This window comes from Lissotriton vulgaris, chromosome 2_1 (genome assembly GCF_964263255.1).
Source record: "Lissotriton vulgaris chromosome 2_1, aLisVul1.2, whole genome shotgun sequence".
Lineage (NCBI taxonomy): Eukaryota > Metazoa > Chordata > Amphibia > Caudata > Salamandridae > Lissotriton > Lissotriton vulgaris.
The window spans coordinates 884,864,705-885,008,883 of record NC_141687.1 but is presented as its reverse complement, the minus strand read 5'-3'; the positions used below and the strand labels follow the sequence as shown (position 1 = coordinate 885,008,883).

Below are 144,179 nucleotides of genomic sequence, written 5' to 3'. Positions count from 1 at the left end.
CGTAGGTAAGGGAAGACCATTTAATAATTCTATGCGCCCAGTGCGCCCGGAAAGTAAAAGAATATATCAGGAAGCCATGTGTAATCCTAGAACACCCGAACACTTATTCCAAGCTACTGACAGAGTACTTCAAGAGCGCATGGGGTACCATGTACTCGATTCCATGGATGAACAAGAATTAGCCAGGTCAGCCGTGCAATGGGCTGACAGCTCTGAGAAATATGGTGATGATGCGCTAGCACATACGTTCTTGAACTTGACACCGAGTGAACAGCGTTTAGCTGGTATGTACATGATACAACATCTGCTCTTGTTGTATAAAAGCCAGCATTCTGACCCAGGCCCTTTGCCTGATATACTAATTGAACTGGTCACGAACAGATGGAAAGGTCTAAGTACTGACCTGATTAAAGTAATTCTAGAACACCGTCACAAGTATAGTGCGTTCTTATGTCCACAGATCAACTCAGCACCCGTTATGGAACGAAGGACCATGTATTACATGGATAGACAGAATCCGTTGCGAGAAGTGCATCCCGTACAGAACGCAGACAACACGCTTAGACGCGTGTTTGTGTATACACCTATAACTAAAATTGAACTATTAGAGATGAAGAAACTAGTACCCAGTCATGATAAAGACCCTGCAGGTTTTCACCGTGAAATAAAAGACATGTTATTAATGGGCGATTATACTTATCCTGACCTTATGAAAATATTGAAAGTCCTACTACCTCCAGGCATATACGAGAAACTCAAAGAAAAAGAGTGGGAGGTGGGAAATGCAAAGATTGATTGGGCTGCATTACAAAATGAAGAAGATACCCGAGTTCCAGGCCTAGGGCTTGGAGATAAAGTTAAAGCGTTACCAGGTTTATTAGTACAAGTGTTGCCACGCTTATTGAGTACGAAGAAGGAGGATTGGGGTGCAATTTCAGCATGTAAACAGAAACCCGATGAAGATACTAGTGATTTTTATACACGATTTGAGAAATGTTTTGGTATTAATAGCGGTTTGAAAGCAAGTAGCGAGTCATATCCACATCTTTTTGTAACAAAACTAGTCGAGAATTCCTTACCCCAAGTTAAGAATAGAGTATTAAAAGTAGAAAGCACTTGGCAAGCTAACACTCCTGCACAAATGTTACAAATGTTACAGTACCACCAGAATAGACTTAGAGAAGAACAAGAACATGAACAAAGACGTATGAAAGATACAAAAATGAAAATGTTAGTTGCTCAGTCGGTTCCTGCGGACGGGCAGAAAAAGGGTACGACCCATCCCGGGAATCCAACAGTTCCTGTAAAGGGTGTATGTAATTATTGTAAACAGCCAGGTCATTATATAAACGATTGTGCAGTTTTGAAACACAATATCGCCACGGGTAAGACTAAAGAGAGGCCACGTCCTCCTAGACAAGACCAGACTACACAACAAGTACCGCAGAATATACAACATATTGCACCCATGCCAGCCTCCACACAGACTATAGCGATACCCCAGCAGCAGCCCATTACCGCAACACAAAACACGACACAGCAAATGTATCAGTATGCACAGAACGATTACCCCGATTACCAGCGATACACATGAAACAGCCTAGAGAGGGAATTCCGCTTGCCTCTTATTGAAGTTCCTGTAGATCAGAATGGTCCCTATGTACATAGTCAAGTATTAGGGAAAGACAGAAAGTTCCTCATTGATACAGGGGCAAGCAGAACCACAATAAGCCACAACGAAGTACCAGGGGCACCCCTCTCAGGCTCCCAGAACGTGTCCCTCGGATTTTCAGGAAAACCCATTATTAACGAAGTATCGCAACCCCTCCCTCTTGCAGTAGGTCCTTTGACACGGACTACAGATTTATTGCTTACGAAATCATGTCCAGAAAACCTGTTAGGCATTAAAACACTGAAAGCTCTAGGAGCGATTATTTGTTGTTCTCCTGAGGGGGTACGATTATTCTTGCGAGATTTCAAAGGCCATTATGTATTGAGAGATATGGATCCCCGGCTACAGAACGTCCCTGCGCACTTGTGGGCGCAGGGCCCCACTGATGTAGGTTGCATGCACATTACCCCGTATCGAGTCACACTCAAGGCAGGAGTGGTATTACCACGAATCCGACAATACAAGTTACCCCCAGATGCTGTAGTGGCTTTACTGAGAATCATTGATGAGCTGATTGCACAAGGAGTGGTTGTGGAAACCGACTCCAATGTGTGTAATTCTCCTATCATTCCTGTTCTTAAACGTACTGACCCAAATGCTCCACCTGTGTATCGATTAGTTATTGATTTACGGGAATTGAATAAATGCATTGTACCACAATACCCTGTGGTCCCAGATATCTCTTCATTACTAACTGCTATTGACTCAGAAGCGACGTTCTTCACAGTAATTGACCTCAAGAACGCCTTCTTCAGTGTTCCTATTGACCCGGAAAGCCAATATTTGTTCGGATTCAGTTTAAATGGACGATCTTTCAAATTTGCACGTGCACCTCAAGGGTTCACAGAAAGCCCCAGCATCTATAGTCAAGCACTGAAAAAACAACTCGATAGCATCCACATGCCGGTACACACTGCTCTGCTTCAGTATGTCGATGATCTGCTGATCACCGCTCGAAGCGAACCCGAATGTGAAACTGCTTCTCTGACTGTTTTGAACTTCCTGGCCGACAAAGGACACAAGGTGTCTCCTTCGAAGCTACAATTCTGTGTTCAGCAAGTTGTGTACCTGGGTCACTTGCTGTCCAAAGTGGGGAGACAGCTCACACCCGATCGCATTCAGTTAATCGTAAACATGGCACCACCCAGAACACAAAAGGAAGTGCGGGCTTTCATAGGCCTCACTTCATACTGCAGACAATGGATTCCCCAATATGCATTTCTAGCAAAGCCACTCATTCAGTTAACGACACAGGAGGCAGCGACTTCGCCTGTCCTCCCTTGGACTCAGGAACATATACAAGCTTTTGAAGACTTGAAGAAAGCCTTATGTCAAGCACCTGTTTTAGCAACACCATGTTACAGTAAGCCTTTTACACTTTTTGTCACAGAACGTGAGGGTACTGCCTTGTCAGTCCTCACTCAAGAACAAGCAGGTTCACACAAGCCGTGTGCTTATTTTTCTAGCACATTAGATCCAGTAGCCCAAGCCCTTCCAGCATGTTTGAAATCAGTTGCAGCAACAGCTTTAGCAATCAGACAGAGTGATTCTATTGTGTTAGGACACCCATTGACAGTACAGGTTCCACATTCTGTAGAGGTTCTTTTAAATCGCACTCAGACCCAACACCTGACTATAGCAAGATTGACAGGTTACGAACTGACATTGTTTCAACCTCATATTGAAATCAGACGCTGCAGCACATTGAATCCTGCCACGTTATTGCCAGTAAGTGGAGTAGATCCATTGGCACATGATTGCATTGAAGTTATCACTATCACAACAAAGCCCAGACAAGACTTGACAGATGTTCCGTTACCGGATCCAGACCTGACACTGTATGTGGATGGATCATGTATGAGAACAAGGACAGGTGAATTAGTGGCAGCCTACGCTGTCACGACAGACACGGAAGTCATTGAAACCAGTTGTATTGACATTTTGTCAGCTCAAGCAGCAGAGCTCATTGCTCTGACACAAGCATGTATTCAAGCCAATAATAAGAGAGTCAACATATATACTGATTCACGTTATGCATTCGGAGTCGTTCACGACTTTGGAGTCCTTTGGCGGGAGAGAGGTTACTTGACTTCTCACGGTGCCAACATTCAACACGGTCCCCTCATTCAAGCTTTATTAGACGCGATACATCTACCCACTGCAATTTCTATCATGAAATGTAAGGCACATACCAAGGTTACTGACACCATTTCCCAGGGTAACGACCTGGCAGATCGAACTGCAAAGCAAACCGCTCAGAACCGAACTCATGTAACTGACCAGACACAGATAGTGGTACCATCACATTCTATGACAGTTAGGGATCCCGCACATGATGTGATCGACATACAGTCACATGCAACACCAGAGGAAATTAAGGAATGGATTAAACTAGGAGGGGTCCAAACAGATCAGGGATGGATGACGGAGGGAAAATCTACATGGTTTCTCCCCGATTCTATGGTACAAGTCATTATTAACACAATACATAGTCCAGCACACCTAGGAGAGAAGGCAATGCTAGACAGTATTCAACACATATGGTCCAATAAAAACTTACGGGCAGCAGCCAAACAAAAAGTGCGTACTTGCATGATTTGTGGTCAGTTCAATCCAGGTAAAAGCATCCCCGTAGAGCAAGGTGGATTCCAGCCTCCCGACCACCCTTTTGAAGTCCTCCAGATGGATTATATCCAGATGGAACGATGTCGAGGATTTAAGTATGTCCTCGTAGTCGTGTGCGCTCTTTCCCGATGGATAGAGGCATACCCTGTTCCCGATTATACTGCTCCGACCACTGCCAAGCAACTGGTTCGTGAATACTTCCCACGGTATGGTTTGCCCCGTATCGTGTACTCAGATAATGGCCAGCCGTTCTCATCCGCACTTGTGGAAAACATTACACTTCTGTTAGGTTACCAGTGGAAGTTCCATTGTGTTCGGCATCCCGAGGCAGCAGGTCTCGTGGAGCGTCATAATCAGACATTGAAAATCCGACTTTCCAAGATTTGTAGAGACAAAGGTATAGATTGGATAGTTGCCTTGCCGGTCGCCCTCTTCTATATGAGGATGGTGGTCCATTCCCGTTCTGGGCTATCCCCGTACGAAGTGGTCTTTGGTAGGCCACCGAATATGTGGGGGACGCCTATTCCACGTAAAATAACTGATGTTGATTGTCTTATGCTGACAGATTACCTTGCCTCCTTGATGTCTGCACTACAATCTTGTCGTTCACAGGTAGCTGCAGCCTTTCCCGACAACACCGAGACGAAGCCCCATGAGGTGGTTCCTGGGGACTACGTTTTCGTCAGGAATTTTGATCGGAAGAGTCCACTGGAGCCCCGCTGGCAATCCCCGAAGTTGGTTCTGCTCACGACGAGGACAGCTGTGAAAATAGAGGGCAGGAAAGGATGGCTGCATTCCAGCCATATTAAGAAATACTTCGGACTTCCTTCGGACTTGGACTCTAAGCCCTGCCCTCCTCCACAAACTGACACGAAACTCCCTTTGGTTGAGAAAACTGCTTCAGAAAATTACAGACTAAAATTGCGATCTAGCAAGTCAGACAGTTTAATTGTTTAAGTCCTCCCCTAGGTGAATCGGTTAAATTAGTTTCTGACATGTATCCCCTAGATCGAGATAGAGAGAGAGATAGACAAAGACAACATAAGAAAAATGCATATTGCAAATCACTTCGTAGTCGCTGTATAGTGACACTACTTGTTATGTTTTTTTTAAGTTTGCTTGTTATTACTGCTAGTGTTCTGCTACACATATACTATCCTATATTCAAGCGTGCACAATCTGCCTATAATGTTACTGCTGAACATTCTTTTAGTGAATTACCGCCTCACGAATTGTCTTACAGACTTGCGCTGCGCAATAACACTTTTATTAGTATGTTACATCACTCCCATCAGACTACCAATGCTACTAATTGTTGGGTATGTGGTCGTCTCCCTCCTTACCAAGAAAACAAGGGTGTTTTGCCCCTTTTCCCATACCCGTTCACTCACAATGGCACGTGTGGTGCATGGTTTAAAATGCTCAATTCCCTAGTTTCTACTGCTGCTATTTACGAAGGTAACTGGGTTTGGGGAAACCTGAACTTAGTCCTGCTTAAGGTGTGCTACCCTGACAAGGAGGGACTCCCCGTAGATACTGGAACTGATCTAGAAAATGAAGTATATGGATTAGGTAATTACACAGTTACATTTATGATTTTGTCTGTTGAATCCGAAGCTGCTCCTGTTCTACCTGCTATGGAAGTAATGCCCGTTACTGGTGAACTCTGTGTTCGCAAGAATGGTTCCGTACACTTAGGTCATAGCAAATGTACCACTGTAGTCGATTTCACTGATCATGGTAGATCCACGTTTAGGGCCATACGTCATTCCTATTTTGTTTGTGGTCATACTGCATATGTCCGTTTGCCTCTAGATTGGGATGGTACCTGTTACATTGCATTCCTTCTGCCACCTGTTTTCCTAGCCCCTCCTGACTACCATAGAAACACCAATCTGGTTAAACACAGATACCAGAGAGATCTCCCGCTTGTCGATTATACTGAAACTACATGGGAACAATATACAGATTTCAATAAAGGTTTCTTCCCCTACTTAGGTACTGTTTCAAATAGTAAACTAATTCGTAGATTAACCAGAACCCTCGAAGCAGTGGTACTTGAGACCACTTCAGCTCTAGGTAACTTAACGGAGGAACAGTCCGCTATGCGGGTTGTTGTTCTTCAAAATCGTCTTGTTATTGACGTCATCTTGGCAGATAGGGGTGGAGCTTGTAAGGTCATCGGGTCAAGCTGCTGTATTTTCATTCCTAATAACGCGCCAACCGTGTATAAAGCTATTACACGTCTCCATAAAATTGCAAGTTTAATTCATCAGACTCCAGGCACCTGGACTTGGTCCGGTTGGTTCTGGACAACGTTGTCAGCCTGGGGGTGGAAGATCCTATCCCTCCTAGGTATTGGCTTTCTCGTAGTATTCAGTTGTTGCCTGTGTCTCCAATGTGGTCCGGCGATTTGCGGCCTGTGTGCTACTTCATGTGTCCCGCATCCAAGTTCCCATTCGAAGCGCGTAAAAGAAGAGCAAATGATGTTAAGTGAACAAGTTGATCAATTAATGAGAATCGATGTATCATGAAGGGTCCGTGGGGAACAAGGAGGGAATGAGGAAATATAATTTTTGATCGAGTAGTGTTCCCCAGCGAGTACCCCACCGTCTCCATGTACTAGCTTACAGTGCATGTAATTTCCCTCCTGTGCCAGCTACGAAGACGCAAATACATTTGCGTCCATCTTTAACATGTCCTCTATCAGATCCGCCATGAACGGATTGAATATTCGGTTCCTATATATACCGTGCCACCGTCTTTTTGTGGTACACTTTACACGTTTTTCAGCTCTGGCGAAGTAGGCCCAGATTATGCCATTGAGCCTTTTCCGAGTTCTTTCCTGTTTCCTGACTCCGAGGGCCTCAGCCCAGGCTACCTCTGTACCAGTGACCCCCACCTTACTCCTTGCGCGGCTCCGGCGCATAGCCTAGCCTCTGCCTGCCAAGACTGCATTCAACCTTCGAATTATCTGCTCCACTCCTCGAAAACACATTCCTGTCTCGTAGCTCAAGTAAACATCCTCCCAGCTGCAGGAGCAGAGGGCCCGGTCCTTCTGTCTCCGTGCAAGTAATTCATAGACTCCGTTGCCATGGTAGGCTCATGCCCCCTCACCTAGCAGACCGACACGTAGACACATGTACACGCACTTACAACCAGTATAGTGTAGTCTCCGCCCGAGAGACCTTTTCCCTTCCAGATATTACAGTTCCTTAAACATATGATATCAGATATGATTTGGGATTAGGTTGATCTGACATCCTAGACTTATGTCTACACTTACACGACTTATGTCTACCCCTGTATTGCTAAATGTCAAGTCCCCTTCGCCCTCCAGTTATACGTCAGACTCACGTCAAGCTGCTGCGCGCGCATCTCTGCCATATATTTCTGCTGACATTGCAGGATTCTCTTATGGATCCACCTACTTATGACCTCATGATAGGTGACGTTTCTAGTACACGCCTATTGTAATGCCTTTTTCCATGACGTTTCCATGTTTTATCTCTTCTTTTCCAGTTGTTACGCCTACTACATGCTTATACATTGTAATGCATTGACTATATATATGTACTTCTGTAAACAATATGTTGTCTGTCTGTCCCTTCCTGAACCTGCGTGGTGATGGAATGGTTATGCCACCTTGGCTCGAGCCAATAACCCAATTCCTTTTACAGGAATAAAACCCTTTTGAGTTAACCTCAATATCCCGGATTTTGCCTCTTATTTCTCTGAGTTATTCTTATTGATTATTGATTATAAATTATGTATTGGTAATCGATTTTACCACAACAGGTGGAATAATTCAGGTACCTTGAGACTAGCTTGTCATCAAGCTTGGGAAAGAAGCCTCACATTTTTAGAATGAGGAACCTTCCTGCACAAAGGGCAGGTGCATCAACCAGTTTCGCTGAAGAATGTGGGCGGCATTTGATGTCACCTGCCCTCGAGCAATATAAGGCACATTGCCAGAAAGACACTTAGTATAGAGCACATCTCTGAGGTTACGCAAACGTAGTGAAACTGTGTTTTAGGGAAAGGGGTTCCCCAAAACACCACAGACACTTCCGCCCACCAAATGACTTATTTCCTTGTATCTGGACTAGACATGGGCAGAAGTTCAATTACGCTGGAGTAATCTCGGTACTTCCATGTTGATTCTTTGACGTGGAATTACCAATAATAGTGTGATTATGCCTGCATTTATAATTAGGAGATATTTTTTTGGGAAAAAAACTTACTGTCCTAGCACATTGAGCGAGCATGAGTGGGTGCTTGTGCTGCTGTTAATGTTCTGGCGCATTTAGTGCTATTTTCTTAGTCACAATGCATTTTCGTATCCATTTTGACCGCAAGGGTACATTTTACGCTAAGAAATTAGCACTAAGTGCTGGGAGTAAGTTAAGGTGAAATGCTACACCAAGTGCACATTTATCAGGTGGCTGCCCACGTGATCTATTCATGTTCTGTCGCATTTCGCACTATTTGTTTGCAAATGCAACCTCGCGTCCATTTTGGACGTGAGGGGGCATTTTTGTGCAAAGAAAGTAGCTCTAAATGAAAAATTACTCTTCTCACTTAATTCTGCGTGATCACACTGTATGGAATTACACAAGTTACGCCCACCACTAATCTTGATCTCGGGACTACAGATATTGCTTCCCTTGCTAAACTCAGACCATTGCATCAGATTAGGGTAAGGTGCACACCGAGTTTAGTCACTTCGAGGATGCGCTTTGTGATGTATTGGTCTACACTGATAGTGGATCACTGGATTAGATTTGGTATTATGTAAAGGATATGCTGGAGCAAATTGGTGTTTTTCACCTCTTGGAATTTCCTGCACGATTATGCCTGATACAGGAGAAGCAGTCCCTTAAAGCGCACGTGGTAGTAAAGCATTCCTAATCTCTAAATGGACACCTAAATTTGAGCCTTTTTTAGATAACGTTACTCCAGATTAGCCAAAATGCTACATCTTAAACTCTGGTTTAACCCCCAACTATTGAATTCTTTTATGTATATTTGGGGCACCACATATTTTCAAATTAGTTGCTATCACAAGTGTGCAAATTGTGTTGAAGATGAGATACACTTTTTGTCCACGGTTCATTTTATGCTGCACCAAGCCGTAAGTGTCTGCTTCTATTAGTGCGCAAATTAGGTATTTGAAATTTGAAACTAGCCCTGGAGCAAGTGAAGACTTTCGACATCAAGTGGTATGGTGGTAGCAGTATCTTGTTACTTGCTTTCAGCTTGGTAGATAAGACGCTGGGATAACAACTTGTGATGACGGTTGTCATTTTTATTATGGGGCCATTTCCGATCTTGGTCGGAAGGGCACCGAATCGGGTTTGGCATTAGCGGATCCGATTCGGAGGCTGGATTTCCGTCTGAGTCGTACACGGGTCCGGATGTCAAAGTATGATGCGAACAAGTGTGAAATCTCTGTCCAAATCATTTCCGGGTCCGAACCGCTCCGTACGACTCGGTCACAAGCAAACCGCGGCGCGCTATGGAGACGTTTCACGACCGAGATAGTATGATGCTTGAATCAGACAGCCAGATCGAGTCGGAGCGTCCGGCACAATAGCTCCTGGAGTCAGGCTTCGGGGGTCCGCGTCGGACCCCTGTTACCCGCAGCCTTACGACTCGGACACAGGGGGAGACCCATGAGCCTCCCCAACACAGTGGAAGAGGTGTTGCGCCGCGGCCAGGGCGACTGACTCCGGAATCTGGGGATCACGGTTCGATCCCCGGTGCCGTCGGCAGATTAGCCCAGCACCATGTGACTCTGGGCAATAGCTTGCTTAATCTTCCCGACGGCCCCCAGCGCCTAGAGACCCTTACAGGTGATTGTTCGCACTTTACAAATGTGGATTATATTATTATTATTAACACAGGCAAGTACGGTGTGGATGGCATTGACGCGTACCCACTGTAGGTTGTCCGCGACATACCCATTCAGTCAGTGGGAGCCCATGTACGCGTCGTACAACCGGCTCCCATTGACTTCTATGGGAGGCCGAACCGAACCGAGTCAGACGGCATACGGCTGCATCGTACTAGCTCGGTCGGACTGCAGGAGTCCGGATCAGTCGGAAAACACCCCGGATCCGGCTCGTTCGGAGTGCTTTCTGACCCAGATCGGAATTAGCCCCTAGATGTATATTCTCACATTTGCTTTTATCAATTTTTTGTTTTATGGCTTGTACCCGAAATTAACTTAAACCGAATTTATTTCTGTGTTGCGGTTCAGATGGGGGGACACTGACACCAGTATGAGGTAAAGGTCTTTTTCTTGCGTTGGGACCTCCTTTCCCTGGCTAGTGTGGCCGGATCCAATGTGGCCGCTAGGTCACGGGCTCTGTGGGAACTTGACCTCTCGTCTTCCTCCTCCGAGTCTCTGTCCCGGGTCGGCCTCCAGCGCCACATGCAGGAAGAGAAAAGAGATATGCTCTCAGGATTCTGTTCTCAGTGTAGGCTTTCCCATGGGGTAACCTGTGGTAGTGAGGGCACCGGTGCTTGTGCAGAGACTATATACAGGGCAGGACTAGTGTGGGGAACTGAGTCTCATCCAGCCCCTTTTAGCATGTCATTGCGGCGGTGGGCGGGTGTTTTTTTTTTTTTTTTTTAACCGTGTTGTTTTCGTCTTTTTCGAAGTGCCTTTAGCCGGAGTGGTGGTGTTTTTATTTGCGATCAGGTAAGCAGCATTTTGTTTATATTTTATATTTTAAACTGTTTGTTTTACGTCTTTGTGTGTCTCGTTGCTGCCTCGTGTTGTGATTGTTCCCCTTTGCACAGTATGCTTGTAACTTGTGCCCGTTCCCGCCCCCCCTCCCGCTGTCCGTGTGCCCGTTAACCCGCCCCCCCCTCCCGCTGTCCGTGTGCCTTGTTTCTCCCCCTTTCTCCCAGTGCTGGGATGAACACTGGAGGAATGCTGCCCTGACAATGTCTTTTATTGAGTGTGAGCCCAGACCGGCCGAGCATGCTTATCCCCCCAGCCCCAGAGGCCCAACTACTTCGAACAATTAGGCCTCGTTGCATTTCATTTGGTGAGATGCCATCTCGGCGGACGCCAGGGTTTGGGGTGGGAGGGTGAGGGGGGTGCTGCTGCTCTGTTTGTTTCCGCGCACCTCACGTCCAGATAGAAAATTTATTTTTCTATGCTTATAAATAATAGCTGTTCTTTTTAAACACAACCCCTACTTTGGGGTCAGGTCCTGGGTGGCACCTTCAAGAGGGATCGAACCCTTCTCTCCCCGGCACGCCAGTCGTCTGGCTGAACATACATACCTAATGTAAACATGTTCGCCGAGCTCTGCTGTGTCTCCAGTGGCCCAGAAATCTATCTGCCAGCTGTTTTTTTTTTTTTTTAAAGAAAGGTTGTGTAATGTTGCTCAATGATGACTCTTAGCCAGTGGTTGAAGTGCTATTCTTATTTATTACATATAAGAATACAATTATCCGAGGAGCGCCGGCCGGCGCTCTGCTCTGTTCAATGCTCGGCGCGCTAATCCTGCGCGCGCACACGGCGCCAACGTGGCCGCCCTACGTCACGTCGACGTGACGTAAATAAACTGGAACGCTACATATCTCCCCCTTTTACCAATACCAAGTTCAGTCACTTACAGTTCGCTGTCGAGTTCAAAGTCTCGAAATCTGGAAGGCCTTACGACTTGCCTTCCACTCCTGGTCACCTTACCAGTGTTCTCTCGAGTCCCTTGACCCTGCGTCTCCGTATCTTCCGTTCCTTCGCTCACCGCTCCCTCACTGTTCATATTTCCTCCCGGCATGTCCATCTCCGCTCCCGGAGTCTCGCTCCCTTCTTCACCTTCTTGCACCTCCACTGCACTTGCTCCATCCCCTTGCTCACTTCCGCTGAACCTACTCTCCACATTCACGTCGTCCATGTCTTCGCCTTCCAAGGACCATCGTCCCCATCTCAATATCTTGTTGCACCGGGCCATGCGGTCCTGCGACCACACGTTTCCATCGCTGAGCAGAGCCGCTCGATCGTATACTTCCTTGACTTGCATCGGCTTGCTATACTTGCTGTCTCCTTTCCTTTGTAGGGTGGCTAGCTTTACTCTCACCCACTCTCCCCTTTCTAAGTGAGTGTCCTTCACATTCCTCCGTTTGTTGTAGTTATTGGTGTAGATGGCTTGTGCCCTTTCCAGGTTGGCCCTTACTACAGCAGGAGACCACTCACTGGTTACCACCTTCTCCTTCCAGATCCTGTTGTCATGCGTGAAGGGTTCACGTCCTCTCAATATTTGAAACGGGCTGTAACCCGTGCCTGTGGGGGTTATTCTGTAGGCCCACACCATGTTCTCCAGCGCTTTCTTCCAGTCTTTATTGCTGGAGATGGCCGCTTGTATGGCTCCCATCACTACTCTGTTAAATCGTTCAACTAGGCCGTTTCCCGCTGGGTGGTAAATGGCCGTGTGTCTGATGGAGATGCCATTTCTCTCCATGAATTGTTTCCATCTTTCCGACGTGAACTGTGGTCCATTGTCGCTTAAGATGGACTTGGGAATTCCTTCTCTGGTGAACGTTTCGGAAAGAAACTCTAAGATGTTCTCAGTGTCCATGGATTCACTCACTTTTATCTCTGGCCATTTGGAGTAACGGTCTATGAGGACACACACATATCTCTGTGTGCTCTGGTCATCAAGCACAGGTCCTAAAATGTCTATGGATAACTCTTCCCATGGATTGGAGGGATTGTCGAACTTTCCAAGAGCTGGACGTAGTGGTCTCAATGTTTTGTCGGCCCCTTGGCATTGGGGACACTCTCTGACATGCCTCTCTGCTCTCACGTCCATACCTGGCCACCAATAATTTTGTTTCGATCTGGCCTTGAGCTTTCCTATGCCAAGATGGCCCTCATGTAGTAAGTCCAGCAACTTGTTGATGAGATTCCTTGGGGGAATCACCTTGTCTCCTCTGTAGGAATATACCCTTGTCTCCTACTGACAGTTCCTCCTTTACTTCGTAAAATGGCTTAAGGTTCGTCTTCACCTTTCTCTTTTCTGGCCAACCTTGTATGATGTGCGCCTTTACATCCTTGATGTCGGTATCTTCTTCATATGCTTCAGTCCATTCTTGTAGGCTGATTATCTTCTCTTGGTCTGTTATGAGAGCTACCATCTCTCCTCTGTCTGCTGGGTCTTCCTCTCCGGGCTCCATGGCCGCTGCTCTACTCAAGTAGTCTGCAACTCGGTTCTTGTTTCCGGGGATGTACTCTACATCATATCTGAATTCTAACAACTTTAAGGACATTTTTGTTATCCTGGGCGTAGCGTTGGCATGTCCGCACGATGTTAGTACCTTCACCAACGGCTTGTGGTCTGTCTTGAGCAGGAATCGGGTACCCCATAGGAATTGCCGGAACCTCGTCATGGCCCACACTACCGCTAGTATCTCCTTCTCGATGACGCTGTACTTGCTTTCAGTCTCCGTCAATGCCCGGGATGCGAAGCTGATTGTCTCCATGTCCCCTCTTCCTCGGTCTTGCATAAGTACAGCACCTAGCCCTTTGTCACTGGCGTCGGTGAGGAGCACCGTAGTGCCTTGTGGATCGTACCCCTTGAGCGGTATTGCTCCCGAGATCTCCTTTTTGATGACTTCAAACTCTGCTTGGGCTTCCGGTGTCCACTGAAACGCCGTGCTCTCTCTGGTCAGCAACCTCATGTTGTAGGTCTTTGAAGCAAAGTGTACCACGAACTTACTATAGTACTCCGCCATTCCCAGGAACGACCTGACTTCTTCCTTGTTCTTGGGGGGCGGTGCCTCAGCGATGGCCTTCACGTTCTCTGCCTTTGGTGTGATCCCTTGTTGTCCAATTTCATGGCCTAAGTATGTCACTGATTGCAGTCCCAACCGACATTTTGACCATTCTGCCGTGAGGCCCTTGACTTCCAGTGTTTGTAGCACTTTTTCTAGTTTCCGGTCATGATCCCTCCTATCACTCCCCATCACTAGAATGTCGTCCTGGAAATACTGGACGCCCTCGCAGTCTCTGAATAGTTGGTGCATCATCTTTTGAAAGACTGCTGCCGCCGAGGCCAGACCGAACGGCATGCGACAGAATCGGTAGCACCCAAACGGGGTGATGAACGACGTTAGGCTCTTGCTGTCCGGGTGCAGTGCTATCTGGTTGTAGGCCGATGTAAGGTCAATGGTGGAGTACCACTTCACTCCTCTAGTTTTGGCCAACATCTCCTCTATCCTGGGAAGGGGAAATTTCTCAACCACTATGTTTTTATTAAGTTCTCTCAGGTCCACACAGAGCCTGACCTTCCTGTTGGGTTTCATTACGACTACCAAGGGCACCAGCCATTCGGCGCATGTGATTGGTTCTATGATGCCCTTCCTCTCCAGTTCTTGGAGTTCCATCTGGACCGCTTCCCTCACTGCGATGGGCACATTTCTCACCTTGTGTGCTACTGGAATGGCTCCATCCTTAAGCACAATCTTATGTTGAAATTTCTCCATTTTTCCTACTGTACCCCCAAACACCTTCGGGTAGTTCTTCTTCCATTTGTTCATGTCCGGCCATTCCTCCTGTTCTGTAAGGAGAATTTGTTCCTTCCCTCCTGGGTCGAGTTTTATTCCTAGATCGCCCTGGTCTAACCATCCTAGGACGGAGGGTCCTTTCTCTGCAACATATAGTTTGCACCACGCTGATCGGCCTCTGAACTCAAACAATAGGTGTCGGAAGCCTAACATGGGAATGCGATCCCCGTTGTAGGTGACTGGCCGTATATCTAGTTTCTCCAGTTCTGGGCCCAACTTGGGTTGGAACTCTTCTTCCCACACTGCTCTCTGCACGATGGTAAATGGAGATCCGGTGTCTGCCACTACTGTGATGGTGATGCCGCCCATAGACATGTCTAGGACAGGTTTGGTTGATCTCTTGCCGTCCACACTCAACACTTGGTCGTATATGCATAAGACCGTGACCACTTCTTCCTCCGTGACTTCCTCTAGGTCTTCTTCGCTTTGTTCAACGTATTTCACCATTCCCTTTTGCTGTTTCTTTCGACATACCTTCTCGTAGTGGCCTACGATGCCGCAGTGCAGGCATTTGGCCCGGAATGCCGGACATCTTCTGTCGTGTGCTTCGTGGGACCAACTTCGGCACCTGTAGCACGTTTTCTTGTTCTCACTGCTCGCCTGTTTCCCTTGCCATCTGCTGGTTCCTTTGGTCCCTGGTTGCTTGTTTCTTTGGTCTTTGCGGTGATCCTCTTCCTGTATCCTGTTCACCATGGTTGGGGTGGCCACCTCTTTCTTGGTTGCATTTGCGCACCTCTTTGCGAGTTCTGCCCTCTTCACTATGACCAGCACTTCTTTGAGTGTGGCGTCGCCGCTCGCCCACAGCTTGTCTTGTACATTTGCGCTCGTGGTGTGCATGACCACCTGGTCTTTTATGAATTCATCTTCCCACAGCGTGTATTTGCACGTGGCTGCCAGTTTTCTTAATGCTGCTACATACTCTTCGATGGTTTCTCCCGCCTTTTGTTTCCTTTGCTGGAAGTTATATCTATCCACTGAAACGCAGATGGTGGGGCGATAACGTTCATCTAGGTCCTCCACTGCATGTGCATACACGTCGTCATCTGTGTCTTCTCTTTTTTTCGGTACTAGACTCTTGTATATTCTGAGTCCCTCTGGTCCTAGGTTTAGTAGCAGGATACGTTTCTTTCTCTGAGGAGTGAATTTTTCTTCATTTTCATCCTCTAGGACCCCTATGAAGTTGTCTATGTATTCCTTCCAGTCCTCCCACTTCATCAGTGGATCTCCGGGTTTCGGCAGGAATTGTACAGGTGCAATCGCATACCCCGCCGGGGTACTCATCTTCACTTCCTTGGCGCCTGTCCCGTCGGTGGTTTTACCTGGGGGGCTGCCTGGGGCGCTGTTCTTGTTCCCTGTGTGCTTGTTTCTCTGGGGGCTCTTGTTGCTAGTCCCCACCTCCTCCTCTTTGGTAGCCAGCGCAGCGCTCCCTGTGCGGGATATGCAGGAAGGTGGCGCGTGTGCCCTTGACTATGCCGTGGTCGCGCTGCCTCTCTGGCCTATATGCCGCTTCTGTGATGTGCTGTGGCACTGCCACGCTCCTCGGTTTCACTATACCTCAGTTCGTCCAATAGGGACTGGCTGTGACGTTTCCTCGCCCGTGCTGATCCAGGGAAACCTTTCTGGTGTCTGGGTGGGCCAGGTGACCTTGTGCGTGAGTCTTCCTGTGCCTCGTGGTAGTCACATGGAGTGCTAACTCCCTTCTGTGCTCCTAGCGTCGGTCTGGTCGCTCTCCCGACCTCGTCGCCACTGTAATGTTGCTCAATGATGACTCTTAGCCAGTGGTTGAAGTGCTATTCTTATTTATTACATATAAGAATACAATTATCCGAGGAGCGCCGGCCGGCGCTCTGCTCTGTTCAATGCTCGGCGCGCTAATCCTGCACGCGCACACGGCGCCAACGTGGCCGCCCTACGTCACGTTGACGTGACGTAAATAAACTGGAACGCTACAGGTTGCAATTGGGACTTATCCAGTTTCCTCTCTGAGTTATTCCCTGTTGCGGCTGTTGGTTTTAGGTTTCAATGTGGTGGGGGTGGACTTCGCACGGGTCTCCGGGCTCTGCTCGCAGTAGAGTTTGCAGGTCACTGGGGTACACGCGCAGCACAGTAGATGAGCCTCCCACCCCCAACTGAAGTGAAGCAATGTCTGTCAGAGCACGTGTCCCGCCTCTTAGGCCTGCCAGTGCAGTCCTCATAACTTTTCCAAACTTGGCAGTTTATGAGGATTAATCCACGTCAGAAATCACTCGTTTCAGTAGAAAATGAGTTGTTTCTTTATGAAATAGAGCTATGTCCGATGAGGTTATGTATTTTCAATCTCTTTCCCAACTATTGTTGTGTTTGGCCGGAATCCTTCCCACCCCCAGCTCACACGTGCCCCCCGTGGTTGTTCCTAAAGCAGGTTACATCTGATCTGCTGTCCAATGCCCTGGTGTTGTGATCTCTCACTCTGAAGTACTGGAGTTGTAATGTACCGGAGTTTTGATCTTCCATTCTGATGTCCTGGAGTTGTGATTTCACGCTGTGATGTACAGGAGTTGTGATCTCCCACTTTAATAGGCAGAGGTTGTGATTTCTCCCTTCGATGTTCTGCTGTTGTGATCTGCTCTGACCTGGTTGTGTTCAGTTACTCTGATGCTGGTGTTGTGATATCTGGCTGTAACACAATGATAATGTGATATTTGACTCTGATGTACTAGTGTCGTGATCTTCTACTCTAACCTAATGCTGATGTGATCTCCCACTCTAATAGTGTTGTGATCACTATACTCCGATGCACTGATGTTGTGATCTCCCACCCTAAAATATTGGTGACGTGAACACCCACTCTGAATTTAATGGCCTTGTAATCTCCCACTTTGATGAACTGGTGTTGTGCCTTCTCACCATAAACTAATGGCCTTGTGATCTCTCACACTTATGCACTAGTGTTGCGATCGCTCACTTTAACCTAATGGTGAGGCGAATGCTCACTCTGACGGTCTTGTGATGTCTCACTCTGATACTGGTTTGTGATCTCCCGCTTGAATCTAATGACTTTGTGTTCACTAACCCCCAAACACTGGCATTGTGATCTCCCACCCCAGTGCTCTTGTGACCTCTCGCTGTGATGTACTGGTGATGTGATCTCCCACTCTAATCTAACTGCATTCTTTTCTCCAACTCTGATGCACTGATGTGACCTCCCACTCTAATCTAACGATGTTGTGATCTCACACTGTATTTTAATCATCCAGTGGTTTCCCGTGCTGATGAAATAATGTTGCAATCTCCCACTGTCATGCAACAGCACTGCGGGGTCTCGCACAGTGCTAGGGCAATGTGTTTTCCTGCTTCAATGCCACTGTGCAGCTCTAATTTACTGGTGTTGAGACGTCCCTCCTCGACGGAATACAATACAGTCATCTCCTGTTCTGCAATGTTATGTAATGTTATGTCAAATAGTTTATAAAGCGCTCGATTACCCAGAGGTGTCTTGGCACTAGCAATGGGATGTCTACTTTCTTCCCTATGCCCCTGCATTCTGTGCACCACGCACGCAACCTGGGCTTCATCCTGGACTCCTCCCTCTCGATGACCAGACAAGTCAACGCCGTCTCCTCGTCATGCTTTCACACCCTCCGCATGCTTCGCAAGATCTTCCGATGGATCCCGACCGAAACCAGAAAGACAGTCACCCAGGCCCTCGCCACCAGCCGACTGGACTACGGAAACACCCTCTACGCCGGAACCACAGCCAAGCTACAGAAAAGACTCCAACGCATCCAGAACGCCTCTGCCCAACTCATCCTGGACATCCCCCGACGCAGCCACATCTCCGGCCACCTGAGGGACCTGCACTGGCTCCCCGTCAACAAGAGGATCACGTTCAAGATCCTCACCCACGCACACAAGTCTCTCCACGACCTGGGCCCTAAGTACCTCAACGACCGCCTGACCTTCCACACGCCCACCCGCCAGCTGCGGTCTGCTAGCCTCGCCCTCGCCGCCGTACAACGCATCCGAAGAGCCACCGCCGGAGGCAGATCCTTCTCCTACCTGGCAGGCAAGACATGGAACTCCCTCCCCATCCACCTTCGGCTGACCCAGGACCACCTCGCCTTCAGGAGACAACTAAAGACCTGGCTGTTCGAGCAGTATTGGACCCCTTCCCCCAAGCGCCTTGAGACTCTTCCGGGTGAGTAGCGCGCTATACAAGTGTTATGATTGATTGATTGATTGAGTGCAAGGAGGATTTAGCTCCCCCAGCCCCCAAGTCATGGGATGTCTGTGCATCCTCTTCCCTAATGCGCCTGTATTCTGTGCAGGAATGTTGCTGTTCCTATGGGGGTTGGGTTCTTGGCAGTGGTGACCTCCATATTGAGAGAGGGGCAGATGATTCTGGTTAGAGCCTGTTTTTTGGGGGCGACTAAAGCAGGCCCTCATTTCAAATGCTGTCATTAAAGTAAGCAGCAGGAGTTTAATTGAAATGCAGCTGCCCCTCTATCAGAGAGATTAGGGGAGGCAGTGGAGAGGCCATGGCGCACAATGGGGAGGCGACGAGCCGGGCTTTGTGTTTGATTGTGTGTGGCTCTGGGGGTGTGTGTGTGTGGTAGTAATTGCTGTCTGCCGAGCTCGTCCGTAGGGTACAATAGGTCTCACATTTGCGAAAGATTAAGCTAATGACAATGTAAATGCAAATGACATTTATTTATCTGTATTTAAAACCAAATCATAAATACAAATTTTAACATTTACAATGCCAATAGCTCTAACTTTTCCAAAGGCGAAACCATTGCATTGTAAATGCTTGTTATGGTCGAGCCTGCGTGTGCAGCATGCTCTCTCGCTTGCGAGACTCTTGTGCACAATAAGGGGCTTGCAGCCCGCCCATTGCTTACCATTCAATGGCTTAATTGGCACTTTTGCTGTCTCCTAATTAGCCAGGGTGTGCTTTGGCATCACTTCCTGTTATTCTGTGGTGCATAGACCATACACAGTTTGATTTTCCTACATTAGTGTCAAGCTGCTGATTGCGCTGTAGTCTAGGTACACTTTCCATTTTCCGTGTTTCTTTTCCCCCTCCAGCCCCACCGTCTTTGCGCTTTTCCCATAACTTTTTGCCCTGCTACGCTGTGCTGCATTATAGTAGCGTTATGTAAAAAGTGCTTGACAATACATCTCCCATCTGAGTGTTAAAGACATACATATCCAACTTAATTTTATCTTATGAGAGTGCTTACTGTCAAAACGCATAGATACAACTTCATTTTACGGTATATTTTCATGAGTAACATATTGTCCCTAAAGTGCACGACAATGACCTGCACAGCTGCCAAAGTTTCAGATTGTTTGTGTGACATTTTCATAATTTCAGTATAATGATGAGTGACATTTAACGACTGAGTGACACTATCTTTTGAGCAAAATCAAGAAATGAAGACGAGGGATACAAATATATGTTACACCTATTTGAGCATTGAGAAACTCCTTTTGCACATGTAAAACAAAGCAATTTAGTACACATACAACATCCTAAATTACGCCCTTTTAAGCGATCAGGAGCTCTAAAAAAGATCTTGAAACTGCTGCAGAAATACTTGAAATGGAAGGTCACTAAGGTGCAGCTGCTTTCTAAGATGACTATTTCATATTCACACAGTGCCTTAATTGCTGGATAGGGCCTCGTAGCACTAGGAATGCAGAGGTCAGTAATCCCCACAGCACCAAATAGGGCTCACATCTATCTCTCTCTAGTTACACGCACATCCTATAGTGATTGTATTAATCAGTTGATTTATCAGTTTAGAATGTAAACATAAAAGAACAAATAAAGCATGTTCTCGTCACTTTAACCTGCATGATCTATGAACATCTTTCATTTAAAGTATATCACGGTTAGTTTTATATATGGCTACCTGAAGAAGAAAGACCAAAATGGTTGTAGAACATTTTGTTCTCTAAGCCATGTGATGTCTTTGACCTCTTCAAACACTCTGAAATGCATGATTATTCCCTCCCCTCCCCTCCCTGAATATACAGCACTCCCATTCTGTGCTCTGCTGGACTCACCTCTTGTGCCGCCAGAAGCCCAGTGAGCGCATTTGGCCACGTTGTTGATGAGGGTGGGCAAGTTAGCTGCACACAGTACTGTAAGATAAGTGGCAGGCTGTAGGTGGCTGCACGCCTCTCCTCTAGAACCGGTGGCCTGGGCCCATGAATGATGTAATAACTAGGCAGGCACCTGAGGAGGTGGGGGCTAGCAGGACTCGATACGCAGGCAGACTACATGGACAACGACATCCTACAAGCACAACTCTCCTTCACAGTAATATAACAAGCTTGCTAAGCTCCTGAACTGGCCTCTTTAATTTAGCAACTAGGGAAATGTAACAGCTGCCAGCAGTGGTCTTACACTGCAACACATCTGCTCTGCCTAATGCGTTTCACAGAAGCACAGTTTATTAGAAATGTCTGCACAGCGCTCAATCCAGAACTATGAAGTTTGAATGTGCTCTCGTGTGATGATGAGAAAAAGGCCCCGTGAAATAAAGTATTTGCGCAGGATCACACCATTTGGTAAAACATGAAAGAGCTGGTGACAGGCAAATCCACGTCGGAAAGAGGCCTTCTTTACTGTGCAGATATGATTCTCTTTCTTCCTGCTGCCAGATGTCCCGCTTTAGACTCTCCAAAAATCACGTTTGCATTCAGGTGATAATTACTGCAGCTGAACGAGACGTACATTAATGGCGCACAATATCCAAATCACCAGCCTAAGAGTAGCATGCATTGGGAAATGTGAGGTGTAGCTAATTTCTTTAGGCCCCGGTGAAATGTTCACCTGTGTGTGTGGTGGGGGGGTGGGGGGAGGGGGGGGGGGCGTTGAGGCTGCTGACGCGGGGGGATGAAAAACATCCTCCTGATGACACTCACTCTGTGTGCACGACCTCCTCAGTAGCACAGAGCAAGCAGCAGCGCTGAGTGTCAGAAGGGTCGACTCGCCTACACAAGGAGGCTGGCAACATTTGTCTGAATAGTAAAGCTTAGTTGCCCCACAGTGACGTCATGTGGCCAGCCAATTATCAGACAGTAGTTATGGTCAGGCAGGCGCCTTGCCATGAAAGAACAGAAGGCACGGCACTGCCCCTGGTGATGCAGAGCACCACACTAACAAGCATTTACAATGCAATGGTTTCGCCTTTGGAAAAGTTAGAGCTATTGGCATTGTAAATGACAAAATTTGTATTTATGTGTTGGTTTTGAAAACAGATAAATAAATGGCATTGTCATTTACATTGCCATTAGCTTAATCTCTCGCAAATGTGAGACTGGCAGTGCAACACACAATGCTTAGACTGATTTAAAACGTTTCCCACATTGGAATATGTGCTGTGCAGTGCAGCAGACATGCAAAGTTTGAAAAGTTTGGAGGAATAAAAACATTTCGACTATATTGCGCCTTCCTCAAAGCAGCATATTTTTGGTTGTAAGCCCTGTTTATCAATGTTATTAGACATGGCTTTGGAGACATCCCTCACACCCCCGCCCCTCACTCCCTCTCCTCCCCCAAAGCTTGGGTCCTGTTGCATGCCTGATGAGGAGCACTTAGTCACACGAACCCTTTCCTCAACTGTGTGGTATTTAACTGGTACACTTTCAGAACAGATCCGACTTCCATGCAACATTTAAAAAAACATGTCGGCCAATTTACCTCGGTCTCTTGGCTCTCTTCCTAAGGGATTTCCGTGTTTTGTTGGCAAACCTTAATATGTACTCCATCTTTTGCAGGATGGCAAAGAGTTCACCAGGAACTTAAACGCATGGCATAACCCCAGCACCCTTGGCCACACTCCTCTCGAAAACCTTCTCTAATTTACCCAAGTGTGAGAGATTCGGTCACCCCATACCCAGTGTCTCTCAGACTTGAAGAGTCTTATATGAAAGGGGAACGACCCGTCAAGATATCGAAAAAAAGCCCTTTGGGTCTGGGCGAGGTACAGGCATGCTCGACCCCCATTGTGAAATGGTGCAAAAATGCCACGATGGTGGTAGATTCTGGTGCCTTGGGAAATGGTACCGGGTGAAGCTCTGATGGAAAAACCCTCTGGCACAAGTGAGCTCGGGCACGACACCATTATGTTGATACTGTGAGGACATTTTAAGCCTTGAAAAAAGAGGAAGAGCTAAGATTAGCAAAGCCACTTAATCTGAACAAATGATATTTTAAGAGGAACAAATAATAGAAAGTAAAGGCAGCTCAACATCTCTAGATAAAAGAAATTTGTGAATAAAAGCTATAACAACTCACCCAGTTCCAACTACAGAATATGAAATCTCAAGGTGAAAGTTAAGAGGTTAGCAATGTTCCTGAAGATCTCATAATTCCGATGTAGCTGGTAACTAGATACCAATCTCATTGGAATTATGAAGCTCTTGCAATGAGGGCATCCGTGTCCAGCCAACCACCTGCGTAATTAAAGGCCCCCAATCATCTGCATCAAAAGGCAAAGAATGAAGGTTAGTTAAATACCATCATTCCACAGGTACACCATTTTATTAACATGGTGCTGTCTACGTCCCAGAGTAAAACAGTTTGTAAAACATGAAGCTTTCAGCGTACCAGAAACCAAGATATACAGGCTTATTTCATTAACATTTGCGCCTGTATTTTACTCTGAGTATGCCTACTAAAACTGTCTCCCTGCAAGCTTAGTAAATGGTTTATTCTTTGCTCACACCAGGGGGAATCCGAAAGGACACCTTCACAATGTCTAATACATATTTTCTTGCACTAGATGGCTTTTGAGGATTCAAGACAAAGGGCCCCAAAACATATGCAAAATGTTTAGGGCCCTTCTAATTTTTGATTGCCCTTTTGAAATAACTCATAGTTGAGAATACTATTATCTAAACATAAACTAATTTTTAAGGGAAAATAAAAACGGATAGAAAGAAACAAAACAGTCAAATATTTTGAGCATTTACTTGGGTAGAAATGTACCTACAAATTCCCCACTGATTTTCTTCTCTGCTAAAATATTGATTCAAAGTCATTTCGTGGAAAAAAATTGATCATTCTTTGCACCTTACTTTGAAATCAGTAGTATTACCAGCTGAATACAAAAAAAGTACTTTCGGCAATCTATCAGGAGCTAAACTAAAACTGTATATTCATGCTAATTGGTACAGACGTGCATCTCTTTACTGACTAAATAAAGAAACAAAGAGTTTTTTCTATGCCAGAAGCTCCACTGCCTCTTATAACACTTTTTTTCTATTTGAGCTAGAGGTTTTCAAATATTGAATTCTGACCATGATAGATTATTTAACAAACATGAACTATCCATAACTTTATTGAAATTACAGGAGTGGCCCTACGTATAGTGAACAACTTTCGTTACCCTAAAGAAAGCACTATTAACACTGACCTCCTGTTCTATAAGCTGACACCTCCTCCTCCAAGATCCTCAAACAGTTTAGCACCTGCTCCTGGAACTAGGGCTGACAATCAACCAAATCTCATTAATAACTGAGACCATAGGCGGAACCAACTTGGCCATCACTCACTGAACCCCACATCCCTTCTTTATTAAAATCAAAAAGGAAAACAATATGAACAGCCTTTACAATTTGGTTACATTTGATCAAATTTTTCGTACATGCAAGAAACCAACAAGCTTAAAAAAAAACATGTCAACCAACCCGAAAAGGGTCCTGCCCATAAGCCTACGTCTGCACTGTCTCTGGTGTGTGCTTTATTATTGCGTCCCTCCAACCCCCTCATTGCAGAGCAGAAAGTGCTATGATAGCTAGCATGGTCCGCGCCACAGCACTTTCTTTTATTTTTATTTAAGCCAGGTTTACAAACATTATCAAAACCAAATAGCTCATGCTGAGCTATCTGGCTTTTATTAAAAAATTAAGTTGTTACACAACAGCACAGTCTGTACAACATGGCCTAAAGTAAATACAAACATAGCGCTATGGCGCGGTCAATCTTGGCCGCGCTTTGTTTTTATTTACTTTGAACCATGTTGCACCGTAGCTTGCACTACTGTGCATCATTGTTACAACTGTGACAATTCCAATAGGCTTTTCATAGGCGAAATTTATCAGCGTTACCAATGGTTGTTCCACTGAGCTTCCAGAGGGGAGCAGACATGTACCTCTCCCAACCCATCACTTTGTGTTAAAATTATTTGCCTTATACTCCAAACTAGTTTATGCAAAGTCTTCTATGCTCAGGGTTCTGTACTTTCCCTAGTCATTTGTGTTCTACTTACAGATAAAAGAATCAAGGCTTACCAAAATACTGATGATATACATCTCTACTTGAAAGTCTCCTCTACATCAGACATCCAATGCCTCAAACACTGCCTGCACATCATCTAGACCTGGATGTCCAGCAAGAACAAACAAACATGAAACAGTACAAACCTGGCTCAATGACTCTTGAGTCCCAATTTTCATTGAATGCCATGTCTCTTGCATTCTACCTGTACACATACCTCACCCTCAAGGAGCACATTGCCAAAAAACACAAAGACAGCCTGCTACTACTCTGTTTGAAAGTAGGTGGAAGTAATTTCTTCCAGGCAGTGAATTTAGAACTGCTGTCCAAGCACTCGCACTCTCACAGCCTTACAGTAGTAACGCCCTGCTCCATCGCCTCCCAGGTTCATCACTGTCGCCCCATAAGGGCATTTTTTACACCACAGCACTTCTCATCCAGGGCTGGATGAAATAAGATGATCACATCACCCTATATTGGGATGTAACTCCATTGGCCCCTCTTTGCCCCCCGTACCATTTTCAAAAACTACTGTATCACTTATAAAGTGTTAGCAGTGTAACTCAAAATGCTGTGCCCATAGATATAACTGTTTTCCTGTGCTGGAGACTACTCAACGACATGACTTCTAAAAATCAGTGGTTTCCTTTCTCTTCATTCGCGTGTGCTTTGAAGCACCTATTGGATGAAACGTGCTTGCCTGTCATGTTCTACACAACATACAAGCAGTTTAACAGACACTCTCTTACATCAACAAAACATGTTCATGTATTCCATATCAATATATATAACAAACTTAACTGAAATCTCTCGCATTAATCTTCTGCAGGGTTGTCACCTCCCTCCATGCCAAAGGGACATTATCTTTCCAACGGTGGGCTTTTGGCACCCTAAGTCTTTCTGGGAGTTTTAATCTGGGCTTGTGTTCACTGAACCAATTTAAATAAGACACCTGATGACAAAGATTTTTGAGAGGTCAGTAAAGGACCTGAAACAATTTGTCCTATTGAAATTGAGCAAGGTTGAAACCTTAAAGTTTACATCATCACCCTATGATATAATAATGCATTTTACCAGATGATTTCAAGCCATCAAGTGGACAGAGCTGTGCGTGTGTTTAGAAATCGTTGTTTTCGAGCGCATTGGTTCGAGTACAACTGAAGTAGAGGGACTACAGCTCCCAGAATTACTTAGATTTAATACTAAACCCCGGGAACGGAGCACTGTGCCCTTCGTGATATTGAGCGAGCTGGTAAACTTAGTTTTAAGCTAGTAATACACTGCAAATAGATATGCTACTCCAACTTTTATTTATGCGTTTACATGTGGATTTAAAAGCTGGTAGATGCAAGGTACAGGCATTTTGGTAAACTCGTGGAAAAGGCTAGACTACCGCAGAAGGTGAACAGACCGTCTTGCTTAAGTACCCGAAACTGGCAGGTTGGCTGCTTTAACACGATGAAAAGAAATGCGCAAATGCTTTCTCACTATACAGTATGTTGTAATCTGCTTAGCTTTTCTTCAGTGTTAGCCTTCTAGATTGTTTATGTATTCTATCTGTGATGCCTATGTGTATTCCATGCTGTGGCAGTTAGAGCTTTGGCCAGATAGGCTACAGACCTGTTTTCTTCTGTGCTGCATTAAACCTGCTTATTACCTGCTATCAGCGTGTAAGATCTTTATTCTTACTTGCATCATTTGGCGACTTGGCTTGTGGATGCTTCTGGCCATTCTTCAAAATCCTTGTGTTGCAGTGGAGTTGGATTTTCGGAAGAACAGTGCTCTGTTTCCTAATGAATACTGCGTGACAAGCGGTGAAAGAAAAAGACGTCCTTTTACTTTCGACATCGAGCGGTGCCAAGAAAAACGAAGCGGAACTACATTTTTACTGTTTTTCCGTGTTGGTGTTGCCGTTACCTCGATCTACTGACGTCACCTCTGTGTCGTCGTAGCAACAGCTTTGCGGTGAGTTAATTATTTCCTTGTTACCAAGGCAACTCAGAAGCTCTTGCAGCCGACGCACAGCATTCTTCTTGTCACCTGGCAACCAGTTGATGCCTCACGTTACTAGCGCAAGGTCAAACGCGTGTGACGTTTGACGCTGACGTGGCATTTGACACTGTCGGCCATCTTTCGGAAAGCATATCGGCTTTCGATGGTCTCGTAAAGTACTGCGTCAGTGTGTTTAAATTAATGTGCATTTTCTTTTGCATTATCGGCCATTCATCGGATCATTTTCCTGTTCTCTCATTTGGATCAGCAGTAAGCGCGCATTTCTTTTTGCGCTAGTTTTTATTAAAAAAAAAAAAGTTCACTCTTCTACACAAGTTGCTGACCACTGTTTGGATCATTACTGGTATTAACTATTTTAACGATCTATTTAAAACAACTTGTATGACATTAGCGTTTATTTTAAAGGTCTCTTCTACACATTGCTCAAACTACTTTATATTTTTATTGTGGATCATTGTTGGCATATTATTCCTGTTGAGTGTTCTGATAATGGCACAGCCAGTCAATGTTGCCCTTCTTCCTCAATTCCTTAGCGAGCCTGGAAACCCATCTACTGCATGGGAAGATTGGATTGCAATATTTAATAACTATATAGAGGCATTAGATGGAGATGACTTTTCGCCTAAAAGAAAAAAGGCTCTTCTCATGACAACTTTGGGGAAGGAGGGACAGCGTATATTTAAATTGTTGCCACAAGTTTTACCTTCTGATTCATCCTCACCCCTAGATGAGTTTAAAGAAGCAGTTACAAGGTTGGAGATGAGATTTGGAAAAGAAGAGAATTTAGTTTTACAGAGATACAAATTTTATAAGAACAAACAACTCGAAGATGAGAGCATTGATGATTTTGTTGCGCGTTTGCGCGAATTGTCTGTTAAATGTAACTTTGGACATATGGCAGATGAGCTCATTAGAGATCAACTTATAGTGCAAGCTAATAATCTCAAAATACAAGAGCGCTTATGGGCAGCTAAAAACCCTACTTTGAAAGTGGCGATTGAATTAGCCAAAATAGTTGAAGAGAGTGAAAAGTGCATGAAGGAACTACAGAAGAGTGGTTTAGAAACTAAAGTTGCTGAAGTTTCGCACAAATTGGTTAATAGTGATAACAGTGACAGTGAAGCGGCTGCTATTGCTATTGTGAGAAAAAAAGGTTGTTCTCCAAAAGAAAAATGTTTCTCATCAACCCTCTAATAGGTCACACCCCAAAATGTGTTCAAGATGTGGTAGTTATTCACATTCATCTGAGGCAAAGTTTTCTTTTGCCAATAACAAGGAGTGCTTGCGGTGTGATAAGCTAGGTCATTTTGCCAAGATATGCAAAAACAAATCTAATTCAAGGGTAACTGTTGTGGATGAGTTTGGTGAGCTAAAGCGAGATGTGAACAAAATTCTTATTTTGTGTGATTCAGTATGTTCCTGTCTGGAGAAAAGAGAGCGAATTCCAAAAGCTGATTTTATGATTGATGATAAGTTAATCAATCTAATGGTGGACACTGGTTCAAAGTGGACCATCTTTCCTGCGTCTTTGTTAAAGAGTGTGTGGGGTGACAAGTGTCTCCAAGATTGCGACATTTTTCCCTCTGGTTATCAGGGAGAGAAAATTAATCTTATTGGTTACTTTGAAGGGAAGATCGTTTTCAAAGACAGGTTCACTTGGGGTAAAGTGTATATATCTGTAGATGGCTCTGCCATTCTGGGACGTTCTCATCAATATGACTTACCCATTGTAGTAAATCCAAGGGCTGAAGAACCTGTTATGGTTTTAGACAATCTCACTGTTGATGATATTCTTACCAGTTACAATAATGTTTTCAGAGAGCAATTGGGGGAATTGCAGGGGTACTCGCATAGAATTGTGTTGAAAGAGGGCAGTATTCCTGTTCAACACAAAGCTAGGCGGGTGCCTTTTGCTTTGCGTAAGGAGGTAAAATCCGTTCTGGAGGAAATGTTACACGGGGGCATTATAGAGCCTGTGGAAGCGTCTCCTTGGATTTCCCCTGTTGTAATTTCTCAGAAGCCTGACAACAAAATTAGGTTCTGTGTGGATTTGCACTCATTGAACAAGTGTGTAGTGGCTGACGTGTTTCCGTTGCCTAATATTGGGGAATTGATTTCCACTCTCAGGAGCTAAATTTTTCAGTAAGTTAGATCTGAAGCATGCTTATCACCAGATTCGTCTGTAGGATGCTTCTAAACATCTGACAACCTTTGTTACTGGGGAGGGGACTTTTCAATTCACTCGTTTACCATTTGGGCTAATTTCAGCTGCGAGCGTTTTCCAGCGTGTGGTTACCGAGGTGTTTAAGGGTTTAGACAAAGTAATATACTTTCAGGATGATATCCTGATTTTTGGTGATTCTCTAGAGGAGCACAACAGTGTTTTACAAAGTGTTTTGCGCAGAGTGGCTGAGGCTGGACTCACTTTGCGGAGAGAGAAATGTGCGTTCTTGGTCAAAGAAGTTGAATACTTAGGTTTTTGCTTGTCTGCTGAAGGTGTTAAACCGAAGAAAAACTTGTTAGAAGCCATTGAGTTAGCTCCTCCCCGAGCTGACAAGGAGCAGCTGAGATCTTTCATGGGACTTATCGAGTTTTATGCTAAGTTTGTTAAGGATTTCTCAACCAAAACTGCTCCTATGAGATGTTTGTTAAAAAAGGGGGTCACGTTTTTGTGGTCTAGTGAGCAAGATTCATGTTTTAATGAGATCAAAGCCGAACTTAAGTCTGCCAATGTACTTACTCCGTTTGACACCAGTCGCTCTTCTATTCTGATGGTGGATGCGAGTGGGATTGGCCTAGGTGCTGTTCTTCTTCAAAAACATGGTGGGGTGGAGAAAACTATTGCTTTTGCATCCAGACCGTTGACTGCGTCTGAACTAAATTATTCAGTAATCGAACGAGAAGCACTTGCGGCGGCTTGGGGGGCAAGTTATTTTAGAACTTACTTGTGGGGTTCTCGATTTGTTCTTCGTGCAGATCACAAGCCCCTGCTTAATGTTTTAGCTCCTGGGGGTACTGGGAAGGGCTCACCCAGGTTGGCCAGATTAGCCTCTCGTCTACAGGATTATCAATTTGAAGTGGAGTTTGTACATGGCTGGAAGAACATCCAGGCAGACTGCTTATCTCGTCTTCCTGCGCAGTCTATTAAGTTGCAAAGCTCTTTGGATGATGTGCCGGATGATGCTGCAGTTGCCTTCTTACAAGATGTCTTGTTCTTGGGGGAAGGTTCCTTTTCTGCTGAGGAGTGGTCAAAAGGCATGGAGGAGGATTCTGTTTTGAAAGCTGTGGTAGATCTTGTTGTCAAAGGGTCGAGAAGAGAGAGTACCGTTGAGCCTCCAGTTAGGCCCTTTCTTAGAGTTTTGAATGAATTATCTCTGTCTGGTAAGAATGTTTTGATGAGGGGTGATCGTTTTATTCCTCCTAGTTCTTTGAGGTGTAAGATTCTTAACATGGCTCACGAGGATCATTTGGGGCAGACCCTCACCCAAAGACGTGTGAAGGAGAATTTCTGGTGGCCTTTGATTGACTCCGATGCTGTGGATTGTGTAATTAAGTGTAGTTTTTGTAAGGAGGGAGAAAAACGCCTTAAGGTTGTAGGCTCTCGTTCTATTGGGAGTATTCCCTTTAAGGATCTACCTTGGCACAGTATCTGCCTTGATTTCATTGGTCCAATGAACGAGTTACCTTCTAATCAGTGTTTTGCTGTGGTTGTAATTGATTGCTTTTCTAAGTGGCTGGCTGTTCATTTTATGAGAGAGATTACTACTGACTCCACTATTGCTTTTCTAAAGAGTGTCTTTATTGATGAGGGTTTTCCCTCAGTGCTGATTACTGACAACGGCACTCAATTGACATCTGTCAAAATGACTTCTTTTGTTCGTGAGTGTGGTATTGAGCATCATCGTACGTGCCTATACAATCCAGAGAGCAATGGTTTGTGTGAGAGAATAAATCGTTTGGTGAAGGGTGTGATTCAGATGTTTGTTGCGAGTGGGTGCTTCTCGAATGAGCGTGTTCAGGAACTTGTGTGGGCCTATCGCTCAACCCCTCATAAACATGGAGAAAAATCTCCTTTTGAATTGATGCGTGGTCGTCCTCCGGTGTCGAGGTTGACTCCTTCTTGGTTGAGAAGTCTTGATAATCCTTCTTCTTCACCTAACTTGACTTCTTCACCAATCTCAGTTGGTGATCTTGTCAAAGTTAAGCCTGGCCGTTGTTCTAAAGGCCTTACTAAGTTTAGAGGTCCTTTTTCAGTTAAGAAGGCTTTTTCCCATTTTGTCCTTCTTGATAATGGTGAAAAATGGAATTACAGGAGGGTAGCTCTTTACCAAGGACGTGGAGCTGTTTCTAAGGGGGTTTCTCCAAATATTTGTGATAAGAACTGCAATGGCTACATGTTATCTTCTCATGGTAACTCTAATGTTTCTTCTCCGTCTACTGTACGGGGGGAGGTGGGTAGTGGTGATGCTTCTATTTCATTGTGTGAAGATGGTGATTCTGCCCTCGTTGCCAGTTCTTCTTCTGATTCTGTTCCTGTTCGCTTAGCTCCCTTAAGTATCAGTCTGAGGAGTCCACGTTCCCGTCATCCTCCAGTTTACTTGGATGATTACATTCACTGATGGTTCTTTTACTCTTTTATTTCTTTTGTTTTCTATTAATTTCTTTTATTATCTAAGTGTATGTGTAAATGTATAGGCATTTATATAGCGCACTACTTACCCGTAGGGTCCCAAGGCGCTTCGACCGCTGCGAAACCCTTCCTGGCTTCCCTGAGAGATGGCCCCTTAATGGGTATCTCCAGGGTGAGACCAGGCATCCCCGGCGGTCTGGTGGGGCCGTTAGTGAAGATGAGGCAAGCTAATGCCCAGAGTTGCCGAGTGTGATCGCTGATCAGAGTGGGCACCGAGGCGAGAGAATTATCGAGTCCGCTGACCCTGGTCCAGAAACCTGCCGCGCCGGGAATCGAACCCTGGTCCCGGGCCGTCCTCTGCTCTCGGGTCTGCCGCCTCTAACTAGTGAGCCACACTACTTCACTGAGGGGGGGAGATATGTTGTAATCTGCTTAGCTTTTCTTCAGTGTTAGCCTTCTAGGGAAGTAGTGTGGCTCACTGGTTAGAGGCGGCAGACCCGAGAGCAGAGGACGGCCCGGGACCAGGGTTCGATTCCCGGCGCGGCAGGTTTCTGGACCAGGGTCAGCGGACTCGATAATTCTCTCGCCTCGGTGCCCACTCTGATCAGCGATCACACTCGGCAACTCTGGGCATTAGCTTGCCTCATCTTCACTAACGGCCCCACCAGACCGCCGGGGATGCCTGGTCTCACCCTGGAGATACCCATTAAGGGACCATCTCTCAGGGAAGCCAGGAAGGGTTTCGCAGCGGTCGAAGCGCCTTGGGACCCGACGGGTAAGTAGTGCGCTATATAAATGCCAATACATTCTAGATTGTTTATGTATTCTATCTGTGATGCCTATGTTTATTCCATGCTGTGGCAGTTAGAGCTTTGGCCAGATAGGCTACAGACCTGTTTTCTTCTGTGCTGCATTAAACCTGCTTATTACCTGCTATCAGCGTGTAAGATATTTATTCTTACTTACATCACAGTACCTTATTTACCCGTTAAATAAATTTGCCGGCGAATTGGTCTCGAACACTGAAATTGTTTCACAAATCGAAACTACTCGCCGAATGCAGCACAGCAGCAATGATTAGCTGCTCCCGAAATAATTAAAGGACTACAGACGAAAAAGTACACCGAAGCAAAAGTATATTTCAACCGGTATGTTTTGTATTAAATTGTTTAGCTTCTATGTAGCACGTTTTTGTTTGTTTTAAGGATTTTGCCGAAAGCTTAACTAAAGCGGCACTTTTTGGGAACCATATATTTTCTGAAGATTTCTTTGGTAGCGTATCCTAAAATTAAAGTATTATTAAATCAGTTTGTATGTAGTCTGTAATAAACGTCGGAGAAATTATATGCATTTTGTTTGTCCGTGCTGTGTACTTTGCTGCAACATTCTGTATACAAGTAAGGGGTAACAATTCGTTTCAAGATGTCCGCCTTGATTGACACGCAAAGGGGGTGAACCAGCAGTAAACTGGTGCTCACTCTGCTTATTAAACAAGGGGTAACTGTGCCATGCGTAGAAACAATACTACTACTACTTCAAATGTATATACATAAACGGAAGGCAGTGGCACAGAGGAACAAGCACCTAAGGGCACATGGACAGCGGGAGGGGAGGCGGGAACGGACAGCGGGAGGGGGGGGCGGGAACGGGCACACGAACAGCGGGAGGGGGGGGCAGGAACGGGCACACAGACAGCAGGAGGGGGGGCGAGAGCGGGACATCGCACAACCCACCCCTGAAAACAACACTTCCAAAATGGCGAAAACAAAGCTTATAAAAAAAAAAAACGGCCACCGCCGCATGACGATCGCACAGGGGCGGGATGAGTAAAAATCGCGGGAACGCCCACGAATCTGGTCCGGCCATGACGGACAGATCTCTGTTCCAATGGCTAGCCTCCATTTATGGAGCTAGCCAATGGAACAGAGGGGCGGGACATGAGTGCACATCTCTAGACATAAGATTTCGCCCTGCGCGAACGTCTGCTGCGCAGCTTTCAGCGAGGCGAAACCTAAAAAGAGTTAACGCCTGATATGTGCTCCTTGGCAGGGCTGCCTGAATCCACCTGCTGTCACGTAGTAATGAATCCGGATTTTGTTCATCTCACATGAGCCAGACCACGTGGTGCAGAGAGACCATTTCTGGGCTCGATTTGATTGAAGCGAGCCGTTACCCTGCCTGCATGGCGCCTTTGAGGACAGTATTAATCCTCATAGCTGCCAAGGTTTCAGATAGTTTGTGTGACACTTTCATAATTTCAGTGTAATTACGAGTGAAATGCAATGACCCCAAGTGACATTTTCACGTGCGCAAAAATCAAGCAATAAAGACGAGGGAAACCTATAAATATCAGAAATTACACCCATGTGAGCAACAAGAAACTCTAAAAAGATCTTAAAACTGCTGCAAAACACCAGAAATGGAAGGGCACTAACCAACATGATACACCGAGAGCCTGTCAACGTAGCTGCCAAGTTTTCACGTTGCCCATGTGTGACATTTCCATAGTTTGTGTTATGGGTCACATTGTACTACCTAATGCGTGACACCTCGAGTGACACTTCCTCACCAGCAAAAGCAAGCAATAAAGTCAATATAAAGAACTACATATCATAAATGGTCACATTTAGAGGAATGAGTAGCACTAGCCTGACTACATGGTCCATTCAATCATCATTAACCAAGAAGTAGCATGACCCAAACCAAGTTCATCCTAACTCCATTAACAGTATCAGAAACCGCCAGCCAACGCAGTAAGTTCACACACTGTACACGTCCAGCAGATTTACCCCTACTCAATGTGCTGTAACCTCATTTAAATCAATCAGCCCTGTAATTTCAAAGCCATTTTATCCCCATTCAGCAGAACCAGTGTGAAACTGTCAAGTCCATCGTAGCCCCATCAACAACCATATGAACCAGCCTTGCCCTGCCCAGTCATCCAACCCAGTCAGTTCCAGCTATTCTACCTCATATACATCAACCAGAACCAGTCTCAAATAGGCTTGCCACCTGGCCTGATCAGTATTTCAATGACCTGGCTAGCGCAAAAAAAGAAAATGATCATGTCAGTATTTATTTTCCTCTCATCAGTACATATTTAAAATAGCAAACATAAGAACAAAGGACTTTAAAATAAAGCTACCTTAATGGTCAGTGACTGCCAATTAAGGTAAACAAAATCCTGTTTACTATGTTTAAGCCTTTGCTGAATATTGAAATAAGAACACATATGGTATTATTTTCTGGTAACCGTGACCACACTACTGGCTTAGCCGAATCTTACTTTAACCCCATTCACTACCCTGTTTAACTCACCTGTGCTGCAGTCAAAATTTCAGACCCAGTCTCTTACTGCCAGGGGGAGCCAAGGTGTTTTCATGTGTCCGACAGGGCTGGGGGAGATCATGCGGTGCTCTGGAGTGCTGCAGTATTGAATATGAGATGGCCAGGGCCAAGCATGCGCTGGCTGGCTTCAGTCATGGATCGTGCTCCATGTTACTGCACCTCCCGTTTCAGGCCATGAAGAGAGTTCAGCACCACTCATTGTCTTCGTTGTGGGAGGCAGAAGCCCAGCTGCTGCAGCTGGGTGCAATCAGTTGGCACTGATCAGTGAAATACTAACCACAGGGTGTGCTCCATGGCAGTGACCGCTACCATCCTGGATTGTGCATGGACAAAGCGCCACTCAGTACGCCAACAACTGCCATCCTGCATTAGTATCCGGTTTTGGCAAATCCTGTAACGTGGTTACATTAAATCAGGTACTTCAACGACAAAACACCGGCAGGGCCTGATTGTCTGTATTTATGAGAGACCACTTTAAGCTCTCTAGCTGGGCACGGTGGATGGCGTCTTAAAACTGCTTCAGTAACTGGGTCAAATCCAGAGCCGCGGCATGGTGCAATGTATTTAATGTTCTCAGGGTGAAAATCAGGTTTGATGCAGCCACTGTTGTGAGGACAAAGAGCATGCCACTGAGCAGCACATACCGCTTGCTGCTTAAATGCATTCTCCAGCCTCCCCTCGTACAGCGCACCTTGGGGTGATCCCCGGGGACCTATATTTGCACAAGTAATGCATTTTAGTGCGGTGATGTAGACACCAGCACTAAAATACGTTAGTCTAACCCCTAATGTATGGTACTTGGTGGGCCTGACACTTTCTCACCAGTAAAACTAAGCAATGAAGGCCATATAAAGAGCTAAACATCAAAAACTACCACCTTTAGAGCAATGAGAAGCAAAAGCTTGACTATATCCTCCATTCTAGCCCCATTCGCATCCACCAAAACCATTGCGGTCCTTGCCGTCCATTCTAGCCCCATTCACATCCAATGGTACAAGCCTGGTCTTGGCAAGTCCCCTCTGTTAGACTTGGCACCATTGGTGTGGGTCTCCCTTCTATTTTTCGCTGTTGCCTCATCTGTTTCTGCTGGTCTAGATGCTTTGGGCACTTTGCCACTGCTGTTCAGTGCCAAAGTGCAAGTGCTCCCTGATGTAAATTGTTGTAATGAATTAGTGACTCCATGATTGGTTATTTGATTTACTTGTCAGACCCTAGTAAACTGAACCATGTGTGCCCAGGGCCTGTAAATCAAATGCTGCTGGTGGGCTTGCAGCACTGATTGTGCCACCCACAGAAGCAGCTTGTAATATGTGACTCCGGCCTGCCATTACAGAGCCTGTGTGCAGTCTGGGACTGCCATGTCGACTTGGCTAGCGCACACACTTGCCAGTCCCTAAACCTTTCCTTTTCTACACGATAGTCACCCCTAAGGTAGGCCCAAGGTACCTCCATGGGCGGGTTGCATTGGATGTGAAAGGTAGGATATGCCCTGATGTGTGTGGCATGTCCTGATAGTGAAATACTGCCAAATTCGTTTTTTCACATTTGCAAGGCTATCTGTTCTCATACGCCAGAATGGGCAGTTTGATTATAACATCTTATAAACATAACTGACCCAGGGACCAAGATAGGAAAATAAAGTTTAGTATGCCTGAATTCAGAATGTCAAAGTGGATCTTTTAGTGTAGGTGATTTTTACATCCTGTGTTTGAAAATATCAAAGCAACGAGGAAGAAACGTGGCGCATCCGCACCGATTCCCGACGCATCACCGAACCACAGGGAAGAAGCGTGTCGCATCCACACTTGGTTCCGACGCCTCGTCAAGCAACCAGGAAGAAGCGCGCCACATCCACACCGGGTCCTGACGCATCTCCATGAAACCTGTCGCAGCACCTGCCCCGTGGCTGCAAAAGATCACGCATCGTACCAGATTGTCACCTCGCATCGAGCCGCCATTTTGTCCCATCACACTGGATCGTCTCCATGCATCGAGGCGCCATCTTGTTGCATCGTAACAGGAACGCAGAAAGAAACAGATGCATCCCCTCCTCTCCGATAAAGTACAGACTTATCCCCTCCCCTGTTCTGCAGTAAGGAACAGGCGCATCACCTCCCCCGTAGCAAGGAACTGAAACATCACCTTCCCAGCGACCCTTTTTTTTGTTTTGCTTGTCGCATTTACAACTTGCATTGAACTGAACTATTTCTGCTATTTGAGAGCCTTATTTTAAATACTTTATTGTGGATTTTTGTCGTTTGGTCTTGTTTAGATAAAGATTACTTATTTTTCTAAACTGGTGTGGTGTCCATTTGTAGTGATTTCACAGTGTTACTTATGTGTTCACAAATGCTTTACAAATTGCATCCGAGATAAGCCTGTCTGCTCGCGCCAAGCTACCAAGGGGGTGAGCAGGGGTTATTTTAGCAGTGTATCCCCTTTCCCTGACTGGAAGCAAGGGTCCCTATTTGGACAAAGGTGCAAACCATTGCCAACTAAAGATCCCCATTCCTAACCCCCTCCGTTATGCCCCATTTTCCAATTTCACCCAGTCAGCTCTGCCCAGTGCATTTAAATACTAAACAATCCATCCAACCCAGCCAGTTTCAACCATCCATGCCCCAGGGACATCGATCGCCCAGAACCAAACAATGGTGTTCTTATGTGGATGTTTTTATCCAGATTGACCAGTATTTCAATGTCCCACTACAAAAATTGAGAAACTTCTCCAACCTGATCTTTTTTTCCTCTTAACAGTGTATGTTTAAAACAGCAAACATAAGAGTAAAGCTTTATAAAATGTGTTCCAGGGTTATTTTAATAGTCCATGACTGATAAAGTAAAGCAAACCAAGGCAGAAAAACTCTGTTGGTTTAACATGTCTGGACCTTCAAAGAATCCTAAAACATTAACAAAGTGTCCTCGTGGGGCGTGGCCAAACAGCGTACTGAGATGGCCGCAGGTTAGGAACTCTCCGCACCAGACCCACTCTCCCCACGATATCCGTCACATTAATCTGTACCGGGAAGCCAGAATCAGCTTCTGGAAGCCTAGCGGTGCATTTTAAGCCCGAAAATGAGCCGTGGCGACCACAGAGACGAGAGACACGGCGGGGCCCAATCCCGGCATGCCCGCCGACAGAAGCCAGGAACTCTAGTCCAGAAAGAGCCCCGAAAGTGTGGCAAAGCATCGGCAAGCCCATTGGGCCCTCCCAGAGCTGGAACAGAAACGATTGTGGGCCTCCTGGCAATGTGAGGTCTGTTGCACCCGGCATCAGCGGAGAGCGAGGCGGATTTGAACAACAGGGCCCGGCACAGCCAGAAACTGCGTTGGGGTCCAGAGGAAGTCGGGACCTGAAAAAGGCACGTGGGATGGCCGTACTCCCGCTGCAGAGAGCTACGGGACATACAGTGACAGGCCAGGTACAAGACACGTGGTGAACCCATTGCACTCCCAGACAGCACTGAAACGGAGCCTGCATATTAAGAAGGGCCGCAATCGTTAAGACCCTCGACTCCCTACTCATCGAACTTGTGTGGGGACATGGCCGCAGACGCATAGGACTGGCCAAACTGCAGCTCCCCTCCGACTCCGGTGGCATGGGCTTACCGGATTTTAGGGCTTATAATTATGCGTGTCAGCTGCAGTGGCTGGCTTACTGGGTGGCGGGCCGCAATCTTCATGAGATCAATGTTTCAAAGGACGACCATGCTAAGGGGAGAGTGCACATACTGCTCCAACCCAGCTCGGATCTACCAAGAAACACCCCGCCACTCCTCAGGCTGGCGATAACATACTGGCGGAAGGCACTGAAGTACACGTCACCCGAGACAACTTATGCCCCCACGATCCAACTCTTGGGTATACCGCTGGGCTCGGGAACACTCACGACGACCTTGCTGGAGCCCTGGCAGGACGCAGGTGTAACACATGTGGGTGACCTGTTTGCAGAGGGGCACTTATTATCTTTCGAAGACTTCAGAGCCACACAGGGCGTCCCCAGAGGCTAATTCCTTATGCACGCCGGACTCCGCCATTATATCACACGCAAATGGTCACCTGGGGGGCGGGAACCTAGTACGAACCCTCTCATCACAATGCACTACCTCCTGGGCACAGGAGGCCATCTGACCAGATGGCTCACTGCTAGCATCAAAATGGGGAGGGCACTTACTCTGTCACCACTTCGGGCGACATGGGAAGCAGATATTGGAAGGCCACTAAGAGACAAGGAGTGGGAGCGCATACTTCAGTTCCCCAAAAAAGTAGCTAGGAACCCCAAATTCAAGTTTATTCAACTGATGCTGCTACATAGAGCCTACCTGACCCCGCACCGCCTCCATGTGATGTTCCCTGAATCGAAAAGCAACTGCCCCCGATGCGATACTGACGACGCATCGCTAGTACATATGCTGTGGCAATGCCCTAAACTGGGATATTACTGGACCACTGTACATGACTCGCTTGAGAAGGCTGGTACTCTATCCCGATCACCTACACTAGAACATACACTCCTGGGGCTGGGGCAATCAACACGCACCAGAACCGTGGCGACACGCTTTTCAGATCTAGCCCTGTTGCTGGCGAAGCGTGTCATCACGATGAGATGGAAATCATCCAAACCACCGAGCCCTGAACTATGGAAAGCGGAGGTAGTGCGGTGGGGAAAGGCAGAAGGCGAAGCACTACAGCGAGAGGAACACAGAGGCCTCCGAAAAACGCCGATCTCACTGGAATGGTTTGACACATTGGGGACATTTGAGGTTGGAGATGACGAGGAAGAAGGGGATACACATGACTAGCCACTTGTGGAACACTTATGCCCTGATTCACTCTTCCATGCACAGACACTGACCAAGGTGCACTGCGACGGGGTTCGGGTAGACCCGAACCATCAAATACACTACCTCATCCTACCTGTGTGTATAGACTACGCTACGTGTTACAGTATCAGGGGTGCCCCGATTGTCGATAATTCAGTTATATGCCTGTTGAGAGAGTGTCGGGTGGGATTTCTTGAGGGTGGGTCCGGGTACGACTGGGGTTCGTTCGTTTGTTCTGGTTCAACGACAAAATGGAAAATCGATGTAACTATGTCTATATACGTTCTGGGCAAGCACATGCATGTAACACCAGGATTACTGCTGAGCTCGAATATGAATATGTATGCATGTTACTGCTCTACATACTATGCTAATAAAAAGATTTACAAAAAAAAATAATAAGAAGGGCCGTAATCGTATCGGGCCCAGGAGAGAAACGTGTAACTGTGCCTAGGAAGACGCGGTAAGCAGCGCTGGGAAGTCGTGTTGAGGGGGCGATAGGAGGGGCCCCCGCATTCACTGCGTCCCAACCTAACTTTGAGGGTACTGCCGGGAGACCACAAAACAGAGAGAAGGCGGCGGAGAGGGGTGGGGGGGGACAGCTTAGGTCCGCTCAGTAATATATGTGGAGGCCCTCAGCTGCACCATCAACCCTACGGGACGAGGCCGAGTGAAACCCTGAAGACTCACATATGCAGGGGGGCCTCACATAAACAATGCATCGCCTGGGCTGGAGTTTTACCACGACATGTACAACACAAGACCTGTTCCTATAGTGGGTTTATTTCTCCTGATCCTGGCCAACCAATAATTATTATTTACTTGGAGTAGCGGCATTGCAATCTAGCCATCTTTTTCTAGATCAAGGTCACACTTTATTTAAGAATATTTTAAAAAGAGTGCGTTAAAGTCTCTGTGCCTCTTTTCTCACTCTCCCTCCCCCAAGAACTATCTGGAGTGTAGGGAGAGAGAAAACCAAAATGAAAAAAAGTGAGGAAAGTGAGGAAAGGGAGTGGTGGAGCCTCACGGGAGTAACACCATGGGGGCTAGCAGGATGGTACTCGCCTGCCGCCTAGGTTCTCATCATCAGCGTCCACCACTCCAACCAAAAAAGTGATAGTGTAGAAAGAAGAGGAAAAGTATAAAGGTGCTGAGGAGACAGTGCCTGCCTGTGCACCAAGGTTGGTGTACTGCAGGTCTGGACCCAAAGTAAGGAACTGCGTGTCAAACCAGATGGCACGCTGATCCTATAAATCTAAAACCGGGCTAGAACACACTTGCCAACTGTAGTTTATTCTGCGCTGTGTCTGCCCTGTTAAAAAATCTTACCTGTTTCGTTGCCCCTCTGAAAATTTGTGGCAACTTCTTCACGGCTTGGGTCTGTCACTCCACCCTGCACCAATTTTCACATATCCCGTTTTTCGGTGTTCGGAAGGAATACCTATACCTCATGGATTGATGTGTCAATGTTACTCTGTTATCGTTTTTTACCCTCGTGCTGCATCTGTCAGCCGGGACCATATGGATAGCAGAGCGTTGTCTCAGCACCGTTGTCTTACCACACAACTAGATTGACCTCCAGGGATAGACGTCAGGTGGACAGACGGGAGGCATTGTAGCCTACAAAATTGGCGCAGCTGGAAACCAGTGCCAGCAGAGATAGTGCACAGAGGGAGATCTGATGGCCCTCAGGGAGTCGGTCCCTTAGCATTCAAAGAGAGCATTACACCATAGCAAGTGAAGCGGCGCCCATCAGCATTCAACCTACCAGGCGACGTCCAGCCCCCCAGAATCACAAATATGTCCAACGCCAATGGCCTGAAGAACACCCAATCCAACAAACTAGACAGATACACCTGTACAAAGGCGGCGATGCCAGAACAACAACTACCCAAAGATAAGTCTCTGGGAGGGTCTCATGACGACACCCCTGAACATACCTTAAAGGATGTACCGGATGCCATCAGAGAGATTCGCATGTCGCTGGAGCAGAGGATGGATGCCATCTCCTCAGAGGTCATGTTGATCAGAGCTGACCTAACCACAAATAGAGAGACGGTCAAGCAACTGGAAATAACCAGCACTAGTCTTGTAGAAGACACTAGCCAGCTACAGATGGAGATCCAAGAATTACAAGCATTCCACAAATTCACTGAGAGCAAACTTGACGTATATGAAGGTCGCAGTAGATGTAACAACGTACGCATTCTTGGCCTGCCAGAAAAGGCGGAGGGACAGGCAGTGGAGATTTTTGTGGAAGACCTGATCACCAAGCAATTGCAACCAAAGGGCCTATCCAACATGTTTGTTGTGGAAAGAGCACACAGGGTTCCAGGGGGGTGTCCTAGTCCCGGCGCACCCCAGCCCCATACTGGCTTTACTTCTGAACTATCGAGACAAAAACGTGATACTACAGACCGCCAGAGTGGCCCCACCTATCCGATTAGAGAACTCAGAAGTGACATTTTTCCCAGGCTTCACTCAGTTGATACAGAGACAACGCAGGTCGTTCTTGGGAGTCAAGAAGATGCTTTGAGACAAAGGACATAAGTACGCAATGTTATTCCCTGCACGGCTGCAGGTGGAAGCAGGCGGGAAGACCAGATTCTTTGAGACACCAGAGTAGGCGGCTGAGTGGCTTGACGGATGGAAGGGCTCATCGGACAGTAGCTCCCAGAAAGACTAAGAGAAAACAAGAAGCTGGCGCATGACGGGGGGGCGCGAATAAACTATGTTGGTCTCAGCCGAGACGCGAGTGACAGCGGATGGGAGACCTGGTTGCTGATAATCCTGCGGTGGTGGCAGACATCCCGGAGAATCGTTGAAAGCAACTAACGTGACATTGTGGTGAGGGGATTCGGGGGAAGAACGAAGGGAGGGGTGGGAGGCCAAGGTGAGGGGGGTCCCATCGCTCACCGGACTTCTGCTGGGGAGCCGTGACTCTAATGGGACTGTTCCGGAATTGGGAACCAGGAAAGTATTGACGATCCAGGCAGAGAAGGCCAGGAAGATAGATCAGCAAGATGGCAAGGCATAACACTATGGATAGGGGTGGGGGGTTGTGTACCCCACTTTTCTACTTTTAGTACCATATTGGGCAACAGGAACTCTGCAAGTTAGAGTATGGGCATTTCAAAGTCCAGCAAGCAGGGGTGCGGGGGGGGAGTTGGAAGGGGCGTGTAACGTTTTTTAGATTTGAATTGTTCACAGAATTGATTTCTTTGACACCATCAAAGAGAGCAGCAGAGCTAGAGCGACTTCCAAAGAGGAATAATGATGAGTCAGAGGTTAGAGTCCTCAGTTGGAATGTGAACGGACTGGGGGATAAGATCAAACACAGCATGGTCAGCCAGTTTATTAGAAGACACACCCCAGATGTAATCCTTCTACAGGCAACACACCTAGTCGGAAACAAATGTGTGGCCTTGCATAGGGGAGGATATAAGCTGGAAGCGCACGCAGGAATCACCTCTGTGTCACGAGGAGTTGGCATACTAATCAAGAATTAATTCCCCTTCACAATACAGGCCACTTGGTCAAACACACAAGGTAGATATATTGGGGTCTTGGGCCAATGGGAAGGGAAGATAGCCACGTTTGTCTCAATTTACGTTCCGCCCTGCCTCCAGACAGACCCATTCAAAGACATGGGTACAATTTTCCTATCATTTCCAATGGGCCTCCTGATAATGGGAGGAGACTTCAATGCAGTAATGTCCGGTGAGCTAGACCGATAGACACCACGTGACATTAGACCCGCTCAAAGATGGCTGCTAGACTTTCTAGAATCCGTGGGGCTGGTGGACGGATGGCGGACGCACAACCCAGAAAGGGCACAATACACCCACGTATCGGGCGCGCATCATAGTCTTTCACGCATTGACTACATCCTCGTACCGGCGGCACAGGCACACGCTGTCTGAGAGATTCGTCATCTGGGGCGGGCATCTCCGATCACTCTCCTGTCTGGATGAAAGTGGAACTAGATGGCACGAGCGCCTGGAGAGTGGCCCTCATTAACCCATGGTATTTGAAAGACCCAACCACCCGGAAAAACATTGTCATGGCCACTTATAATTATTTTCAGGAAAATGAGGAAATGGTCGATTCCGCACAGACCCTATGGGAGGCATACAAAACAGTCATCCGGGGAGAAACGCTCCCCCTGATTGCTAGGAAAAAGAAGGAAAGGCAGGCAGATCCTGAGAAGGAAGTATTGAAGTCAGAAGAAGAATTAGCCCAAGCAGTAACCCCTGAAAAACTTCACCTCCTGAAGTTGAGGCAAGATGAGTTTAATAGCATCGCCAGGGATGGAGCCAGGGCACAGAGTAGAAAGGTCCAGAGCAGGATATATGAACATGGGGATAAGGCAGGAAGGCTGATAGCATGGCTAGACAGAAGAGAGTGGGCATCACGACTAGTGCCCGAAATACAGGGAGGGGACTCCAGTCCCATAACAGACCCGCAGGCCATAGCGGATTCGTTTGCAGACTATTACCGTACGGTGTATAGCATGACTCTCGGGTTCTCTGAAGATGAGAACAGCGAGCTGCTTAAAGACATTAGGCTACCCACGCTCTCAGACGAAAATAGGAAGTATCTGGAATCCCCACTAACTGACGATGAAGTGGCACAGGCAATCAGGGGAGTAAACTCAGGGAAGGCAACAGGGCCCAATGGCATCCCCATTGAACTATATAAGTTGAGGCCGAACAAGCTTGCCCCCTATATCCGCTCCATGTTGACGGAAAGTAGAGATAAGGGAATGCTCCCGTATGGTCAACGAGAGGCCAACATAGTTGTCATATATAAAGAAGGCAAACCCAGGACGAGTTGCGTGTCCTACAGGCCAATATCGCTACTAAACGTGGAGCCTAAAGTCCTTTCGAAATTGCTGGCAACACATCTGGTTAAAGTCATCAACACTCTGGTTCACCCTGACCAATCTGGCTTTATGCCTCAATACGGCCCTTAACCTGCGCCGACTACATGGAGTACAAGCGGAGCACCCACCATACTGGAACCGGCTGCTCTAGTATCGTTAGATGCCACCATGGCACTCGATATGGTTGAGTGGCCCTATTTATTTGCAGTTTTAAATAAGCTAGGGTTTGGCCCGGAGTTCATGAGCTGGATTAGTCTCTTGTATTCCAGCCCGATGGCCCGAGTGGTAGTGAATAACCGCAAATCTCCAGATTTCCAGCTGAGCAGGGGTACGCGCCAGGGCTGGCACGGTCTCCGCTTCTCTTTGCATTGGCACTGGAACCACTAGGGGCCTGGATTAGGCAAGACCGAGAAATCCGCGGAATACGGTGGTCCTTGGACTGGGAGGACAAGATATCCTTATATGCGGATGACATTCTCCTCTATATAACTTCTCCAAGAGCATCATTGAATGGTCTCCTCGGCATACTGGCAATATTCGGGAAACATTCTGGATTCACCGTAAACTGGTCCAAGTCCGTAGTTAATGTCCTTCAAGGTGACCCACCCATCATACCATGAAACTGCCCGGTCCAGATTGCGCCTGAAGGCTTCCGATACCTCTGCATCTATGTGACTCTGGATTCGAAACTGCTTTTCCCGTAATCTAGATCCGCCGTTACAGAAGCTTAAGTGTGATGTCACACACTGGAGGTCCCTTCCCCTTTCAATGTTATGTAGGATGGTCCTTTTCAAAATGATGGCCCTGCCTCGTTTTCTGTATGCTCTTCAAAACACGATGGACCTGTCCCAGCATCCTACTCATAAGACATAGAGAGTCTCCAAAAGGAACTTCTCTGGGACGGCAGCCCCACATTGCATTATATAAGTTAACTCGTAACTGGTTTGATGGGAGCATTAGTCTACTCGACCTAAAGAAATATTATTGGGCATCCCAACTCCCGGCTATCAATCACCGGACCTATGGCCGCCCATATGACCCCGGGTATGGGGTACGCCATGGATAGATGGTTGCTCCCAGGGGGAGATTACAGCAGAGCATTATATGCCAGACCCCGTAGATTCCCACTACCTGGACCTGCAGCACACTCCATTCAAGTATGGCATGCGGCCAACAAACACCTGAAATGGGATAATAAGCTCACTCTGGCTACTCCACTGTGGAGTTTTGAGAAACTGGGGAGCGGGGCGGTTCTTCCTTTCACTTCACTTAAAGAACAGCACAGCTTGGCAGACACTGAGTATTATCGATATCTCCAAATCCGACATGCATTGCTCACTCACATACCAAGTAACACAACGGTCCCGGAAGCCTCCCCCCTGGAGGATAGAGTGCTAGACGGACACCTGAAAAGACCCTTTCTCTCATCTATAGGAAACTAATCAATAACATGGCAGATCCACTACAGGTCCTCAGGGAAAAATGGAACAGTGATGGCTTAGAACTTGATGACGAGGACTGATAAAATGCGATCTCTTCCCCGCAGGAGGTTGCAATCCAGACCAGGCTGAGATTAGTGCAGCTCAAAATATTACACAGGACTTATGTCACAGGGCCTTGCCTGGTCCAGATGGGAAAGGCAGAGAATGAAGAGTGTAGGACGGGTATGGGTAAATTGGGACGTTCATCCACATCTTGTGGAACTGCCAACGGATACAATCGTACTGGAAAGACATCCACCACACACTGCGGGAAGTGCTGGGGGTAGACATGCAACCAGAGGCTTGGATGTGTATACTAAAGGTCTGGGAGCCTACAGATCTCAACATGTACAATAAACAATGGGCAACGTTAGTATACATGATAGCAAAAAGGAACATTGCACAGCAGTGGGGAGCAAGCCAGCTGCCCCAATTGAGCAGCTGGGAAGAGGACCTTGACTGGTGCATGTATAGAGAAAATTCGGTCTTCGTGGCCAGAGGGTGACCTGGGAAATGGAGAAGGGTGTGGGGAGCGTGGAATCACTACAGAGGTGACATCTGTCTCCCACCTTGTCGGCAGATCAACACTGAAACTCTTGAAACCCCTTGATTTAACCATTTTAATAACTGTGACCTATATTGGAATGTTACTGATGGTAATAAGAAACTATGAAGTTGCTTGCTTGTAATCAATTGATGTGATTTTTGTCAAAACTGTTTAATAAAAAGAAATATAAAAAATAAGTGTCCTCATTATAGTCTGGGAATGGTGTCAATCCTACTGGCCCATCCACCTTAATCCATTCACAGCACACTGCACCAGTGACAAGTGCTGCCCCAGTACCTCAAAGCCAGGATGAAAGCCAGTGTGTCTTCATTGGGCCCCACGGGGCCGAGGGCGACCAGGCGGTGGTCTGACTGCTGAAAATTGCAGAGAGAGTCCATGCCTCATGTGACCGCCCTTTCTTCAGGCCATACTGCAACCCATTTCTGCTGCAAGTTATGAGCGCTAAGGCTAGCAGCGGTTTTAGAAGGCTATGGTGTCTGACACTCAAGGACGTCTGTGTGTGCACACAATCAAATGTGTCACGATGAACAGACCGTTTCCTGCAAGCATCATGGGTGAACACTCTTGAGTCCGGTATCTCTGCTCACTCAGAAACGACTGGACAAGGCGATGTACTGTGTTTTACTTCTGGATACAACAATGGATCCATTACCTTTAGGTAGGTTTCAGCACTCAGCAGGAACTTCTTTTTAGCTGGTCCTGTGTTGGGCCTGCTGGTTTTGCTGCAGAGTAGACTGCCCTTGGTGCATAATGATATGTTCTCAGAGTCCTCAGAGGTTGTTTCTGGTAATTGAACGGCCGGCCTAGCTCTCTGGGACCGAAGTTATGTCTGGGGGCCTTGCAGGCTGCCAAGAGACCTTTCAGGACTTGCGACGCATTGGAAACAACACCCTTTCAGCAATGAGCACCACTTATTTATTTATTGTAGAGTTTTGTATAGCGCTAGCCAGACCCGAAGGTATCGGAGCGCTTCACAACATGGGTTAAGGCAACATATTAAGGTGATTGTAAACACATTGAATGAAGGCGTAATTAGAAGATCTGTGTGTTGAATAACATTACAGGAAAGGAAAACAAAGAGAGTCACAATAGTGAGCACATGCAAGGGGGTGGGGAGAAAGCATGGCGACTCAGTAAACAAGCATTGGCATAGCCAATAGGTCTCGCCTTTGGGACCTTATAAGTGTTTACTTATCCAGCACAATATCCTTGGTGCAACAACATCAACTGTTGCATGGCTAAACACTTATAAGGTCCCAAAGGTGAGACCTATTGGCTATGCCAATGCTTGTTCAACTATGCATCCGAGATCCAGAACCGACGTCCCCATTAAATACTCAAATTGGCATCCCCTCTTATCACTTGTTCACTTCATGCTTGTCTTGCTTCCTGTATAACGACCTGCTGCTGTTTGCTATGGCTAGATTTGCGAAATAGAAATAGTTTACATACCTATTCATTGGTTTTAGGATGAATGGCAGAACTTTCACATGGGCCTTCGTTGCACCCCTGGCCTCACCCGCTGGTTCGGCTGTGACTGGATTTTGGGGAGCATCAAGGCCTGGTCTGGTGCCCCTCTGCTTATTACCTCATCAGTATCCAGGGTAGGTGAGCGTTCTGGGCAGCGATGGCACAGGAGATGGTTGTGATGCAGTGTGTTAAATGGAGCCTCTATTTTTAGGGTTCAGGGGATATTGCTATATTCCTAACAGGAAAGGATTTGAACTAGTAAGTCGAGTGGTCAGTGAATAGTGGTGAGCTGTAATAAAAAGAGGGAAGGATGCAGTCACTGCTAGGAGAAGAGAGGAGGGCAGGGGCTCTTAGAGGGGGCTTTAGGCGGAGTTGTCGAGGAGATGTTAAATGGTCTGCGTGGCAAAGTAACCCAGGGCCAGAGTTCTTCAAACTGGGGGCTTAAGTGTTTCCAGGGGGAGGCACCAGGCTCTGGGCAAGAGAATCACCATGCTTTTGTTTAAAGGATAAACAATGAGCAGCATTAAGACACTGTTTAATGGTCCATCACTGACACAACTGCAATGTTTAAATAGGTTTCGACTTATTTAAACATTGCCAATGTAACAGGATAATTGTGAAATTGAGAGGGTGTGACTTTTTTTTACAAGGGGGTGGGGGTAAAACGTTTGAAGACCACTGCTGTGAGCGATATCCGAGATCGGATTAAGTGGTGTCACTGAAGAGTCTGTGGATTTATCATTGTGTACCTGCAGAGGTGGGGTCCTCCTGCTCCGGAAGGGGCGGGTCGGTGCACCCTGCTACTATGACAACTGAGTGTTACTTTTTCGGATCTGAAAAGATAGAGAAAGCACCCAAGCCAGAATCCCAGCTCTTAGAGGGAGCCAGTCCCTGGGTCTTAAAATCGGTGGGTGGTGCAGTCCACACACGGCACCCATGCACACAGCATTCCTTGAAGGAGTAATGCATGCCTCTCTCCCCAGAAGGGGTGAGGAAATTACTAATATGAAAGCAGAGTATGTAGGTCCTCGAGGCTTGCAGAAGAACGCGAGAGTGGGTGCGCTCCGTCTTCATTCAATAGTACGCTATCTCACGCGTATATGCCTGGCTATTACGTGTTTACCTTGGTGGCGTAAATTTAATCGGCGTTAGCAAATGAAGCCCCGATCTGCCGGTGTGCCACCCAGAGAATGTGCATTAACCAGCTGTGCACATTACTCCAGCAGCCTGGATGCGGGTGCCTGGAGTCGGGGAGGGCCGAGTGGTCAGCCTGTGAGGGCTCGGAAAAGTGGAGGAAGTCCGAGGGCCCCAAGGGCTACCAGCGAGGCTGGAGGGCTCCTAGGATCACAATGAGGATGGTGTCCAAGGCTTGTAGATCTGTGACGGGCTTGGGAGTAGGTTGGAATCTTAGGGCGGGCGAGCATCTATACAGGTTGGTTCGTTGGGGGGTGGGGTCTTTAAGTATGGTGCCGAATTAGGTAGAGCCAATGAGGTACCTCATTCATTACGAAGGGCAAGCTAAGATGACGTGGGCAGTTGATGAAATAAATGAGGTTTCTTATTAAGCGCGACTAACATGTTTGGGCCCGCGGAGGGGGAGTAGAATTGCCGCAAAAGTGAAAGTAATCGCGGCTGTAAGGGTGCCCGCGAGATGGCACCTGTGCTCGTAAGCGCGCACCCACGCGTGAAACCGCTCTCTGGTGGCCGGAGAAAACCTTTGGTAGCACTCCAAAAAGCCAGTTACAAAATGTCTTGCCAGACCAGTGCATGCGCTGGCTCTAGCGAGACCTAAAATCATATAGAGCTGCCTGCCGCCATTAGCAATAATCAACTGCTCTGTGTGGGCTGTAACCACCATCTGGAGTGCCTTGCTGGAATTTAAAATGACGACAGAAGACAAGGCACTATCAGATCCACGTGAGGGCTGCAGACTGTGTCCCATCCGCATACCAATTGAAGTATTGTTCTCCTTCACGCAACCATACACCGCTGACCACGTGGTCTGCCCAGAAAGCCTGTTAAATGCACCGGCCGAGGGCCTCATTGATGGAATCCAGCCCTGACCTTGCTGTCAAAAAAACCAAATTGAACATGCCATTGCCCACCCCTCCCAGATGGCCGGCTCAAATCTGCATAAAAAATTGTCAGAGACTCTACAGCAGTGCTGCCCACCGCACTAGTCACTAAGCCAGAGTAACCAGAAAGTGTGCTGGCTGCTTTTGTTAAATGCTGTCAGCCTTGCTGAGCGCCTCCTATCAAGTGGTCCCAGGATTGTTATTATCTGTGACTAATGCATTTTAGTACGATGATGCAGACACCAGCACTAAAATGTGTAAGTCTCACACCTGATGCGTGGTACTTGGCAGGGCTGCCTTGTTATGAGTAAGTAAAGTTAATATCATATGTTAATTTAAATGAATGTTTATTAAATTGATTCATGTGTTTTCGCAAAATGTAAAGAAACTAATATGGGATCACTGTTGTGAATAAAACTCATATAGTAATATAAAGAACTGGATAATGTGAGTTATCTCTCTGCTGTAGGTAATATTAAGAAATTCAAATCGGACAGGCATTCATTGTTAACTTCCTCCAGTGAAGAAGGGGACAGGAAAAGATGTCACACAGTTCTATACACCAGATTGGCCTATGGTGACTCATCCCCTATGGTTCATGAGATCTGCAGTCTGTGGTTTTTTAGGTTTCGGCTACCGTCCCACTGCGTAAGCAGTGGGTGGGTGGAGCCGAAATCTTTTGTTAGTAGTATGGGGGCCTGAAAACGCCCCTCTTCTCCATTGGCTGGCCTCGTAAATGCTGGCCAGCCATTGGAGGAGAGGAGCGTCACTGAGTTCAGGGCCCGCCTTGACGCGATTCAGGGGCGTTTCTGGGTCTTTTTTTAAGCCCCGCCCCTTGTTGCCGTGTGTCCCGGGCCGCGCTGTGATTGGCTGCCGGCCCGGGACACCCCTGTGCCGTCATTCCCCGGGCCACGCTGTGATTGGCTGCTGGCCCGGGACACCCCTGTGACGTCATTTCCCGGGCCGCGCTGTGATTGGCTGCCGGCCCGGGACCTGACTTGCTTTATTTTTGACACCGGTATGAATGGAGTGTTTTTGAAGTTTAGGCATCATTAAGCAGTTTCACCAAGGGCCACTTTCTTGTTGTGCTTCATAAATGTTTACAAAACAACCGATATATTTATGAAATACAATAAAATAAAAAAAAGCTCGTGTACAGTTTACTGCCAGGCTCTTTCTTTTTAATACTTATCTGCCCCCTTTAAGCCCCTTTCACTCTCGCTTCAAAAGATGAATTTCAGAATGTACCACTTCCGCCATTAACACTGACGACGGACCGGAAGCGCCGCATGATTTGCTTGCTGGTGCTGTGATGCATGGTTGATTTTCATGATGTACTTACCAGCCAAGTGCCTTGATACCAGCCAAGTGCCTTGGTGTCTATCTAACAACAGATGATGTTGGTCCCTTAACAACATTTGATTAGTTTTCTTTTCAAAGCCGTGATCGTATTTTACATTTCCTGACACCAGCCAAGTGCCTTGGTGTCTATCTAACAACAGATCATGTTGGTCCCTTAACAACATTTGATTAGTTTTCTTTTCAAAGCCGTGATCGTATTTTACATTTCCTGACTGATGTGTCGTTGCTAAATATTTATATTTTAACATGACCTAGTGAAACAATAATTTAAATGCTGTTTTACAGTAAAGCTAGTAGCGACAGATTGTGATGCATGGTTGATTTTTATGATGTACTTACACCTTGGCATTTGGCTCGTTTTGTGAACCAATTTTTTTTTTCTTTTTTCATATTTACTATTGCAGATGATACTGAAGGTAAAAATAAAATTATGATTTCTAGATGCACGGCGCTTTTGGTATACGGCATGCATATTGTTTCTTGTGATCGTTCTTATCTACATGTATGGGTTGTTAAAGCTGCATATCCATAGTGTGACCACATGGAGTCCACTCTAAACCCATTCCTATGCACTCTCATAATTACGAGCCTATTATTAGTATTTTTGGCAAGACCACTTATAAGCAGTCTTGCAGAACGGGCAAGCCAAAATTGTAAAGGAATAACTATAATTATAGTACTTTTCAAGAATAGACCACCTCATGGTGCTGACTCTAGGCAGAATTTCATATTTTCTTAGCATTTCATCCAGTGACTATTTCAATTGATATTATTTTTGAACAATAGTGCTTCTCGTTGATGGTGTTCACGAGGGTCATGTTAAGTGTTCCACCCTGCATGCAGTTGCTGTAAATCAGTTCCTTCATTTGAATTCGTAAGGTTATTCAGTAGCTTTCACTGAGAGAGTGGGCCAGGAGGAAGGGCAGTCAGTTAGGACCTGCTGTCATGAACTCACTTTGACCTGTTGATACAGTGTCCACATTAAATATTGAATATGTGTAAGTGTAGATTTGCTCGAGAGAGGTGTGCACATCAGTCTTTTAACTTTCAAACTTAAGTTGTGGTTGTTTTTGCTGGGAGACGTCAGCGCTTTATCACATAATAAATAAGCCCTGGTCATGGAATGTGGATTCAGATGACTTAATGTTTTAGGAGAGTACAGAGGAGAGTACAGAGGGGTTTCTCGGGCAGCATTGGGCTCAAGTCCCTTCCCCTTTCTTTATACCTGCTCACTCATTGAAGAACTCGAGACCCCGCCTTTCTCTCTCTGGGACCGGCCAGTCCCTAGTAAGGCCCCCCTATGACTGCTCAGACAGCGACGGGTTCTGTGCCCCGCCCCCTCTAAGGTCCCGCTGTGCTTCATAGCCTCACAGGGTGCAACAGATCTCAAAGCTGGCAGGTCTGGATGTCCTAATCCGTGGGTGGGCGTTTGTGATTGTTTTTAAGAAGGCCCGGGCTGCTTTTTCTGTGTAAAAAAGTGCCCCATCTTCCTCGTCTTCATTCATCCCTCTTGACCTCAGTGTGCATTTTGAATGTTGGTAAAAACCGTATTTATCCTCCGTATATTTTAATCTGGGGAACTGATGAGTAGTTTCCTGGCGATAATAGCAGTATGAGCAACACCCAGTGTTTTATCGGCTGTATTTGCCAGGATTTCAGAGTTATTTGCATGACATACATGCAGTGTAAGTGGGCAGTGCTTCGCAAGAGGTGGGAAGGCGCTATACAAATAGTTGCGAAATGGTGTCTGTCACTGTTCTGATCTGTGGTGACTGGACTTTCGGGAAGGAAGGTTTAGCTTCCCAGAAACGCGTGAGGAGGGTCTGTGGTCTGCTTGCACACACATAAGTAGGAGGTTCTGCCAATCACATGGGAAGAAAGGACATGACACACTAGATGGAGAGTTTGATTTATGTCCGGAGGTGCTTTGGGGGCTGGTGACATTAAACACCGTCTCTGAGGTGGGGGTGTGGTGGGACCATTCAGTCTTGATCGCTCTGCTGTGACTGGGGCAGGGCTTGTTCAAAGGGCAAACAATGCATGCATTGCAGACGGGTCACTCGCCTAGGTAAAGCTGGGAGGGCACTTTGTCCCTTACCACAGTCAATTCTAATGCGTCACTTACTCTTGTCAACAATGGGAGGCAACTGGGCGAAAAGTGAGATTAATGGCGCATTGTATTTACGTTGGGCAGACACATTTATTGCAGAAGTCTCTCTCTCTCCCGTGGACTTGCAAGTGCGCCCATCTGTTTACCTGCATCAACTAAGTCTGCGCCCTTCCCTTCCGCCTAGATTATGTACATTTTGCAGCTGTTTTTAGAGGCAAATAAATGCATGACAAGCAACGGGATTTTAGTATAAAATATGTGAAAAGCAATTCAAATCAACAGCCAAGCGCTTACTATCGCCGACCCCCGCGTATAATTGTAGCAGGGTGGTTGGTGTGTGTGGGGGTGGGTAAGCGTTTCATTTGTTCACCGGGGTGTACTTACTCGTCCAAAAGTGTTTGGGGGTCAATGTCGCGTTGCTCGAATTGCGAAGGGAAACAAGAAAAAAAAAACAGTTATATGGGGATTCTCGGTTGAAGATTTCTCATTAACGATAGTTGGTCTGATCGCTCAGTTAACACTCTGGGCTTGATTTAAATTTACCAAAGCAGTGTTTAAATAAAAGAGTGGCTAGGGAGTGCAGAGTGGCTAGGGAGTGCAGAGTGGCTAGGGAGTGCAGAGTGGCTAGGGAGTGCAGAGTGGCTAGGGAATGCTAGGGAGTGCAGAGTGCTAGGGAGTGCAAAGTGGCTAGGGAGTGCAGAGTGGCTAGGGAGTGCAGAGTGGCTAGGGAGTGCAGAGTGACTAGGGAGGGCTAGGGAGTGCAGAGTGACTAGGGAGGGCTAGGGAGTGCAGTGACTAGGGAGGGCTAGGGAGTGCTAGGGAGTGCAAAGTGGCTAGGGAGTGCAGAGTGGCTAGGGAGTGCAGAGTGGCTAGGGAGTGCAGAGTGGCTAGGGAGTGCTAGGGAGTGCAGAGTGCTAGGGAGTGCAAAGTGGCTAGGGAGTACAGAGTGGCTAGGGAGTGCAGAGTGGCTAGGGAGTGCTAGGGAGTGCAGAGTGACTAGGGAGTGCAGAGTGACTAGGGAGTGCAAGGGAGTGCAGAGTGCTAGGGAGTGCAGAGTGACTAGGAAGTGCTAGGGAGTGCAGAGTGACTAGGGAGGGCTAGGGAGTGCAGATTGACTAGGGAGTGCTAGGGAGTGGAGAGTGACTAGGGAGTGCTAGGGAGTGGAGAGTGCTATGGAGTGCTAGGGACTGCAGAGATTAAGCTAATGGCAATGTAAATGACAATGCCATTTATTTATCTGTTTTCAAAACCAACACATAAATACAAATGTTGTCATTTACAATGCCAATAGCTCTAACTTTTCCAAAGGCGAAACCATTGCATTGTAAATGCTTGTTTTGCCTTGAAATGTATACTTTAAATGCTGATTTAATAAAGTGAAGAAAGAAATGCATAATCCTCACCTCGTTGTCCTTAATATAATTGAAACTGTCATTCTCCTTAGCTAGGATATTTTTCATTCTTCCACTAAAAAGGGTTGGAAAGTGGTAACTCTGTTTCACGAACTATACATCCACTGCTAAAAAGGATTGGAAAGTGGTAACTCTATTTCACGGACTATACATCTAAATAGCACCACAAGAAGGAAGTAGCCATTGCTCAGAGTCTGCAGCCGCATAGCGAAACTTCCGGGTCCAGAGCGCTCACTCTTGTCTTATTGGTCCGTACTATCTATAAAAAACATGTGCCTCCGCCAATGGCAGGAGGTTACAGGTCATCCTAACTCGGGGCTGCCAATCAGCCGTCCTTTCAGTCACGGTGCGTCTTGTGATCTGACTCAGAAACCGGAAATGAACAAGAAGAACCAAAACAAAAGGAAAAGCGAGGTACTAGGAAAGAGGCCCTGCGGCAGGAACGCTTTCCAGGTACGTTTAAATGCATGTAGGGTAACATGAATACATGCAGAGGAGCGAGATACGGTGGCAGACTCAGTCTATGCGGAAGGAAGAGTACCGTTCCTATCATACGCTCAAGTGTGTCAGTATGATTAAAGCACATGATCTTAGGGCCGAACATTGATTCAAGAACACCGGTGTTTGTAGCATACAAATAAAGTTAGCTGTAAACGGCAGAGCTCAAATGGCAGTCTGCTCCATTTAACAGTTTGCCCTCTTTTGTTCAGTAAAACGCGCATGATAACATTTCTCATGGTTATTGCGCATCTTTTTATTCCTATGGGTGTTTAGGTGCTGTCTTTGCCACTCCCCACCCACACTTGGCTATTTAACCAACAATATTTGCGTACTGGGACTTGTCATTTCGTATTTTTAAATGTATTCGACTCGTGGCAAAGTTCGTTTAAAAAAAAAAATCCGGAATCACTTTTGGGTGACGTTTGCCCCTGTCCGGTTGTGCCTTGAGCCTACTTTAAAACAAGCCAAGAAAAAAACATGCTTTGGTTATACGTGGATTGTAGCAGCTTCCTAGTTATGCCGCATCCATTATCAGTGCTTCAACTATTTCCTTAAGGGATAAATATCGGGCAAAGGTAACACACCTTACATGTTAACTGACATGCCCGTCTTTTTTTTTCCAAACTGCTTTTTTTCGTGAACATTTTCCCTTACACAAACTCACTTTCTGTCTCCCCGTCTGTTTTTTGTGAAATGTGAGAAGCAAGCCAGCAAATTAAGATTAAGAAGTGTATCAACCTTTAAAAAACTAATATATATATATATATATTAGTATTATATATATATATTAATATTATATATATATATATATATCTCAATGTTCACAATGCCCAAGGCATTGTCCGATAGCCGGATGTTAAACACGGCTACCCAGCCGTGAGGACTGCACCATGCACTGGACTGAGCGTACCTGTGGGCACCCTATTTGGAGAACCATGTTTGGTTCATCATTATGGCAAGGAATTTGAAGCAGCACACGACACGGCTCACGTGGAGCCCACTAATGGCTGTATTGAACTTTGAAATTTATAAGCGGCAGCAAGTTTTATTATGAACTATGGCTTATGTAAATGACTACTGATCCCAGAATGCACACTGTGATGTCATGTGATGCTCCACCTGTGAGTGATTAAAGGAACTGATAAAGTGATCGGTAGTCTTACGCCATTTCTACTAACTGCTGCTTATGCCTGTGATCAAGGATGTGAGTTAATCTGAAACGCATAAGGCACTGTAATTTACCGGTGAAGCCGCAGACTGCGCTGCTGCCTCTTGAGTTTGATGGAGAATGCGTCCTAAAGCTTGGGCATTATGAAACTTGGATGTTAAACACGGATACCCAGCCTTGACGACTGCACCATGCGCTGGACTGAGCGTATCCTATTTGGAGAGCCATGTTTGGTCCATCATTATGGCAAGGAATTTGAAGCATCGCACGACACGGCTCACGTGGGGCCCACTAATGGCTGTATTGAACTTTGAAATTTATAAGCGGCAGCAAGTTTTATTATGAACTATGGCTTATGTAAATGACTACTGATTACAGAATGCACACTGTGATGTCATGTGATGCTCCACCTGTGAGTGATTAAAGGAACTGATAAAGTGATCGGTAGTCTTACGCCATTTCTACTAACTGCTGCTTGTGCCTGTGATCAAGGATGTGAGAATCTGAAACGCGCAAGGCACTGTAATTTACCAGTGAAGCCGCAGACTGCGCTGCTGCCTCTTGAGTTTGATGGAGAGTGCGTCCTAAAGCTTGGGCATTGTGAAACTTGGATATATATATATATATATATATATATATATATATATATATATATATATATAGTCTCCTTCTTACAAACAGCTTGCTTGTCTTTTCAAAAGGATGAAAAGACTGCAGCAAAGGTAGATTTGTGTGTGGCTTGATATTATGTAGTTCAGTGCACCAATATTGCAAGTAACGCTACATATTGCAGTGAAAGCTCATTAATTTATGGGAGAGAAAATTGATAGTATGCTTACAATAGTTCAGATTATAATTAAAATAAAAAGCTGGTCTATAATCATCAATTGGTGTCCTTGCTTAAAGCACCTACGCAGTTCGTAATCAAAAGTCTGGCGGTATTTTTTTTAAAACATGACAATACCCAGCTGAGCAATAGGTCTAGATTATGTCTGTATTCTAAGACATGTAAAGAACTGAAACATTGAAGTGTAAAAGTAATTTTGTATTTTATGTTTGCCTACAAAATACTGCAAGCCATAAAGTATCTATAACATGCTCAGGCAGGTGTTGTCACCAGAAAATCCCACTGAGAGGGTGTCGTCTTCCTCATTAAAACTGTCATGTCTATTGCATGAATACTCCCAATTTAAACCTTGTTTTAGGGGTATTGGCTGATGTCTTCTGATGTGGCAGGTGTCATTACTAATAATCTGAGCAGTGGCATCGGTGATGCCATCACTTTTAGTAAGAAATGTGATTAGTACGCTAATATACCAGAGCATCTGTAGGGGCCCGATAGCAGATCCCAGATATTAAGACAACAAATCAGTGTTCATTAGATTCCGAAACCTCTGATGTGAGTTCTATTGTAAATGAAGCTGGGAAAGAATTCCATAATTTTGAAGCCAAGGTGGAAAATCTCCTCACTCCCATCCATCCATATTTATCACAAACTGGCTGTAGCACTCCTGTGCCAGAAGACTATAGAGGTAACAAAATTGACATAAATATGTAGGTGTATAACTAGCGAGCACCCTGCGCATCAAGATTAGATGAGGCTTCAGAAACATGGCCTTATCTCTTTAGGTTAATGATCAATCTTCTTTCGAAATCTGTTGTGACCTACGTTCTTTTGTTATCCATAGATATAAACTGTCGTGATGAGAACGGACACAAGCACCAACAAAAGATGCTCTATTATCAGACAGTTTAAGATGTAGAATTTTTCATAATTGAACAGTGTGGAAATTGGTTTTGATACTTCTCCAGTTTCACTAACGCATGATCTGTGCAACTTTATTACCACTGATCAGATTAACACTGCATGGCCTTAAACCAACTCCTATTATGTCTGTATCAAAATCCCCTTTTCTGTGAGCCCTGAAAAAGAGTGTTTGGTATTTTTACACCTGCTCCTTGATGGTATTTTAGCTTTTAAATAATTACTCTACCACGCCTGCTTGGCTGGTCATTTACATTATTTTAGAGCACATATAGTTACACAGGTGTATGTCACCTGTATACCTAAAAAAACGATAAAACTAAATACATTTTTGTAAAAGCAAGTTTTCTCTTTTAACAGGAAACCCAAAAATGTCGGGTTTTTTGGATCGAATGAGCTGCGCCGAATGTATAGACTGGAGTGAGAAACGGAACACTGTTGCATCCATAGCTGCTGGAGTCTTGGTATGACACACATTTGAATTCGTATTGTTTGTTTCAGTCATTCCATTAATTTGGAGTCCAAACATTGTGATGCCAGACTTTCATTATTTTGTACACCCTATGTTTGTTTTCACGTTTAGTATACCTTTTGAATAGTTCAGGGAGTATGCATGTTTTTAAATACAATTTGGTCCGTAGCTAAATAGTAAAGATCGAACCTAATATTGGATAATATATTGAAGGCACGTTTTATCAACTCACAACGACTTCGTAAAAAGTAGAGGAACCTATTGCTCTTCAATTTAACTGGGCCATGCACTGACTGTTCCAGGGATACTCTGCTTCTACCTTTTAATTCCATTTATACGTTTGCGAATAGGCTTTTGCTTGCATTAAATTATTATTGTTTAAAAATGATGGTGCCAAAAATAGATCAGTACACAGAAAAATCTATAGAAATGCAGAGTGCAATGAGTTTCCAGCCAGATCTCCAGAAAGCAGTACTACCAAAATATGTTGATCAAAACATTGAACAGAGACGTTTAATATGACTTTGCACCAATTTCAGTAATTTTTTCGGCACCTAGGTGCAACATAGTACTCAAAAGTTGGGTCAGGGAATGAAAATGAAGGTGTTGATTCAGAGAATCATAACGGTTACATTATTTACTAACGTAAATACACATGTCTGTGCAACAACACCTACACCCTTTTTGCACGCATACATCTGTGCTAGTGCTCAAGGAAGAGGAAAAGAAAAGGGTGTGTCACATAGAGGTTGCGATGTCAGTCAAAAAGTCTGTATTTAGATTCCTGTTTTTAGCAAAATTGCCACATAGATAATCACAAAAAATCTTGCCCCATGGATCTGCCGAGGAGAAACAAAATGCATACATTTAAAATTGAAATAAAATGAATAAAGATTTCTTCATCCAACCTCCTACAAATGCAGAGACCAGATGAATTTCAGTTGCTCCCAAATCAGTTCATCCTTTTTAGTCTCGTATTCTGCTTAAAATAGACTTGCGCTCTCATTTATATTTCAGAAAATCCCTCTGATTTAATTCCTTTTACTCATCAGTATATTAATGTAAGTAGGAACCTGTTCAACTAGGTAGATATAGAAATTATGAGAATGGAGGACATATCAGCTCTAATGCTTAGAGTTAATGAATGCCAGTATGCACTTAGGCTTACTCACAAAGGGCACGTAAACAAAATATAGAATGAATACTCTATCTCCAAGTTATAAAACTCATAGGTTTCTTATTCAGGTTGTTCCAGAGTTTACTTTCACATGTCTTCCCTACCTTAATGCACATTGAACCTTGCCTTTAAGTAAAAGGTTTAAATAGGGGAAACCAGCTCCCCTGTATAGTATTGACACACTCAGCCGGTCAGGTAACTGGGTACTCTTAGGCAGTCGAAAAGTATTTACCTTACTTTTTGAAAGAATTATCCCTGTCTTAGTGGTGTTGTTTCATGGGGCCCGATTCACTGACCTAACTTAAGACAAAATCCTGAACTTACTACTTTTGGTATTCACAGAAGGCACTTACTACTTTTGGTATTCACAGAATGGATGTACGACTACTAACTTCATGTCCGCACTCGGTCTGGAAATTCCGGCCCGGAGAAGGAGCTTCCGGCCCAGAGGTGGAGATATCAGCCATGGCTAAATCCCCACCTCCAAACCGGAAGCTCCGCCTCCGAGCCGGAAGCTCCGCCTCTGGGCTGTAAGCTCCGTCTCTGGGCCGGGAGCCACCCCTCCAAGCCGGAAGCTCCGGCCCGAGTGCCGACGTAAAGTTAGTAGTCGTAAATCCATTCTGTGAATACCAAAAGTAGTAAGTGCATTCTGTGAATACCAAAAGTAGTAAGTACATTCTGTGAATACCAAAAGTAGTAAGTTTAGGATTTTGTCTTAAGTTAATTATGTGAATCAGGCCCATGGTGTGCCCACAAGGAGCTGCTTGCCTGAGTGTGTAGAGGCCAACTTCTGTGAATTTTCCTCCTGCAGATCCGATCTTTCATGACTGCTGTAGTTGCTCCAGACTCAATATTTTCTTAAGAGCCAGTCGTCATAGGCAGCCACTCTTGCCATGGGATGGTCTAAGATAGTAATACAAAGGCTTCCATTTAGAGTTGTATTCTAAGCCTCTAAATCCAGTTCCGTCCTCACCAAAGTATGAGCAGTGCTTCTGGAGAGCTGACCATGGGCATTTTAGTAATCATTCTCCACTACCTGAAAGGCAGAAGCCTCTTTAACCTTTCTGTGGTATTAGGTGTTTGATGTTTGGACCGCCGTGTTTGTAATTTAAAATGGCCAGAGGCATTTTTCCATAGGTTCTTATTTTTTTCTTGTGCCATCACCTGTTGAGCCGAGTTGCCAGTAGAGGAGTAGATACTAGCATGAAGACAATTAATCCTGTCTCTTCTCCAGGCTGAAAGGTGATTCTTGGTTGGCCTCACTGAAATGCACATGATTTTTTATTTTGAGAAATTGACTCCTAAATCAGAATTAATAAAAAGAATAAAAGTAGGTATTGAAGCAATGGGAGAGGTAGTGTTGACTGGCATTTGTTATGTGTCTGCTTCTGCTGTATTTTAAGTAAACATTCAGTAGGTCTGCATCATCTTTTGGTTTTGTTTTTGAAGAAGGATGACATCAAAAACATTTATCTGGTGAAAATATGTTTTCAAAATCTTACAGCAAAAAGTAAACTGTCTTTTTATCTAATTAAACGGGTCTGGCTGATTTGGTCAAAAGAGAGATTGCTAGAGAAGTGTTCAGTCCTCTAGAGAGTTTCCAACAATGGGGGATTGAAATACGTAGGCTCGAGCCATTACGATATCCACGGACACTGCTCCCAGTTAAGACCACCATATCAAATTTAAATTCATAGGAGATTCAGGAAAACACTTCAATCAACAGACCCATAACCTTGAGGGGAGTCCTGGACCCCAAATTCCCATCCACTAACATGCAAAATGTAATGATGGTAAAAGCAATAAAATGAGCTCAATAAAGAAAGGGGCAAACCCTAGCTACAAGTGACAAAACGCAAGAATGGTTCTGGCTGTCCCGGATGACCAGAAAGTCTCTCCAAAGAAACGTCATCAACATGTGCTCATGGAATGTACATGGTTTTGGTAAGATGCACTATGACACCTATACAAGGGATATCCTTTAGGAATTTCGATATCTGTTTACTACAAGAAATATCGAATCTGAACCCAACCTCTGTAATAAAGTACACAGAACATCATACTCCAGCAGTAAGGTAGTCACGTTTATGGTCATAGTAAGGCAGGTCTTTCAACGCTCACTTTAACAAAATACAGCTGTACACAAGAAAATAAAGTGGCTGCAAGCAATAAAAATAATCATAAAGGGATGAAAAGCATTACTCCTCCTAAATGTTTACATCCACCCAAGTAAATCTAAGGAAGCTGAAAGGAGCACCACCGTGGTAGGTTAAAAACAAAATTGCAAAACCTACACTAGAATATGTTTTTATATTCACAGGGGACTTTAGTTTCAAATTCATACAAAAGCCTGGTAGTGCCACATTCACAGTCAGAAAAGATACAAATTCCGTCAGCCAAGTTTCAGATTTAAACTTGCGACAGAAGCTAGAAGCTCAAGATCTAAAAATGGAGTGGTAAAGGGGGATTAGTCTGCATCCATAACCTACGTAAGTGGCAGGACGTGCTCAATCAAAGGCTATGCATTCATCATTGGTCAAATATTTTCAATTCAGCCCCTGGCCTTAAAACGTCCACTTTCCGCAAACATTAAAAATCGAGCTAACGCTACGAGAACTGACCAAAACAAAAGGATTAGCATTGTTGCCTGAAGGTTACAATAGAAAACAGCTAAAATGGCATCGTGAGAATTGAGAGCAAATAATGGCAATGGTGCACACTCGAGTATAAAATGCAGAGGGGCAGGTGTAGGGCGGATTTTAAGGGGAGAGCTGGTATACAAAGGAGCTGTGAGACTTGAAAAAGCAAATGGGTAAGGAAGTAAGAACAATTACCGCGCAGGCTAAGCAGGGACATGAAAGTGATTAATGTGAACTTCGGCAGAAGAAAGCCTTGTACAAAAAAGAATGTTGGAAAGCAAAAAAGGCAGAGCAAGAAGATACATGGAATAAGTTCTTGCAGTCTAACAAGTCCAAAAACAGCAGAGAATTCTGGGGGCTGATAAACCGGCTCAGCCAGGGCGCAGACTGTCATTACTATGCAGGGATCTCAGAGTAAGACTGAAAGTCACATATTCGCAAAATGTACATGCCATAGCGGGAGAAGAAAAACATACAGATGCAGAAAAAGGAGTGGAGACCAGTCCTCAGGAGGACATAGAAGGAACAGCAAACTATACAAAGATCGTTGACAAAGCGAATGCACAGACTACACCATTTAAAAATAATGATGCACACCTAATTGATGGCAAACGTTTGGAAAAAATACTGAAGAAGCAGAAAGCAGATGAGGGCACCATGCCCAAATGTCCTTTCAAATGCTCTCTTTAAATATGACATAGAATTCTGGTCCAAATATTTAACAAAATTGTTCAGTCTGATTTACAGTACATATAAGATCTCCACATCTTGGAAAGGGAGCTTCCTTCTTCCCATATACAAAAATGGCTGCCAACTTTCATCTTTGAACTATAGGTTAATCGCACTGACCGATGTTGATGCCAATTTGTACGGCTCATATCTATATGAAGAGCTCCAAGCCTGGGCTGATGAAGCAGCGAATTCCAAAACATCAAACCAGTTTTAGAGCAGGTATGGGGACAATCACAAACTCATTAGTACTGAGTATATGAACAGAAAATGTCACCTATCTGCCTGCTTTGTACATCTCAAGGCTGCCTTTGATAGAGTGCCACTTGGACACCTCTGGACAACACTTGCAGGATAGGTTCTCCCGGGCAAATTGCTTAATCAAATTATCACCCTGTATTGTGAAACATGCACACAGGTTAAGATCGGAAATAGGTGTAAAGTAACAGCCAAAATACCTACAAGTCATGGATTAAAACGGGTCTATGTTCTAGCCCCCACCCTGTTCAATTTATACCTGGCCGATCTGAACCAACATCTGGCATAAGGCAAGGGATTTTACCCAAAATTCGAAACAGTAATAATCGGTACCTACAATATGTAGATTATCAAGTCTTACTAAGTCAGACACCTATTGGGCTTCAAACGACAATAAATGCATTGGTCAAATATAATGAACATGAGGGGGTTAAAGATTAATTTAAACAAAACAAAAATAGTTTGCCTAGTAGACAGAAACTTCAAGTCATTCTCATGGTGAGCAAAGGACAAAAGCATGGAAGTAGCAACAGTTTACATATATCTTGGGATCCATATGGAAAGTCAGTTCTCTTTTAAAACGCACCTTGCTTCCCTACATATTAAATAAGGTGCAGTCTTAAATGTATGCATTTTAGTGGTTACAAAAACATCTCAGTTGCTTGTCACATAACCATCTTTCAAAAGTAATGGAAGCCAAGCTTCTACCTGCTTTGGCATATGGAATAGTGCATGTGAAGGAAGTATCAGTTTTGAATGTGATACAAACAAAAGTGTGCAAAACCATCTTTCGCATGCCCAAGTCAAGCTCTCCACATTAAGTACGGTTGGAATTTTGACTAAAAAACCAAACAAATACAAAATTGGAATGCTTTTGTCAACCTCTTTTAGTCATTTTGCGTAGCAATGAGCAGGTCATTGAATAAACTATGCTGGTCAGAGATGGTGTACATCAAGGGGAGTGTGATGACCCCTTGATTTCTAATGGTTTTACGTAACTGCAATAAACTTTACTTTCTTACTTACTGTGTCTGTTACCCCTAAAGGACTGAGTTCTTAGGTGAGAAAAACTGTGAATTATTTGAGAATAGTGGGCCTTTCTGCTTTATTAGTGCCGTATAGTTCAGCTATACAAATGTTTCGGCCCAAAATTCAGTACCATGATCCAAATTGAAAACCAGATGTGCCCCTAATTAGGAAGACTTCATGCAGACTTTGTAATTAATGTGTTCACAGTGCATTTTGTAGTGTGTGGAGTTTCACATTATGTATCTAAACAGTTTTTTACAGGATGGTGGATTATCATAGATGCAGCTGTTAAATATCCAGACATGGAACGATTCAATCACTCGTATCATGCATGTGGCGTTATTGCAACCGTTGCATTTTTAATGTAAGTTCAACATTTTCTGCATACCTTTTTCAAAAATTACATATAAACTCATGATTATGAAAATGGTTGAATGTGTATTTTCTTGAAAAGTGGTGACTAAAATGTTTATATAAGATCTAAATAATATACTATAGTGTCCGTCAACAGTACACCCGCACACAACCATTCAGAAGCAGCATTACGATTAATGCCTTTGTCAGTAATTCCAGCAGGGACTGGCATGGTATGATATCATATTACAGAGGCATTTGTGAATAGTGAGGGTGGTGAGATATGGGCATGTCAGAGTTCCTGGACCTTATAAAGAACTTGGCCAGCTTTCTAAGTAGTGGTGCAGAACTCCTCATCTGCTTGAGATATGATAATATGGTTGGTTGGGGCACTGGCGCATTTATACTTTTTATGCTACCAGTGTGTCTGTTTTCTTCTTTTCTTCGAGCATGCAATATAGTATGATTTTTTTTTTTAATGGTTTTGTTAAGGGTTTTTGTTCAACACACACCACCACACTCAATGAACACAGTAGTATATGTACTTAATTACGCGCATTGCAGCTGGGCCTGTGCACTTAATTCTCATATCTATCAATTCCATTCCATAAATGTTCCACGCATGTATGTTGGATTATCTGACAATGAGTCCATTCCTGTACAGCTTGCAACGCTCCAACAGGGTTCCGAGCTTTAACATTTAGCAGTATATCATTGCCCTCTAAACTAACTACAATAACAATTAACATACTTCCCACCCTCCTCCCATCCCACCCACCGACCCCGCTGTGCCTTAATCATCAAGCTTCCGTACAGTCTGGAGCAGGCCCTTCCCGTCAGCTCTATGCATCATAACTCCAATATCGCATATCCTAACCTGTATATAATTTTCCATAATGGTCGTCTACCATGTTTGCACTGAGGGTTTCCACTATTCCTATACCTCTGAGCGGTCCCTTGAGCCCTTTCAAGGCTGCGTAGATTCTGCCTCAGAATCTTGATCTCTCAGGGCCTGAACCAAGGCCTCCCATAACTTTGCAGCTTCCAGCGCCTTCTCATTATCTATGCGCCTAGCCTGCTGGAGTCAAACCGTACTTTTCACTCGCTGCCCATTTAACTAATTCAGCCTTCCACCGCGAAAAGCTGGGCCCTCCCCTTGACTTCCAGTGTGTTGTAATATCCCTCTTCGCTAAGAGCAACCCCAGGTCTAGAAATGTACTTGTTACCTTCGTTTTAGGAGTGTGCGGGAACCAATGCAGCAAGCACGTGCCCATGTCAGCAGTTATTCATGCAATATAGTATGCTGCCATTACTCTCCTGATATCAGTTCCAGAAAATATCAGTTAGAACTATTAGGCTTCTTTTCGAATGTCACAATAGCGTCATTTTTACTAATTTTACCAAACTCAAATGCCACGTAGGGCTCTGTAAACAAAGCACATGCAGTCATTCAGACTTTCGCATGTGCTCTGAAAAGCCTAGCTTTTGTGTAATGCAGTGTACAGTTATATGTGTGTTCTGAGCGTGTGTGAATGGTTGTGTGTTTGAATAGTGTGTTAAGTATTCTACAAGATAAAATACGAGTAATCGTACCATACGTGATTTTATCAATCTTCATTGGTGCTTCATTGAGTCACTAGACCTGTCCTAGGACCTCCACCTTAATGGTGTTGTAGAACTGTTATTTATTCTTTGTTCTGATTTTTAAGCTACTATGGCAGCCCAGGAAATGGGTGCTGATTGACGCGATCAGCGCCTGATCTGCAGATAGTTGTGTCAGATCCGTGTAGGGTGTAGCTGCCACACTGTACCAAGTAACACATACTTGCCCTATGTATTTATGATATGGATCAGTATTCAAAATATTTATTTGTATTTTGAAAACGCATGTGAAATTCATCAAAGATGGAGATTATAAATGCTAATTCAAGTTCATGTAGATATTGATATGGCTCAGAGATATGAAATGGCATAGGAAGAAAGGCTGTACTAAGTAGATAAGCACACTTTGAGGTTACAATCTAATGTTTAATGGTAACTTAATGACAACTTTGTTTTATATCCAAGTTAGGTTATTTATTCATGCTTATTTCGTTGGAACAAATTGACAATAAGTTGGTGAAGAAAAATGATGAAAATTTATAAATGTTGTTTTGTTTCAGCAAACCGAATCTCTTCTATAATTCCTGCCAAAACCAATTTATAATAGATAGTATGGCCATTAACAAAAACACAGTTATTGTCCATGGATGCTTTAATAATGGGCGTTAGGACAGCGTTGTATATGACATCAGAGGAAATAATGGTGAACTGACACTACCCATATTGAAACCTGTGACCTGCATATGACATGCTAGTCGTAGCAGTGAGTGCTCAACCCACATACTCTTACTGCTTGAAGATTCATTTCAAGAGTCTTAATGTTAAATGCCGGTGAGAACAATGCTAGATTAATTGGTCATAAAAAGTAACATATCAGTGTGTTTGCATTCCCTTGCAGGATTAATGCAGTTTCTAACGGGCAAGTCCGGGGAGAGAGCTACAGTGAAGGGTGCTTAGGCCAAACAGGTAATACAATACATATTTCTTTAATTTCAGTGCTAAATAGCGTTATCTCCTTATTCTGTGTCTCGTTTGTATCCCACCAGCATGACCTATTGTTCTGTATACTCAAATGTATATGTATTGCAAGCATGCTTAGGACTTGGCTTTCCAGAGATGTAGCACATGGTTCATAATAAGAAAGCCTGTCACTCTTTGCTTAATCTGAAGTCCCCATTAATAGATACGTGGCATCCAGCACTAATAACTCAAACAAGAGAAACCCTGTCCTTGCCACATTTGGATCAAGGCTTGTATATTGTAATTCCTTACACTTTTGGCTAAAATGCTGACAGTCCTAAAAGAGCAAAATCAAGCCACAATGATGGTTACAGGCGCCAGGAAAAGGTCCCCTAGACACCCAGGACTGTAAGTGCTGCACTGGCTGCAGGTGGTATACAACGCCCAGTTGAAAAATACATGAATGCTACATGAGTGAGTCAGAGGACTTTGATCCCACAGGCTAACCACCCACCATTGCCCATCTCAAGATCAGAAATAAAGTTAAAATTAGAACCTGTTAAATAAAATAAAAATGTTAAATGTCATGGGCATCTACTTGATATCTACATCCAACTAGATAACGATTTGGTTGACAACAACATCATCACCAAACATCTAGACCTTGTAGGACTCTGGACGAGAAAAAGCTCTGTCTGCCTAAACAGATCTTAAAAGGAAATCCTAGTTGTGGGTGACCAGGATACCGCTTCTCTCCCTTTTCAGTAGGACCCTCTGCCTACACTACAGACAAGGCTAAAATTCAGGGGATCAACTTTTGACTCTCTTCATTCACCACTCAGATTAACAAAGGGGTCAGCATGTAACTCTCCACACCCTGATTCTCTTACAAATCACAACAAATTAAACTTTCAGGATGTTTGGTTTTGGGATGGAGCATTGAGTATGTTGTGGTTTACTCAGGTCTGCCAAAGACTTCGATTGACAGGTTGCAGAGACTTTAAAATCAAACTGTTTAGAAGTACTTGAATAAAAAAAAAGTTAGGTACGTTTTAGTGTACCAATGGCATATATCATAAAAGTAAAGACTGACTTTGTAGGTAAATGATTTACAAAAATATTAAAAATAGCAACGTGGTATTCTGTGCAAATGTTTGCTGAAGATTACTGATGCAAGTTTACTGATCGAGCAAGTCTTTACTTCTAAGCTGAGGCATGATAGCTCTGACTTGAAGCCAACATATTTACTAAGCATCAGAGCAGCCAAATCATATGATTTAAAAACGGATTAATGCATCACAATTACTCTATTTTTGCTACTTTCTCTTTTGTAGCTTTATTTATTAAACAGTTTTGTATAACCGCAAGAGATATGAGAGTACTTTATTTGCATAGTACCATGAGAACGATGCAAGGGTCATACAGAGACGTGGACCAGGGTTCGAAATTGGATATTTTGCATGAGTCTCAGATAGTTTCTGCACAAGGGAAGGGACAGTAAAACAAATGATGAGCTGAACTTACATGGCAGTCTTAAACAACAGTTTGAAGATGATGTCAAATTCTAAGGTGTTTGGGGGTTTTCCGTCACAATCACAAATTACCTGGTTCAGGAATGCTATCTTGAAAAAAACTACATTTTATTTTTCAGACCCATAGTTTGCATGAGTAGACCCATCATGTAGATTCAATTAAGAGCTTGCTACAGACTGTACTTTTCTTATGATATTAATAACATTTGGTTTTGGTTTCATTGTTTTGTATTCAGTGACTTAGTAGAACTTTGTTTTACTTTTCAGGTGCCCGCATTTGGTTGTTTGTTGGCTTTATGCTGGCTTTTGGATCCCTGATTGCTTCTATGTGGATCCTCTTTGGGGGATATGTCGTTCAAGGTAGGAGCATTGTTTCAAAGTGCAAGTGGTAAAAGTAAATGAAAAACTAGGCTTATGTTCACAGCAAATAATTACATCAGAAAATGAGATAAACCCGGTGTTTCACTCTGTATATGTGTAAAAGTGAATTAGTATTCACTGATAAAACTGGGATTCTCGCAATGCCCTTCCTTGCCTGGGTGTGTAAATGCCTTCAAATCGCAAAATAAACCTTGCTCTAATTTTTTGCTATCACATTTACCTTCTAACATAATTTTTTCAGAATGCCAATAAAATCAATAATTCGTTATTGCTAGTGATATGTGGGGGTGGAAAGAGCATGTGTGGTGGGAGGTCAAAGTAGGAAAAATATGGAGGAAGACGCACCTTTTTTTAAGTGACTCGGTATAAGAGATACTTTTGCCTTCTTTTACATTATGCCCATCCTCCTCTCCTCAACATTTGATCTGCAGTGTCCTCGCTCACCACAGTCCACTTTGGAATACTTTCACTCAAAGTTTAGGAGTGCTGTAGTAAGTACTAGTCTCCACCTTCAAGTCCTCGGGAAGTGGGGCAGAGATATCTATATTCGCAAGGTTGCCCTATGACTATTCACTCACTGCTAGTATGGGGTGCTGCTTTCTGCTGCATGGTGAATAGAGGAGCATGTGACCCATGATGGTCAGACTAATCTACTCACTGTCCGAGTGGTGTAGACGTACCCATTTTTTTTCGTTTGGAGCTGGTTAGTCCTGGTAATTTACTTCTTTATGGTACGAGATCAGAGATTACGACCTCTATTCTGTGGTCCTAGAGTGTTTAGGAGATACTCATGTGTGCTTCTCTCCTGACCCCCATGTTGCTCCCTTACCTTGTGTGCGGGTTTCTCTCTGTGGTGTGCTTCTCCCCCCCCCATACTCTCTTGCTACTGTGTTGCTCTCTTCCTCATGTGCTTCTGCCTCACACACAATTCCTCTCTCTTGTGCTGCTTTTTTGCCTCCTTCCCACCTACTTTCTGTTGCTGCTACCCAAATGCTTCTTCTTTGTGATATATATATATATATATATATATATATATATATATATATATATATATATATATATATATATATATATATATATATATATATATATATATATATTATTTATTTATATTTTTTGGGGGGGAGAGCCAGGTAGCAATTTGCTTCCATCCATCCACTGCCTTTCACGCTAGTGAATACTATTATTATTTTTTTTTTTTATGATTCATCTTGGAACGGAAAAACAAAAATGGTGCCCACATCGTTTCGTATGCATGTGTGGTGATGAATATGCACGCCTAGGAAATGATGCTGCCAGTCACAGTGTCATCATGCTTTTTCTTCATCTTTTTTTTTTTATTTTAGTCCAAAAGGCGAGACCCTTTTGGCTGTGACAATACTTGTTATCCAACAAAGTTTAAAACCTTTATTTTTCCTATGAGTGGTATGTGGTAACATACACCAGATATGTTTTTTTTTTATGAGAGACGGTTTGGATATAGGCTAGAAGATAGAGGGTGAGATCAGGCTTCTGGCAGTAGAGGCAGCGTTTTCTTTTCTGGGGTAGGCTTGCAGGAGAAAAAAGATATATATTTTTAATTTCAACTGGCTGTGGCAAACAAGACTAATTATTTTCACTGCGAGTATGGAGAAAGGATGGAAATGATTATTTTGTGGAGATGAGCAACGTTAAGGTATGTGGGGAGGCAGATAAAGCAAGAAACACGATCAGTTATTTTTACATGGTAAGTGAGGAGTGGGTATGTATGCATTGATGAGGTTGATAAGAGGATTACTTAATGTATTTTTTGGTGCTATGGTACAATGAGATCTGCCCTAACCTAGAAATATGTGCATTCCCCCTGCCCCCCTAAACCACTTACTTGCTCTACTCTGTTCCAGCACTACTTCTAAAGGTAGTCATGGAGATACTGCAAGAGGAGGGGTGTGGTGGCGGCGGTGAACATCCACCATTTACATTTTCATGTTCTAGAAATTCCCCTGTCTGCTACGTTGGACTCCTAAAAGCAGACAAATAATGCTTCACTTATGCTATTCTTATTGCCTGTCAATTCTTATTGCCTGTCAAGCGGCACCCCTGTTAAACAGGCAGGTGCCTGGGTGATAGCTACATGCTTTATGTATCCTTTTTTTTTACTCCAAAGACTCCGGATGACCGGCTACAACCATGAGACCCCTGGCTCTCTCCAAATCTCAGCAGGGTTGCCATAACATAAAAGGCTTACCCCTTAGCCACTGTTGGAAAGTTTTCCATTATTTGGAACTGAGGGTAGATAAAACCTGAATATGTAAATCGAGTAAGCATATGGCCATAATTACATCCAGCCACGGTTTGCTTTCAGAAGATTAACTAGAGTGACATTAACCTTTTTGGTGTTGTAATTCACTACAGAAAATTCTTGCATGCACAATTGCTGCTGTCCTCGTCAACAGCAGCTTCATCAAGTTTGTGCACTTGTAACAAGCTAGGTTTAGGCCTATTAAGCACAATTGCCACGTATTTAGGTTTATGGCTGCCTGGCATTTACTTCAGATGTTAAAAATACCTCCTTTACCTTCTTAAAAGTAGTTTTGTCTGTAATATGACTCTTGAGTATATAAGTGTCCAGGAAGTATCGCCACCATGTATGCTCCATCTGGCAAATAATGAGATTGGTTGACCATTCAGAATACATTATAATAATCTAAATTACTGCTTTGTGTTTAAAGCCTTCCTGATGTTGGTAAAACTGAAGTAAAGGATCATAAAGCAGACACTGGTGGGGAGTGTTGTGTTTACTTGCTTGTAGAGGTGGGGATTACAGATACTAATCGCCTTTTTTCCGGAAGTAACGGAGAGTCAACCACTGTTAATTACCCTTCCCTGTTATTGAGCACCATCAAGGTCTTCTGCAGAGGGCAGTATTGCTTAATGTCATTTATTTGAGTCTATTTTTGTAATCTTGACTATAACCTGTTTTTATATACAGATGATAAATCAAAAGAGGTATATCCCGGAATCGCAGTTTTTTTCCAGAATGCATTCATATTTTTTGGGTAAGTCCAATTTCTTGCCATTCATTTACGTTAATCTTGAGATTTTACCCTGTACTTTCTTATTTACAGCTTCAGGTGAAAAATACTACCACAATGTTTGTTCTCAAATAAACCAAACAGCATTACCCCATCTCGTTGTGCCAAACCTCAATGTTGTACTACGTATCTATGTTCAAGTGAACTATTTGGTTCCATTTTAGTAGGTATAAAGAACTGATAACGTTTTCTAATATACATATACTTTTGGCATACCGATGCATGCTTTTGTGTAGGACATGATTCATTTCTCCTAGGCACTTGGGTGATGTGCTCTGTGGCTTGGGAAAGGTGCCACATTGATAGCACACCAAAGGAAAGTGATCTGCAGCAGGGCATGTTTTCTCTTTGTTTGCCAGTGTCTCAAGGGAGCTCCTGCATGAGTGTGTTTGGGGGAGAGGGGCAATGGCACTCCTTGGTAAGTAAATCCTTGACTTCTGGAGAGATGAAATAGAGATACTACGTATATGCCAGATATAGTGGATTATTTTGGGTGAAAAGCATGCACAAAAGCATATTTCAATACAAATATAAATTATAGAAACATATAGCCCTGCTCCGTTGTCTGAGAAGAGGGGAAAACGGTGAATGAAACAATCTGGTAAGCAAAGAGCTTAGTATCTCTTGGAGGGAGAGTCCAGGTAATGACTCCAGACTTTCATCAATATTTGTCTTGTAACACTGGGTTGACAGTTAAGTTACCCCATGGTCACTCTTTGAAACATCGCTAAGCTCTTTTCATTATTTTAAATGATGGCTTTGTTCTGACCAAGACTTGCTGTTTCAATTCTTTTGCAGACCCCACTTGACAAACACTACCATGGCCTAGAGTTTTTTTTTTAATTGTTATTATGCATGATTAATAAAAACCGTTGCATACACTTATCATTAATTCATTCACTTAATGCGATGCAAGATAAAATAGAATTAAAACAATCATAAAAGGCATCATATTAAATATCACATTTTAGGGCTTTTACAACTCATCAGATTTAAAGTGCCTATGCTTCAAGATGTAGTCTAAAAGGAGATTTTCAGGTTAAGTAACAGTAAGAAAATGGCAGAGCTATATTGTTATTCAGTGTCCGCTTGCAATGTGCACTTAAGTCTATCTACCACTGTGTCAAAGAATTTTGTAAGTCTGCAGTTTAGCTGCGTTTCCACTGGATTAAAGCACACTTTTACTGCCAGCCTGCAGGTCCTAATACCACTCTGTTTGAACATTGGTCGGAGTAAAGTGCGTCTATGTCCTTTAGGTTGGGGCAGATGCAGATGATCTGCACAGGGTCCTCATTTCCTTTTTCGCAAAGGTGGCGGATCTGCTCTCCTGGTCTCCTTTTCCAGGGCAGCAGGTGCAGAAGATTTGGTAAAATGCCAAAGCGGAGCTTTAGGAACTTTTCCTTTATCCTCATGTTTTTAAATAAAATTGAGGTTTAAGAACTTTGTAGTCACTAAGCGCAATCCAGACATGAGCCCTTTCAGCCAGTGTTTCCTTATCTTCTGTAACCATTCGTGTTACTTTTGTTGCAATCTTTTTAAAGCTCTTGTGATCTGTAGAGGTTGCCCAGAGGTTGGTCAGTCCCAGTTGTTTTAATGAGTCAAGCAAGTACTCCCTAGTGGGTGATTTTCCACGGCATGACCGCTCGTTCCAAAGGTGCGAGTTTAGGCGTCCTGCTTCGACACCTCTAATCTTGTGCCAGTTTTTTTTATATATGCGCCCCTCCTTTCCACCAATTGTTTTTGTAGCCCAAATTCTAAGCGTATTTGGGCAGGTGACACATAGTTTAGTAGATGGAAAATTGCTCTGTAGATGTTGGTTGATTGTTTTATCTAAGGCCGCTGAATCTCTCCCTTGCATTAATTCTCTCTGGCGTTGGTTGTAATTTTGCTCGAATCAACTGTAGTAAAGAGTCAAGGGTTAGGTTGTAACCTGGTCTAAACAATGCCCATCCAAGTACCAGTTGATCTTTTTCCTCTTATGAAAATGTACTGTCATAATTTTTGTTTTCTTAAGATTTATATTTAGTGTATTACAGGGGGGGGGAGGGAGCACACTGCCTCTCATCCCAGCACAGTTCACCCCATTGCATCCTGGTAAATGCAGTACGCTTACTTTCAAAGTTGCTGTAGTCTTTCACCAAAGTTGGTGCAGGTAGTGCTGTTATCTCCAGACCTGTGTATCTGGGTTTAGCTCGTCATCCATAGAGAGCAAAAAGTAGTAAGAAGCAGAGAAAAGTCATCCGGGGTTGCTGAAATGGTGCCCAAGTCTTCAAAGGTCACAGTACCTCTCCACAGGCACACAGGTGCATCCCAGGAGAGCTCATTGGCTCAAGGAAGCCTTTTGAGCACAAGGGGGGAGGGAGCAGACTGCCTCTCATCCCAGCACAGTTCTTTCACCCCATTGCATCCTGGTAAATACAGTACCCTTACCCTGATGATCTTTTAAAGTTGATTAAAATCGCCTGCCAAGATGATATACTCTGCGTCCTGCTCTTCTATAATACTTGTCAGCTCTTAAACTATCTCTTTTGCAGCTTTTAACCTGTGCTTAGAGTGCACTTAAGTATTGATTATTGTGAATTAGCTGGTCTTCCTCGTTAAATTTGAGTATTGTCAATACCGCCTGTATGGCACTTGGGCTGCAATTTGTGCCTCAACTGATATAATTGCTCCTATTGTGATTACTGAGGCAAATATCATCCGACCTTCTGAGCAATGGCCAAAGTTAGATCCCTTTCTGGCCTAGAGTGAATGTGGTTTTCTTGCATGCTCTGCTTATTCCATTCGCAGTGCGTTTTGCTTCCCCTGTCACCAATTCTTGCAGCTTCTCTATCAAAAATGCACACAAAATTAGGGCATGGGGGAAAACTGTCTGGGTCATTTTTCTTGAAAATATGCAAGCTCCGATGAGGATGATTTTATGAAGCACAAAGAATCTGCACGGGCGTTCTTTTCACCACATTTAAGTCTACACCTTTGGGACCCTCTGAACTTCGTAGCACCTTGCTTTGTTTCTGTTCGCTATTTTCTTTCGATTGTAGCTCAATTTGATATGGTTTCCTTCCCAGTTACGGTCTCTCTATGTCCCATCTCCCCCCAATACTCAGCTCTTGATGCACCTCATGAAGATCTGCTTGGATTCCTCTTGTGACTAAGTCACTTTCCGTGACTAGTTGAGCTCTTGGGGGTTATCTTGCTACGTCATTCATTTGCATATTGTTACGGAATGCCCTGTGATGCAGGAGTACAAGCCTTCTTGAATTCACTGACTTTTGCTTCTCAGCATGCACAGCCCGGCAGGGAGTGGCTGTCTTATGGCGCATCTCCTGATTAACTGGTTATGAAATCTTTTATGATCATTCCTCTTGGTCTGTAATCAAATGACACTTTTTTATCATATCCTCCCTGAGCATCCAGTTGTGCTTTTGAGGGACCTGGGCCTCGTCTTTCCCATTCTACACATCACACATCACATCACAGATTTTTACACCCGGTCTGAATCCACCAGACATCTCAATACATATCAAGGCAGATCCAAAAAAAGATTTGTCACATTTTCAGAAACCTCCTCTTCAGAGTCATCAGCTGAGTCAGATCCAGGAGAAGGATCGTCCAATAGGAACCAACAGAAGAGGCCTTTTTTAGGACAAGGCCAACAACAACAGCGGGGCAAATTCAAACCCCAACAATGGGAAATGACCACGCGCAAGCAGCACTACAAGTCATAGAAAATTCCTCTATCATTAACATCTCCAACAAGGGGGAGGAGCCAAGATGGCGACCGAGACGGACGTGTAGTCGCCCGGCTCCCCGAGACTGCAACCTCTGCACTAATATCCTGATTTCCAGCCTGATATATTCCTAGCGCAGAAATATGAGGGAAGCGCGCTGATGCCGGTGATGTGTCTCCGATGTTCCTGCCTGCCCGCCGCGAGGTGTTTCTGGACCCTGGAGTGATCGCTCGCTGCACGGAGCAGAGTCCCGGACCCGGACCCCGCTTGGCTGATCTCGGCCGATCCCGGCCGGAGCTCCTGTAACCAGCCCCACGTCCGGTACGCCTGCCATCGTCTGACCGCCTGCATCTCGTTGGCGCCTCAGCCCGTAAATTTGCTGAGTAATTGCGGCGCGACCGATTGAGGGTCCGTGCCGCTATCCCTGCTCCGAGGGACGCTGAGGTGAGCCGCGCTGTACTCATTCCTGTCGGTGCTACCCCAGCTGCCGCGGCTCACCGTTGAGACTTCTCCTGCCTGGGCCTGCGCGAGGGGGGCTTTTGTAACTGGCTGAGCGCACTTGGGGAGCCCCGATTCCGTTGAGTGGCTCTACCCTCACCCCCCACCGCGAACCGTGTTCGAGTGGCCGGAGCGCCCCGAGCTGCAACATGGCGGCCATTCCCCCTGCACGATCGGCGGACTCCACATCGGCCCCGGACTGGGTCGCCCGGCATTGTCCTGGAAGGTACGTGGAAAACCCGGGTGGACCCCGGGCCGTGGGCACTGAAGATCGCCCGCCTCACTACACCCTTGCCTCTGTTGCTGGGGCGCTTGCGGACCTGATGCGGGAATGGCGTGCTTGCTCCAGCGCACTCAGCGCGAAGTTGGAGGTGATCACTCTCGGCTTGGGGGGTGAATCGACGGCTAGCTCCCCTCACAGCGTCGACCTGGCTCCCCCTAATACTACACTTGGAACAATGTTGCTATGTGGTGGTACATCGAACCAGCACTCTCATGGTGGAGATTCTGCAGACTCGTTGCTCGCCCCTAGCGCTGGTGCTACTTTGTTTCCTATCCTGAGGGCTCCTTCATCTTCAAACATTGTTGCACGGTCTTTGTTGCCGAAGCTGCTGACAGAGCCATTACTTTCCATCGTTGGCTATGCTGAGCACGGGGAGACTTTGACTCAGGGGCTTGTGAGGAACCGGGCGGACCTGGTGGTGACTCTCCTATGTGTTCCAGCCATTCTGTTTGATTCTAAGCGTCCATCTTGTGTTTTGATGCCTTTTTCTTGCCGAGGGCGGCCATTTTACTCCTTTGTTCTGGCTGGGGCGGTCTTCTTTACGGGGCTGGGAAGAGGGGTTCGCTTCAAATCCGGCCAGGGCTAGGATGATCCTTCCTTTTTAAGTAACGTTACTGCTGGGCGGGCGGGGACCCGGGGGGGAACGCTTCTTTAATGTGTACTGCACTGACCCACGCTGTCCCTCCCCCCTCTCTGTATTGTACACGAAGATCTGATTCAGGGATAGTGCTGGGGATGGGGGACACTTTCATGCTATTGACTTCGGGAGACACGCTACTGGGTCCACTTTGCGCATCAGAGACTTCCTGACATGTGCCTATCAACAGTTTTGCAATGCTGCTTGATTACAGTACTGCCTTACTCCGCATGTGATGAGACTTGCTTTATACTGGGGGGTGGGAATTATTGGCCCACCTGATGTGGTTATGTGCTAGGTGATGACCCGGAGACCGGGGTGTGACTGGTCTTGTTCCTATCCTGGTTCCTATGTCTCCCGAATTTCTTGCTAGACATTGTGTGGAGGCGGTGCAGGGCGGGGGGCTCCGGGTGACTTGATATTGACAGTGCTCCTCCCCACCGTTCTCCTTTTCTGGGAGTGGTAGATTAGCTTGTCCTTTTCTCCCTCCCTATAGTCAAGAGTGACACCTTTTTTTTTTTTTCTTTCCATCTCCTTTTTCCTTCTTACGGCATTTCTTGCTGTCTCCTCTCCTCTCTTCCGACTTCTCTTCTTCCTAAATTTCGGGTTTATAGGGCGACAGGCACGCTGCTTGAGGGGGGGTAGTCCATAGCCTCTGCATGTGTGTAGGGTGGGGGGTTATATTTCCTTTTTGTTAGTTTCTATGGGACCTGTTTTATTTCTCTGTTATTTCACCTTTTTGTCCATGTTAGGGAGTGCTGGGTGTTGGGTGGCAGCGGTAACATGACTGGGTTATAGGTGCTACTCTGTAGCATGGAAATTGTGTCACCATCCTGCTTGGCGGGGACTTGATTGTTGATATACGAATTGCTTGATATAGTTGCCAACGTCGTGTCCCACCTACATGGACCTTGTTCTATTTTTTATTTTTACTAGTACGGAACACTACGGCCTGAACGATAGTTGCATAACAAAAACTTTAAAATCTAACCTTTATTCATCCTGTGCCACGGTGCTGCGACATCCTCCAGCTTTTTCCTTCCTTTCAATCTTTGCGGTTCTGATGCAGCACTGTGTCACCATAATGTAAGCTGTAGTGCTTAACTGAGTGTTCGTGGCCGGCCGGATGGTTGTAGGCCCGTATTTGTTCTTTTTCTTCATGCACAATAAAGGTTTTCAAAAATTAAAAAAAAAAAAAAAACATCTCCAACAAGATTCTTACCAAAGCCGAAGAAGAATTGTTGCAATTGGGTCTTTCATTTGTACCTGGCACACGTATAGACTTCACCAAAGTGAAATTGGAAGTGATTGAATTCTTTAGAAAAATTCGACTTAGATGGTTCTTCAAAGATGCAGTGAACCAGCCACAAGCAGAGGTTTCTGGTCTTAGAAATAAATCATCCTTTTGTCCTCCGAGCAACAACATGGCGAAGAATATCATCACCTTTGAAAAAAAAGTGTTATCCTCACTAAATGTGTTGGAGAAGAAGAGACAGTTCATACCAGCTAATCTCTCAAAAGGTCACAGACAAGCCATATGCGCACTTAAAAGCCAGCAGGAGGCAGTCATCCGACCGGCGGACAAAGGCGGGGCAGTGGTCCTGTGGTCTAAAGAATTGTACAAAGCGGAAGGCAGGAGCCATGTCTACAATCTAAATTGGTATCGCCGCATTACACAAGACCCTACCGCGGAGATCACTCATGAAATATCTCGGATGGTGAAGGAGGCGAGAGAGATTGGAATACTTGGTCAAAAGGAAGCGGAATTCCTGGTCAAACGATTCCCTCGAATTCCCCATTTATACTTTCTTCCAAAAGTACACAAAGACCCTAACACACCACCAGGCCGACCGATAGTGTCAGGATGTGACTCAGTGCTGGAGCCAATTTCCAAGTTTGTTGTTGTTTTTTTGAAGGAATTCGTCACCCAAGTGCCGTCATATCTTCGTGATACGATGGAATTCATAAACAAGGTTGAAGGCCTGGAATTTGATCCGAGTTCACAACTTCTAGTTACAATGGACGTTTCGTCCCTATATACTCAAATTCCACAGCAAGATGGAGTAGACGTTATTGAAATGTATCTTGACACCAGACCCCGTCCCCACAGGGTACCCACCGAGTTGATTGTAAATCTTGCAGCACTTGCTCTAAAAAAGAACTTTTTCATGTTCGATGAAGAAATGTTTCTGCAGATCAACGGATCAGCGATGGGCTGTCCCTTCGCACCGGAGATGGCAATACTATACATGGCCCAGTACGAAGAGAAATCCGTGTATAACAACAACCTGTACAGAGCCCATATTGGGCAATGGCTCAGGTATATAGATGATGTGTGGTGTATCTGGAATGGTACACCACAATCTCTAGAAGAATTCCATGACTGGTTGAATAACCGAAGTCCAGACATTAAATTCAGTTTGGCATATGACTGTAAAACCATGCCGTTTTTAGGTCTCGGCGTCAACGCGCGGAAGCGCGTCTCCGCCGAGATCTTTTGTCAGCGACTCTCATTCCCAGGAGACAGTCCTGGCCACGCGCATCCTTCCAGGCGATTTGTAACTGGAACGCGCGCTGTGGCCAGGCGCGGTCTCCTGGGAAGCGCATACACACACACACGCATGCGCATACACACACACACACGCGCCCATGCACGCACGCACATACATACATACAGAGACACCACCCCTGACTCATACACACACGCGCGCACACACACAAGTGCACCGAGGCCCCCCCTCCCCCTCCCCCGCCGTCACCGTCGCACACATACATACACACACACACACGAGCATACACACACACACAAGTGCACCAATCGCGCTCCAGAACTTACCTTACCTCAGCACGCGGCGCCCAACCTCCTGCTGGCGCGGCCCCGGGGCTCTACACCGCTCACAGGAGCCCCGGGCCGCGAGATGCTACGACTCCGCCTGCCTCCTCTTCCGGTGTGAACGTGGCCCCGCCCCCGTCACAGGCGACCGTGCCTGACTTCCGGGGCGGCCGCGAAATGAGTAGGCTTGTTTTTTTTTAGCAGTCGCATAATATGTTTCACATTCTGTTCACATACTTTTTACAGAAAATGTTAACGACATTGCTATTTAACTAATGCATGTTACATTGCCAGTATTTACAAGGCAGCTTGCCTAATTAATTTTTTAATACATTTTTAATACAGCTGTCTATTAATTGTAATGCACCAAATTGTAATAGTAATTGTTTTTTCTACCTTATTTTATTTTGTGACACACCTATTGACATTGTACAATGTACATTAAAGCCTTTTGATTGTGTTTTACTGAAATGCAAGTTTAATAACTGAAACACTTTGCTCTGATCCGTGGGTGTTAGCTGTGTGGGAATGCTTGCTTCGACCACAATGCTGCCTGTTTCAAGCACATAGGTGAGGTGGCTGCTTCTTTACCTCTTCAAATGCTCCCCTTTATTACCAGTATTTATGAACCGCTACACGCACGCCGGAGTCGATGCAGCAGCACTCCTGCTCTCCTGGCCACATACGCTCGCTAAAGCTTTGCAAGGAAGGGACTGAGGGCTTCATGGCTGCTAGCAGCACCCACTGCTATCTACCAGCAAATGTCGTGTGTGGAGTCACAAGTGACAACTTTCACATCCTATCTTCAAGACTTTTGGCCCTTAAAGACTCGCTCAAGCCCTTCTATAGATAAAATCGAACCGCCTTTAGCCTCACGGCTACATGTTGTAATAGCGAACACTATAAAATAAATTAAATTTTTTGAGGAGCATAGTCAAGGACAATTGTGGCACTATTTGTCGGCTGTTTGACATTACCTCGTGTATGGAACCAGGCACGCTCTTACTTTTGTGAAAGAAAGTGTCAGTGAGCAGACAGAGGGCCATAAACAAAAGGAAACAAAGAAATAAACAAGCATTGACAAAACGAGAACAGTTTTTCGTGCAAGCGAAAACTTTTGCTATTATTGGGGTCTTACAGTGTTGCACAGAAGCGCAGAGTAGTGAGTGGAGAGTAGTGAGTAGTGAGTGGAGAGTAGTGAGTAGTGAGTGCAGAGTAGTGAGTGCAGAGTAGTGAGTGCAGAGCAGTGAGTGCAGAGCAGTGAGTGCAGAGCAGTGAGTGCAGAGCAGTGAGTGCAGAGCAGTGAGTAGTGAGTGCAGAGCAGTGAGTAGTGAGTGCAGAGTAGTGAGTGCAGAGTAGTGAGTAGTGAGTGCAGAGTAGTGAGTGCAGAGTAGTGAGCGCAGAGTAGTGAGTAGTGAGCGCAGAGTAGTGAGTAGTGAGTGCAGAGTAGTGAGTGCAGAGTAGTGAGTGCAGAGTAGTGAGTGCAGAGTAGTGAGTGCAGAGTAGTGAGTGCAGAGTAGTGAGTGCAGAGTAGTGAGTGTGCAGAGTAGTGAGTGTGCAGAGTAGTGAGTGTGCAGAGTAGTGAGTGTGCAGAGTAGTGAGTGTGCAGAGTAGTGAGTGTGCAGAGTAGTGAGTGTGCAGAGTAGTGAGTGTGCAGAGTAGTGAGTGTGCAGAGTAGTGAGTGTGCAGAGTAGTGAGTGTGCAGAGTAGTGAGTGTGCAGAGTAGTGAGTGTGCAGAGTAGTGAGTGTGCAGAGTAGTGAGTGTGCAGAGTAGTGAGTGTGCAGAGTAGTGAGGGTGCAGAGTAGTGAGGGTGCAGAGTAGTGAGTGTGCAGAGTAGTGAGTAGTGAGTAGTGAGTAGTGAGTGCAGAGTAGTGAGTAGTGAGTGCAGAGTAGTGAGTAGTGAGTGCAGAGTAGTGAGTAGTGAGTGCAGAGTAGTGAGTGCAGAGTAGTGAGTGCAGAGTAGTGAGTGCAGAGTAGTGAGTGCAGAGTAGTGAGTAGTGAGTGCAGAGTAGTGAGTGCAGAGTAGTGAGTGCAGAGTAGTGAGTGTGCAGAGTGAGTGTGCAGAGTGAGTGTGCAGAGTGAGTGTGCAGAGCATTGTGTGCAGAGCATTGTGTGCTGTTGAGTGCAGAGTGCTGTGTATTGGCAATGTTAATGACAATGCCGATTATTTGTGATTTAAAGAAAAAAAAATGTCATGAGCAATGCCAATAGCTCTACCTTTAATGATGCCGAGACCATTGCATTGCAAATGCTTGTTGGATGTAGAGATTAAATCCACACCAGAAGGTCTCAAGTCGTCTCTGTTCCAGAAAAAAACTGACAAGAACAATTCCTTGCATTATAAAACTTATCACCCGAAGAGTCTTAAGAACAATCTCCCCTATGGACAGTTCCTTAGGGTGAGGAGGAATTGCTCCAGAACAGAAGACTTCGTCACCCATGGTGAAGCACTTACCAACAAATTGAAAGAAAGAGTATATCCTGGTAAGCTCTTAAAACACTCTATGAAGAGGGCAAGATGGACACCTAGTGAACATCTTCTACAGAAGAGAGAAAAACCACCAACAGAACGGATGGTATGTGTATCCACTTTTGGACCCCACACAACCCCGGTGCAGAAAATTATCTGGAACAACTGGCACTTGGTTGAAGAAGTTGTGAGAAGGTGGCCTGATATGCAGTGCTCACTATTCTAGTGAACACTATGTATCAGTCCAGCAACCCTTATTGATGATTGGTTGTAAGTCAACCTTATAGACCAGCTATCCTAGTAGCATGGATACGAGCAGTCTAAGGCTAAAGACTCGAGAGGGCGTGTTAAGCCAGCTGTTTACCACACATATACCCCTTGAATACCCAGTGAAAGGACACCACACAAGTGTTATGAAAATAAACAGTTATTTATTAAAGATCACAACAGCCCTGTACTCTTTATGAGGACAGGGTACTAAGCACAAACCAAAACTCTTACAAAAATACTTAAGTTAGCACAGTATATACAAATGCCCGAGGGGCACGGAAAACCATATACTCTGAAAGTGGAATGTGAAATTCCTAGCAGGTAAGTACAGTACTAATAGCTTTTGGAATCGCTAGGACTTGACTAGGGAATCGTTAGATTACGACTAGGAGGCCTAGGGGACTCGGGTGCAGTGTGTGCACTCTCACGCGAGATGCGGACAAAAGTCTATGGTAGCTAGGAAAATAGAAAGTTAGTGTTCTCGGGCGAACCCGACCTGGTAGGGAGAAAACGAAGATAGATTCTGACCCTTGGATAGTGAGGCTATGCTGGGGCACCGAAATGCCGAAGTTACCTAGCCCAGGGGCTGCAGCTGCATAGGTCTGTAAAGACGTCGGGAATCCTCGTAGACGGACCAGGAGCCGGAAGAAAAGATGCTGGCCGGTGACCAGTGAAGAAAGTTCAGTTGGATCCAAGCCTGGATCTCGAAGATAGATGACACCTGAAAGCAGAGGGGACCAAGTTCGAGACTACTAGCCAGTAGTCAGTGGGCACCAGGAGGGCACCGGATGGTAGCCACCTCGACAAGGTGAGTGGGTGACGCTGTAGCTCGAAGATCTCACGGACCAGGAGGCGTTGTCGGCGACCAGGATGGAGGATCGAGCTGTCCCACGAAGTTAGAAGCTGTCGGCGTCGCTGGACCCAGGATTGGGCAACAAAGCCTTGGCAAATTCAAGCCCACGCGGTGGACCTAAAATGGCGTCTGGAGTGGACCAGGAGGGTCCGGGGTGCCTCTCTTGCAAAAGGAAGCAAGGGCCAGCCTGGAGCAACCAGACCAGCAGAAGAGTTGTCGTCGGGCGTCGTTCGGAAGGCCACAAGCCAGCCGGCTAGTAGCCAAACAACGCGGTGCACAGCAAACAGCAGAAGGGCCCCACGCAGATCGTGGAGATGCAGCAAGGCTGACCTTGGGTGCTGGAGCTGCGCAGGGTCGGGGCTTCTCGGACCCCAAAGCACTCACCAGTGGAGGACACGGTGGGCTTGCAGTAAAGATGTCGTGCAGTCTTGGCGATCGTCGGTCCCTCGAGGTCTCGTCGCACTCACGGTTCTCAGCTTGGCTGTAGAGGTGAGTAGAGGTCAGAGGTGCCAGGGAAGCCGGGTCTCGTCGAGCTGGGTCGTCGGATTCGTGATGAAGGACTTGCAGCAGACCGCAGTGTTCTTTAGGATGGTGCCCGCTTGATGCAGGGTGACTACTCCTTAGCCACAAGGGAGAATCTTGAAGAAGAAATCGTGAAGTCCTTTCGAAGAAAGTGGTATCTTGATTCCAAAGATGATCTAATTGGAACAGGGGGCCCGCTCCTATCTTTATACTAAAAAAGGGGGCTGACCCGGTGACTAGGTCCTGCCTATGGGTGGGACCAGGAGGGGGGTGGTTACACCCCTCTCCCCTGCCGGACTTCCCCAGGCCAGGGGCTGGTGTGCCCCTGGAACTGGTTCTGACTGGCCTATGCGTAGTGAGCACCGGGGTGCCACTCAGCAGTCACCTTCCTGAAAAGCCCTGCCTACCCAGGATACACAAAACCATGTCTGGGACGGTGCTAGCACCGCCCCTGACAGGAAACCCTTTGTCCAGGCTCCCCTCACTGGGAGGACTCCCAGCTGCAGGCGGTCAGACTCGTGTCTGTGGTGGCAGCATCCATTTTGTGGAGCTGAGGCTTTGCTTAACTTTAACCGGGGTTCACAGTTACATACATGTCGTGTCCCTCTAGAAGGGTGGAATGCTAACCCCGTCGCCAGAATTGGCGAGGGGTTAGTATTCCAATTCGTATGACACCTTACTCGACATGTTTTGATAAAGCAATACCAAAGATAGCATTTAACCGCGAGGATTATAATGCACTTAAGAGTATATGGTATGCGATATCATGGAACAGCTATTAGGACTTGGTTCCGCAAGCTGCAGACAGGCTCAGCTCATGCCAGAGCACCATCTCACACTATTCCAAGCACTCTGCCTTCAGGATTGTTAAGGCCTGCCATAGGAGTGACTGATAGGAATCTGTGTGTCCATTTTAGGGTTAGATATAGGTATACTATATCTACAGCAAAGGGTGATTACACGACTTTGCCCCAGCTGTCAAGCAGCCAGTTGTGTCAAATTTAGGAGGCCAGCCAGGGGTGGCATAATACATGCTGCAGCCCCTGGCAGCCCTGGGTACACCTATGCCCTGAGTTACAGGGTCTGATAAGGTGGCCCAGTACCAATGGGAAATGTACCTAGGGTACATGGAATCCATTTTAAAGAGAGAGCAGCAGGCCTAGGGTCCTGATTGGCAGGATCCCAGGTCGACTATGTCAAAAACCAGCTAAAACACAGGGCAAAAAGTTGGGGGCAACCATAGTCAGGATGTACCTTCCTACACAACCCCCCCCCCAAACGAAAGGAGATAAGGCTATCCTTGTCCAGGTAAGCCTCTATTACCTAAGTGGCCATATAAGGAAGGACCAGCTCTGGCTTGGTTTCCCCCTGTGTCCTGGTCCACTAGGCAACCCCTCACCCTAAGGGTATCTGAGGGTCTACACCATAGGGAATCTCTGTCTCTGGTGTGTCTTGGGAAAGAAGAAGGCTGATGCTGGGATGGAGTACTGAAGTGAGGCTCCTCTACCTTTGGGCTCAACTTCCTCCAATCACCATTCATCATGTGTGCCTTTCTTTCTTTAGCTGAGATGCACTGAGCTCTCAGGGTCAGCCTCTGGCTACCTAAAGCTGGAGGCTGAGTCCCTCTGTTTGGCTTACTGGAGGGACAGGTCAGGTCTGGGGTTTTTAGGCCCCATGTTTGGCTGTGCCCAACAGTGTCCAGCTGTGGGAGTTCCCTAACTACTTTTAAGGGGGATCCCTCAGGAGTCTGTTCTATGTTCACTTGGCTAGGTTTACCAGCTTCAGTGATCCTAATCTGCTGATTAAGGGGTTCTTTTGGACAGGGGGCCCTTTTGGGTCTACCACTGGCCTCCCTGACCTCCACAGCCCTGGGCTGACTGAGGCAGGGTAGAGAGGTGCAGGTTACCTGCTCCAGACTGGGTCCCACCTGGGAAGGGTCCACTGCCCTCAGGGGTTCTGCCAGGCTAGGCCTGACTACCTCTGGGGCAGTTCCTTCAACAGGGGTAGAGTCAGTTCCCTGAGGAGGCTGGCTCTCACCTAGTGTCTGGGAGGGGGAAGACTCTTCTTCCTCCTCAATGCTCTCTGTTTGAGTGGAGTGATCCATTGTTTCAGGCTTCACAACCTCACTATCTGTTTGAGTAGAGGCTGAGACCATTTCAACCTTGCCAACCTTTTCAGGAGGGCACTCAGTTTGTGTTTGGGTTGTGACTGTCACAGCCCTTCTATCCTGTTCTGGAAAGTCTGTCTGAGCCTGGGCAGTGGCTACCACTGCCCTTCCAACCTTTTCAGGGAGGAATGGTGCTTGGACTGGGGCTGTAGCTATTACTGCCCCACTAACCTGTCTGGATAGGCCTATCATTCTGGAGTGAGTTTCTTGCTCCACCTCAGCCCATGCTGAGAGTTCCAGGTTATTCCCCAGTAAGCAATCTACAGGTAGGTTATCTGTCACTGCCACTCTCATGGGCCCTGTGACATTACCCCAGCTGAGCTTGACTACTGCCATGGGATGCCTTCTCTTCATTCCATGAATGTCTGTCACCTGATAAGTAAAACCAGGGGTCAGTTGAGCAGAGGGGACCAGATGGTCACTCACCATGGTGAGGCTGGCCCCTGTGTCTCTGAATGCCTCAACTTTCTGACCATTCACTAAAACTTCTTGTCTATACTTTCCCAAAATGTGGGGTCCAGTAGTGAAGTTGGCAAACCCCATGCCAGTCTCACAGACAAGAGTGTGGTCAGGGAACCTGGCTAGGCCATAGTCCTCCTGATTGCCCAAAGTAATGCCCACCACATTCTTGGGGGCACTCCCACCACCTGGGGGATTACCACTAGTGGTAACAGGAGGTTTAGGAGTATTACCTGGGGGTATATTTCCCTTATTACCATTTTTAGGGCAACTGGCATCACTTTTGTAATGACCCACCTGTTTACAGGTATGGCAATAGGGTTTCTTCTGTTCTGAAGGAGTGTTCTGGGACCCACCACCCTTGTTGGAGTTTTGGGGCCCTTGGGAAGTCTTCTCTGTGGATTTATCCCCACCCTTCTCTTGAGGCTTGGTTGATTCCTTTTTCTGGTCACCACCCTGGTTTTTAGGCCTAACCCTGGTTCTGACCCATTTGTCTGCCCTCTTACCCAATTCCTGTGGAGAGGTCAACTCAGAGTCTACCAGGTGCTGATGTAATAACTGGTTCTGACAATTATTTAAGATTTGCTCCCTCATAATTAGATTATACAATCCTTTAAAGTCAGTAACCTTACTACCCAGTAGCCAGCCTTCAAAAGCCTTAGTGGCACAATCAACAAAGTCAGTCCAATCTTGAGACTGAGTTTTCTGGGTGTCTCTGAACAGCATCCTGTATTGTTCAGTGGTTAAACCAAACCCATCAACCAGTACATTCTTCAAGACTTGGTAATTGTTAGCATCCTCCACCCTTGTGGTGAGGAGCTTATCTCTACCTTTACCATCAAAGGAGAGCCACAAGATAGCTGCCCACTGACTTTGGGGAACACCCTGCACAGTGCAGGCTCTCTCCAAAGCAGTAATCCATTTGTGGATGTCATCCCCTTCTTTAAAGGGGGGGCACTATCTTATTCAGGTGCTTTTTATCAAAACTCCTTTCCCTATTGCTAGGATTATTGCTGCCACCAGTGGGCTGTAGCCCACATAATTCTTGCTCCCTAGCAAGGGCAAGTCTCTCTTTGGCCAGGGCAAGTTCTTCCCTTTCGATCCTCAGTTTGACTGCCCTTTCTTCAGCTTCATACACTCTCCTCTTAGGGGAAGACATTCCTCTGTGAGAAGAGTTGAGAGAGCCATTGGTTCGAAAGGATCTGTTAGAGCCTCTTGATAGAGACCTAACTCGTCCATTCCCAATGTTAAGCTGACCTGAGAGTGGCCCCAGGGGTCCCCCAGTACCAATCTCATGTCTGCTTAAGTTGGACCTGGTTAGTCTTCTGACTTCTACCTGTCCCTTATCTGCCTCATCCCCTGACAACTCATCCTCCTCCTCAGCATCATCTGCCTCATGGAGGGGATGGATATCAAAGGGACCCTGTAAGGAGGGCAAACTTCCATCTGGATTAGAAGGGTCTGGGTTACCAGCCCTACTGGCATCATAAGCCTCTAAGAGACCAATCAGAAAGGAAGTGGTGGGGTTAGACCCCTGTTTTAGTTTCCTGAGAGTACACACTTGTCTCATCTCATGGAAGCTAAGAGCAGCATATTTTGAAGTAAGGACCTGTGGAGGGTCCACTGACACAAGGGGATACTCAGAGTTTCCTCCTTTGTCTGACATGCTGATTCTAGTGTGGTGTAAGTGATGCACCTACCTACACTATGTGTTACCTACTGATCCCTTGCTAGAGTTGCAGCCAAGGTGTGCTAAGCCTTGAGGAGCTACAACAGCTGGTTCAGTAGAACTCAGAGTATTCTAAGCTTTAGTTATATGTACCTAACAGTACTTATGTGATCTTTCAACAAGATATTCTTAGGATACGTGTGGTAAAACAACAGCAAGCTCAAATCCCAACCGCTGCTCACCAATGTGAGAAGGTGGCCTGATATGCAGTGCTCACTATTCTAGTGAACACTATGTATCAGTCCAGCAACCCTTATTGATGATTGGTTGTAAGTCAACCTTATAGACCAGCTATCCTAGTAGCATGGATACGAGCAGTCTAAGGCTAAAGACTCGAGAGGGCGTGTTAAGCCAGCTGTTTACCACACATATACCCCTTGAATACCCAGTGAAAGGACACCACACAAGTGTTATGAAAATAAACAGTTATTTATTAAAGATCACAACAGCCCTGTACTCTTTATGAGGACAGGGTACTAAGCACAAACCAAAACTCTTACAAAAATACTTAAGTTAGCACAGTATATACAAATGCCCGAGGGGCACGGAAAACCATATACTCTGAAAGTGGAATGTGAAATTCCTAGCAGGTAAGTACAGTACTAATAGCTTTTGGAATCGCTAGGACTTGACTAGGGAATCGTTAGATTACGACTAGGAGGCCTAGGGGACTCGGGTGCAGTGTGTGCACTCTCACGCGAGATGCGGACAAAAGTCTATGGTAGCTAGGAAAATAGAAAGTTAGTGTTCTCGGGCGAACCCGACCTGGTAGGGAGAAAACGAAGATAGATTCTGACCCTTGGATAGTGAGGCTATGCTGGGGCACCGAAATGCCGAAGTTACCTAGCCCAGGGGCTGCAGCTGCATAGGTCTGTAAAGACGTCGGGAATCCTCGTAGACGGACCAGGAGCCGGAAGAAAAGATGCTGGCCGGTGACCAGTGAAGAAAGTTCAGTTGGATCCAAGCCTGGATCTCGAAGATAGATGACACCTGAAAGCAGAGGGGACCAAGTTCGAGACTACTAGCCAGTAGTCAGTGGGCACCAGGAGGGCACCGGATGGTAGCCACCTCGACAAGGTGAGTGGGTGACGCTGTAGCTCGAAGATCTCACGGACCAGGAGGCGTTGTCGGCGACCAGGATGGAGGATCGAGCTGTCCCACGAAGTTAGAAGCTGTCGGCGTCGCTGGACCCAGGATTGGGCAACAAAGCCTTGGCAAATTCAAGCCCACGCGGTGGACCTAAAATGGCGTCTGGAGTGGACCAGGAGGGTCCGGGGTGCCTCTCTTGAAAAAGGAAGCAAGGGCCAGCCTGGAGCAACCAGACCAGCAGAAGAGTTGTCGTCGGGCGTCGTTCGGAAGGCCACAAGCCAGCCGGCTAGTAGCCAAACAACGCGGTGCACAGCAAACAGCAGAAGGGCCCCACGCAGATCGTGGAGATGCAGCAAGGCTGACCTTGGGTGCTGGAGCTGCGCAGGGTCGGGGCTTCTCGGACCCCAAAGCACTCACCAGTGGAGGACACGGTGGGCTTGCAGTAAAGATGTCGTGCAGTCTTGGCGATCGTCGGTCCCTCGAGGTCTCGTCGCACTCACGGTTCTCAGCTTGGCTGTAGAGGTGAGTAGAGGTCAGAGGTGCCAGGGAAGCCGGGTCTCGTCGAGCTGGGTCGTCGGATTCGTGATGAAGGACTTGCAGCAGACCGCAGTGTTCTTTAGGATGGTGCCCGCTTGATGCAGGGTGACTACTCCTTAGCCACAAGGGAGAATCTTGAAGAAGAAATCGTGAAGTCCTTTCGAAGAAAGTGGTATCTTGATTCCAAAGATGATCTAATTGGAACAGGGGGCCCGCTCCTATCTTTATACTAAAAAAGGGGGCTGACCCGGTGACTAGGTCCTGCCTATGGGTGGGACCAGGAGGGGGGTGGTTACACCCCTCTCCCCTGCCGGACTTCCCCAGGGCAGGGGCTGGTGTGCCCCTGGAACTGGTTCTGACTGGCCTATGCGTAGTGAGCACCGGGGTGCCACTCAGCAGTCACCTTCCTGAAAAGCCCTGCCTACCCAGGATACACAAAACCATGTCTGGGACGGTGCTAGCACCGCCCCTGACAGGAAACCCTTTGTCCAGGCTCCCCTCACTGGGAGGACTCCCAGCTGCAGGGGGTCAGACTCGTGTCTGTGGTGGCAGCATCCATTTTGTGGAGCTGAGGCTTTGCTTAACTTTAACCGGGGTTCACAGTTACATACATGTCGTGTCCCTCTAGAAGGGTGGAATGCTAACCCCGTCGCCAGAATTGGCGAGGGGTTAGTATTCCAATTCGTATGACACCTTACTCGACATGTTTTGATAAAGCAATACCAAAGATAGCATTTAACCGCGAGGATTATAATGCACTTAAGAGTATATGGTATGCGATATCATGGAACAGCTATTAGGACTTGGTTCCGCAAGCTGCAGACAGGCTCAGCTCATGCCAGAGCACCATCTCACACTATTCCAAGCACTCTGCCTTCAGGATTGTTAAGGCCTGCCATAGGAGTGACTGATAGGAATCTGTGTGTCCATTTTAGGGTTAGATATAGGTATACTATATCTACAGCAAAGGGTGATTACACGACTTTGCCCCAGCTGTCAAGCAGCCAGTTGTGTCAAATTTAGGAGGCCAGCCAGGGGTGGCATAATACATGCTGCAGCCCCTGGCAGCCCTGGGTACACCTATGCCCTGAGTTACAGGGTCTGATAAGGTGGCACAGAACCAATGGGAAATGTACCTAGGGTACATGGAATCCATTTTAAAGAGAGAGCAGCAGGCCTAGGGTCCTGATTGGCAGGATCCCAGGTCGACTATGTCAAAAACCAGCTAAAACACAGGGCAAAAAGTTGGGGGCAACCATAGTCAGGATGTACCTTCCTACAGAAGTCATTCCCGAGATTGGCAAACCACTGTTTGTGTTAAAGAAAAATCGCAGTTTAGGACAGCAGATCTCTTCCACTCGAGCTACAACCAAAAGAGAAACACAAAGTACCCTGTTCAATATGGGCCCTGTGAAAGGACATCATAAATGCGGCACATGCTCGGTGTGCAGCCTGACGATGGAAGGAACACACTTCACTGACGGCAAAAAACATTGGCGGCATGAGGATTTCACGAACTGCAAAACCAAATATGCAGTCTATGCCATAACCTGCCCATGTGGGAAAGTGTATATAGGCAAAACAACACAAGAAGTGCGCCAACGTATAATCCAACACAGATCACGGATTAATACCAAAGTGCTTACAGCGCCACTAGTGTCCCACTTTCTGAAAAAAAAACATTCGGTTACTGACCTCAAATGGACGATCTTGGCAAGTATCAAAAACATCGCGGGTGCTGGTGGGGACCCGGATGTACGACTGGCACAAAAAGAGGCCTACCTCATTTTAAAATTCGACACTGCTATGTCGGGACTTAATGACCTAAATGAATTCAGCAATCTGTAGTGATCTGTACTTCTGCAACGTGAACCTGCCTTCGCTTGCTGCTGCCCGTGTGACCGTATTGTACTAATTTTCAGATAACCCCAGCAAAAGAGGATCCATCACACCACGTCGCCACAGTCATTGGGACGTCAGTACATTTAAACACGAGTCTCAGGCTTTAAATCATAGTTACCCCTCAAATTTAAAGATATGGTAGATCAAACTACGTCTCCCAACAGGCATCGGGACCGCAGTCAGTTCAAATACAAGAAGACACGCCCCCTCGGGCTACCAGTCTGTCTTCCAGAACCAGATGGGTGCCGGACCGAAGCGTCTCTAAACCCCACTAGAAGTAAGTCATTTATCAGGGACAAATTGGATACCGAGAGAGTGGGAAACTAACGGCCTCCTAACCGCTCGCTCTTTTTATCAACAGCCGACAAGCCCGTGCGGCGGCCGCCGCCTTTACACGCGTGCAGTGAGCACGAACTCTGCCCAAAACACGAAGGTAGGACTGCAAAATTTCTCGAACGTCCTAGCAACTTAGGTGTAAAAAACAGGCAATAACGCAAGGTCTCTCTGCTTCCTTTAGTTATAAAGATTTGAACAATGAATATCTGACGTGTGCCGGCACCCCCCAACCCCCTTCCGCAATCTTTGTGCACCTTTGAGGTATGTCATGGTCACATAGGTTTACAAGTGTAGCACAGCTGGGACAGTGCAATAACATATCTAACTGAGATCTTTACGCTATCTGTTTACAGGGAGTGATCTGAACCCTTCATCAATAAGGTAAATTTATTTTTAGAGTGTTTGAGTCTGAACGAAGAGGCCGCTAGAAGTAGTTCCTTTACTTATACCGTTCTTTAATATTATTTCCCAGTGACAACGACCCCCCAGTCCGTGTCCTGAGGAGAACCCGTAAAATCTGATTGGGTTCGAAACGCGTTGACGTTCTTACCTCCAAGATACAAAATAACTAGGGCTTGATAGGAATTAACCAACACACTTGTAAATTACTGAGCAGTTTCTGTGTTATTCCTAGTCAAAGCACTCTGTGACAAACTTCTTTGTGCACCTTGTGTAGGTGGTAACAAGTAGGCTATCATAAAAATTTGTTAGTCCACTTGTTCAGTTCGTATCCAGGATTGGTGCCTCAACGATTGACTGATTTGAGGCATAGCATAGTTGTCCATGTTAATTGTTTGTTATAATTTTCTTGTCTAAATATTCTGTTTGATATGTTTCTTCAGTAGACTGAATGTATTTTTGTATTTTTGTAAATGTTGTGTTGTATTTTTGATGCAAAAAAACTTCTTTAAAAATTTTTTTTATAAAATAAGAACTAATCCAATACAAATTGTTGTCCAACCTAGCAATTGATTTTACTAGGTTGTGCATTGTTGCAGCAACTCAATCTGCCCGGCCACTGTTTTTGTTTACTCTGTATATAAAGCAGCCATTCTACGCGCAGCGTTCTCGCCGTAGTGACGCCGGAGTCACGCCAGAGTCCAGCCCGTCAGCGTCCCGGAAGCGGTCGGTGCGGCGGGAGGCCTGGATCTGGTGGACTTTTTTCACCTGGTGTTTTTATGGTTTGCTATACATCTTCGAAGCTGCGGTCCTTACAAAAGGTATCGTGCGCTTGCTTTAAGGTGTTTCCTGGCCGCTACGGGGGCAAGAGGAGATGCCCGGGCTGCGGCTGGTCACCAGGCAATGCTCCACGGACACTCCTTAATCGGGAGATGGTTATTGTGAAGCATCTTTGTATGCTGTTAAACACCAGGTCAGTGCGCAGTCACGCTCAGGAACTCTTTGACCTCCTGACCACGGAAAAACCGATGTGCCTGATGCTAACAGAGACCTGGTTAGGAGTTTCCTCCAATCCTGATATCGCTATGGCGATCCCTCCAGAATATACCATCTATAGGCAAGATAGACTGGAAGGAAGGGGCGGTGGTGTAGCACTCGTGGTGAAGAAATCTGTTGTATGTTCAATTATTCCCACTGAGGCTATCAAAGGGTCTGAATCCCTTGCCTTCTCTTTATCATTGGCGCCGCATCAGTCGGTGAAAAAGCTGTTAGTGTACAGACCCCCTGGTCCAGTTGGTTCTTTTTCGATGAGCTCCAGTCTGTCATGTCAACGTTGGTCTTGAGAGCTGACCACTGTATCTTGGCTGGAGACCTCAATTTTCATATGGATGAGGCTTCGGACCCAGATGTGATCAAACTGTCCGACATTACGGCCCCCTTGGGCCTATCCCCCTTTCTTTTTGAACCAACGCATGATAAAGGCCATACTTTGGATCAGGTCTTTTCTACGTCCCCCATAGAGGTGACGGCACTCTTGCCGGTCCTGTGGACAGACCATCGGCTGGTCAACTTTCACATACTGGGCAATAAGAAACCCCCGAGCAGTGCCCCCAGACAGCAAGGATCCGCGTCGAGGGCATACCATCGGGTGACCCCAGAAATGTTGGCGCAGGCACTGTGCGAACATCCTTGCCCTCTTACTGGTGTTCTGGATAGGGACCTGGAGTCCTTGCAGGCCTGGTTTGTGGACAGGCTGAATGACTTGGCCCCTTCGAGGGCTCCTCGTTCGCTGTCCAAACGGGTCTCTGCTCCCTGGTTCACCTAAGCGCTGCTTGCCTCCCGCAGGCAATGCAAGGTGGTGGAAAGGGCCTGGCGAGCTCAGTACGATCCAGCTGCCAGACTCGAATATAGAACCATGGTCAAAGCCTATCATCGAGATATCCTCCTTGAGAAGAAGAGTTACTTTGCTAGGAGGATTGAGGCTGCCTTGAATTCCTGCAAAGAGATCTTCACGATTGTTGGGGAATTCATTGCCCCACGGTCGAATGCGACCCAGCCCACCCCTACCGAGACGTGGGCGTCGGATCTCGTATGCTTTTTTACCACGAAGATTAAGCTGATTCAGGACTCTTTTCCAGCGAGGCCGGCTGTTGTCTCCCCTTGCTTTGAGGATGGACCAGTTCCATCGGTTCCCCAAGGGCTAGTCCTGACAGACTTTCCGCCTATTTCAACTTCTTCGTCATTGGCACTCTTGGCCCATCTTAAATCGTGTTCGCCGCTCGACCCATGTCCGGCCAAATTTCTGGCGAAGATGGCGGCAGTGGTACATCCGCTGGTTAATCCCCTCCTGAATCTCTCTCTGAGCCAGGGGGTGGTCCAACCGGCCTGGAAACAGGCTATGGTCATTCCCCTTATTAAGAAGCCTGGTTTAGATCCAGAGGTCTTGGCCAATTACAGGCCCATTTCTCTCCTTCCTGCATTGGCTAAGATCCTGGAGAAGCACGTGCACACTGTGCTTTCTAATTTTTTGGAATCGCACGATCTGCATCATTCCACTCAATCGGGCTTTCGCCCTAATCTTAGCACTGAGACGGCGCTGCTGGAGGTGTCCGAAGCCATCAAGGAGACGCTGGACTCGGGTGGCAGAGCCATGCTGATTATGCTTGACTTGTCGGCGGCCTTTGACACCGTCCCCCATGAGGGTTTGCTCGTCACACTTCATGAGATCGGTCTGAGGGGGACGGTGCTTAGCTGGTTTACATCTTTTTTGACTGGCCGCCGACAAACGGTCTGGGCCTCCTTTAGCTCTGCTGAGATGCCGCCATTGGGAGTCGGAGTCCCGCAGGGCTCTGTGTTGAGCCCGACTCTCTTTAACATCTTTATGACCCCTCTGGCAGCCTTGGCTGAGTCCTTCGGGGCCCAGATCGTATCCTACGCCGACGACACCCAGTTGCTCTTTACCTGTCAGAAAGGAGAGGATTTTTATGGAGAGAGTATCCGTGAGTGCCTTGGGGCTGTTTTTAAATGGCTCCAACTGAACAGACTCAAGTGCAATTCAGATAAATCGGAGGTACTCTTCTTCGGCTGTCAATCCGGACTGGCAGGTATGGTGGCCCGCTGACATGTCTCCTCCGGTGCGGTCGTCTCTGTTAGCTAAGAATTTGGGGATCAAAATTGACAATGGCCTGACTTTAAGATCTCAGATCCTTGCCCTCACTGGCACCTGTTTTGGTCTTCTCCGTATGCTTCGGAAGTTTTTCCCTTTGCTTTCCGAGGACCACAGGAGGACTACGGTACAGGCCTTGATTGGTTCAAGACTGGACTATTCCAACGTCCTATATCTTGGCCTGCCGGAATATCTCCTGCAACGGATGCAGGTGGTCCAGAACGCGGCAGCGCGTGCCATTTTTGGCCTGCATAGGCGAGTCAGAGTTTCTGGCTTGTTGCAGTCCCTTCATTGGCTGCCTATCCGAAAGCGGATAGTTTTCAAAGCCTTAACTCTTGCTCAAAAGGCCCTTTATGCCGCAGGGGCTAAATACCTCTTCTATCGTCCTTCACGATCTCTGAGATCAGAGTCGATGTTTCTCGCCACTGTTCCTCGCGTGAGGAGGGCCCGTATTGGAGTTCGTTCCTTTATGTCTCGGGCTCCACAGCTTTGGAACTCTCTGCCCCTGACATTGTGCAGTACCTCAAACTTGTTGGCCTTCCGGAAGGGCCTGAAAACTTGGCTTTTTGCCTCCTAGATTTCTTTCTTCTGCTGAACCCGTTTTCTTTTAATCTGTGTGTTGTGTTTGTCTTTTTCAGGCTGTCAATAAAGCGCCGGGACACTCTTCTGAGTAGCCGAGCACTATAAAAGACACAAATAACATAACATAACAAACAAAGACTTGTGACTTGAAGGAGATTTACATTGTACTTTGTCACTGACATGTTTAAGTTGGAATATTTGAAAGGGGGGAGGTTCACCGCACTAAAATAAAGTTTGTCGGGCGATGGTAAAAGTCGCTCTATGGAGTTTAATACGAGAGCTCCTCGTCTTGAAGGCACTAAACAAAAGGAATGTCACTGCAGAGTTAACTTTTGCTGTTTGATGTCATGACATCTCCCTGGAAGTGTGCGGGAGATGCGATCATTGCTGCCACAGTGGGAGAGGAGTGGGTGGAGTGACGCGAGCTCCAATGACTCATGCAGCGATCACCCCCCCAGGAGCAGCACTTTCCCTTTGACCCGCTCCCTCCCGCTCCGTGGCAGCCCATCTCCCTCCCTCTCCCGCTCCTCAGGCCGGCCGCCATGTTACTGGGGAGATTGTAACTGCAGCTCCGAGGGGGACCTGCTGTCGCTGTCCTTCCTGCGGAGCTTGGAGCGCACCACGCACCGGAGAGGGGAGTGAAAGGAGGAGGGGCCGGAGGCGGGCAGGAAGGTGCAGCAGCCCAGGGAGCAGCGAGTGCAGCACGCGTCCCTCTGCCCTGCAGGGCCCAAGTCTCTGAGTCTCTCCTGGTCGCTGGCGCCGGGGGCAGGCACAGTTTGTCACTGTTTGTGTGGATTGTTTGGCTTCTTGGCGCTTGCCTGACGGCGCTGCCAGGGAAGGCTGTGCTGAGATTTCCCCGGGCTGCCGGTGAACTGGATCCGATGAGCTGACTGCCCTGCCCGCCCGCGCAGCGCCTTCCCGCGCCCTGGGTGCTGGCTCGGCTGAGCGTTCCCTCTTTTTATTTCCTGGATTGCGAGCGCTGTGATTGCCCCGCCCGCAGGATCCCGGGGAGGAGGAACTTATGTGACCCCTGGCCCGCAGCTTGGATAACACAGGTAAGCTCTGCCTCCACCCCGTGCCCCCTTGTTGAGTGCTCGCTTTTCTTGCCTCTGTTCCCTCGTTGTGATTGTTTTTCTGCCCTCTATTCCCTTGTTGTGATTCTGCCCTCTGTTCCCGTGCTGTGATTCTGCCCCCTGTTCCCTCGTTGTTTTTCTGCCCTCTGTTCCCTCATTGGTTTTCTGACCTCTGTTCCCTCATTGTGATTGTGATTCTGCCCTCTGTTCCCTCGTAGTGATTCTGCCCTCTGTTCCCTCGTAGTGATTCTGCCCTCTGTTCCCTCGTAGTGATTCTGCCCTCTGTTTCCTCGTTGTGATTCTGCCCTCTGTTCCCTCGTTGTTTTGCTGCCCTCTGTTCCCTCGTTGTTTTTCTGACCTCTGTTCCCTCGTTGTGATTGTGATTCTGCCCTCTGTTCCCTCGTAGTGATTCTGCCCTCTGTTCGCTCGTAGTGATTCTGCCCTCTGTTCCCTCGTTGTGATTCTGCCCTCTGTTCCCTCGTTGTGATTCTGCCCCCTGTTCCCTCGTTGTGATTCTGCCCTCTGTTCCCGCGTTGTGATTCTGCCCTCTGTTCCCGCGTTGTGATTCTGCCCTCTGTTCCCGCGTTGTGATTCTGCCCTCTGTTCCCGCGTTGTGATTCTGCCCTCTGTTCCCTCGATTTGATTGTTTTTCTGCCCTCTGTTCCCTCGATTTGATTGTTTTTCTGCCCTCTGTTCCCTCATTGTGATTGTTTTTCTGCCCTCTGGTCCCTATGTGTGGCTGTGTGTGTGTGTGTCCTGTCCTCGACAGAAGCGGCCGCTCCCCCCCACCTCCATTGGCGATTGGTATTGTAACATTGTCCGCACTGCTGGGCATTGTGCTTTTCAATCTTTTGCTTACATTAGGTCTACGAGCATTTTGTATTGCATTCTGGTCATCGCGCACCGCTTTGCTGGGCATTGTTTATTTAAAGTGGATTACTCGCATTGTAAAGTGTCCATCTTTTCATCGCGCACCGCACTGCTGGGCTTTGTGTTTGTTTTAACTTTACCACGTGTTTAAAGAGGTACTTTCTGCTGTTCATAACTACCTCGTACTGCTGGGCATCTCCCCTAACAATTTCACTGCCGCTGGGTGCATTCCTAATTGTAGCGCCTTCTCTGCTACACAGCGCTTCCTGCCACCACTGCCTACATTCATCCCCATAGCGCTCCATTTTAATCAGGTTTGGGCCCCAACCTCGCACGGCATCGCTGTATTTATTGTTGTTGCTGCTGCCATTTTGTGTGTGCTCCTAGACCCTCCCTCCACCTGGATCCCGCCTCCCAGCTGACCCTCCCACGCTCCGCCCCCACCACTATCCATTTAAGGCAGATGTCCCAACGCGCAGCGTCCACGCGCTGCGGCCGCACCGAAGGTTCGCCAAAGGTAAGCCCGTCTACGCCCGTCCGCGCCAAAACTGCGCCCAGCGCCAAACCCCCTGTTCCTCGCCCCACCCACCCCTCCCGCATTACTTACGACTCCACCACCCTCCTAGCACTAAACCCCGGGCGACTCCCCACCTGCGCCCGAGCCGCACCTGGACACACCCATGGACCCTTCGCATACAACTCTTGCAAGTATGACAGCACCAAGGCCCACGCCACACCCACTACCACCAAACAGAGATCTGACACCAACCACCTAAAATGCTTCCTGCTCAACACCCGTTCGGTCCACAGACACGCCATCGACCTTTGGAATCTACTAGACACCATCTCTCCAGACGTCGCCTTCCTGACAGAAACCTGGATGAACGCCTCCTCAGCTCCGGACATCACCATAGCCATCCCGGACGGCTACAAGATAATCCGAAAAGACCGCACAATCCAAAAAGGAGGAGGCATCGCCATCGTCCATAAGAACACCATCTGTGTCTCAACCAGCTCAGACGACAACCTCGCTAGTGCCGAACACCTTCACTTCCAGATCCACACCGACCCCCAAGACCACACTCAGAGGCACCCTCCTATACAGGCCACCAGGACCCCGCACACAATTCAGTGAAGACATCACTGACTTCATCACCCCTCACGCCCTCCCCTCCGAGGACTACATTCTACTGGGAGACCTCAATTTCCATCTAGAAAAGAACAACGACAACAACTCCATCACCCTTCTGGACAATCTTGCCAACCTCGGACTCAAACAACTTGTAAACACCGCCACCCACAATGCAGGACACACACTAGACCCTATCTTCACCTCTAGCAAACACATCTCCTTCAGTCACACTTCAGTTCTCCATTGGACAGACCACAGCTGCGTCCACTTTGTCTACAAAAAGACCACAACCCATAGTCATCCTCAACCTTCTCTGCGAAGAAACTGGAACAAAATCACCATCAACCAGATCTCCTCAGCACTTCTTCAAAACCCCCCTGCCCTCTCATCGAACGCCAACCAAGCAGCCATTAAACTCACTCAATGGCTAACCAACAGCGCTGACACCCTAGCACCTTTGAAAAATCGTCAAATTAAACTAGGCAGCAAAAACGTCCCCTCGTTCAACGATGATCTTAAGAAGTCCAAGAAACTCTGCCGCTCCCTTGAGAAAGCCTGGAAAAAAGACCCAAACACCAGCACCAGGAACGCCTTCAAAAACGCCACCCGCATACACCACCAACTGATCCGGACTGCCAAGAAAGCCGCATTCAAAGACCGACTAGACAACAACGCTCACAACAGCAAGGAACTATTCAACATAGTCAAAGAATTTACCAACCCCACTGCCAACTCCAACGACATCACTCCCTCTCAAACCCTCTGCGACTCCCTAGCTTCGTTCTTCCACGACAAAATCGCAGACATCCACAACAGCTTCGACAACCAACCCGGAGACCAACCCACCCAACCCTCTGCCGTACCCTCACCCCCCCTGAACATCCTTACTGACTGGAATCCAATCTCCACCGAGGAAACCATTCGCCTGATGAACTCCATCCACTCAGGATCCCCCACAGACCCATGTCCTCACCACATCTTCAACAAAGCAGACTCCATCATAGCACCCTATCTCCGAGACGTCATCAACTGCTCCCTCAAATCCGCCACCTTCCCTGAAAGCTGGAAACACGCCGAACTCGGCGCCCTTCTGAAAAAAACCCACAGCTGATCCCACGGAACTCAAAAACTACCGCCCTATTTCGCTCCTACCATTCCCGGCCAAAGTCATCGAGAAAGCAGTCAACAACCAGCTCTCTGCCTTCCTCGAAACAAACAACTCCCTCGACTCTTCACAGTCCGGCTTCCGAGCCAAACGCAGCACTGAAACCGCCCTCATCGCAGCAACAGACGACATTCGAACACTACCGGACAATGGAGACACAGTCGCCCTCATCCTCCTTGACCTCTCCGCAGCCTTCGACACAGTCTGCCACAGCACCCTTCTACAACGCCTCAACAACATTGGAATCCAAGGAAAAGCACTGGATTGGATCACCTCATTCCTTGCCGGAAGAACCCAGAGAGTCCGCCTCCCACCGTTCAAGTCAGAGGCCACCGAAGTCATCTGTGGCGTACCACAAGGATCTTCACTCAGCCCCACCCTCTTCAACGTATACATGAGCCCCCTCGCGGCCATCGCACGCCAACACAACCTCAACATCATCTCCTACGCTGATGACACTCAACTAATCCTCTCCCTCACCAAAGACCCAAACACCGCCAAAACCAACCTACATAAAGGAATGAAAGAAGTAGCCGAATGGATGAAGCTCAGCCGTCTCAAACTGAACTCAGACAAAACAGAAGTCCTCATCTTAGGTAATTCTCCCTCCGCCTGGGACGACTCTTGGTGGCCAGCTGCCCTAGGAAAAGCACCCATCCCAACTGACCACGCACGGAACCTGGGCGTCATCCTGGACTCCTCACTTTCGATGACCAGACAAGTCAACGCAGTTTCATCATCTTGCTTCAACATCCTCCGCATGCTCAAAAAAACATTTCGCTGGATCCCCACCGAAACCAGAAAGACGGTAACTCACGCACTGGTTACAAACCGCCTGGACTACGGAAACACCCTATACGCCGGTACCACCGCGAAACTTCAGAAAAAACTCCAACGCATCCAAAACGCATCAGCCAGACTCATACTAGACATACCGCGTAAAGACCACATTTCCGGTCACCTAAAAGACCTCCACTGGCTCCCTATCAATAAGAGGATAACGTTCCGCCTCCTCACCCACGCACACAAAGCACTTTACGAACTTGGACCAGAATGCCTCAACACGCGTCTATCCTTCTACTCCCCATCCCACCAGCTACGTTCTTCCAACCAAGCCCTCACTGATATTCCTCGCATCAACAAATCCACCATGGGGGGAAGATCCTTCTCCTACCTAGCAGCTAAAACATGGAACTCCATTCCCAATCACCTCCGCCTCACTCAAAACCACCTATCCTTCAGAAAACAGCTTAAAACTTGGATTTTCGACAAATAATCCCCCACCCTTCCCCAAGCGCCTTGAGACCCTCTGGGTATGTAGTGCGCTATATCAATTCTCTGACTTGACTTGACTTGACTTGTGTGGCTGGGTGTGTGTGTGTGTGTGTGTGTGTGGGTGTGTGTGTGTGTGTGTGTGTGTGTGTGTGTGTGTGTGTTGGGCTCTGTGTGTGTGTTGGGCTCTGTGTGTGTGTTGGGCTCTGTGTGTGTGTTGGGCTGGGTGTGTGTGTTGGGCTGGGTGTGTGTGTTGGGCTCTGTGTGTGTGTTGGGCTCTGTATGTGTGTGTTGGGCTCTGTGTATGTGTGTGTTGGGCTGTGTGTGTGTGTGTGTTGGGCTGTGTGTGTGTGTGTGTTGGGCTGTGTGTGTGTGTGTGTTGGGCTGTGTGTGTGTGTGTGTGTGTGTTGGGCTGTGTGTGTGTGTTGGGCTCTGTGTGTGTGTTGGGCTCTGTGTGTGTGTTGGGCTCTGTGTGTGTGTTGGGCTGTGTGTGGGGCTCTGTCTGTCTGTGTGTGTGGCTCTGTCTGTCTGTGTGTGGCTCTGTGTGTGTGGCTCTGTCTGTGTGTGTGGCTCTGTCTGTGTGTGTGGCTCTGTCTGTGTGTGTGGCTCTGTCTGTCTGTGTGTGTGGCTCTGTCTTTCTGTGTGTGTGGCTCTGTGTGTGTGTGTGTGTGTGTGTGTATGGCTCTGTGTGTGTATGGCTCTGTGTGTGTGTGGCTCTGGGTGTGTGTGTGTGGCTCTGGGTGTGTGTGTGTGTGTGTGTGGCTCTGTGTGTGTAGGTGTGGCTCTGTGTGTGTAGGTGTGGCTCTGTGTGTGTAGGTGTGGCTCTGTGTGTGTGGGTGGCTCTGTGTGTGGGTGGCTCTGTGTGTGGGTGGCTCTGTGTGTGGATGGCTCTTTGTGTGGGTGGCTGTCTGTGTGAGGGTGGATCTGTGTGTGTAGGTGGCTCTGTGTGTGTGTGTGTGGGTGGCTCTGTGTGGGTGTGGGTGGCTCTGTGTGGGTGGCTCTGTATGTGTGTGTGGGTGGCTCTGTGTGTGTGGCTCTGTGTGTGGGTGCAAATGCAATAGGTCTCGCATTTGCGAGCAATTAAGCTATTGGCATTGTAAATGACAATGCCATTTATTTATATGTTTTAAAAACAAAAACATAAATAAAAATGTCATGAGCAATGCCAATAGCTCTAACTTTTAACAATGCCGAGACCATTGCATTGTAAATGCTTGTTCCCCATGTAAGGGGAAATTATCAAAAGCAATGCCTGCAAAGAATAGGTTGGGATTAATGGTATCGAGTGACATGGAACCCTGCAGTTTTGGATATCATTTCAGAAAAGAGTGAGTGAGTTGCACTACTTCGCAGCTACCGAACCATATATTATGGTCATCAAGGACTGAATGTCATTTAGGAGTCATTCTTGATTCATGTGTCAAATCCTCTTTCCTTAATTTCTTTCCAAATAACAGTGCTTTGGGAGTAGGTGATACAATACCTGAGCTGTGCATCAGACGAGCCTTCTGGAACACACTCATATTACCTACCCTCAGCATTTACAACCTGCTGTATTCGCACAGAGTAATAAAAACGTTACTGTTCAATAGATATATAACCGAGTAACAAAGCAGCCTGCACCTCTTTTATGTCTGTGCAGCACACTGTTATGTTATGTTAAAAATATTTGTAATTGTCTAACAGAACAAAAATGCTAATACTGATATAAATAATTCAAATAAACCAATATACCATCCAAATCCAGAAAAGAAATTCAAGAATGGGAATTACTACTCAATAGCATTTTGTTCAAAAATTTATTTCAAAGGATTTATTTCAAAATTTAATTCATAGTGCAAAAAGGATTTATATAACAAACACGTGGGACATTAAAGCATTAACCATACACTCAATTTTTCATTCAGAGTTTCAAACATATCACAAACAACCATATCACATTCACACACTCAAGGGAAGAAAAAGATATCATACACTTTATAAGCAATTGAGGGAAACCCCAAGACAGGGGGAAGGAATAAAGTGAACAAAACGGAAAACAAAAACCAACCGAGGTCTACAAATTTTTTTTAAGAACAATACAACAAGCTATTTTATCATAGTACATTCCTATATCTCTGGAGAATTGATTAGAACTCATTGAAATTGAATGCTGCAAGGTAATGTACGAGATGGAGCTCCGGGTTCAGCTACTTGGATGCCCAGATGCTCACGCAGACCGGCTGGGACGGGGCCTACGCGTTTCGAATCCCTCTGCAATCATTGGGGATTCTCTTCAGGGCCTTATGAATTCTCTGTGACAAAATAAAACAAAGGAAAAGGCAAACTAAGTGACGCATATTATACAGTTTTTTGGACAATATAGGACAACATCAAGAGCACTGCTTTGCAATATTGAAGCCAGTCCCTACCAAGGCTTACCCAATAAGGGTGGGTCCTAAACGTGTACTTAGAAGGATGTCCTTTTGTGGCTAGGTCTTTTCCTGTAGAATAAAGAGTATTCAGCATGAGGATTTGACTAAATTGTAAAGGTTCACTTCTAGACAGAGAGTGGACTAGGTCAAGGACTTAACCTGGCGATGCTCTAAAGATATCTTAATACTCACCTCTTTAAATAAAAAGGTGTGCCTTTAGATGCCAAAAGTCCCCATTCAGTGGTGCCACAATTCTTATTACTGCAACAAGGACGGCTGCCTAAAGATGGAAAGACTTTATTTAGACTTTTTAGCCAGGGTAGAGTAGCATGGTTGGATCGTAGAAACTACAAACTATCTTACCCCTAGTGCTGCTAGGCTTCTTCTCACGGCTGGTGAGAAGGTGAACGGCAGGAATAATCGGATGGAGAAGTCTTAACTGTAAAGCAAGAGGAACCGATTACTTATACAGGTGAAGGAAAAACTCTATAACTTGTTATCTACGTGGCATGTTCGAAGGGTCTTACCGGTCTCCGGAAAACTTAGAGACCCGGAAATAGTTGAATCAGTTAATCCGCACGGTGGGGAAACGATAAACCCTGCAATGGAATAATTTAAAGTGTAACGGTTGACTATTTACAACGGGCCGTTATGACGGCGAAGTTGAACAAGCCAGAAGATTCTTACCAGTACTATTCAATCAGCGTACTTCAGAGTACGGGAAGTGCTTCAGAAGCGTCCTGGCAGGAGCACTAGAAGAGCACGAAAAAGGAAACCTGTCAAAAGTGTGGTCCTATATGAATATAGATGAAATGAAAACTTGCTTCGCCAGTTCTTACCAAATTCGTTCAGTATTTAATTTGGCCCATACTCGTACTGGAAAAAGCGCATCGGCAACCGCCCGTCAATGGTGTTGGGGAAATCTAAAATAGAAGGAAAACCCGCCACCATCAAAAGGGGTAGGGATCAAATCTACAGCCTAACAGGATGGCAACACTTACTTGTGTCCCGAGCGACCGCACGGACAATTGGCGTTCAATTCGGCACTTCTCTCTTGCGCATGCGTGAAGAAGCACAGTTAAGGAAGTGTTCATTTTTAAAGGGGAATTACAAAAGGACGGCCCCTCGGGGCGTGGATGGCTTGGCAACCCGGTTTGGTGGTTGAGACATTCAACACATACCTAGGATCTAAAACGGCAGGGTGTGCATCCATCTTTAGGCAGCCGTCCTTGTTGCAGTAATAAGAATTTTGACACCACTGTATGGGGACTTTTGGCATCTAAAGGCACACCTTTTTATTTAAAGAGGTGAGTATTAAGATATCTTTAGAGCATCGCACGGTTAAGTCATTGACCTAGTCCACTCTCTGTCTAGAAGTGAACCTTTACAATTTAGTCAAATCCTCATGCTGAATACTCTTTATTCTACAGGAAAAGACCTAGCCACGAAAGGACATCCCCAACGATTGCAGAGGGATTCGAAACTCGTAGGCCCCGTTCCAACCGGTCTGCCTGAGTATCTGGGCATCCAAGTAGCTGAACCCGGAGCTCCATCTCGTACATTACCTTGCAGCATTCAATTTTTAATGAGTTCTAATCAATTCTCCAGAGATATAGGAATGTACTATGATAAAATAGATTGTATTGTTCTTAAAAAAAATTTGTAGACCTCGATTGGTTTTTGTTTTCCGTTTTGTTCACTTTATTCCTTCCCCCTGTCTTGGGTTCCCCTCAATTGCTTATAAAGTGTATGATATCTTTTTCTTCCCTTGAGTGTTTGAATGTGATATGGTTGTATTGGTATTGGTATTGGTATTGGTATTGGTATTTGTAAAGCGCGACTGTCGCTCCGGAAGAAGCATCCTGGCGCTAACTGGAAAGTGTGCAGGAAATTGAATTTAGGCAGGATTAGATGGTGTCCAGCACATACACGTCAGATAGGCTGAAGATCCATGTTTTTAGTTGTTTCCTGAAGTGGATTTCCTTGGTCAGGGATCTCAGATGTTGGGGCATAGAGTTCCATGCTTTGGAGGATAGGTGGGTAAGAGTTTTACCCCCTTTAGTTTTTAGGTTGAAGTTAGCTAGTTTTAGAAGGTTATTGTTAGAGGATCTCAGAGTCCTCTGGGGGTTGTAGTGGGGATAGCGTCTGATTAGGTATTTGGGGCCAGTGTGGTTAAATGCCCGAAAAGCGACAATTAGGATCTTAAAAAGGATCCTTTTGTGCACGGGCAACCAGTGGAGGGTTCTTAGAGCGGTAGAGGCTGAAGACCTCCTGGGGAGTTTCAGCACCAGCCTGGCAGCCGAATGCTGAACGCTCTGCAGTTTTTTGAGTGTGGCTTTTTTCACACCTGCCATTAGACCGTTACAGTAATCTATGCGCGAAAGAATTAGCGCCACAGTTACCGCCTTTCTGGCTTCTATTGGTAGGAAGTCAAAACACTTTTTGAGGGATTTAATGATTCCGAAGCAGCTTCCTGCCACTTTCCTGACATGCTGGTCGAAGGATAGGTCAGTATCGAAGGTGACTCCAAGGTTTCTTGCAGTTGTGACGGTCTGGGGGGGGGGGGGGCTGTGGAATCCTCTGGCCACCAAAGTTGAGGACAGAAGTTAACATTTTTCCCCATGGGGAGGATCTCTGTCTTACCTGTGTTACACTTGAGATGGTTTGTTTCCATCCACAGGAAGACATCTTTCAGGCAGTTTGTTAGATTTTGTTCGGCAGTCGTAGAGTTCTCCTCTAGCGGGACTATGAGTTGGGTATCGTCGGCGTAAGATGTAACGGTGATGCCGAATGATTCGATCAGGGAGATAAGGGGTATGAGGTAAACGTTAAAAAGCAAGGGGCTTAGGATGGAACCTTGTGGGACTCCTGATCGAATATTTTTCTCTGCAGAACTGAAAGGTCCTAGTTTGATGGATTGGGATCTTTCAGTTGGGAAAGATGTTATCCAGTCCAATGCCAGGTCGGAGATGCCAATATCCCTAAGTCTGTCCAGGAGTATAAGGTGGGAGATGGTGTCGAATGCTGCTGTGAGGTCCAACAAGATCAATACAGCGTTTTTTCTTTTATCTTGAAGAAGTTTTATGGAGTCAGTTAATTCGATCAAGGCTGTTTCTGTTGAGTGCTGGGGGCGGAAGCCTGATTGTTGGGGGTGGAGGATATTGTTCGTTTCCAGATGGTTTTTGAGTTCCCTGTAGACTATTTGTTCTGTGATTTTTCCCAAAACTGGGAGAAGGGAGATTGGGCGGAGGTTGGTCAGGTCCGAAGGGGGTTTGTTCGGTTTTTTCATTAGAGGTTTAACAATGCCATGTTTCCATGCAATCGGGACAATGCCCGTGCTGAGGGAGGTGTTTACTATTTCATTTATGATGCGATTGACCGTTTCAATCAATTGATGAAGGATTCTGGGAGGGCAGGAATCGGAGGGGGCGCCTGACTTGCATGCTAGAATGACTTCCCTGGTTTGTGCTAGGGTGACCTGTGAAAATGTCTTTAGGTAACCAGTAGTTTTTCCTTCTTGTTCCTGAGTGAAGTGGGACTGGGAGTGTTGGTATGGAGGAAAATCTTTCTGAATGAAGTTGATTTTCTCTTCAAAGAAGTCAGCTATTTGATCGCAGAGATCTTGAGAGGGAGGTATTTCAGACTGTAAGGCTTTAGGATGAGTGAAAGACTTCACTATTGCAAACAGGGTTTTTTGCTTTTGCTTAGCCTCATTAATGGCTTTGGTGTAAAATTCTTTTTTGGCGCTTTTTATAATGGAGTGATAGCTTTTCCTTAGTTGGACATAGGAGTTTCTGTCCGTACTATCATATGTTTTTCGCCATTTACATTCACCTTTTTTGCAAAGCAGATGGGCCTTGGCTCCTTCTGGTGTAAACCAGGGGGCGTTTGTTTTGCTTTTAGTATCCGTTTTCCTAATGCGTTTGGGTGGGGCGCGGGTTTTAATTTCGTGTAATATCCAGTTGTGGAAGGATTGGGAGTCTTGTTCCACGTTTCCAGTCATGCTGGGGATCTGGGTCTCAAAGGTGGGTTTGAGTTTAAAGGCGTCTTCTACCTTTTTCCAGTTGACCTGGTTCTCTGGAGGTGAACTAGGTTTTATTGCGTTTATATAATGGGGGGGTTCTAATGAGGAATGGGATCAGATTGTGGTCTGTCCAGATTTGTGGGACTGGGGTGTGGGTTTCTAGAGAGGGGAGGTTGGTACAGACCCTGTCTAGAGTGTGTCCCGCTAGGTGGGTAGGTTGCTTGACCCTTTGTTGGAGGTTGAAGATCTCCAAGGTTTGGTGAAAGTTAAGTGTCTGCGCATCCTCTGTGGAATCGAGGTGCAGGTTGAAGTCACCCAGCCGGGTGACATGCGGGTATCTGATTAGGAGCTGACCGAGGGTGTCACTGAGAGAGTCTAAGAATTTGGTAGCGGTACCTGGGGGGGGCGATAGACAAGTCCTCCTGAGAAGGAGGTGGACTCATTAAGTTTGATAGAGAATCCGAGGGATTCGGCTCCTTTTAGTGAGTCAAGGATGAAGGTGTGGCATTTAAAGGAGTTGCGTAGTAGCAGGGCTACTCCTCCGCCTCGCCCCTTTAATCTGTCTTGCCTAAATATGGAATATCCTTGTGGAAGAGCAGTGGCTAAGTCAGGATTACTGTTGTCCGTAAGCCAGGTCTCCGTTATAAGAAGACAGTCAAGGTTGAATTCCTGAATGAGGTCTTTAATGTCTTGGTTATGGCAGGCCATGGATCGTGCATTGATCAACCCTCCGATAAAGGGTGGGTTGTCTTCCCTAGAGTTTACTTGAGGGGCGGAAGTCTTAACAGGGGAGGAGGTCCATCTGCATAGCCTGCAGCTAAAAGGCCCCTTGATGGTGTTGATGTCGACTCTGCAGGCACAGTTCGTGCCGCTGCGTAAGTTTATTAGAGAGTTGGCTTGGTAACTTATAGTGGGGGTCCCGGGTACAGAGTTTCCTGCGCCTGTCGCGGTCTTGGCGCGGACGGGCGCAGACGGGCTTGCCTTAGGCGCGCCTTCGGCGCGCAAAAGGCGCTCCCGCTGCGCTCGTCCGCTGCGCTTGCGCTGGTGGCACATTTGGGGAGACGGGTTGTGGGCGTGGCCTGACAGGGGGCGGGGCCTTGAGTGTCAAGCGATGGCGTTCGTGAGCCAAGTATGACACCTAACAGCGCTAGTTCCGCTGGCGGTTTTGCCCAGAGAAGGCTTCTGATCAAGTGCAAAGTTTTAAAACATGAGAAACAAGAAAATACAATTTTAAAAAGATCGAGTATCTCCTCCGGCTTCCGCCTCAGAGGGTGTTGTTTCCAGTGATATGTTTGAAACTCTGAATGAAAAATTGAGTGTATGGTTAATGCTTTAATGTCCCACGTGTTTGTTATATTAATCCTTTTTGCACTATGAATTAAATTTTGAAATAAATCCTTTGAAATACATTTTTGAACAAAATGCTATTGAGTAGTAATTCCCATTCTTGAATTTCTTTTCTGGATTTGGATGGTATATTGGTTTATTTGAATTATTTATATCAGTATTGGCATTTTTGTTCCGTTAGACAAATTTTCGGCTCAGCCTTACTGATTAGAGCCAGCCCCCAGTTGTTTCTTGCAAAAATATTTGTAAAGCACGCTTACACTAAGCGGTTTCATGGCGCTAAGAGAGAAGGACAGCGGTGGAGGGGAGCAGGAACATTACTCATATGCTTGTAGGAACAGAAGGGTTTTGAGGAGTGTTCTGAATTGGGTGTAACTGGTTACAGATCTCAGTTCCATCGGGAGAGTGTGTCAGAAGTGGGGAGCCAGAAAGGAAAATCAGAGGCCACCATGTTTTTTACGTTTAATAGTAGGAGTTGTGAGCAGATTGAGGTGGGAGGAGCGAAGTTCGCGTATGGGAACATAACGGTGGATCATAGAAGAAATTCAAGCAGGACCCTGGCCCGCAAGTGCTTTGATGATGGTGCAGCCAAGTTTAAAAACACAGCGTTTGGCCACCGGGAGCCAATGAAGGCTCTTCATCAGAGGACTGACATGCTGGTGCTTAGGCTGATGATAAATGAGCCTGGCTGCTTGGTTTTGGACTAGCTGTAGACGACGAAGTTGGTATGCTGGGATACCAACATAGAGCGAATTTGCGTAGATAATACGAGAGATGACTAAAGCCAGAGTAACAAGAGTGAGGGCCCCGGTGGTCAGAAATCTGCAGATCTTGCGAATTCTGCGAAGATGATGAAAACAGGAAGAAACCACTGCGTTAATTTGGGGTTTCAAAGACAGATCATTGCAGATTATGACCCCAAGGCTTTTTACAGTATCCACTGGGCGGGGGGAGCTGCCCAGGAGCGGGGGCCAAAAGTTGTAGTCCCAGGAGTTGGCAGCTCCACCAGTCAGGATCAGCTCTGCATTGCCAGGCTTGAGTTTTAATTGATTGGTATACATCCATTCGGCGATAGCTGCCATGGTGGATTGGAAATTAGTGACTGATGTGTTGGAGGGGTCAATGTTGAATACCAACTGGAGGTCTTCGGCATAATTGAAGGTTATGACTGGGCTATTGCGTAAAGAAACAAACAAAGGTTGCATGTACAAATTAAACAAAAGGGGCGACTGGGAGGAGCCCTGATGGACTCCACAGGTCAACTTTGATTGCTTGGCCAAGAAGTTAGCCAAGTGAACTGCCTGGAATCGTTTATGCCGGAAAGAGGAAACCCATCTAAGGGCCAAACCCTGGATGCCAGCATTACTGACACGGTCGATCAAGAGATCATGATCAACCGTGTCAAAAGCGGTTGAACGGTCTAAAAGTACCAGGGCTTGGGTGGTGGTTTTTTCGGCTCCTCTTCTCAGCACGTCCATCACTGCTAAGATGACGGACTCAGTAGAATGGGCTGGTCGAAAGCCCGCCTGCCGAGGGTCAAGGAACTGCGAATGCTCAATAAATGAGCTCAGGCAGTTAGTGACATGGGCCTCCAGTAACTTACTAAGGTATGGGAGCAAGGAGATTGGACAAAAATTGCTCAAAACCGACGGGTCGGCGTTTGGTTTCTTCAAGATCGGGACAATCACGGCGTTAAAACCTCCAAGTATGTAAGAGTGATTTAAAGAAATGTTGTGATAAATAAATATTGAATTTTGACTGGGCAAAGGACAGTTGAAACCTTCCTGATAAGTATGTTAGAACTCAAATTGATGACACAGGTACTTCTTTCCCACCCTGTATTCTTCTGTAATCCCATAATCTTCTCCTTAAAGTCCCCCTCTGTTCTGGGAGCCATAAATGTCTGCTTTCTCAGAACCAAGGCACTCCAGTTACTTTTCAGTGTGATGGTGTATGCATGAGATAGGGCAGGTTGCCATCCGGGCTACCATGCGTGCCACCCATAAGCTCTGTTTTATGGATTAATATTGGACTGTTCTTGCTGGTTTTGACCATGTGATCTTCTATTCACCTGCGGGGTATACTTTTGGATCACCTCCTCTGTTTTGTCGTTTCAAAATATTATTCAAAATTCTTGACCACACCATTGAGCTACATTTCGACCAAGTGGGTAGTTGGCATTCCACCCATGAACAACTAGAGCATTCGTAGCCAGTATATTCGTGATGCCATGTAATCAGTTGATTCTATGCAGTTCACATCGCAGCTGTCCACCTTTTGTTCCACGCTGCCTGGATCCTTGTTAAATTTCCACATGGGGCCATTTTTATAAACCACTTTCTTTTAAGTCATAACTGGTTTAAGTTTGTGCATTCTTGTTAACTAGATTTCTAGGGCCTTTGCAAAGTTCTGCGTCTACTGCTACTGGCTTGCCTTAAAAAGATCATTGAGGCAAATCTTGTCAACACAGAGGCCATATATTTAGGTTTCTGGACATCAACAAAGCCATTTGTTTGGGTCTCCTTTAATACCTTTCATGCCAGCTCCAGGTCAGAAGATGGCAGCTAGCCTGATCTTGGGTCTTTCTAGTAGAGTACATATCTCTGATTGCTTGCGGAGAATTCACTAATTCACTGTGTAGAAACATGTGGTATTCAAGTACTTGTGCATGCGTCACAAGGCCTTACTGTGGCCAGGACATCTGTTCCTATTCATCCAGTTTCAAAAACACATTTCCACCTCTTCTTTAATATCTGCATCAGCCAATGGTTAGGTCCTTCACTGTATCTTACGAATTATTATATGAAGTAGCAACTAGATATCTTGGTATAGTCACTGTTCGTGCTCCTTAACGTCTCTGCATTCCATGCCATAAAGCAAGCTTGAATGTCAACGTTTTAAATATTCTCTAACCTGAAAATCTGGCCTGATATGGACATCATGGAGCAATGCTGAACCCCTCTCTTCACATTTATGCAGAGCCACATTGGGTATGAGGAACACCTCTATAACTCAAATTGATGCTTGACATAATGAACCACAAATGGCATCAGTGTGCTTTGAGTGCAGGAAAATATCAATACATGGAAAGTATAGCTTCCAGACACTAGGAAAAGTGTCTTCATTCTCATTTGATGAATGACAGCATATGACCTAATTTAGAGCATCTTTTGAAAGTTAATCTTCTTATGACTTGTTGACAGCGCAAGTGCCTTTTTTAAAATGTAGCCTTAAGTTTAGGCAGGCAAGCGTTTGTCCATACTTGTCATATTTGCATTAACCTATTGTTTATGAGGCTAACGTGTTTTATTTTTCTTTTAATAATTCTAGGGGCTTGGTCTTCAAGTTTGGTCGTACGGAGGATTTATGGCAGTGAATCTGTTGAAAGAAAAATCATCCCGCCTGTTTTATAACACATTTTTCCATGATCATGTTTAGTCACTTTCTGCTCGTTTCTGTCACATAACTGTTCTTTTGGTGTCATACAATAGACAATGTAGGATTGTGAGAAGCTAAATGCATATTTAGCGCTTTTTCTTTTTAATGCTTAACTTTTGCATTGACGTTTTTTGTACTTTAACTGAATTATGAAGTAAAACACTAAGTTGTGTTTGAATGTATTCTATTGTTAAATATGTATCTATTGCTAACATGTTTAATAAAAATATATACCATTCTACCACATGTTCTTTATAGTGGTAAACTTTGCTAATAAAAAGTGCTTTGAAACCTACACATCCAAAATTCGTTTTAGTGCTGGAGCTGTGCCTTTGAAACACGTTTTAAACTTGTCTGCGCAGGTTTAAAATATCAGTTTTCATAAATGTGCCTCCCGGAGAGACTGGCTTCACAAGATCGAAGACACACCCCGGGCGGCTGGTGAGAGGGAGCTGTTTCTAGATTGGACGGGCTGATGCAGCTTTTTCTGATAGGTATAGCTGTGATTTGCTGCTGCGAAGCAAGAATGAGGGGGTTTGAAACATTCTAATGTAATTTGCACAAGTTACAATTCCAAAATTCCAAACGCACACGAAGCCTGAAGTTTTTTTAGACATATATATATATATATATATATATATATATATATATATATATATATATATATATATATATATATATATATATATATATATATATATATATATATTTTATCTCCTTAATCGGGGAGATATGTTTCGGATTACCCCACCTCTCCCTCTCAGCTGCCATATCCCCCCTCAAGCCCTCCCGTAGATGTTTAGCACACTGCGCAAGCTTTGGGCACAATGAAGTGAAGCTGGTATAAAACACATTGCAGGGTTGCTTTCAGCCCAAAGGCCAGCCAGCCCTTTTACTCCATTAACTTTTATTTTGTCTTCTTTATTTGGTGAGCCAGATTTGGCTTCAGCCAGAGATGAATACTCTTGTGCTCTGCTGAGTAGAAAGAATTTTATTAAATTCAAGAGCGTCTGCTCCTTCAGTAATCTTGCCCAATTATCGAATACCCCCCAGCAAAACATGGTTTATTCCATGGTCTTTCTTTGTAGTGATACAGTATTTGTGTTTTTTAAACGATTTGTTTTTACTATTTAAGTTGTATATTTTCTAAATTTACAAAGGACAAGGTATAATACGCTGTGTACAGCAATAGAAGAAGCAGAAATCAAAAAATCTTGTGGTGCATTCTCCCTTTATTTGATAGCATCTTCCCGAGATACTCTGCTTGCGGGTCATAACTAAACCTCCACGGCAGTGTTTGCGGCTTTTCTCGAAGTGTATTTTCTAAGTGTAATTTATCAAACGCAAATCCTGCCATGGCTTTCTGAGTGCTGTAGTAGATCCTCGCATACACAATAATGGCGCATTGACTGAAATCCAGACTTTTTGAGGATGATGCATAGAGTCAGTGTTTTAACCACTTGGCTGCTAGGCGTTTTCCCGTCCTGCGCTGGGAATCGCTTTATTCCTTTGTTTCATGACGAGCTGGCCTTGTCATCCGCGCAGGGCAGGTAAGCGCCATGACGAGGCCAGCTCGTCATTAGCCTCGAAGGGGTTAACACAGAAAAATATTCAAAGTATTATTCAACCTAAGCGTACAAAGTTGGTATAGCTTCAAAGCATAGACAACCATTTGAATGACCAAGTATATCAAAAGAGATTCTTACATTTTTGTCAGCAGTGGCAAATGAGGGTCAACCAAACTTAGATAGGATGCACTTACTCAAGGAAAGTGGTATGAGCACACTCCTTTATTTATATTTAGAGTCTGCTTATTTTTCCTAGCAATTACCTACTCGGAATGATGATTTCATTTGGATGGTCGTCGTGTATTCACCCTCATCACTTACACTTATACACCACTACCATCCCTATATTTCTTTGACTTTTAATAAATCTTCAACCTGGCTAATTTACTCATCAAATCTTAACATTAGCCAATTTCTGTGCCCTAACCATGCAGCAGTGAACGTAATTTTCAGTAAACGCCGTCTGTTCATTGGGGATGATGTAAGTTAGGCAAGGTAGTGGGGGTGCCCTTAGTCTCTCCTGCATTTCAAGTTAGGGACAATTATTTGTAAAGAAAATCACCCTCCCCATATGATTTTTTTTTTAGGTCCAGCATGGGCAGCAGTTTGTATTGGAGTATGTACTTGAAGCCCCGCCCACTTCGCTCATCTTTGTCATTGGCTTGATTCATTGTCCTTCAAACATATGCAGGCTTCTGATTAGTTATTAGGCTTGTTAGTCTCTCCTTAGTACCGCCTTGTCTTCATTTGTAACCTATATACACACCCACAAGGGTCTTAGGGACAGTTTACCGACCAATAACAAGATTCAATCCTTCAACTACATTCAATGCATAGAAATCTGGCGGTCAAACAAAAGGAAGTTAAGAAAAAGAGGAACCACAACAATTAGCCATGTAGCCTCCTGATACTATATAGTATTCCAAAGGGAATATTGCATTCCACAATCAAGACTACCATCAGAGACCGAGACTATTACGAAACAGTCAGATTTCCATCAACTTCCAAATGTGGCCAGTGTCATCATCTGGATATCCTTCTTTCCTACCACTCCAACCTTTTTATCACAAAAGGAGATCATGTGGTATGGATTTCGTATCAGATCCTGTGACCTCCGCATGGAGTGATAAAAAAGGACTAATGACCAGTTAGACCACTTGATCATACAATGTAACTGAAGGATATCTACTGATTGTAGTGATGGAAAGAAATTAAGTGCAGTGCAAGTGAGTGGTGACCTAAAAAGGATATGAAAGAGAAAAATCTTTTATTCTAATATCTCTCCCAAACCTAATAAAAATAAATGCAGTTGCGGTGGGTACCAAATATGCAGCAGCGGCATATTTGGTTCACGCCGCATCTGCATTTATTCTGCAGGAAAGTCTCTAATGTGCAGTTGTGACCACCGGCGTGTTTATTTAAGTCATAGCAAACAGGGCGCTCTTCAGGGGCCATGGGAGGCAGATGGGGGCAACTCTGCGATGCTTTTAGTGAGGCTAAAGGTGCGTGAATTGCGCTAGATCTGGTGTGTTTATTTTCTGACCGAACATCTATGTTTAACATGAATATGCTTTAGGTTTGCTCATCCGCTCACTGGCTAAAAACATGACTTCAACAAAGGGCTCTTACCCTCTTTTCTCAATTTGTTCCTCTGTGTGAAATGGATCCAAAAAAAGAAAGAAATTCTCTGGCAGAAAATGTCTCTTTGGAGACACACTCCTGCAACCATAACCGTGAACCTGACAGGAAGGTATTGGAGCGCTCTACTGAGCAGTTCTCCTGTTCCAAAGTGGTAGCTCGCTGCACCTTGCTTCTCGGCTCAGATTACCTTTAAAGGGTGTGCTTTGACCCCCAGCTTAACATTGCTCTCACTCATTTGCTTTTCTCCCCCTGCCTGCCACATTGCTCTTTCTATATTTTTCTTCCCTATGCCCTCCGTGCGCTTCCCCCACCGCACCATCATTTAGGCTTCCCCGCACCCTCAGTTTTGCTTCCCCACAGCTTCCCCGTCTGTGTTCCTTCTATTTTCAAGCCCTCCTCCCCCCCACACACACACTTTTAACCCGTTCCGTGCTTCGAACGTCCAACGGTCGTCGCGTGCACTACCTCGCTAGTGCTGCGCACGACCGTTGGACGTCCGAATCCCGTTAGCGCAATCGAACCTCCGCACTGGGGCGGAATGTTTGCGCGCGCTTAACGGGTTAAACAAACATTTGGAATGCAATAGGTCTCGCATTGGCGTGAGTTTAAGCTGTTGGCATTGTAAATGGCAATGACTTTTATTTAGGTTTTAAAAGCCAAAACATAAATAAAAGGCATTGTCATTTACAATGCCAATAGCTCAAACTTGCGTAAATGCGAAACCTGTTGCATTGCAGATGCTTGGTTTATATGGAATTTGAGATTGGATTATCATTCCTTTTTTTTTATTTTAATTTTTTACTTGTTTTTATTGCAATTTTTCAAAAAGGATATGCAAAAGCCACAACCCGCACGATGCAAAGCATGTTGACAAGAAGTTGACAGGCATTGTGACATGTGTGATGGCAGTGACTAATAATACATCAACAACAAAACAACTATACAGGCACACACAGTAATAACATCTAGATAAATCCTATCCATACCATCGGCTAGCTGACACGATAATTATTTTGCCATGGGTGAGACTTCAGTCAGTAAGCTCAGGATGGAGCAGCAAATGGGAGCGAAGTGGCTGCCTGATACTTTTGGGGCGAGAAGCAAGGGGCAGTAGAGATGCATAGATGTCACTGGTAGTGTTACAATATATCAAATCTCTCAACCAGGACTTCACCAACAGCGGCGCAAGTGTGCCCCATTGTAGGGAAACCTGCCTCCTGACCAAGAACAATACAATTGCAGTAAAGCACCTAATCCCAGGACTCGAAGGGAGAACATACCCTAGTAATGCCAGCAATGGCGAGGGAGAAAGTTCGGTCTCGACCTTTGGTTCCAACTGTCCGAACACTGCCTCCCAGAATGCCAGGACAGAGGGGTAATTCAACGCCAAGTGGATAAAATCAGCATGCGCATCTCTAACGATTGTCCTGCTTAGTGTGATCCATTTTTGCAAGTAGCCGCCGCAAAATATATATATATATATATATATATATATATATATATATATATAGTCTATTTAAAATTTTAAAGTTTATGCTTGTAATAGTTGGATGCATAATGAGTCTACTCGCAGCAGTAGGTCCACATCTTGTCTGTCAAACCGTGTGCCAGATCCCCTTCCCAGTTAGCTCGCACTCCTCAGCCTGCCATTGGTTTAAGTGTCTGTGCAAGATGATACAGTCTGGAGACTAGATGCGTGCTGTCAGATGTTGTAATAATTGATGTGAGTGGGAGGAACTCCGGAGGTTCCACCGCCTGAGGACTGAGCGCAATAGCTAGTGACCCTCTTGTTCTGTGCACAAGAAAACGGTCTAATATGGACATGTCCTGGTCTTCTGTCAGGTCCATTACTGAGCGCACTTGTCCGTCTCTGAACATGTCACCTATGGTATGAAGTCCTCAGCGAGTGAGCACGCGCGGTGTTAAAGCTTCAGTGGCAGGGGACAGCCACGGATTATCCAGAATTGGCAAATGCGGGGAGTATAAGTGGTCCGTCCTTAGGTACTTGGAGGGGTCCCCAAGCCCAGTTTACAATGTATGAATCTCCGCTGTGGTCCTCTTGAGCCCAAGCGGGAGAATAGAAGAATGGGGGTAAGGGCGGGCCTGGGTGTTTTCGGGCTACAGGAATTGTAATCGCTCATCTGGGTGATACAAAAGGTAAGCATAGTGTGTCTGTGCCACCAAGTGATCTAAATAAAAGTTGGGTACCCCAAACCCTCCTCGCTCAAAGGGCTGGATAAGTGTTTGCCACGCCACACGTGCTCATCCCCCCGCCAAGACCAGTCTTGTCAACATGACCCGAAGGATGTTAAAAAAGGTGACTGTGAGTGGATTTGGAATGTTGAAAAACATATAAAAACCAGGGTAGAACCACCATCTTAATGATCGCAGTTCGGCCAGCCACTGACAATGGGAGTGCCATCCAGCGATATATCTGTCCTGAAAGGCGGTCAAAGGCCAGACCATAATTAAGACGAATAAATTCCGAGGCTGTGCGGTGTTGGATTACACCAAGATATCTGGGGGGGATAATTGCACCAGTGCAAGGGTAAGTCCAGTGTAAATGACTTACTGACTGATTTATTTATTAAGCGTACAAATGCCAAGGCGTCTTGGCGCTGATGGAAAGAATGCTTGGCCACACTGATTAATCTGCCAGTTTGGGAAAGAGGCCGGTCTTTATTTGTTTCCTAAAGATGGTCCTGTTTGATTGTAGTCTGGAACGGTAGCGTCTGTTAGAGGGAATACTTCAGAATTGATAAGTCCAGAAAAAACTGCAAATCGCTCCACCTCCTGCATGATCGGAGAGAGATTAGTGGCAGGTTATCGAACGAATAGGATAATATTGTCCGCATATAAGGACCCCAGAAGAGGACCCCGTGGAACCCAATTCCTCTGGATTTTCATTTCTAACTATGTCATTTAATTGCATGGCTCATTTGAAAGTAGTGGAAGAGGTCGAGAGAACATAAGGGTTTAGAGTGAAATGGAAGGGGCCATGTTAGGGAAGGAGTTTTCTACTAGACTTCTCAAGGAAGCTGGCTAAAATTTGCCACCCATGAGTCTGTCCTTGCGAGAAGGAGTCTAACAGCTGTTCCAGATTGTAATCACCTGTGAATTATTCAGTGCAGCATCACTGCCTCTGCGTGTGCTATGTTTTGCAGCTCCACCAGAAATTTGAACAATTGAGGACATTAGGGAAGGGTCAGTGGCTAGCAACAAGAGAAGGCAGGCCCACATACTCTGGATATTAATCTTCTGTCTAACTGTCTCTGCTCACTGGAATGTCCCAGTGAATATATGTCAGCTGAATACGTAAAAACGTCAGGCACTTCAGGTTGGCCGGTACACATCCTCTCATCTGGTGCATACACTGACGAAAGAACTGTGTACACCAGAAATTCCCTAACTCCCCTGTATGAATTACCCTTGGCAGGACGGTCTGTCAAGGTTCTTCTACAGTGTCCCCCATTAGTCAGTTGCATGCAGTAGTTGCAAGGGCATCACCCGTACTGTGCACTATTGGGCACCAGCTACTAGTGCTCATTTGTGTAACTAAGTGTGTCTGCTCCTCAAGGAAGTGGCTGATGTACATCCAGCAAAGCATTATCCCTGTGCTTGAGCCCTATAGGCAGACCTCTTCCTTAGAGTAGCAATCAAGCTTAATGAATAAGTGTGAGGAACCCTATGGGCATGACCCCCCTCAAATTCTAGGTTATTAGTGGGAGAATGTGGTAGGTAAATTGGTCTCTCAATTACCAGTGCTCCTTTGTTTTATTTTTTTTAAATGTGTTTTTATTGCAGATTCATAAACAAAGCATTGAAATAGGTCAACCTTCCCGCCCCTGATCATCATAAAGCATGTTTCCGTCATAAAATTGCACACAGCCATTCAGCCCACATCCCGGAGGCTGGGCGGCGTACTTGTCCAAACCATTGATGATGTCAAGGAGGCCACCTCACACAGATGTCCGGTCAACAACATAATTTAGTATCTGCTTTTCTAGAACACCCAAACCCCTCCCTCAACCGAATATAGCAATTCACCAGCGGTGAGTGATGTCATTCTTGCCAGATCCCGCACCTTCCAGTCACACTTCAGAATCCCCCCGTGGTAGTACTCTCCAAGTTCTATTGTGAACCAAGCTATGTGTTAACCTAGACTCCATATCCCGAGTTTCTTTCCTTCGCCTATAACCAAGGCTCTCCTCTGGGGGCATCCCTCCTATTGCTACATCGGATCCCTATTAACCCTCCCTCTATCCCTCCCCCCCCAACTGCTGCTGAGGTGGGCAATAACTATAGGTTCTTACTCAAGACTTCGCTACCTGAGGAGTCTCTACAGTCGCTCCTTCATGTCCCATGGAACCCCCTTCTCCGATCATCCCTTAATCTTCATCCTCTGTCAAATAGTCCTTCAGGGCCTGTACTATTGCCTCCCAGGCCCTCGCCATCTCCAAGCCCTTCACATTTGCTGTCCTAGCGGCTTGCCGCAGCCTAACCACGCTCTTACATCTGGACCATTTCTGCAGCTCATTCATCCATCTCCTGACTGATGGGCCTTAGATTTCCAGTGCCAGGTGATCTCCCTCTGGGCCAGTATAAGTCCGAGGTCGATGAACTTCTTGTGATTTTAGTCTTGGCCGTGTGAGGGAACCAAAGCAGTAGACATGCTGCCATGTCACACTCCACTTGACGATCAGTGACTGCGTTAAGAAGCTCCCCTACCTCCGTCCAATACGTCCCCAATTTCGCGCATCCCAATAGTAAATGGTCTAGCTCCACCTCAGGTGCCAAGCATCTCGGGCACGCTGCATCCTGTACCCGGAAGTACCTTCTTATCTATCTTTCCCGGGGTCAGATAGGCCCTGTGTAGTATAAAGAAATGTACTTGCTGAAAGCGGGCATTTCTGCATCCCTTCCACGTCCTCTTCAAGATATGTCCCCAAACCGTGTCTGGTATGGGTTTACCTATACTCTCCTCCCATGTCTCTTTCAGGGCTGTAAGCGGTTCTAGCCCCTCATGCAGCATTCTAGAGTGTAGGCATGTAACCGCCTTAATTGTTCCTGCAGCCATCACTACATATTGGCAGACCATAGTCGTGCTGGGTTCTGCCAACCCCCCTCTCCAGTGCTTCTGCATCGCCGCGACCACCGCCGCATGTAATAGGTAACTCCCATCCGGGAGGCCAAATTTGTCTTGCAGTGCTCTAAAGGGGACCAAAATCCCATCAATATACAAGTCTCCCACCATCTGTGGGCCCAGATCCTCCCATTCCAATAGAGGAGACCAGTCTCCTCCATGTGGCAGCGCTTTCAGCATCCCCAGAGGAATCTCCGGCGCATATGGGCGCGCCGCCTTCGCTCTCTTCAAGCTCCTATGCCAACACATCAGCAGGGTCCTCTCTTCCATGGTCAGGCCTCTCAATTCTAATTTCTGTTGCATAATTATATATGATAGGATATGTCTTTGGATGCCTGTCCCCCTTTCTTGGTCTGATCCTCTAAATTCTCTAGCAATGTTTTGGGTTAGTATCTGTAACTGTGCCGCTAGGTAGTATAATTCAAAATCGGGAACCGCCATGCCTCCTTCAAGTTTGGGTATCATCAGTGTATTCAGTGCCACCCTACGTCTCCAATGTCCCCAAAGAAAGTCAATAATCCTCGTTCTCAATTCTCTAAAGACCCGCAGAGGAACCCACACCGGCAAGGTGCGAAAGTAATAGAGCAACCTGGGCAAAGCCACCATCTTTAGCAGTTCCACCCAGCCCTGCACCGATAAAGGTAGGGAGGCCAAAAAAGTCATGCACCCCCTCAGAGCCCTGATACAGCGTCCTATGTTCCCTTCCAGCAGATCTATAGCATCGTGATATATGCAGACCCTTAAATAGGTAAAGCAAGTTCCCTCCCAGACCACATCTACTGTTGGAGGAGGATAAGGCGTATCTGTCCGCAACGAAAGACGCATTTCTTGTTCCAATTTACCTTGAGGCCCGACAATCTCCCAGAACTCGACAGCATCGCTACTGCTCCTTCCAGTGCCCCTCCTGTGTCTTCCAGGTACAGCAACAGATTGTCTGCGTACAATGATATGTAATGAAACTCCCCACCATTTCTAATCCCATTGTACAATGCCCCTGCCCGGGCCTGGGCCGCCAGCGGCTCCATCGCTAACGCAAACAGAGGAGATAGCGAGCATCCCTGCCTCGTCCCCCTACACACCGGGTAGTCGGACGATATAACAGGCCCCAGTCTCACCCTAGCCGTCACGGAAGAGTAGAGAACTCTCGTCCAGCGCCCAAATCTGTCACCTAGGCCAAACTTCTCTAGTACTTTATCAAGGTACCCCCATTCTAGGCTATCGGAAGCTTTCTCGATATCAACCGACAACACTGCTGGCTTTTGATCTGACTCTAAGTGACTTTTCATTATTCAAATTAAACGGCAGATGTTTATTGAGGTGTTCCTAGTAGGAATGAACCTGGCTTGGTCCGTGTGAATTAGCGTGGTCATGTGTGGCAATAGTCTAGTGGCCAAAATGCGACTTAGAATCTTGTAGTCCACCGTCAACATGGACAGCGGCCTATATGATGTAACCTCGGTGGCCTCCCTACTGGGTTTCAGCAACGGGACCACCAGCGCTTCCCTCATCGATTGAGGTAGACGCCCCAGTTCCAAGGCTTCAGAGTATACCTCTAGCAGCCTGGGTGTCAAAATATCTATATATTTTGCATAGAATTCGATCGGCAGGCCACACTTGGGGAACGAGGCCTTCCTCACATGGTCGCCATCTTAGGTAGCAGACGTCGTATCAGCGGTCGTAATTCTTTGAGGTGGCGGGAAGTTCACTTTTTCATAGCCTCGTCTGTCGGCGTCCTCGTGGTGTGGACCCCACTCCGCTCGCCCTTTCAGTCGCTTTCCTCTGCTATTTTCCCGCCGTGGCACTCCGCATCTCTCCTTTCATTCTCTTCCTCTCGGGGCTGCCGCCATCTTGTATTCAGACCGCAACACCTCCAACTCCGCAATCGGCTCTGCTTACAGCATTCGGCCTTCCGCTACTTCAAAAGTGTGCTCCTCAGCTACCTCCGGTGTTCCGAACTGAGTGCCTGCACCGCGAGCGGCACTTAGGTGAGGTTTATCAGGAGAAATTGCGGGATCGGGCACGGAGCTGCAGGCTCACGCCGCCATCCCTATTGGCGACCAAGCCACGCCCCACCAGTGCTCCTTTGTTGCTATCAATTACACCCTTATGTGAACTCCTGATATCTTTGTAGGATTTTTCCACTTTAATCACCTGAATAGGCTGAGATATGGCATTCATCACTATGACCTTTAAAAAGTTTTACGCTTTTTTGGATGAGAGGCAACATATAAATGATAAGTCACATATACAAATTCAAACATAATATATTAGTCTTATGCCGTTATTGGTCTTTTATTTCCAGATGTTTTTGGTATGCAAGAGAATGAGATCAGCCATCGCGTTTCACCCAGTTCAAGGGCTTTTTCAGGGCTGTAATAGCATACAATACAATAGCTTTAGTACGTTTTAAAAAAGACCATACAGAGATGTTGTGCAAACAACAGCAGTTATATTAAAACAAGCGGCTCCATTGCTAAATCAATGACGAGAGAAAAAGGGGGGTATTTCAGAAGTGTTTCAGGATCTGGAGTTCTCGAGTAGTGAGAAGAAAAAAGAAAGAAACTTCCTCCAAGGAAAGAAGGGTTGCGTGAACCACTGTAAGAACCAAATAAAGTCTCACAAAGAAGCACGTTAGTGAAAAGGTGATCTAACAGCCGATCAGGAGCGTGAATGTGATAAAAAAAGAAAAGAATGGTACCAAAGAACCGAGTGAAAAAAGGTGTAAGCTCTAAACATTATATAGTGAGCAGTTACATCATGACAGTGAAGGTGAGTCACACATGACTATCCTAGAAGTTGAAATAAGAAAGTGCTCATGGAGTTCAAGAAGGACAAGGACCCAGAAGTGTCCTCTGGGTCAGCACCAAAGCCGATGCCACGTGCAAGCTACCTAGGCATAAGAGGTAGGGTGACTTACCAAATAATGATGGTAAGATAAGTAGCGTATAGAGCGTTTCCAGAAAGCATATGTATATAATGTAGAGTATACATCAGACCAAACAACAGTCGGGCGCTAGTTTCTAAAAATCAAGCGTATCGAGACATACCTGAACAGCAGGTGAGACACTCTCGTAGTGGAGAATCGGTCTCGAGGGAAAGCAAGTGGACCTATGAAAAAACGGGGGGTTCTGTCAAATGATTTAAAATAGTACCACCATAGGATGCAGTCTCAAAGACAGTGATGCCTAAATAACCAGGATCTAATCTCATGCTACACATAAGGTTCAAGAGTCCACCAGAAAGCTAAAATACTAGAACGTAGTAAACGCGGTCACCTGGCTTGATAAAGGGCCAGTAATGTAGTCCTTTAGTGGAAGCCAGCATATATGCGAAAAGAGGCCACAGCACTGTTAATACCAAAAAGAACCATCATGTACTGATGTCGGTTTCCGTTTGACCATATATAGAGCCAGACGCCCAGAGCATGGTAGGGGGCATATACAAAGGCACAAGGCACGCGGTCCTAAATTCAGGATGCGTATCAAAAAGCAGGCATGTTGGAGATTTAAATACTTAACCGTATTCTTGGAACCAAGTCTTTGCATCAGTATCTAATGAGGGGCATGGCAACACTAAGTTCCTGCGTCGGAAAATACTTCTAATCCCCATAAGTGCAATATTCAATTACATAAGCAATATAGCAGGATCCCGGCTAACAGCTAGAAAGAGTGTCACCGAACCCGTTTTTAGGCTCCTAAATGGCGTTGCTTACTCTGAGACTCGAGACAAATGATGGCTTGGCTCTCACAGGCCGCCATGTGCTACGCTTGCGTTTTACATTTATGTACCGATTTCATGTTTAATTTCCTCTTAATTGTTTGCGATGTCAACACTAACCCTGGTCGAAGCACTACGCTACGCTCGCGGAGTTTGCGCAACTTCGCACTACGCGAGCTGCACGTAGCACAGTGTGAACACGCGTAGTGCAGCGCTCATTTTTTGCTTGTTCGCGGTCCTGAACGTCATGTTCGCGACCGCGAGCAAGCAAAATGACATCCCGGCGAGATTCTCAATGTGGGTAGGTAAGGTTTCTCATTGTGAGTGGTTGCGCATGCTCGCGACCGCTCTCAATGAGAAACTACCAGTTCGCGTTGAGAAAGCTGCAGCTCGCGTAGTAATCTACTCGAGCAGCAGAAAACTACAGCTCGCACTGTGCAAGATGCCATTTTCAATGATTGCACAGTGCCGGATGCTTGTCCGCACTGTGCAATCATTTAAAACACATCTTGCACAGTGCGAACATGCTACTACGCAGCTCGCGTAGTGCTACGTGAAGTTCGCGTAGTTCGAAGTGCACTTCGCGTAGCTTCGCGTAGCGCTACTTCGCGAACTACGCCCACCCTTAGTCAACACATGACCGGGACCGTCCATTCCATTTGATATGAATACACAGCGCGCAAAACGTGTTCGGTGACACTCTTTCTAGCTGATAGCCACCCTTGATCCTGCTATATTGCTTTTGTAATTGAATATTGCACGTATGGGGGGTTTTAATTTTAGTTGTAGCACTTCATAAGAGTGCGTGTGCTTGAAGCTCATCTCTGTCCTGTCCTTCTACCAGCTCTCCCTCCTGCAATGTGTTATTGCTCGCGCCCCACCCTCCCCTCCTATTTTATGTTGCTCTTCGCCCCATTCCACTTTGTCAATGTTTTGTTGTGTATCATGGGTGAATGTAAAGGGAAAAACACAATTACAAGGCCAATGCTGACCGCATCATAGTACTTTTCTCTACTTTCAGCCACTTGCAGCCTTCATTGTGCAGCTTGTGCTGCCCTTTTTCAAGGCAGGCAACAGCACAGTGGTGATGCAGATTCTCCATTTTGCACACCTATATGTTGCTCCACCCAAGTCACTGCAAACTCTGTTTGGGAAGAAGGGTGCCAGCATATTGTTTTTCCTTTCGGTCTACAAACTCTATTCGGGGAGAGTCGTGCCTTAATTTTTTTTGCTTTGTGTCTCTTCAAACACATCCATCTGCTGCTTCTCGCAATGGTCTGGTAAGTAACATCATTTTTAACAGGCATATTTTACAGTGAGTGGCAATGTTAACCCTTTAGCAGGGATACTCTCATATTTGACATGCTATTGCTGCTCTGCCACCTAGTGAGCTGTTTACCCTGCGATTGCTGACAAGGAAGAAAGCAGAAAATAAGAAACTACATTTGATTTTGATTCTGCCAAGTGACACTATTACATATGACCTGTTGTGCAAGCAAGATATCGAAGGCAAGCCTAGTCTAGAGAACCATAGCCCAAATGGCCAAAAGTTCTACATTAATAGCAGACAAGGCTCCAGCAGGATTCGATGCCAAAAGGTCAACCAATGTAGATAACTTCCTAATCTTCAGGTCATTCAAAACTACCCCTACAGTGGGTATTAAAGCGCAAAAGATGTCACCTACTAATTGTGAATTACTATGCTTTTTTCTTCAATGAAACCACTTCCTTATCATCTAACTTATTTTCATGATACACCTTAGGAAACACTAAAGCTAAATAACAGTTCCCAGTCTATCGGATTTGGAGCCAGTTTGAAATAAGCATTCTTCTCTCACGCATAATAAACTTCAGGAACAACAGGATCATTTCCACCATACAGTTTTTCCCTCAACATCTCAATCGTTGAGGATATTCACTCCAACCCATCATCAAAGTATATTTAATCTTATCCTTTCTTCTCATGAAACAGTTTTACTTTTTGCTAGTCCAAATTCAACTTTGGGTGTACTCTACCCTTCTTTAATCATTCTCCTACCCTCTCCCACTCACCCTGAGGTTCTTTCTTAGCTTTGTGTTGAAGCCCTTGCCTTCTTTCCTCCAATTCTTCAATAAACTCCTTTTCAGCTTTACACATTTTACTTGTCAACCATTCCTCATGAGCCCAAAAACATCATTCTTTGGCAGAGATCTAAAGAAATGCCAAACTGTATCCATGTATGTAGCGTATTCATGAGAATTCAAATGTTTGTACATAGGCACCTGTTCCAGAACCAGGTCATAATTTGAGAAATATTATTCAAAGAAATACTGATGATATAGAAGACTAAGCATTGTTCTACAGGGCAGAGAGTAGGTAAGTGATGGTAAGTCACTCCCTCTACAGTGGAAGTAGGCACAAATATAACAGTAACTAGCACATATGCCAGTTGAATATCCATGCAACCTATTAAAGAACCCATTATTTGTAAAATACCCTTGGGAATGAACTGCATACAAAATCATCATATTAAAGCTATACTGGTCATCTAGGTGAGCTGTGTTAAGCTTAGCTATGGTGGAAGCATGTTAAACAGGAGAATTCAAGTAAACTAATAGGCAAACCATGAGACTTACTAAGGCAACTGCCACTATAATGAGTATCACCCTACATGCTTTGGTTAGTTAGACCCAATGGCAGAGTCAGATGTCAAGAAACACAAAAATCAAGATGTAAAAGCAAATTCTATTTTTCACCTTCAAATTGTGTAAATCTGCAAAACGTTGGTTCATTCAAAGATGAATATGTCAGTTTGATTAACTGCCGAAGTTATCCCTAATACTAATTTAGCCTTTTCTAAAATGACAACCCTCCTCTTCTACAGGAGCACGGGCCCTAGGAAATTTCAGAAAGTTACAACAAAGTACAGTTTATTTATTTAGTTCACTTTGATTAAGCCAGTCAAAAAGCTGTCAATCTTCTCAGTGATAGACCTATTCACTGTGGCCTTTCAACACTTTTCGTAGATCCTAGAGGTCATGTATTCTTGAGTCAGGTTCACTCTCAGCAAAGTATTTCCATTTATGAGTTGCATACCTTTCACTAGGCACCTGTGATCTCCTAATCACTGGCCTTTCTTCTTCACTGTCTCTTGCTTACTTCAATTCAATTCAAAAAACTTTATTCGATCATTGATTAATAATCATAAAAGTACATACATACATAAGTAATAAAACATGAGGGTACAGCAGGTTTTAAGTTAATCACATATCAAAAAAGGGTGCTTTTCCTCAAGCTTATCGATTTTAAAATATATACAGCAGTAAAAAAACAGATGTCCTGTGAATTAAGTCCAAATAAAAGCCCCATGGCCGATACAATAGTGGATACATTATATTTTTTGAAAAGCGGTTTCAGATATACTTTTCGAAGGTGGAGATAAAGAGGGCATAACAATAAAAAATGCTCCGTACTTTGCTTTGTGGTCCCATCACACGGACAGGGGGCAGTTGTATAGGTCTTCATTACAGGATACCCAACAAGCAAATGAACAATCCCCATCCGTAATCTTGTCAATACATATTGGTGGGATCGGATAGTAACCAATTTAAGGTATCCTGTAAGCCCCATTTCTTCCTTAGTGTATCTGTCGTAAAAAACATGTGAGGAGAACTGAGCAGTAGCTGCGTTACGCTTCACCATGCTAACCCTCAGAAATTCATGTTTAATCTCACTCTTCGGGATATCTAAAACACAAGAAGGGTTATCACGCACCGTGAGATTAAAAACATCATTAAATGTTCGGATAATATAGTTAAGCCAGGGGATGCAGGAACATTTGTCCATGTGAAGACAATCTAAAATAATCTTTCTTGTAAAACCAGTCTGTTCCTTAGCCCATATAGATCTCCATACTAACAGGGGTCTTAATCTGATCAAGTCAGATAGATGTTCTTGACCAACCTCCTGATGGATCAGCTTTGTTGAGGCAGAAGATGGTAAACACAGGAGTTTTTTGACAAATTTGTTTTCCTCAACCTGGAGCATGTTGTTATTACAATGGCCCCACACTCCTGAGCCATATAGGGCCAGAGCAACACATTTATGGCGATATAGGTACAACATGTCTGGTATCCGTCTTGAGCCTAACTTGGATGCAAACCTAAATATGCCAAAAGAACACTTGGCCATTTTGGCTCTTACATTAATCATTTCAGGTGTCCACATCCCCCCACTGTTAAGTGATACCCAGATAACAGAATTTGTCCAACACTTTTATAGTTTGGTCCATAACTGTGAAGGGCCTTAAGTTTTTAATTTTCTTCCCACAGGGCATTATAAAAGTTTTCGAATTATTAATTTTTAGTTTTCTCCCATTAATAAAATCTGCAAATTTATTCATAAGTTTTTGCAACCCTAGAGGGGTTTGTGAGAGCAGAACCGCGTCATCCGCGTAAAGCAATATTGGGATGGAAAAGCCGCACGTAGTCGGTGCATCTGCACTGATGGTCCGTAGTTCCGACTCGATTGCATTAATAAAAAGGGAGAAAAGAAGAGGTGCAAGGACGCATCCCTGCCTAATTCCAGAACCTACTTTAATACTGGATGTACACTCCCCCGATTGCCCGTATCGTATCTTAGCCGTCAGATTCCTATAAAGTTGGGCCAAGAAATAGATAATATCCTGTGGAGCACCCATGTCCAACAAGGTTGACCACAGAAGGCCATGGTCAACCAAGTCAAAGGCACTGGTCAGGTCGGCAAAGCAAAGGAACAACGAGCCTTGTTTAGCCCGTGTATATTTGCATATAATAAGGTCTAAATTAATGCACTGTTCTATGGTGCCTAACCCCTTGCGGAATCCGTACTGAGAATCCGCAAGGATCCCTTTATCTTCTACCCATTCCTCCAGGCGACTCAGTAATACCCTACTCATAATTTTTAGGGAAGCAGTGAGGAGAGAAATCGGGCGGTAGTTTTTTGCCTCACCCCTCTCCCCTTTTTTATACACCGGGATAATGATTGATTCCCCCCAAGTCTGTGGGGCCGCAATCATTGCAGCAGCATTAAAAACCTTTGTTAACAATGGGCTCCATATGGAAACCTCGGCTTTATAAAGGTCAACGGGTACCCCATCAGGGCCCGGCGCCTTTCCCCCCTTACTGACCCGGATGGCAGCATCCACCTCAGAGACTGTGATATTAAGAGGTATGGGGATAAAAGCCAGGGTTTCCCTATCACCCCCTACAGCTAGTCCTTCGGGGTTAAAAATACTAGTAAAATGAGCCACCCATTGTTCCTCAGATACCTGGGCAGACATTACCGGGACTTCTTCATTTTGGAGGAAGGGACTATTGACAGTGGACCAGAAGAGCTTGGTATCCTTAAGATCCACTGCCTTAGTCAGGTTGTTCCAGGCTTCTTCCCTTAGTTCCTGTTTCCTATCCCTCAGATGAATTGAGTATTCCCTTCTGAGAGTTTTAACTGCTTCCTTATCTCTGGGTTTACCCTTAAGAGCAACTTTGAGTCTTTGTAAGGATTTAGTACATTCCCTGTTAAACCATCCCCCGTTAATCCTAGGGCCCTTTGGTTTTCTTCCAGTTAAGATTTCTGCAATGTTTTTATTAATGATGTCGAAACTAGCTAGAATATCAGCATTATCCTTTTCGGGTTCGAGACAGCATTCCACCTCATCTATACAAGCAGACACAATGGTACATAGTAAATGTTCCTCATTTTGCCTACCCCATTTAATTCTAGGGCCATTGGGTCTATGTGGAACTACATCTGTCACTGCACCATGTAACGCCTTTACTTTATCCCCCCACAAGGAGAGATACATTGTTAGACAGTTATGATCGCTTAGGGCTGGGTCTACTATTACGGGTAAGGAACACAAAGCTGTAATACTGGAGGAGACAATGAGGTAGTCGATAACCGTGGCACAATTCCTACCAATAAAGGTCGGTACCGAATTGCCCTCACTGTCTACGCCAGGTAACATAATGCATAAATCCATTTTAAGCATAAGAGTGTTTAAGGATTCCCCATAAACCGAGTGTAAAAAATGGGTCTGATCTTCCCCCACCTCATCCCCATACCCACACACCCTTTTGCCAACAAATGGGCACATGTGAATGTTGAAATCTCCGCCCCACAAAATATCAAAAGACACATCACTGCGCCCATATAACCTTTCCACCTCCGCTTCAAGTTCATCAACCATATCTGTTTTTGAGTGGTTAAAGACATTGTTGTAGTGGTTTATAACTAAAACATTTCGCCCATTCCTGTGTTGTAACCACAACAACTGAGAGTGCAGACCGACGGTCCAGTGGTTTTTTACTCGAACCGGTAACCTCACAGAGAGCAATATCACCATTCCACCACTGGCTCTCCCCATGTTGGATGGCTGAGCATGGCAATTATAGGCAACATACCCATCAAGATAGACATCTTCGGCCGCCCAAGTCTCCTGGAGACACAAGATGTCAAATTGGGTTATAAATTCTAACCATCCTAGACGATCTATCTTGTTATTCCACCCAGCAATATTCCAACTCGCCATCTTATATCCCCGTTCTGTTAGACTAACAGCCTCAATAGATGGTGGGGGTAAGGTGTGGACGTGGGTTACTTCCCCTGGCACGGGGTCTTCAGATAGTCGGGTCGGACTTGTACTTCCACTGGCCGGGGTAGGAGTATCTGAGTTACAGTGAAGCTGCCCAGAATCACGTGTATTACCCCCAGAGCTACAAGTAGCATTGTACCCATTGGGTGGGTTAATATCAGTTGAGCCTTTTTCCCCCGTGCCTACACCCGTGTCTCCCCCTGTGTCTCCACAGAATTCCTTATCCCCCTCCCCTGTGGCCCGATGGCATCAGTCACAGTCTTCCAGGCCACTAAACACGTCAAACCTGTTGGTGGTATCTAGGGGTGTAAAAGGTTTGAGATGATCCATTCTCCTGTGTGTTAGGGAGTTGTACCTTGGGCCTATAGTATTCCACCCATACAGATCTACAGCTATAGGTGGTTGCTTGTCGTTAAATATAGGGCCGTTATTGTAGACAGGTGGACGATATGGGTTTGAGAGCATTTGCCTCAATAACGGGGGCGGGGGGGCTCGCTGTGATTGATGATTAGGTGGGAACACCACTGAGCGAGGATAAAAATATGTTAGGGGACGGGGGGTAATAGATTTACTTCCGTGGTCAGACGGCCAGTTAAGTATAAAATGGACGGCATTCTGATCTCCAAAATTAATGACCACTATGTCTCCCTCAATATCTTTAGGTCTTCCTCCCAGCCAAGGAAGGCGGCGGACATGGACAATTTCTCCATTGATATTATTTGCAATAGGTCTGTGTAGACTTAACCAATGCGATATTTTATTTTTCAACTGGGCAAAACCCTCCCGTTTGTTCTTCTCCAGCTCTGGTACCCCAGTAAGGACTACTACAAAGGGTACAGCTTCTGGTGGAAGTTCTGGAAGGGGGCCCTTGTTATAATTACCTCGAGCCGGCCGCTCGTTTCCTCTCTCTCTATTTTTATTCCCTGGGGCTTGACCAAGATTATTCCGCTGTCCATTAGACGTTACAGCCAGGGACAATGTGGGTTTACTGTTAGGTCCAACAGGGTTACTCCCTGATGTACTTCCACTCATATTATTTGAGGATTGAGGCAGAATGGTAGTCTGAACAGGGGTAGGTATAGTAGTTATAGCAAGAATACCTGATGAAGAAGGTAAAATTGGGGTTTGTATAGGGGGATTAGGCAACACTTTATTAGTCACTATCTTGGTTCCCAGTTCATGTTCTATCTTCCCAAGTCTGTCTTCTAATTTACTAAGTCTATCTACGATAGCCAGAGTATAGGTCCTCATTATAGACTCTATGCTATCGATCAAGGCCCTGTTTGAAGGTTCCTGTAACGTCACCACCGCGGGGGGGCTGTCGGCGGTGGAGATGACAGGGTCGGTAAGGGGAGTTACACATGGATGCGTAGGTGATATAACTATCCTTCCTTTGTCTGTTACTTTAACCCGTCCTCCCCTAGTACTGTCGTCCTTTTTAATGCCAAAGTCTGCATGATTAATTTTCCTCTTTGGAAGGTCAGATTTTTTACGCCTTTTTGTCGGAGGAGGGCCATAGATTTTAACTGGCGTGACTTTTTTTGCCCTACTTTTAACTACTTTTGTTTGTTTAGGGATAGGGGTAATTTGTGCTTTGGTTATAACAATAGATTTGGTTGTACTGGGAGTGGTAGCAATGGTTGACAATTTACTAGTAGTGCCTAAGGGTTCAAATTCGCTCGTAGGTGTTTCCTCTCTAAATATTAGAGGGATGCTGTCCTGCGAGGGGGTGCAGATATTTTCAGTAAGAGTTCCGTCCCCCGTAGAGCTAATTAACACTGGTGACACCGGGAATGGTCTATTCTTAAGGCTTTCAACCGACCGCCGTCGCTCAGCCCGAAGTTCTTCAAGGGTGGGGGTAGTTGGAGAATCCAAGAGAGTTTTCTTAAAGTAATTATCTAATTTCCCATTTATCAAACTCACCGGCTTCTCAGGGCCAGGCAACTCCGGGGTTAGTATTTCGATTGACATAATGATTGGTAATATAATGTACCCCCCAAGCACTTACACAATAGTCCTAGGCTGTTCAGTAATCGACCAGGGATTCTGGCCCAGTCCAGTCTCTGTGGGCCTCTGAGGGTCTCAGAAGGTCCGCCCTTAGTCCGGGCTTTGTCCCGGGTGATGTCCCGCACACGCGTCCCGCTGACGCGTAATAACTTCAGGTCTTATGCTGACTGTGGATAGAGGGGGTGGAGTCACGGGAAGAGGCGGCAGGTGTGCTCGATGGGACACGCACAGCCTGCTGGGCCTCGCAGTCCCGTCCTCCTGCACAGCAGCTCCCCACTCGATTTCCAATGCCCAACGGGGCTCCTTGCACACAGGTTCACAGGTTCCAATGCCCAACGGGGCTCCAGGAGACAGCAGGCAAAACGGATCCAAGACTCCTCTGCGAGCGAGGGGTTATCAGCAGTCCAGCAGGGGGCGGAGTCACGGGTCAGCAGGGGGCGGAGTCACGGGTCCGCAGGGGGCGGAGTCACGGGAAGAGGCGGCAGGTGTGCTCGATGGGACACGCACAGCCTGCTGGGCCTCGCAGTCCCGTCCTCCTGCACAGCAGCTCCCCACTCGATTTCCAATGCCCAACGGGGCTCCTTACACACAGGTTCACAGGTTCCAATGCCCAACGGGGCTCCAGGAGACAGCAGGCAAAACGGATCAATCAATCGAGACTTGTAGGGTGCATCTAATCCTCCATGGGGTATCCAAGCACTGAGATCCTGCTGCTATCAGTTGAAAAGCCATGTCTTGAGTCCCACTGAATTCTGTGAGTGAGGATGCTGTTCGGAGGTGGAGGGGGAGGTAATTCCAAGAATTGGTGATGAGGTAGGGGAAGTAATGACCTCTGCTATAACTTTGACGGATGCAAGGAGTGTGTGTGAGGGTAGCAGAGTGCAGGTATCTTGAGGGTTGGTGGAAGTATGTTGGTCCTAGATCATAGAGGGCCTTGTTAGCGTGTCAGCATCTTTAACTGGCATCTTTTCTGGATGGAGAGCCAGTGTGGGTTACTGAGGTGGGGGCGGGGTGATGTGGGTCCTTTTGGGGATATCCAGAAAGAGTCTTTCTGCTTAGTTCTGAATGGTCTAGAGTCTCTTCAGGGGTTGTGAGGAGATTCCTCAATAGAGTTTATTGCTGTAGTTGAGTAGGCTGGTGACTAAGGTTTGGGTGATGGGTTTTCTGGTGTTGATGGGGAGTTATCTGAAGATCTTTCGGAGCATGCATTGGGGGTGAAAGCAGGAGAAGGCGACTGTTGATCTGGGGTTTCATGGTGAGATTGCTTTCTAGGATAATGCTGAGGTTGTTGCGTGGTCTGTCAGTGAGGGTTTGGGTCTGGGTTTCAGACAGCCACCAGGCGTTGTTCCATGGGCGGGTGTTGTTTCTGAATATCAGCACTTCGGTCTGTCCGTTTTGAGCTTCATGCATTTGGTCTTCATCCTGTCAGCAATGCTCTTAATGTAGTCGTGGAGGTGTGATCTTCTGAGAGTGAGAGGGTGAGCTGGGTGCTGTCTGTGTAGTAGATTATGTTGATGCCATGGGTTCTGACGATGTTGGCCTGGAACGTCATGTAGGTATTGAACAGGGTGATGCTGAGGGATAATCCTTGTGGGATGCCGCAGGTGATGCTCTTGGGTTCTGATGTGAAGGGAGATAGGCGGATTCTCTCGGTCCATCCTGAAACTAAGGATTCAATCCATCTGAGGTGTTTCCCTGGATCCCAAGGTGGCGCAGCCTTCTGATGAGCATGTGGTGAAATACTATGTCAAATGCTGCAGTGTGGTCAAAGTGGATCAGAGCCGCTGTGTCACCCTAGTCAAGGAGGGTTCTGATGTAGTCAGTGGCGACGATTAGGGCAGTTTCTGTGCTGTGGTTGGAGCAGAAGCCGGTCTGGGCTGTGTCCAGCAGGTTGTTGTTTTCTAGATGTTCAGTGAGTTATTGGTTGATAGCCTTCTCGAGGACCATAGCAGGGTAAGGAATCAGAGAGATTGGTTGGTAGTTTTTGAGTTGGCTGGGGTCAGTGGATGGTTTCTTCAGGAGGGGTCTGGCCTGCGTCTTTCAATTGCTTGGGAAATGCGCCTGTGGAGATGGATGCATTGAGGATGTAGGTGAGTTTGATGTTGATTACATTCCTCTCAAGGGTGAAGAAGTGAGGAGTACAGGGGTTCATAGGGGCTTCTGAGTGGATGGAGTTCATGATTGCCTTGGTGTCTTATGGGGGGAGACATTTCAATGCGGTGAGTGGAGGATTGTTGGTGTTCATGTGTTGGGTTTCGAAGTTGCTGTAGATGGTAGATATCTTGTTGTGGAAGTAGTCTGACAGGGTGTTGCAGAGTTCCTGGGATGGGGGGGGTTGTGGTTTCAGTGGCTGACAGGCAGGAGTACTCTCAGACGATGTTAAAGAGTTCCTTGCTGTGATTGAAGCTGGCCTCCGATGATGTCTCTCAGGGTGCATTTTTTTGTGTCTTTCAGGACTCTATGGTATTTGTTGAGGGCTACTTTGAAGGTGACTCAGTTTGTGGGATCTTTGCTGGTGCACCATCATCTCTCAAGACGGTTGAAGTTGTGTTCTGTGGTCCTGAGTTCTGGAGTGTACCAGCTAGCTTGCTTGGTGGATCTGATGGTCTTGGAGGGCTTGATCGGGGCAACTCTGCGCATTTGGTGATCCAGGTGGAGAGGTTGTTGATGGCCTGTTTGAGGTTGGTTGTGGGGTCAGGATAAGTGTCCTGTAGTTGTCCGTCCATTGGGTTTTAGTCACTTTGGTCCAGCTGCGGAGGGAGGAGCTTGGGGTCTTGGCAGTGACACTTGGTGCTCCAGCAATGGTGAATTGGACAATGGTGTGAGCGATCCAGATGAGTTCTGTGACTTGGCTGTACTTCGTTTTGTCACTGGCCGTGAAGATTTGGTCCAGTTTGTGTCCTGCTCTGTGAGTGCGGTCCGTGACCAGTTGTGTGAGGCTTATGTTGCTCATGCTGTCCAGGAGGTTGATGTCTTGGAGGTTGTCGAGGTGGAAATCGAGGTTGCCAATGGAGATGAAGTGTTTTGAATGGCATTGCAGAAGCTAGGGCAAGGGACTGGGTGTCTGTGATTGAGGGTGCTTTTGATCATAGTTCTGCCGTTGGTTTGGAGTCAGAAGTTGAAGTTGATGTGCTCAATAATTGATGTAGTGTCATCTTCCGTGGTGGTGCAACCAATGGTATCTTTGTGGATAATGGCAATGCAACCTCCGTGTTTGTTGGTGTAGTCCCGGTGTACCGTCTTGTATCCATTGGGTGTTGCAGTAGTGATGTCGGGCGGCAGAGGGGTTTGGCCAGGTATTAAAAATGACAGCGAAGCCGGGGTGAAGTTGGTGATGGTGTCCCAGATCTTGGTGGCGTTTACAGAGTGATCTGGCATTGAGCAGGATACAGTGGAGTGGTTCTGTAGCAGACGCAATTGATGAGGTGGGTGTGCTAAGGGTTGGTTAGATGGTGGTGGAAGGTTCTGAGTTGCAGGCAGAGCGACAGTGGCAGCAGGTAAAGGGTCCTATAGTTGATCTAGGCAAAGCGAGGCAGCAGTTGTTGCTGCGACGTCTGGGAAGAGCAACCAGCCACTTTAGGGATGTGGCGGCACACACTTTGGCTAGATGGGGCTTTAGCGTCACATTGATCTGTCAACTATCCCTGATGCTTCAAGCTGGTAACTACGATGAAATCTCTAAACCACTTGCATGGCCACTCACAGCATCTTCATCACCTTATTATTAAAATGAGTTACACAATCTGACCCTCAGCTAACTGGAAGGCCGAACCAAGGGATCAACTTCCTCAATAACTGTTTGTCCACAGTAAGATTGTCATTCCTCCTGGTCAGGTACTCTCCAACCCAACGTGAAAAGATACACACTACAACTAGAATGTAATGGAGTCCATTACATAAAGGCATCTCAATTAAATCAAGTGGCACCTGGTCTCCCTATATGACTCATGGTTACTAGAGTACATACATTAGCTATTGGCAGCTGATGAATCTGTGACATAGGTTCTTGGCAATAACATGGAAATGGGCATGAAACCAATGTGACTTAAACAAGCGCATCACAGCATCTCTCCCTATAAGTTGATGGGGCATGGAAAATCCTATCCATAGCAGGCAGGATTACAGTCAGAGGAACAGGCATCTGTTGACATCCAGATCTCATTCTGATACCTGATACACCCTGCTCTGACCTATTCTGTTTGTTCACTTTCTGGGGCTTCCTTCTGCAAGCTCTTGATAATTTCCCACGTATCAGCAACAGTCAACAACAAGCTAGCAGCAACACCTGTTTCAGAATCATTTGTATAGTCTCCATTGAATGTGCAGATCACAAGAATGCAATATATGGCAACCTCATCTGCACAGCGGAAGCTAGTGGTCCCAAAACATCTACTATTGTATACTGCACACTTCACCACTGCTATTTCGGAAAGTAATTGCAGAGCATCTAGCAGGTCTATAATGTAATTCTCATTTCAGATAGGGGAGTCATGAAACCTCTTTGGACCACAACTGTCCAAAATCAAGGACCAAGCCAAACAAAAGTTGTCATTCCATATAGATGGTGACTCTTGAATTGTCGGAGAGACATCAGGCACTAGTAAGAGTGATTAGTTCAGCCACCAGTGCAGAGGTTACATTATGCAAACAGGAGGCTTCCACTACATCTTCTAAGTTGCAAATGGCATAGGCTGCTTTCAAAGTCCCAGCGAGCAGTCCATTAACAACATATAACTGGGCTCTTCCACAGAGGCATCTTGAAAGTTGGGTATTGGTTTGGTACACAATTCTGTAACATCCAAACAGTCATGGTGAACCTCCTCATTATTCTCATCAGAAATGGGTAAAGGCAACATTGCGGCTGGATTGAGACAAGAGCACCTACTCAGGGTGATGTTCTCCTTAGCGAGAATAACCTGCTTATGAGGTGTCAATCCACCCTTTGTCATGTGATGTGTCTTAGTATGAGTCAGCAGGATCTCAACAGAATGGGGAGCTGTAACCATTAAGAGAGTAGCCCATAACTACATCCTCCATTGCTGTATGCTGGCACTAACTGCAAGTTCAGCCACTGACTATAGGAAATTCGGCAACGCTGCGGATACTGGATTGAGTGGCTGAGAAATAAGCTAGTGCTCTTTTGGACTTCTCATGGGCTTGTGCAGCTACAGTGAGGTAGCACCCATCTCTCTCAAAGCAGTTCAAAACAAAAACCTTCTCATAGTCGGGCACCCCCGGAGTGTGACAGAGAAGCTTGAAGATGGCTTACATGCATTTCTTGTCCCATTTAGCGGATCAAACACATCCTGGTGTAGAAACCTCTGTAGAGGCTTTCCTATTAGGGAAAAGTTGGGTATCCACTATCAACATTAGCCCACCAATCCCAAAACATTCTGACGTATCTTTGTGTTGTGGGAGAATTCATTTTCACCCTGGCAGAGATTCTCTCTTGAGACAACTTTCTGGATCCTTTCTCAATATGGTGTCCTAGATACAGAACTTCCTTCCGACAGTACTGCAATTTGGTGGGGGGACATTTTATGTCCGTTTTTGGACAGACAATTCTGCAGGGCAATGTGTTTTTGATGCCATCAATAGGTCGTCTATCTTTCTTATTTATTTTGTTGGTTTTCCCTTTTATAAAACAAAAAAAGAAAAACCTTATTTTTCCTATGTCTCAATATGCATAGATATGACATGTAACCTTAATTGCCGCCAGACCCCCGGGTTGCCGGCTGAAGTGCTGTGTAATTGAATTATCCTATGCATTTGTCTATATTGAAGACAGCCGGCCCTGGCGGCTGTATGCTTCCTACTGTATTGTTATAACCGTCAAAGGTTTTAAAAAAAAAAAAATAGGTTGCCGATATTTTGGACCAGAACTGAGCTGCACAACAACTACAAGGTTTCTAGATTCTTTTTCAGTGTGCGATTGAAGATTAGAGCCTTTCTTTATAAACCTGTGGAACTCGGCACTACGTCAAAACTGTAGTTTAGAACCAGAATGCGGGGAGGAACTGACTGTCCTCTTGTAATATTTAAAACATTGTCATGGTAGGATTGGGTCCCACAGGACAACATGGGACAACAACATTATTAGGCAAAAACAAGGAGAAGATGGACCGAGCGCTGAAACTTTGCAGATACTCACCCCCAGTCACAGATCTGGGTTGAATCGATCATCATTCTTTAGCTCATTTCACCCCAGATCAGATCCAGCCATATGCAAATCAATCTTGACCCTGTTCCTTATGGGAACAGTCCAGCCCGCATTTCCAAGCAAGGTCTTCCCTGGACCAGAAACAAGCATACTGGGACCGGTTCCATGATAATACCCGTCATCAGCCAGGCTAATTTGAATCCAGTGGCAAAGTGAGCAAGGGACCCACGTCTGGGCATACCCTGCCAACTTAGAGTGAACAAAGCAAGCACATGGAGATGATAGACAGAGGGCAGAAACTTTGCAAACACTCACCCCCCAGTCACAGATCTAGGTTGAATTGTTTATTGTTTTTTAGCTCACTTTGCCACCTCAGTTCTGACCCAGCAATATGCAAATCAGTCTTGACCTTGTTTCTCATGGGAACAGTCCAGCCCGAACTGCCAAGCCAGGTCTTCCCTGGACCGGAAACAAGCATCAAATGCAATTTGAAATCTAAGCCAGCGGGAAATACCCTGACTAGTGAGGTCCTACTCCTCTTTGAAAAAGGATTAGCCAAACAACAATCTTACCTCAAAACAGAATTCCCAAAAGTCCCTATCTTTGTGTGGCCAATTGTGCTGTATGCTCCAATACAACAACCTTAACAGACAAATTATAGCTTGATATACTCTGTTTATCCCTGAATCTTAGACTACTATTAGTCCTATACAAAACTTCAACTCTTGCAGCAAATGCATTTCTCTTCATAAGTACAAACGATATACATAAAATAGCATCTTGAATCCCACTCCAACATGGAGCCCTTCTGGATTAGAAAGTGTGGCGGGCATTCTGCTCAGGAACAGAACTATGCTTGGATCCATAGAACATCAGCATGTAGGGACTGATTCACCTTATGACCTCAACATGTATGAGCCCGAGTCCGTATAGATATAGTACCCTACTTGCCCTCCTATCCTATCCAGAAACAAGTGATTTTGCAGCCCAGAACACAACGCTCTCGACCCTCTCAGGGATTGCGGTAACAGGAAACACCCTTTCGCTTTCTCACTTGTACTCGTCCACAATAAGATTAAAAAGAGATGCCAACGCAGGAGCAGTCTGTGCTGATCCAAGGACTTGCCTAGTTGAAGAACCAAGTCTTCAGCTTCTTGGGCAATTAAAGCATTTTAGAGGTGGCACAGGTATGCAGGTTGTCCAAGGCTTTCAGAGCAAGGTAGGAGAAGGCACTACTGTCCCTTCTGGTACTGCGTATGCATGCGATACAAGCGAGTAAGAGTCTGGCCAAGGGGACTTTGGAGGGATGTCTTCTGTCTCCTTCAAAGTCCTGACTAATGCAGATTTCTTGCCAAGTGAATCTTTATTAATGCCTTCTGTGGCAGCTACCTGAACCTCAAGATCTGTCTTTCATACACCTTTAGTGTTTTAACAGTGCTCAATCCTACTCTTTCAAAATTTGTGGGTGTGAGTTGGGAGGTGTCCAAAGATATGTCAAGGCCGAGATTCCCTGAATAGAGTAAGCATATCTACCTTTATGGGTTAGACCTGTGTTTGCTCCTCTTGGACTGGGGTGATGCCCCTCATGTCTGCTTTCTGTATTCTGTGACTGATATCTATTATGCTGCTATGTTCACTGTTAATAACATTGAAAAATAAAGCTAAAAAAAACATAACTACCTTTGAAGCTAAAAAGGACATGCTGGGGGAAGAATGTCTGAAGTTCTCTCAAAAGGACTTTATAAGCTATTAAAGGCTTTAGATTTTACTTCACAGGGTACTCTGTGACAAATTGGGCTATGCTCTGTCCACTGTTATGTGTATTGCAGTGTCTGTAATGCACTTGTCAGACATCTACCTCATTCGGAACATCTACTTATTTCTGACAGCGGATAAAGGTGTCAAACAGCCCATAAGCAAGTCAAAGATTTTCTTCACTAGAGGAAACATTTAGAAAGGCTGCTTGCCTAGTGAAGTAGTGGCCCATTGAAGGTGTGTATCCAGGCACAGCTATTGAAAGGTATATACTAGGACAGCTCCACATCAGTCAATTTCCCAATGCTTCACTTTTATATATGGTATAATATAATGCAAGTTGGAAAAATAGGCTTGGCCTAGATGGGCAACGGGGACAGTAACTGCAAGTTTCCTGCCTCTTTCCTCGCTTAGAGTACACTGCAATGACAACCTGGTTGAGTATTTCTTACTATTGCTGGAATGTGGTCAGCAAAGTGCTGATCCTGGAGCTTTGCCACATCTTCTACAGCAGATGAGGGGGGGGGGGATCAGGCAGGTAAACAGCCTTTTATGCCATCTGCAAGTTTTACGACTCTGGTTGTATGACTGAAGTACCTGGTCATTCTTATCTACTCCACCCATGTACTTTTTGTAATCAAGTTTACAGATGGGCTTGTGACCTTCGGCCAACTGACCCCAACAGTGACAGGGAAAGTGCTTTCATCATGGACTGTAGTGAGCATGTAAACCTCCTGCCTATCGGAGAATTTAACTGTGAGCAGTTTGTTGGAATGTAGCGCCTTGCTCTAAGATTCTTGGAGCTTCTTATAAACAAGCTCCTGTGGGAATCGTTTGCAGTGACATCAAACTGTACAGAATGGCACAGTGCCAGTTTTTTACAGCTTGCTGAACAGCTCTATGTCCATAAAGAAGTTGTCCACATAAAGGTTATAATCTTTATGAGAGTGGTTGGACAAGCTCCCATACAATCTTTGCTTTGACTCGTAGCGTGGAAGAGCAACCAACAGGATTTAGACCAGGGTCCCATCCTGTGTACACTCTCAGGCTGTATACATAACCAATAGAGCTCTCACACAGCAAGTAAATTTTTGATGCCATAATGAGCTCTTTTGCTCGGTATGTACTGCCTGAACAGCAGCTGCCCTTTTTAAAGGAATAAGGACTTATGAATGACTATATTTTTTCCAGGAGTATGAATGTTCCACGACAGGCTGATTTTTTAACATCCTATCATGGTCTGGATGGTCCTGAGGCAGCAGAATTAGCATTGAAGTGCAGCGTATGCTGCAACAGCAAAAAACGATCTCTGTTTATGACCAGGGCGAAGCTAGGTGTTACACAAACCATGAAAGTAGACCAGTAGGACTGTCTGCTTGTTTTGTGCTCTATCCCCATTTTGAGTC

At 45.9% G+C, this 144,179-nt stretch overlaps 1 protein-coding gene across 1 annotated transcript; it reads left to right on the top strand.

Moving 5' to 3' along the window:
- Positions 1–55,620: 55,620 nt before the first annotated feature.
- Positions 55,621–114,466, top strand: TMEM50A (transmembrane protein 50A). The gene is made up of 7 exons (XM_086956409.1): positions 55,621–55,784; positions 59,126–59,229; positions 65,321–65,433; positions 67,924–67,991; positions 69,785–69,877; positions 72,870–72,936; positions 114,064–114,466. Exons 2-7 carry the CDS (start codon positions 59,137–59,139, stop codon positions 114,107–114,109), a joined length of 480 nt encoding a protein of 159 aa, XP_086812535.1. The 5' UTR covers positions 55,621–55,784; positions 59,126–59,136; the 3' UTR covers positions 114,110–114,466.
- Positions 114,467–144,179: the final 29,713 nt, after the last annotated feature.

Bases quoted from the DNA above. Each gene is read 5' to 3' on its own strand.
- TMEM50A (XM_086956409.1), top strand. From the start codon at position 59,137: ATGTCGGGTTTTTTGGATCGAATGAGCTGCGCCGAATGTATAGACTGG. The intron at 65,434-67,923 runs GTAAGTTCAACA...ATTCCCTTGCAG, and splicing joins GCAACCGTTGCATTTTTAAT to GATTAATGCAGTTTCTAACG. The intron at 72,937-114,063 runs GTAAGTCCAATT...TAATAATTCTAG, and splicing joins AATGCATTCATATTTTTTGG to GGGCTTGGTCTTCAAGTTTG.